Consider the following 143,083-nt stretch of genomic DNA (forward strand, 5'->3'; position numbering starts at 1 on the left):
GGCAGAGAGAGGAAGCGAGGGAGAGAGATGGAAACAGGGAGAGGGAGAGAGAGAGGAGCCTAAAAGCAGAGAGAGAGAGGGAGAGAGAGAGAGAGGCAGAGAGAGGAAGCGAGGGAGAGAGATGGAAACAGGGAGAGGGAGAGAGAGAGGAGCCTGAAAGGAGAGAGAGAGAAGGAGAGAGAGAGAGAGAGGCAGAGAGAGGAAGCGAGGGAGAGAGATAGAAACAGGGAGTGGGAGAGAGAGAGAGGAGCCTGAAAGCAGAGAGAGAGAGAGAGGGAGAGAGAGGAAGCGAGGGAGAGAGATAGAAACAGGGAGAGGGAGAGAGAGAGAGGAGCCTGAAAGCAGAGAGAGAGAGGGAGAGAGAGAGAGGGAGAAGGAAAGAGAGGGAGAGAGACAGAGAGAGAAATGGAGAGAGAGAGGGAGTGTTAACCATGCGCACATGAGAAGCAGAGAGAGAGAGAAGTGAGAGGGAGGGCAGCATAGGGAGAGAGCGAGACAGAGAGGGAGAGAGGGAGAGAGGGAGAGAGGGAGAGATAGAGAGAAGTGAGAAGTGAGAGGGAGGGCAGCAGAGGGAGAGAGAGAGACAGAGAGAGGGAGAGAGGGAGAGAGAGAGAGAAGTGAGAGGGAGGGCAGCAGAGGGAGAGAGAGAGAGAGAGGTTTAATGAATTCAGGGTGGATTGGAGGGATGTTACCACCGAGGCTCCAGAGCTGCTGTCGTGCTGCTGCATGAAGTGATTGTCTGAGCTGAGAGGACGACTCGGCTGCTGCTGGGAATCAAACACCCGACGGACCACGACTCCACATCCTGGAGCTCACTGGTTCACTCAGACTGGCTGAACAGGGATGGTACACGGACTCTGGTAGGAAGACTCTCTCACATCTCTTCCTCTATGTCGACGATCCTCCTGTTTCTGTGTGTAACCTCTACTTGTCTCCTTTATTGCTCTCTTTGAGTTTCCCCTCCATCTGAGCATCAGCCTCCAAGCCCAGGGTCAGTTTGGGCTCCCCTGTACAAAAAGGTGCTTTAACCTTTAAAGTTTTTTATTTCAGTGTTTGAATCTGTTTGTTTTTTTACGAGGTCGGTTTTTCTCATCACAACTTGTCTCGTAGTTCAGAGGCTTGAGGATGGATTTAATTCATCAAGGCACAACATCAATGCTAGTTAGATCAGCCGTCTGCTGGTGACATTTACAAATTCAAGAAAGAACTCAAAAGGATAATGATCTGATTATAGACTCGAACATGTTTCACTGGTACAGAGACCTTTGTCGGGGAGTTGCAGACCAAGGGCACGAGGTCGGACTCTTGTTGCATCAACATTTCTCACAAACAAGTAATGTTCACGAGCCATTTTCAACCAGGACCATGAAACCAACACAAACAGAACCGAACACACTTGAGATAACGTTCTTGTCCCGAGAAGAGGGGGCGCTGGAAGGTTGAGATGTTTTCAATTCTTCCTCACTTCATATTTAATTCTGTAATTATTGTTTTTTGGGGGATATGTCTCACGTCTTATTGAATCGCAGGATTCCTCCTCCAGCTCGTGGCTTTAGCACGAGGCGTCTGACATCTCGTGATTAATCTCCAGTCTGCACGTCTAATTACATCTCATCAAGCAATCAGCCAATGCGATGGTTATTTATTCCTTGACAGCATTTTCTCGGTCGGCGTTAAGCATGACCGGGATTTCGTCTGTGGCGGCGTGGCGAGCGAGCGAGCGGGACAGAGCTGAGGATAATCAGGAGGAGAGGATCAATGGAGAAAATAAGCGAGACAAAAGAGTGTGAGAGAGAGAAAGAGAGAGAGAGAGAGAAGGAGGAGGAGGAGGGTGAAGGGAAGAGAATCATTTAGCGGTGCTGGGATATTCAGCTCACGTTCCGTGTCCCGGGTACAGTATCGGTCTGTGTGACATGTGTGTTCATACCGTGTCAGTCATGTTGAATTCACGGCCTCATGTGTCAGAGCAGGTCTGAATAATGATAATGATCCGCTCGTCCATCAGACAGGAGTTTATCACGAGGATTACAGAGTGAACATGTGTGAGGAGGACGGTCGCTCACGCTGGTTCCTGTCGTGTCCGCACCGACCTGAATAACAAGGATGACCCTGATTATCAGACCCCCCCCCCCCCTTCAAACACCTGCACACAGCGAGGTCATATCTGATCACGTCAATATAAACATTGAGAATCACTGAGAAACTAAATAATGGAGGTGTTTTCTACATGAATCTTTAATTTCGAATCCTCCAGCTGAACTAAGTGTTGTGAGTCATTATTGTCCCCGACTGGATCGGGGGCTGGGGGCAGTGGAGCGCCTCCCACAGGCGACCGAGGGTGTAGCTGGCACCTCTGCTTTCAATTTGCAGTTGATACACTGTCCGACCGATGAGGTGATAACTCTGCTGCAGAGACACTTGTGTTCAGTTTGCTTTCTGCTGTGCGTTTGATTCAGGACGAGACGAACCTGCAGTGACATGTGTTGACACATCGTCTGTGAAGTGAGTGTTGAACTTGTTATCAAACCGCTGCTTGTTTCCTCCTCCAGTGGAAACAGGAGATGTGTTTGAGTTGAAGTCAATCGTTTCCTCTCTTTTTGCTCCGGAGTTGTTCTCCACCACCGCCTGAGGGGAAACATCTGTCTCCCGAACTCCTGATGGATCCACTATGTTCATGAGCTGCCGTTGTTCCCGACTGCGTAAAGACAGCTCTCCAAAAGTTGAACTAAAACTCGATCGCCCCCTGGTGGCTGCTCATAAACCCCCAAGAGGTACCGAACAGAAGACGTTATGATTGACAGCTGAGGGCTGACACCTTTAATACGGCAGCTCCAAATGACCTCAGCAGTACCAGATGGCGACTCCCGTACCCAGGATGCTTTGCCATAATATTTGTGAAGTGGAAGGCAGTGGCGACGCAGCGACCATCTTTATATAGAGTTTATATTGATTTAGTCGCTTTTAGAAATAATGAGGATAAATAAAGTCTTCTAACACTGAAATGAAATGATCTGAATCTGCAAAGTGATTCCACCACGCGTTTTGAATAAAATATAATTTTCTGTGTCCAGTCGATTTCCTCTTGAAAATCGATTTCCATTAAAGTCGTTCCATTCACTCACAGGAAACTGGAATATTTAAATAATAAAACGACCCATTATGCAAGTGACAGGTGGAAGTCGGGCCGATGTGTCTTGTGATTAAAGGGCAGTCGGTGGAGTTTGGACAGGCCTGAATGTGTTGTGCACTCCAGACCTGCTGCAGCGCTTTTGTTTGGCTCAGAGATGTGATTTGTCTTCAGAGCAGTTTCAAGTCTGATTCAGAATGTTTATCTTTTGAAAGTGCAGCCGCTGATCGATCGGTCACCGTCTCACTCTCTCGTCCGGACGTGACTTATCTTTAAAGGTCTTGATTCGGTGAATCGTTGTTTCTCTGTGAAAACCCGTTTGATGTTTCACCCGCTCGCTCATGATTAAGTGTCAGAGACAGAGGAGAAGTTCTAATCCTGTCTTAGCTTTAGTACGTCTGCTCTACGGTTCGATACCTGTCCTCATGTTTTGTTGGCGATGAGACGCTGGAGACGGGTTAAATATATAATTCATATTAATAGGAATCTGTTATTAAGAAGAAAAGGTTGTTCTCAGCAGTTTATTAGAGCTGAAAAAGATATTCAATAAAAATCCTAATGCTACCCACACCATGAGACTCGATGTAGGAAAAGGATTTTCCTTCACTAAGGCTCAGAAATAGAAATATATAGTTTTTGTAGGCCAAACAAACGAAGGATAAATCCCTGAGGCCAAATTGAAAGTCTGTCCTCGGCTTCAAACCGTGTTTCTGCTTCTTGTTGCTTCACTTGTATGTTTGACCTTCGCTGTGCAGAATGATGCACGTGCAGAGATTAACACTAAGTTGACAGATCGGAGCCGGTCGCAGCTCGATAAGCAACACACACAAGGGTGACGTGCACACGCACACATGCAGGAGATGTCTGTTGAACCTTTGAAAGGAAAACATCTGGAATGAGGAGGAAAGAATCAACGTAAAGTCCATTAATGTCAATGTGTTTATTATTTTTAAGGGAAGTTCAGATATCCAAACCTTTATTATTGAAAGCAGAGTAGTTTTAAATGTCTGAGGTGACCATGTCAGTAGATTTAGTTTCTCTTGGGAGTTCATGTTGTTTTTTAATTGTTTTGCAGCAGGAGAGAGGTCCCGGGTCAGTTTGTGTTCAGGCTCTGGACTCTAAACACAATGCAATCAGCTGTTGTGTATATATTTGGCCTTTCCATTCCCCTCTGCATCTTGAACAATACCCCAGTTCCCCAGGCCTTCCATGAATACTGCTGGTATTTGTGAGGCTACACCCCCTGTAGCCTAGAGCAGGACTCCAGTGTGAGCCTCGCCTGCAGCCGAGCTGATCCCAGATTGATCCACAGCGACACACACACCTGCTGTAGACATATACTGTATTTAACTGTAGAACTTCAGTGAATGACCGATGACGCAGCGAAGATGTGACGTTCAAGCCGAGAAGTGAAACCTGTTGTTGTTCGTGTCATGACTCTGGGCGATGGGGAGGTGAAATCAAAATGTCACCTCCCCATCGTACAGCTTAGGGCATCGTATACCCCAGGTTCTAAACTTCTCGTGTTCTTGTGAAGGTTCGTGTTGTGAACTTTTAACGTTTCTAATAATCAAATAATCTCATTCCTGTTGATTATCAACTTGATTATCATCAATGCTCCTGATCTTGATGTGTTTTCCAGTGTGAATACGTGACCCGAGCTTTATGGATTTAAATCTTAAAATTAGATTTGGGTTCGGTCACGTTGGCTCACATATCTACTAAAAACAAAAATGTTAAACAACAGAACTCCTGTCGGGTCAGACTCGGACTAATTGTCTCCTTTATCTCATTATTGTAACCTCAACACCTGCTGTAGACAAAAAACTGCAGAACTTCAGTAGATGACTGATGGTTCAGGGGAAGACGTGACGTTCAAGCTGAGAAAGCAGAAGTGAGAACTCAGATGATTCACTCTCCTGTGAGGGAATCGCAGAGCAGATCAGATTTCAATAACCGAGACGGAAACAGTGAGTTGTGATCCTGGGGGTGAGAGGTGAAGATAGACCGGGAGGGGGGGCAGGAAAAGAGCGTGTGTCTCGTCAAGGCGAGGGATCAGCAGCAGACCTTGTATGGGTAGAGATGAGGCCCAGGCTGCAGCCCCCAAGGTTACACTTCATTCCCTCAAACAATGTTAACCACCAACTTTGTCTTTTGCCGTTTGTCCCTATTTTTGGACGAGACACTTGCTCGGTTGTCACAGTCACTTCTGATTCCCTCTGATCGGCCCAGAGGAGGGTTTGTGCAGCCACGAGTCACCGGCTCTTGTTTGTCACTTCTCTTCATCGCTCAGATTACGTGAGCTCGTTTTCAAACCGCTGCAGAGGATCCGACGGGCCGTTACAGACGCTCAGCCGTCTGAGCAGAGTGGAGGAAACCTGTCCTGGCCTTCAGGGGATTTACGGGACTCATGTGTGGAGAGACCTGACCGGTCCGAGGCTTTTATTTTACTACCTGACCCTGAAGGTGCTGATAGCAATGATGAGGATGAGGATGAGGAGGAGGAGGAGGAGAAGGAGGAGGAGGAGGATGAGGATGAGGATGAGGATGAGGATGAGGATGAGGATGAGGATGAGGATGAGGAGGAGGAGGAGGAGGAGGAGGAGAAGGAGGAGGAGGAGGAGGAGGAGGATGAGGACAAAAAAGTGTGTATTTAAATCCAAAGCTATAAGGCACGAGGTCATGCAAGTGCTCAAAGCTTCTTCTGTCAGGAAACATGTGTAAATCATTACATTTGGAAGCTGGGCTGTAATAAACAGGATTTTCAGATGAGTTTTATATAAAGACAAAGCAAATATCTCTTTTGTAATTAGTGAATCTGCATTATTTTACTTCAGGTCCTAGATTTGAACCAATCCAGACATTTTAACCTGTTTACGTCTTCAAGGGGGAGATGCAGCCGATTATGAGTAAATGTTCTACGATTCCAGAAAGTGATTGAAGCTCCTACTCTGAGACTGCACATTGTTTCTGCCTCGGTTTGATTCATGAGGGTTATAGTTCACATGTTATAGCTCAGCCACTGTTTGATCCAGCTGTATACGTGTATAACCTGGGCAACACAGTTTACATTCCCGTTGTACATATTTACAGTTCCACAGACAGGACTGACGGCTGCAGGCCTTTACTGAAGTGTGACGTGCAGCCGGGCTCTCATGTGCACATCTGAGGTATAAGAATAAACTGCTTGTGTACATTCGAGCTCCAGGTGATAAAACCCTCTGGGTCGGATCCTCTACATGACGCAGGTGCAGTCTGGAGCTTGGTTTTGAGATTTTCCAGAGTTGCTCGGCGAGCCACCGACCCAGTTATGGCAGCGACGTCTATATTTAGCTCTTGCTTGGATCATGAAGATTATCTGAGTGCTGTAAATGACTGATGTTTGACACAGAAAAGCTGCTGTCAGTATCCATTTAATCATATGGTCACACAGGGCTTCGACTTCCTGCAGGAGACAGCTGCCGGCGAGTGTGTGTGTGTGTGTGTGTGTGTGTGTGTGTGTGTCGGGAGCTCGGCTGCTGCTGCTATCAGAGCTCGGACACACTCTTCCTGCAGCGAGCGCCTGGCCGACTCAGGGGAGCGTCAGTTAGAGGCTCCTGCAGGACTCTGAGCGTGGCTCCCCTGGGAATATGCAGTAGTCATGTCACAGCTCCTGTTTCTGTGTCCCTCCTCTCCACTGTCCTCACTGTAATCACCATCAGTATCCTAATGCGGGCCAACTTAGCTTTAGTCGAATGAATTTGGGATTTGAGGAGATAAAATGTTCAGGTTTGCGTTTCGTCCGTCTCAAAGTGGCTGTTTTAATTTTCCTGACAAAGTTATGTTGTGTGATATTTGTCTGATACTGTCACACATGGTTCTGAGGCCTCCGGTTTGGTGCTTTCATTCCATTGGACGGTACAAGAGTCCGTCTTTGCAGAGCTCTGAACCCACAACCTGCTCTCATCTTCAATTCATGTCTGGACCCGTCAGCTTAAGACCTGCAACCCAATCCATCACCGGGGATTAAACACATGTCTTCCATGTCTTCCATTCACACTCACACCAAATGGTTTCTGTCCTCCTGTTGTGGAGGTTGTGTTGTGTTGTGTGAATTGTGTCTGAGTTGTCGCAGCACCTGAGCTCAGCCGTGGGTGTGTTTCCTCTGAAATGACGTGTCTAGCTTTCTGCTGCAAAAATAACACATGATGTCACCTCTGGTAATTTGCATCTTAATGTGAGCATGTTGACGAGTCTCCCTGCTGGGGCTGACAGTTATTTACACAGAGGTCAAGGGGTCAAAGGTGAGGTTGCACTATAGCTCTCACCTGCTGACTGTCTGCATCTTTAATCTTTACCCGAGCGCACGTCTATATAAATATGTTGTTATACTTTGCACAGCTGTATCTGTGACTCTAATACATCCGGTGCTTTATGATCTATTTTAGTCTTAATTGACTAAATGAACATCAGCTGTGTTGAAGAAGACTTGAAACTAGAGACTGAGAAATAAACTCCTAAGGAAATTGTTTAGTGACGTTATAAAGTGAGAAGTGGAGTCGCCCCCTGCTGGTCAGGGGGCGAACCCGGAGTGTACGTTCATTTCATAAACAGTATGTGAATTAGAAGGATCGGCTTTTAAATGAATAAGTAGAAATAGAGGTGGATGTTTTTTATGATGCACAAAAGCTTTCAAGCATAACCTGCTCCTCTTTTTTTATTTCAGTGTTTTATGAATAAAACATAATTTTATGTAACATGAATTAAAACAATCAGTTCCTTGCCACTGAAACAGATGAAGTGCTGTAATGAACTTAATGTGGTGGAGGTGTTTAAACCTTTTCTTTTCCTCCGTCTCTTTCTTTTAAGAAGCGAGAGGCTCAGTGAGTCACTGGCGCTGGTTTGAAACCACAGACTCACACAACCCACTGGTCTTCAGCTCACCTCTGACTGAGAGTCACTACACACAGAGACACCGTGAGGGAAGGCTCTGATTGGTCGAGAGGCTGTCGGACGTTGAGACACTTGATGTGACAGATACTGAAAGTGTGTTTTCACTGTGGAATCGTGAAACGTTGAACTGTGAACTGAGGTGGGAGAGCTGGTTCAACGATTTGAGACAAAATGTGTTAGAATCCAACGTTAGTAAATAATGAAGCTTCTGAATTTCATGTTCGGCTTAAAAATATCAGTTTATGGTCAATTTAGAGATGAAGATTCAGACTAAAGAGTGAGAGACGAGTGTGAGAGACAGAAAAGCATCGATATGAAGTCTGAACGTCTGCGTGGACGGTGAAAACCTTCTGGAACCTTCACTCCAGGTTTAGACCCTGAACATCTGATCTCCTGCCTGTTGCTGCTGCAGGATCTGCAGAGAGCGCGGACCAGACTGTGAACCACACAGACTCCAGATCTGTCCCATCAAAATGAAATGAAAGCTTCTGTATGATAGAATATTGAAGATGAACTGACAGGTTCTGTGCACGTTGTGGTGGAAGCAGAGGACGGAGGACAGATGCTGAGCGGGGGGGCACATCTGTTCATAGTTACCGTGGCGATGTCTCTCCATCTCTGTCACGGTGCCTCACTCCAGTGACGTCATGGTTACCAGGCAACCACACGAGCAAAACAGAATCCCTCTCTGCTTCGAGGGGGGGGGGGGGCTGTTCGCTTGATTGGCACATGCATCTAACACAGAGGGAGCGAGGAAAGCAGCATCAGTGAGACCTGTAGACCGGGAGTGAGTCATGTGGTCCAGGAGTGAGTCCTCTAGTCCAGGAGTTAGTCCTGCAGACCAGGAGTGAGACCTGTGGTCCAGGAGTGAGTCCATTAGACCAGGAGTGAGTCCTCTAGTCCAGGAGTTAGTCCTGCAGACCAGGAGTGAGTCCTGTGGTCCAGGAGTTAGTCCTGTAGACCAGGAGTGAGTCCTGTGGTCCAGGAGTTAGTCCTGCAGACCAGGAGTGAGTCCTGTGGTCCAGGAGTTAGTCCTGCAGACCAGGAGTGAGTCCTGTGGTCCAGGAGTGAGACCTGTGGTCCAGGAGTTAGTCCTGCAGACCAGGAGTGAGTCCTGTGGTCCAGGAGTTAGTCCTGCAGACCAGGAGTGAGTCCTGTGGTCCAGGAGTTAGTCCTGTAGACCAGGAGTGAGTCCTGTGGTCCAGGAGTGAGACCTGTGGTCCAGGAGTGAGTCCTGTCGACCAGGAGCGACTCTTGCAGACAGGAGTGAGTCCTGTGGTCCAGGAGTGAGTACTGTAGACCAGGAGTGACTCCTGTGGTCCAGGAGTGAGACCTGTGGTCCAGGAGTGAGTCCTCTAGTCCAGGAGTGAGTCCTCTAGTCCAGGAGTGAGTCCTGTGGTCTAGGAGTGAGTCCTGTGGTCCAGGAGTGAGTACTGTGGTCCAGGAGTGAGACCTGTGGTCCAGGAGTGAGTACTTTTTAAATCCTTTTAGACCTAAACATTGACTCCCTCCTGAACTAAACACATCTAAGCAGTTTAGTTGGATTTGACTGATTCACGTGGAACAGAATCACGAGTGTGATGTTTACAGATCTGAACAAGAAATGAAAACAATGTTTTTGAGCGTATGTCTTTCAGTGGAGAGCGTTTCTAAAAATAATCTGTAGTCATTCCCTCTGTGAAGTGGAGCTGGTCACCCATGCTTTTGTCTTGTCTCTCCTGGAGGACGTGTGTAGTGAGGCCTCTCATCTCAGCTTCACACAATCGTTCTTCATTCACACCTGAACAACACAGAAGAGCTTCCGTCTGTTTCTCCTGAGCTGGATGAGTAACGTCTCCTTTTTTATTATTAACAAAACATTTGGACGTTGTCAGAAAAGTTTCCAACATTAGAGACGTCTGTGTTTCATTGAGACGTGAAGCAGATAAACTTTCTCAAGGTTTATATTCAGTTGGCAACTAGTTCAATGTAAACTGCGAAAATTACTCACTCACATTTCTGTGCATTTCATTTTCCATTTGAGCAAATTATGGGGATTTTCCTGAAATCTGATATAAAAAAAAGTCCAATTTGATAATAACAGATGTTCTCCATCATTTTAACATATTAAAATAGATTCTCCACTCACTTTGATCTGTGTTGTTTCAGTTTTAAAGAGCCTGTCGCCTGTGGAATTTAAATGTGACATAAATAAAAGAATAATAATATAAATACAGACTGAAACATGACTTCTCTACCTGCTTCTGTCTTTCTAAATGACTTCATGATGTCACAGATTTTTCTCCTCAGCGTGTTGATATAAACCTTTTCATTTATTTTAAATTGTTGACATTGTGCAGAGGATGATAAAATCACTTCCATTTATGCTCTGCTGTTTTCTGTCTCTCTTCTCCAGGTCAGCAAAGAAGAAACCTTCCAACCTCCGAGTCATGAGGAGTCCTTCGCTATAACTCAGATATATCTACATATATCAATATTTGGAATATTTGGATCACCTCAGTAATATTCAAGACCTGAACTGGGACCTGGTTTCTTCCTCCACCTCTTCTCACGGGCCCTTGTTTTTTTTCCAACTCGAGGCCGAGATGTCATCCCACAGCCTCTTGGCCTCGGTCCCATCACACAGCTTGACCCAGGGATAACCAGCACCCCCCCCAGCAGCGCCGCGGCCCGACACAGAGCCCTGCAGGGCCCCTGGCTTCAGGCAGCATGGGAGACGGGAGCTGGGTGTGTCTGAGCCCAGCAGAGTTCAACCAGCTGCAGCAGTACAGCGAGTGTGAGTACCAACGGGGTCCGATGGGAATGATTGAAGAGTTTTTTCTTCATTTGCAAAATCAAATACTGTGGTGTTCATGTCAGAGGGTATAGGCCCCATGCAAATCTGCACAGTAGACATATGACGAGTGTGTTGTATTTCTTCAAGTGTGTTTTAAAGGTTTCTTCAGGCTGTAAAGGTTCTGACAAATTAAAAAAAAGCTCAAGGTCTTTGGTAGAGGAAGCCCCCCCCCCCCCTCAGAAAAGACTGGAGCTCCTGAAACACCTCGCCTGTAAACACACATTTGCCATACGCACGCTCAGCGGTTAATCTGGCACGATCCCAAACAAAGCTAAGGCCACGATCTCTGGCAACCAGGTTCCTCAACTCTTAACTTTTTGGTTTAGCGATATGTTGAATCATCCATTTATTTCACATCATCGCCCTTTTGATTATTTTGTAAATGAACAACTGTAACGTTTGAGCAGGATTTCAGTCTGGATGTTTGTCGTCACATTATTCTTCCATGTGTTAGTTTGTTCCTCTCAGTAAACCTTGTGTGTTCCTGCTGGACGATCCCCTCTCTCTCTAGAAACCACATTTGTTAGTCAAAAGAGCGTCTGTCCTCTGGTTTCGTGTCTGTCGTCGTGGATGAGTCTGTTGAGGAATCGCTCGGTCGTGCAGAAACCATTATATTCACAGACCTGTGTGGATTAAAGCCACAGCTGTTTGTTCTCTGGTGGAATGGAAAGGTCACTGACCAGAAGCTACGAAACTCCACCTGAGAAAACTGCAGCAAAATGTTGAAACTGGAAGAATGCAAATATGTCAGGGTGAAGAAGAGGAGCCGTGCACGTGGAAGACGAAGACGTCCACTTGAAAAGATGAGGAGATTCTCTGGTGATAATTGCCGATGCCGGTGTGGATGTGCCAGAGGCGTATTATTGTGCCGTCTTATCTTTTCTGAAGCTCAGTCCTCTTCACCTTCAGTTCCTCTCATGGGTCCTTCAGACACAATTAGGCAACAATTGAATTAACTGCCCGGGTCTCTGACATTGAGAGAAGCTGTTTACAAATAGGGCCGAGGTGCTTAAATGAAAAATAACCCTCAACTGCTCTGTGTTCTATCCAAGCGGCTCCAGCCTTTGAATCATGTGATTTATAGTTTTAATTTTATTACCTGTTAACCCGAGGCAAAAACAAAACAATCCCCGACTTGCACGACCGGATCATTAGCACAAGTCAGCGCACCGAAGAGAAAAGAGCAGATCAAGAGGAAACCTGGGAAAATGGCAGGTTTTAGTTTTATTGTCGCCTGCGGCAAATATTTCATAACTGTGCTCACCCTTGAATATTTGTCCAATTATTTCAAATCCCCCATTTGAGCATTAATGATCCACCTGGGTACAGCGGTTTTATCTGCTGTTATATTGTGAAGATATATTTCATCTATCATAACATAATTTTATGATATTGTCATTTATTATCTACTATCTATCATCAACATTAAAACCCATGTCATTAAATTATATTTTTCATTCTGCTTATAAACTATATATAGATGGATTTAAAATAAACTGTCAAAAATCACTTGAATATTAGCCAATAATAGACGGAAGAGACTTGATTGAGTTTCTCTGTGGTCCTTCGTCATGTAGGTGAACTCTGAACTCTAAAGGGTCAAAGGTGAAGGTCACTGTGACCTCACAAAACCCTATTTTTGGCCTTGTGAACACTTATTTTAAGACAAACTGTAAATAATCCTTTTTAAAATTAGGCACAAATATGCAGTTACACTAACAGATTAACTGAATCAGGTGGTCAGAGGCTGAAGGTCAATGTCTCACAAAACATGCTTTAGCCTCTTTTATTTTATATCTTGTATCTTAAGTCTGTCTTTGGGTAATTCATTCAAAGGCATTATTATCAGGATTCAGAGGTCAAAGGTCACAGTGACCTCATATGAGTCTGAAGTGGAGCTGCTCTGGTTGGTGGAGGCGTACAACCCCAGGACAGTGATCCTAGCTCTTAATGCTCCTGTTATTAATGTGCTTTGAGGAGCTGTCTGTGTGTGGTTCCCTGCAGCCACTGACACGCCAGGTGACACCACATCGCTCAGAGGACACGACACAGAAGCGCTCGCTGCTGCTGCTGCTGTGGTCGAGTTCTTAGTTTATGAGTCAGGCTTCTCTGGAGAGGGACTCTAATCGAAACGTGACGGATGTGCAGGCCGGGAAGGCCCCTGCTGCCGGGAAGGTCTCGTGTTCAGCCCCGGTGAGGAGGGGATGTGTATCAGCAGCCGATCAATCGAGGGCTTAATGAAGGACACTGACTCTGCTTCTCTGCAGAGGGAACAGACACCATCAGGCTGTCAGTGTCTTTAATAAACCAAATCAGATCCAATAGAAATGAAATTACTAATTCACTAATCAATCACTTCCTTGATTAATCACATTTTTGAAAATCATTTACCGGCTGCAGCTTCTCAGTTTTCAGGACGTGATTGAAACGAAATGAAATAATCAATTAATTAACAGAAAATAATCAGCTGATGAATTGAGAGTGAAGATGATCATTGATCAGTCGGAGCTAAAACGATTCAACAGAAATCAATTAATGTATATATCAATTTGTATAGCTCAGAAGATTTGATTTGTTTATCAGATGAAAAATATCATATTGTGGTATTAGATTTGAACTAAAATATGTCCCTAATCACATTTATTTCATATTTTTTTTATAAAATTCAATTTATCAAGAACATTTTTCAACTTTCAAACTGACGGAGACGTTTTCCTGGGAAATTAATGGATCATAAATATAATAATAATAAGTAATAGTCATTCGTTAATGCCATGAACTGGACTGTACTGTTACTGGATGATCTCTGATTACGTTTCTCTTCTCACCTGAGATTATTCACTCTCTGTCTGTCTGTCTGTCTCTCTATCTCCCTCTGTCCCTGTGTCTGTCTCCCTCTGTCTCTCTGTCTGTCTCTCTATCTCCCTCTGTCTCTGTGTCTGTCTTTCTGTCTGTCTCCCTCTGTCTCTGTGTCTGTCTCCCTCTGTCTCTGTGTCTGTCTCCCTCTGTGTCTGTCTCTGTCTTTCTGTCTGTCTCTCTATCTCCCTTTGTCTCTCTGTCTCTGTGTCTCTATCTCCCTCTGTCTCTGTGTCTGTCTCCCTCTGTCTCTCTTTCTGTCTCTCTATCTCCCTCTGTCTCTGTGTCTCTGTGTCTGTCTCCCTCTGTCTCTGTGTCTCTGTGTCTGTCTCCCTCTGTCTCTGTGTCTGTCTCCCTCTGTGTCTGTCTCTGTCTCTCTGTCTGTCTTTCTGTCTGTCTCTCTATCTCCCTTTGTCTCTCTGTCTCTGTGTCTCTATCTCCCTCTGTCTGTCTGTCTGTCTGTCTCTGTGTATGTCTCTCTATCTCCCTCTGTCCCTCTGTCTCTGTGTCTGTCTCTCTATCTCTCTTTGTCTCTCTATCTCCCTCTGTCCCTCTGTCTCTGTGTCTGTCTCTCTGTCTGTCTTTCTGTCTGTCTCTCTGTCTGTCTCTCTGTCCCTCTGTCTCTGTGTCTCTCTCCCTCTGTCTCTGTGGACATGATGCAGGACAGAAATAGAAAAAGCTTTTACAGGCTGCAAAGCTGCTGAGCACTAAAAATAATGAGGTGTCGTCTGCAGTTCATTATGACACAATGGTGAAATCAGGTCTGCAGGCATACGTCAGTGTGTGTGGGGGGGAGGGGGGGGTGTCAAGCAGGTCATTGTGTTGATCTGACTGTAGTTGTGATTGTGGGGACATAATATTTGCGTTAAAATTTTGGTTCAAAAGCGTGACGTTTATGTCTTTTCTAGTTTGAGACCGACGTCATTCCCGTCAGGAGCTGCACATTGTTTTAAAAGTGAAATATCAAGTTATAAAAATGTACCTCGTTGTTTCCACAGTTTAAAAACGAACATGTAAATCAACCTGGAAACGCTGCAAAACCTTTTGAGAGTGAATGTGGCCCCGCCTCCTGCAGCCTGAGGCTCCACCCACAGAGTCTATACAGGAAGTGGCCTGTCTCCTGGTGGCCAGATGGCGGAGGCCTCATCCAGTTTGGATTGTTTTGTTTCACGAGTTCGATAATTTATAATCTGGATATCTGTGTTGAGGTTTGATTGATGGCTAAGTTTGAGATATGTATCGTCAGAGATGGATTAACGATGTTTGATATATTGATATTATCTCTTTTTGTTTGATTGAAAACGCTGAGTCGGTTCTCGTCTGTGTTCATCGAGCTGTTTGTTCCTGGAGCCAGAATATTGATCCTCTCTCATGTGGCCGAACAGCAACAATTACTTCATCTCAATTTATGTGGAAGGCAGAAATTAAAAACCAATGATTCAGTGTCAAGTTTTCAAAAGAAGAAAAAATACACATGCCCACAAAAACATGGGGACATGGGACAAGTTCACTTTTAGATTATTTTTAAATTTTCAGCTTCAAAACCAGTTAAGTTTTTGGTAAAATTAATTGAGTTGAATTTAGTTTGGACCTTCCCCCTTTAGTTCTTCCAGTGTTTCATTTTTTAAACAACCTTAAGTGAAAGAAATACTTTGAGTATTGTTAAGTAGTATTTCATGCAGTAGAGAGAAATTGACTTGAAATGTACTTTTACTCCCTGATTATACTTAATTCTAGTTTTTAATATTGTAATGGATGGTCAAGCTTAAGTTTGAGGGTTTTAAATCAAGATATTGTTTTCTGTGTGATGGAGGAAAGTTTTCATAAATGCTGTAATTGAAATGATTGTTTTCTTGTTTTCAGACTCCAGCAAGAAGCTGAAGGACGTTCTGGACGAGTTCCACGGTGACGGAGTTCTTTCCAAATACAACCCAGAGCATGTGAGTGTCACACTTCTTCACTCTTCATCTCTTTTATCACTTCCTGGTCGATGTTCTCTTTCTCTCTCTCTCTTTCTGTCTCTTTCGGCACCCTGTTTCTCTCTCTCGAACTGCTGAGTCATGGCTCCTGTTTTTAGATGAAGGCTGTGATGGAGACGTATCAACTGTGTCAGCTGACGTCAGCAGATGGCAACACCTTTTTTTAACACTTGTCTTCTGGATGTTTCTCTGAGTTTTCAACTCTTTCTCCATCTCAGACATTCTGGACTTCCTGGCGAGCCTGTGGTTCACCTGCTGTGGGAAACATTCAAGAATGTAGATGAACTACTAATTTAAATTTTGCTTCTGGTCTTTCTGTTATTCTTTTTTGTCAACCTGCTTGTGAGGAATAGTTTGAAACATGAACATCTCAAGGTCCCATCACTGAATTGTGAAGAGCAAAGCAAAAGGATCAGGTGCATCAAGCAGATAAATATTTAAAACATTCATTATAAAAACTCTGAGCTCTAACTTCAACTCTTCTCGTTTTTACGTTCCCACTCATTATGTGAACTGACTTCATCACAAGACAACCCTCTGAGCTGATAGATGAAGGGAGGAGGTGTTTGTCCTCGGAGCAACTGAATTTCCTTCTGGATCAATAAAGTATTTATCTCTCAATTCATCGAAGGCCTCAGACTATGTAGGAATCCTGTGAAGCTGTGGATGATAAAGTCAAATGTGAACTGATCTGAATCTCTCAGGTCCTGATCCGTTATCAGTTTGTTTACATGACGACCTCGCTCATTAGATCAGTGACCTCTGACCTTCTCCTTCAGGTTCCTGTTACGGTTCATGACGGAGAAATGGAGACGGAGAAATTTGTTGGGATGTTGGAATTATAAAACAAATGTATGCTACAGAAAAACTTGCAGTAGAATCATAAATGGTGATTTTTAATTGTACATCTTTAAAGGAGATGTATTCTGCTCATATTCAGTTTGATAACTTCAATTATAATATTTTCATGCTCTAATGTTCAGAAAACATCAAAAAAACCATCGCTGCAGCTCCTCTCTTCAGACTCTGTCTAAAACACTTGGTTTTAGTTCCTGTCTCTTTAAGACACCACCCCTTGCTCCTCTGTTGTGATTGGTCAATGGTTTCCAGTGCGAGTGGGAAATGTCGGTTTACAATTTTTACATTCACTTAAAACATCAACCAGATTTACACAGTTTACTGATTAGATGTTAATGATGTGAAACGTCTTTCTCTTCTTATCTCTGTCGTCTTTACATGTCTATTTTCTTTTCTTCCTCCCCTCTCGTCCTCCTCCTCTTCCTCTTCTTCGCTCTTCATTATCACCTCTTTGCCCTAAGCGTCTCCTCTCCTCACGACTTACAGCCCGGCTGGACATTTGGCGCCACAGAATTAACGTTCATGTGCTTTCTGAGAGCACACTGTCTGTCGGCGCCATGTTGACCTCCACCGCCCTGCTCACATTTATCATTGTGTGAGTGCTAATGACTCCACGCTCTCCATCGTGCTGTAGTGGAATCTACTCGCACTGAAAAAGACTCTGACCTCCATTTCCTCCTCTGCTCCGAACCTTCATTTATCTGATTCTGAGCCTGAGTGCAGCGCTGCCTCGTGTGAAGTGACTTGGACGAGATGTTTCAGGATAAGAGCCGAGAGGCGAGAGCAGCTAGCGACACGTTGAGCCGTCGGCAGTGTTGGGTTTCCTCCTCTGAACAGACAGCAGACGCACTTCATCAGGAGTTAATGAGCGACGAGGAACAGAGCCTGTGCTTCGGTCCCAGAGTTTCCCCTCATCCAGAGACTTTACATCTAGCATCTAGCTCCACGTCGTCTAGCTCCACTTCATCTAGCTCCACATTATTTAGCTCCACGTCATCGTCCACGTCATCTAGCTCCACGTCGTCTAGCTCCACGCTATTTAGCTCCACGCTATTTAGCTCCACGTCGTCTAGCTCCACGTCGTCTAGCTCCACCTCGTCTAGCTCCACCTCGTCTAGCTCCACCTCGTCTAGCTCCACGTCGTCTAGCTCCACGTCGTCTAGCTCCACTTCGTCTAGCTCCACCTCGTCTAGCTCCACGTCGTCTAGCTCCACGTCGTCTAGCTCCACGTCGTCTAGCTCTACTTCTACTAGCTCCACGTTATTTAGCTCCACGTCATTGTCCACGTCATCTAGCTCCACGTCGTCTAGCTCCACGTCTATTTAGCTCCACGCTATTTAGCTCCACTTCGTCTAGCTCCACCTCGTCTAGCTCCACGTCATCTAGCTCCACGCCTATTTAGCTCCACGCTATTTAGCTCCACTTCGTCTAGCTCCACCTCGTCTAGCTCCACGTCATCTAGCTCCACGTCTATTTAGCTCCACGTCGTCTAGCTCCACGTCGTCTAGCTCCACGTCATCGTCCACGTCGTCTAGCTCCACGTCGTCTAGCTCCACGTCATCTAGCTCCACGTCATTTATCTCTGTTTGTGCAGCATTGACGTAAAAAACTCTTATTTTGTCCTAGAGAACATAAGTAAATTTTTTTCTCTGTGGCTGCGTTCAGAAAAATATGTTTAATTTAAAACACAATGAAACTTTCTGACTTGAAAATAACAGCTTATGAAGAAGAATCAGAATTTGCTTTATTTACTGTGTCCAAGGAATTTGATGTTTTTGCATCGCCCCCAGTGAACTTGCATATAAATAGAAGTACAGCGAGCTAAACAGCCACATGAGATCCAGAAGGAGCAGAAAACTCCCACAACTTTTATTCCAAAAGAAAGTCGATCAAACTCTTCTGACATCTGCAGACAAACATAAATATTAATAATAAAAAAACAGATGAAACGGACCATGTAGACGTGTCATGGCTGCCCCTGGGAGATGTTTACAGAGTGGCAGCCTCAAGCCGGCTCTCTGGGAATATAATCGTGAGCTTCGCTCGGGGGGAAACGTGTTTATCCAAAGGCCGGAGAATTTCCACGAATGCATTCTGGGGATCGTGGTTACAGCAAATCAGGGCAATACATCAAACTATGAAAAGCATTTAATCATTCGCTCCATCTGCAGAGTGTGTTTTCTGTGGCGTGTGCACGTCGATGCGTTCGTGTGAGGCGGCCGTGCACAGCAAATTAAAGCCTCGTGGCTCGTTTGGCCAAATAAGGAGAGAGATGGTGATGAGTGATGGTTTTCAGGCTCCTGAGCTGAGGGAGGTTCCTCATCATGCTGGTCTGTGATGGACGTCACTTACTGCAGCTCCTCTGAGCCGCTCCGTGTTAGAAGCATATTTCCTCAACGTCCTGACGGGATCAGCTTCACTCTCCTATTTTGGTCTGAGGGTTTATTCGGACCGTTAGAGCAGCTTTATTATGTTTGCTTAGCTCATGAGCGTTTACTTAACCTCATCTGTTAAAATCAGCATTGTGTTACAGCGCCCCCTGCAGTCACCACACGTGAGGATTCAATCTGCTCAAGTGTTTCCAATTCTTCATATTTTGATTCAGTTTCCTGCTGAACATTTGCTGATAAACAAACAACAATGATTTGAGTAAAGCATCAAACTCATTTCAATCAAGCTGCTGGTTTAAGGTCAAGAGCAGTAGTGTTGCTTTAAACTGGGAGGAAATCTATCCCTCTTAAAATCAAATTAATGTTTTAAGGTGCAGTCGTGTTTAGAGCCGTGTGACAGCAGCAGGTCACAGGTCATGGTCGTCACTCATCACTTTATGTTCTGGATCAAACACTTTGGATTTATTAACTGAGAGAGAGAGCTGAACTTGTTGAGCCGATGGGCTGAGACCCCCGGTGCTGAGGTGACGTCCTGGTGACTTGAGGTGGTGGAGAAGTGGGAATGAAAACCACAAATACAAAATAAAAGTTGTGTTGGACGAGATTAATGTGACGGAGTTTGATGTGCGTTCAGAAAAAAGAGGACAAATAGCTCTGGATGGGTGAGCTGTGATTGGCTCTGGTCCACAATCTCCCCATCACTCCCTCCGACCCTTAAAAGGATCAAAGATGAAGGTGATGGATGGATTAAGAAGAGATGAAGAGATGAGAGTCACGTGTTCAGTTTACACATCAACCAAAACCTAAATATCACATCATAAAACTACAGAAAACTATATATTCTCCACAATCATCATCTTCACTTCCAACAAAGCAATAACCCCTTCTCTTCTTCTACCCACTCCTCCCTCGCTCTCCTTCCTTCCTCCTTTCCTCTTCCTCCTTCCTCTCCTCTTCCTCGTTCTGAACTGTTAAACAGAAGCAAGACGTTCTCAGTCAAGTAAGCCTCCGCCCGGCGGCGCTGCATGCTGTGTGGTGTCTGTGTCGGCAGACTGCATGAACATCCTGTCCACTAACATCACATAACCCCGTCTCACAGATGGTCCGACGCCCTGGGGGGACAGGGTCGCAGTCCATTGGGGGGGGGGGGTCCTGAGTTCAGTGCTTTTACATGGACCCACCTCATGGCTGTGTGAGGGGAGGGGGAGGGGGGTGATGGAGGTAAATGATTTTAACTGGACTCAGCTCCCTCCTGTGATTCCTGTTTCATACTTTCCACGACAAATCAAAGCTGCAGATTTTCATTTCAGGGCAGATCAGCGTCATCACATCTTCGGCCATCGTGAGGAACCGACTGTGCGTCAGTGGTAAATGTGTTAACCTCGTTCCTCTCTCGCACTTCTCCCTCACAGCCCATCGACTATGAAGGCTTCCAGCTCTTCATGGCCACTTACCTGGAGAACGACATCCCAGAGGAGCTGTGTCAGCACCTCTTCACCTCCTTCAAGAGAAAGACGGGAGGCTGCTCCCCCGATCCGACTCGAGCCGGCACCAGCTTACTGGGTAGGCGCCTTGTGGTCCTCATTAAACAGACATCCTATACAGTGACTTGTTTTATTCCTGGTACAGAACCAGAATGACCCAGATGTCAGGCAGGAACCTCCTCAGGTGTTTAAAGACTTCTCATTGCGATGGCGTTGGTGCAGGTCGTCTCCGGCACCGCGCTCTGAGTGCCGGGTGTAAACTGGGTGAAGCGTGGGCCTCTGGCACCAGACTCTGCTCCACAGAGCAGCTGAGCACACAGATGGACGGTGGAGTCAGAAATATATTTCTGTGAGGAGGCCACAAGAAAGTGTGAGCGACACCATGGAACTCTGGGTAGCAGCATTTTGTCAGTTAGCTTAGCACGTAGCGTCCGGGTTCGACCACAGTGCTGCCAGGTGGGAAACAGTTAACTATGGGACCTGAGACTTGAACCTAAACTTTGTGTATTTGTGGGGAAATAAGTCATAATCAGGAAAGAATACGTGAATAATAAATGAAGTGTTTATACATCAACAATGTGAAACACAGTTGATGTATAGAAGAACAATTTAACCACAGGAAAAAACATGTGGACGTGAATAAAGTGGCTGTTTGTCCTAAAACCTAAAATGCACTTTCAGCCCATGAACCACAGATCCACTTTTAGTCCTCTACAATTCACAATAATTTCCTTTGCTTATTAATGTGATGAATGATTTGTGAAATGTTTTCTGCACAAAACATTTTTACAAAATGGTGGGAAAATCCTTTTTTTATTTGGAAGATTTCAAGTTTGTAACCACCATCAGTCCCAAACTCAAATATCATGACTGTAAAGCTACAATCTGAGTATTTTAAATGTTTTTCTTTAAAAAGGACCATATCAATCAATTAACTATGAAAATAGTCTTCAGTCTATCATAGTTGCTTTTATTGATTCAGTCAGTTTATCAGAAAATCATGTGAGAAAACATTGAATACAAAATGACAAAGAGCTGCACTGCCCCCTGGTGACGATCCTGAATAATGGGACATACCAGACGAGGCCTGGACGACTGTAGCACTGAATCTCAGGTGCAGACCGAACATAAACATGACATAATCTCTGTCCTGTAACATTCTGTCTAACAGACGCCTCTGTAGTGTCCATTGACGTCAATGTAAACATCTGCTTGTGTGAAAGGGTTAAACATAGAGTTGACCTCAGCAACAGATGATCCTCTCTTCTATGATGTTCACGTCTTTCTTCCTGCATCCCGCTGCCGTCTCCTCCTTTTCTCCTTTGCCCTGAAACCCTGTGTAACCCCCCACCCCCACCCCCCCAGAGGCTTGTTCCATCGATGCAGGCATCTCTCTTCACACCGAAGTGGCCTGTGCCCCCATCACAGGTACCAGTGCAGAGCTTACTGGGACCAGATCCCCGCTGGCTGTGGCCTCCTGCTCCCCTGGTGTTTGTTGTGCTCTCGTTGTGTTGTTGTGGTTCAGTGGAGAAACGGTGACTTGATGCTTTATGAATATTTGTGGACGGTTTTAACGCAATGTTTTTATTTTAGCTTCCTGTCTCTCTATGCTTCCTGGTATTTTTGTATTTGGGTTGTTGTTGTTGTTTAACACTATTTTCCTCATCCTCCACTGTTCCTCCACTAATTTCTCCTTCTTTTTATCTCTTTCCGCTCCCTCTGTTTCGGGTGGTGGCGTCCCCTACAGGTATGAACGGGAAAAGCATCCTGTGTGCGATGGGCCGCCACACGCCCGAGCACTCCGGCCTGGTGAGCACAACCGGCTCGGGGGCCACCACCTCCCCGTGTTCATCCCGCTCGTCCTCACAGCGTTCAGGGACCGGGGGCCACACGTCCGGGGGCCACACGCCCGGCGGCCCCCAACGATCGCCCTGCGGCCATGTCAAGGCCTCGGAGGGCAGCAGCAATGTCCTGACCCCCAACGCTGGAGCCGCCAGGTCGCCAGTGTCCCCCAAACTATCTCCAGGTCTGTTAACAAAGAAACGCAAAGTGAAAATCTAACCTCGGGTCCAGAAGTAATGTTCTTACCGACACATTGACACAGGCTGAGGCAGATTTCTGTCTGTTCAATACTTGTGAACACAATATCTCAAAAGCACCTAAAGAAAATTTTCTTCAAAGTCGGTACAAACGTTTACTTGAACTCACAGATGAACTGATTTGATTTTGGAGGCTGAAGGTCTCCAAAATCAAATATCTCTAGATCACCTTGAGGGAATTTCTTGAGTGTATAATTTGTGTGTTGTGTGAGTATCTCTGAAGGCTTTGTGTCGTCCTCCAACAGAGAGGAGCCACTCTGAGAAGCACTTCTCTCTGCGGAGGAGCCCCTCGCCCCAGATCAGCTCGGTCGCCCTGCCGTCGCCCCAGGTGGTCTTTCTCAAGGACATCGTCTGCTACCTGTCCCTGCTGGAGAGGGGGACGCCGGAGGACAAGCTGGAGTGTGAGTGACAGGGGGCGTGGTTGGAGGGTCGGCTCCCCTCGGAGGGGAGGTGGGATGTGTGTTTACGCTCTGGCCTCTTTAGAGCAGCTCTCAGGGACATTCAGGTTGACAGCAGGAGGAATCAGGCTGTTCCATCCTCCTCCCCCGGGCCTCAGATATACTCCCGTTACACCTCCCACACCGGGCAGGTCCGTGACCCGCTTTAACCCTGAGGCGCCCAATTGACTTCTTTAGAGTCTCGGGCTATATCTGCTCCCGCTGACGAGGCTAATCTCTGCTAACTGATCCCCATGCAGTGGGACGGAAGTAGCTCGCTCCTCTGGTTTAACCCCGAGGCCGTCTGGAGGGAGGCCAAGAGCAAATGTGACAGCTCCAGAGAGCCACTTACTCTCTGACGGAATCTGAGTCATCATGGGATCTCTGTTCTCCCGTTTCCCTCTAGTCATGTTCCGGCTGTACGACACCGACGGGAACGGGGTCCTGGACAGCTCGGTGAGTGGTCGCTCTGTTTCCCGCTCTCGGCCTTTTGCCCTTTGCCCTTTGCACACATGCATCTCTAAAAGAAGAGTCTTGAAGGCAGCAGCTGTGTTGACATGAGATCATTTGTGAGGGTTGTGTTGTGTCATGTGCTGAAGGGATCACATAACAACACACAAAAGCTTTGTTACATTTTAAACTTCACTCCTCTGACCCTGAGTTTAACTGGGAGCTCGTTGTTCACGTCATGGTCAGGAGACCTTTCTCTTCTCTGACCTCCGGTGTGTTGAGAAGGTCTGAGAGCTGGTTTTCATCTTCTTCATAGTTTCTGTCTTTTCACAGGAGTTGGATCGCATCATCAATCAGATGGTGCATGTGGCCGAATATCTGGAGTGGGATTCTATGGAGCTGCGACCGGTGAGCGAACAAACACACAAACAGTCTGATGAGTAACACAGACACACACAGTCTGATGAGTAACGGAGACACACACAGACACACCTGCTCTCTGTGAAAACACTGGTTTACTTGATCTACAACTAAAGCAAAAGAAATTAGAAAGTAAAAACAATATTTCGACACATTTTATTGTTGTTACTTTTCTTTCACGATTTCAAACTTGGGCTGAGCAGATCATTTCCTTGTTTGTTTCCATGTTTGTCTATTTATAAAAGTGTGTTTATAAGCACAATACATGCATTGCACCAGCTGAAAAGCTCATTTCCATCTGCAGCCTCTTGTTTTTTCATAACTGAAAATGACAGTAAAAGCTAAAATTAAAAGAGACTTTGACTTTTTCTGTCACTTTAGATTCTGAAGGAGATGATGGAAGAAATCGACTACGACCGAGACGGGACAGTGACGCTGGAGGAGTGGATCCGAGGAGGCCTCACCACCATCCCTCTACTGGTCCTGCTGGGCATGGATACGGTACAGAGATGTGGTTGTGTGTGTGTGTGTGTGTGTGTGTGTGTGTGTGTGTGTTTTATTTTCCTGTGTATTGAAGTTGAGATTGTTTGAGTTCAGCAGGAGACGCTCACAACTCCCTAGTGCAAACAAGCTGCTTCTATCTCATTCTAATCATTCATCGTTCATCTTTAATTCTAAAACAACATCTGAGGTCTTACTTGTGGAGATTTAAAACCCACGAGGTGAAGTGAATTGATATCTTGCCTCGGCCCCTGTGAAGACGTGAGATCCATCAGGCAGCAGATCAGTTTGAGGATCTGAGCGACGCTGATAAGAAGACTGAATCAGAACATCTGGAAAACCTCAGGTCATGTGAGGTTTCCATGACCAGGGTCATGGATATCCAGTGTGCACTAGCTGGCCTGAATAGTCCCGTCCCTCAGTGGAGCTGCTGTAGATCCAATGCTGAAGGCCTCTGATAGGAAACCATCAGAACCCACAGTGCAGCTACAGGGTCCATGCTGACCTCCGGCAGCAGGATGCACCACCAGGAAGAACTCCAGCCGGGCGGAGGCAGCATGATGCCCCAGGTGGATCTGACCTGCAAACCAAGCACATGGCAGAGAACGTCCCTGTAGCCTCTTCAAGGATAATGCTTCCTGCCACGCTGCAAGTATTGCTCGGAAATGAAAAGTTTCATCTCTCGACCAAATACCACAGATCCCAGTCCGATCGATCTTCTGTTGGATCTTCTGGAAAAATAGAGAAACCACAGAGGCTGCAGCTCGTCTGTCGCCTTGTGCCTGATGCAACATCTCTATTGTCCTTCACAGTTAAAACCTACTTATCTGCATCTCTCCCCCTCATAATAAATACCTTTATATTTCCGTTTTAATAGCAGTAATATTTGCTGTATTCTCGCGGTGGAAACACTTTGACGTCGGCTGCGATTGCAAACATCTGTATTTTGCAGGTTCGTGCTTCAGTGGAGGTTCAGGTGTGTCTGTCTCTGTGTCTGTCCTCAGAACGTGCAGGAGGACGGGCAGCACGTCTGGCGTCTGAAGCACTTCAACAAGCCGGCGTACTGTAACTACTGCCACACCATGCTGCTGGGGGTCCGCAAGCAGGGCCTCTGCTGCTCCTGTGAGTCCGAGCTCGACCACCTCCTCGTCTCCATCGTCCTCTGACGTCCTCCTCCCTCCGTCTCTGTCCTCATCGTCTCTCTCTCCCTCCCTCCCTCGTTCTCTGTCCTCATCGTCTCTCTCTCCCTCCCTCCCTCCCTCGTCCTCTGCTGTTCATTAGTCTCTCTGCATCTGACTCGCGTTTAAGTGTCGGGCCTGAGTGCCTCTGAGTGGACGTTGTTTTTCAAAACGACGTCCCCACAGTCGTCATTATAAAGACATTAGCAGTCCCATTATGAGTAATTCCATTACTGATTGAATTCTGCCAGGGAGCAGTTCCCGAGGTCGGCGTCTTTGTCACCGCTGAATCAAAGAACTCCCTTATTGTCTGAAGCCATCTGTAATGTGATAACGTCTTTTATTCAATTCCAGTCTAATCTGTGTTTTTACTTCTGGTAACAAGTTTAGGATTCAAGTCAAATATAAAGCGTCAAGTTGTTTCCTGTTGTGTTTCCTGCAGTTTGCAAGTACACGGTGCACGAGCGCTGCGTCTCCAAAGACATCGCCGCCTGCATCAGCACCTACGCCAAGTCTCGCAGGAACACCAACGTAAGTACCGACCTGAACCATCTGAACCAAGTCTGTTGAACACCCCCCCACTGGCTCTAGTTCCTGTTTGACGGAGCAGCGAGGATCATGGGACGGCCGGCCAGGTCACGCGAGGTCTCTTATCTGGTTATCGTCCTCTGGATGTCAGCAGTGACGTGATCAGTAAAGTTCAGGAGGAGTTCTGCAGCTCGGGTCACATGATGCTGAGCAGAGCTTTGTGCTTTCAGTCCTTCAGAGTCTCAACCACATCCCAAACCCACAGTGACTCCTTTTGTTATATTATTATTAATGCAGCGAGTCAGTTTTAATAATCGACTGCACGTTTGAGTCCTTCATTAAAAAACAATACTAAACATTTGATATTTGCAGTCTCTCAAAATATTTGTCTCTTTGTTTTAAATCAGTTTAAATTTAAAAAATCTGTAAGTTTCTACTGTTACTCAGGAAAAACTTTTAATTTTAACTTTTTTTGGTGCCAAAACTATGAATTGTGAAAAGATCATTAATAGTAAAAAAATTTATAAAAGATTCAGTTGCAGCTTTAAACCTTGTAGTTTCGAACAAAAGGAAAATTGAAGTAACAAAGTATTTTTTATTCCTGTTAAAGCTTCACAAGGATTAAATCCTTTGAGATTGCGATAAGGAAAAGCAAGTGAACAAAGAGTAAAGAGCAGAATGAGATGAACATAATAACATGAAAATAACAAATATATAAAATTGGATTGTTCCTTTAGAGCAGAATATTGAATCTCTTGTGTTTCAGGCTATGCAGCACGTGTGGATGGAGGGAAACTCTCCCACAAAGTGCGACCGCTGTCACAGGAGCATCAAGTGTTACCAGGGCCTGACGGGCCTGCACTGTGTCTGGTGTCAGATCACTGTGAGTCGCAGATTCACTGTTCACACGCTCATCTGCACACACACACACACACACACACACACACACACACACACACACACACACACACACACACACACACACAAGCTTTATATAAAGTATGTTTAAAGCCATGATATGAAAATCAATTAAGAAAGATGAGCCTAGAACGACTGGATTTTGTATTACGCTCAGTTGTCAGTTTATGAGACGAACACAGCTCCACATCAAACAGTCCAGATATTAATCCTCTTTTCATTAAATATCATTATGTTCAGACAATGCCCAGTGGAAACGTTTTTACTGCTTATAACTGTTCTTTTCTCTCTACTCTGCCTCTTGGAAGTTTCTTTGGAGTTTAATTTGTTCTCTGAGACAGATTTCAGATGTTGTGTCGGCTCATGTGTGGGACGATGACATTTCCTATTTCCAGAATCTCAATATTTGAGACATTTGTGCATTGAGACGGAAACAGAGACTTTTTAAGGATCAGACCGAGACAAGAGGAGAGGCGGTCTCTCACCAGCAAAATTTAACCAGCTAATAAAACCTAAATCTCACGTGATCTTAATTTGAATTCAGTTGTTTCTCAGCAATAAAAGGCAAAACTAAGATGAGATCTTATTGTGAATTTTCTTTTCAGTTTCCATTTATTTGTCCACCACATTATTATTATTATGAAGGAAACAGTATCACCTCTCTAAGTGCAGGAGAACTGAACATTCATTAGAATTCTGTTGTTTTACTTTAACTTGGTGTTCCTAATAAACTGCAAACTGAGTGTACTGCACATTCCCTGGAGACTAACTCATTCATGCTTATTTACTTTCGAAAAACATATGAACTTCAAATTAATCAAAATGAAACGCTCCTATATAAACATGAACATCCTTAAATCCCTTTTCTTTACAGGGATCAGTCTCACACACCTTCACACGTGATAATGTGCTGTTCTTCTTTACGTCCACTAGATGTCACCACCGACTCGCAGCTTGCAGTCACGTTGCTGTTGAAGCAGCCTCACACACTTTCTGCTTTATTCTCACCTCAGTGTAAAACACACAAACTAACAGATAACCTCACTGATCCCATGAGTCAGTGTGAGCCTCCTGTCCGGAGAAAGAGCTCCTGAAGTGAGACGCTCCGTCCTGGTGGCGTCTCCTCCTCTCCTCAGTCCCACAGATGGATGACACCCACAAGCTCTTCTGTCTTCTGCCTCTCTGCAGCTCCACAATAAGTGTGCGTCTAATGTGAAGCCCGAGTGTGATGGAGGAGCCCTGAGGGACCACACCCTGCTGCCCTCCTACATCTGCCCGGTCGTCCTGGTGAGAACGCTCCTCCGCTCGGGCGGCACGAGTCGAGTGTAGAACGTCTCAGACCTGCGCCAAGGCCCAACAGTCCCTTTATGAAACCACATTTTAATTCAATATATCCAGATTTTGATTTGGATCTGCACCACATGACTCGTTTACACATCAGTCCCTGGAACGTCCCTGATCCACGAATTATTCCATTACACATCCTCCCACCAAGGGTCATGATAACCTCCACGTTAGATGTAAATATTCATGTAATCATCATTTGAAATATACACATACCAGTTTATTAGGTACACCTAAATACACCCAGCACACCGGTCCTGTTCTCATGCAGGTTATCAGGAAACGTGTTTATTCAGTTATTTGATCATTGTGGGGCCCATGCATGATAACATGCCTTACAAGGGCTGAACAATTTGGCAAAAATTATATTAATCATGATAAATGTCACTTTATTGTTTCTGTTCAAAGGCAGATTTTTTTGCCTAGAGTTAAGGTTGTGGTTTTTAAACTCTTCGTTATGAGCAGAGAATGATAAACAGCAAAACATCTCATGAATCAAATATTCAATATTCATCAGGAAACTTTTATAATGTGAAGAATAATATCCAGCATTCAGTTAGTGGGACGACACAGTCAGAGCAGGAACATGGAGCCCACCAGAAGTTATAAAGTGTGGCTGCAGGGGGCGCTGCTGCTCAGTAAAAGTTCCATAGTGCTCCTTTAAAGGATGGAGTGTGATTACATCCTGTTGTTTGTGAGCAGCACAGTTTCTGGCTCTTTTCAATTTTATTTGTTTGGCACCAACTCCCAGCCTCATTCCCTCACTGTGTGTGTTGTTCATGTCCACACCTCACAATGTGTGTAATGTTAAAAACAATCAGTCCTCCTCCTGTCTCAGGACCGTCACTCTGTGGTGAAGCGTGGCGAGGGGGAGTCTCCGCCCAGCACCAGCCCCGACGACACCAACCAGACGTTCAAATTCTCCCCCGGCGACGGACAACCGCTGCAGGTACAGACCCGTCCGTCCCCCGGCTGAGGCCCGCCCTCCTTCCTGTCTCCTGACTCTGTCGTTCCTTGTCTCCAGGTCACTCCTCTCCCAGGTACTCACCCGCTCCTCGTCCTCGTCAACCCCAAGAGCGGAGGGCGGCAGGGGGAGCGGTAAGTTCCTCCGGAGGTCGGCTCCAGTCATTTGACCCTCGATTCAAACCTGACATTTTAGAGGTTAAGAGTAAATAAGAAAGATTTCCTAGCTGCTTTCAGACATTTACTGAAATCTGCAGTTCCTCCGAATCATCTCCGTACACATGGTCACGTGACCTCTGCAGCAGAGTTAATACATCACTTCCTGTCTCGGTCTGCTGCCCCCAGCTGCTGCCCCCGGCTGCTCCACCGCTCAGCTGAACAATGAGGAGGATTTAATCCTGAAGACATTTTAGTTGTCAATTCAAATAATTCCATTTAATATTTTCTTTAATACTTTGTTTTCGCCTTCCCACAACACATGTTAGTGATTTGATGAGCATTTCACTAAGTCCAGTTTTTTTTTCAACGTCCAAAGTTTCCTTTTTTCCATTTATTATTAAATTATTCTTAAATTAACATAAAATAACAGTTTCTTTATCATTTAATCACTTTTCATTTAAAACTTGCTCTTTAAATTGAGTTTTGTGTGAAGTGTTGCTCCATTAAAAACGACTGAGCACTGATATATCTTACATTTGGGGGATTTGGGAGAATTCTGGACTCTTTCCTGATTCCCTCTTACTTTCATGTGAAGAGCCTTAAAGATTATTATACATCAGGAACAATATGTTTCTCCTGCCGGTCTGAGGAAGTGAAGTACAGGATCATAAGAGCTGTTTTAGATCTGCACTGAAGTCCTGATATGCACAGATATAAATATGAAACCACATTAGTATTACTCATGGACATTTTGAACACTTTTCAAACACAGAGGAACTGCTGCAGCTCCCTGACGGCTGTAATGAGCAGTGATTAAATAAATGTCATATCTTCATCACATCACTTCCCTCCACCTTCCTCACCGACCAATCACATCCTGTCGCAGCGCCCCATCCTCCAGCATCTCCATAGCAACATGCTTTTTGTTAACATTAGAAAGGAATTATCGTTTATTAATAGACGTTGCAAGATCAAAAAAAAACATTTTGTAGAGGAAATCAGAGGCTTTTGTGTTTCTATTTGCGTTTGCATGAAAACTGTGTTTGATCCGATCAGTGCAGGAACGTATCAGAAGTTCTGTAGAATCCAGAAACTCAAACGTTTCAGTGTCACAGTGGATTAGATCTTTAATCCTTTTTGTTTCTCGTCCTAATGAAACACACTGACTGGTCTCCTGTCAGGTTTCACATTCACTGCCTGATCTGTGAATGAGAGCAGTAGAGAGAGAGAGCGTGGAAACCAAAACTCTTCACTGCTCGTTCTGTCTTTCTGTTCAAGGCTGTTGCTCCTGAACGAGTCCTCTGCAGAGCGGATGATTTAAGAAGCGTGTTCACATCGTTCAGACGTCACGTCACTGCAGCTTTATGACGTTTACACCGACATGATTGACGGCAGCGGTGTTGTTTAACTCTAGATGTCTTGAACTTGAACTTTAAACAGTTGTTAAACATTGTTTGGCTGCACAACTTGTTCAAGTTAGTCTGGGAATGTGTGTTCGAGTCCCGGACCACCTCTGTATCCGGTCTGAGTGACCACATCTCAGGAGACACAGGAGCTTGGAGCTGTTTCACTGAGCTTTAGAGACCAGAGCAGTGCAAATCTGAAAGTGTCATGAAGTCAAGAACCTGTTAAATTCAGGAATTGTTATAATGACGCCAGTGACGGTCAGAGAGTTTTCACATCTTGTACGTTGGTCCTTTCCAGTCATGAACACGATATCTGAGGAACACCATGAAAGACTCCCTTCAAATTGTAACCAGTTGTCATTTGGACACAAAGATGAACTGATCAGATTTCATTGGCTGAAGTAAATGACGATCTTGTGAACATCATATTCGAGTCTGTATAAAACTGTATTTAGCCTGGAATTAGATCTAGTTCATAATGTGCCCATTGTGGGACTCAGAGGAAAAGTTCAACCCGTTCACCTTGTGTCTGGAGGACGAGCAGGACAGAGCAGCTGAGGGAGACGTCAGCAGCAGGAGCAGAAAAAACAGATAAAGTAAACACAAAGAAAAGGTGGAGGCGCTGAGGTGGAGCGAGACACGATGAGGGAACAGGTGGACGTGCAGAGAGACCCGTGATTGGACGGCTCAGGTTACTGCCGGGGCAGTGAGTGATGGCCGAGCAGGTGGAGAGTGAATCACTGAATGAATGAATCCAAATAAAATCAGTACATGAAATGAAATATATTTGCTGCAATGAACACATTCATTAGTTTTTACAGAAAAACATTCAAAGATATATTAATTTGACACAAGGATCTGAAACCTGTAGAATTTGAAATATGGTCAAAGCTAAATTAAATAAAACTTTCTAAAATGATTTAAAAAGTGAGAAATAGGGTTTTCTGATTTTAATCATATGCTTTTCTTCATTTGGAAAGGACTAAATAAATAAAAATGTTTCATTATTATTATTATTAGCAAATTGTTTATTCTGGTCCCTGTATTTCATGTGATTCCTCCTCTGGTTCTTCTCTCAGGGTGCTGAGGAAGTTCAGGTACCTGCTGAACCCCCGGCAGGTTTACAGTCTGGAGCGAGAGGGGCCGATGGTCGGGTGAGTCGCTGATTCATCCTCTCACTGTGTTTATTAAAGAGATCAGTGAACTCCCAGGACACTTCTTACTCAAAGCGCTAGAAAGGTGATTTACAAGAGTTTTAGTGGAAGACCCAAATTTATTTTTTACTTACTTAAACAAATGTATGGGCTGTAAGGCTCATTAGTGAACTAATTTCTTCATTAAAGATTCATCATGTTGTGTTTGGGCTTTAGAGATACAGGCCTGCAGCAGCCGGTTAAGAACTCCACACACAGCATCTTTTAAAGGATAAATCACTGATATACAGAGCCAGACACACTGAGCTAAAGCTCTAATTTACTAATAGGTGATTAATACCACAGGAGGGAGGATATTCCTGTTATAGTTCAGTCGGGGAGCAGAGCTGTTAAACCACCTCTCTGTCCTCCATGTCACACTGACCTGCTGCGGAGGTCGAGGAAGGGGATTGAGAACACTGCGTTACTGCTGTGGTTTGTGTCTGACCTCCTGACACACACACACACACACACACACACACACAGACACACACAGATACACTCTTGTACGTCAGAGCTCGCACTCTGTAATGAATGCTGTAACACCTTCTTACCATTCACAGAAGAAGGTAAAAAATAAAAAGCCCCACACAGCACAATTGCTGCAAATGCTTTACCTTGAAGGTGACGCTCTCCCCTCGCCATCCTTTCACCTCCATTTGTGTAAATCAGTCTCTCTCTCTCTCTCTCTCTCTCTCTCTCCATCCCTCTCTCTGCCCACCAGAGCCCACATAGGAGAAGCGACCCGATGACACACTCAGGTCTTAGGGGAGAAATCTGCAGATGATACACTTGATGCTTTAAACCATCGTCTGTAAACTTTAATATCCAGATTCCCTCGTGTTGTTCGCTGAAAGTCGGGTCAAGAACACTCAAGCGTTTTGTTTTTTTTTCGCCTCCGTTCATCTGTAGTTTTGTGGTCGCTGCGTTTCTCTTTCCATTCATGCTTTTCCCTTTCTCTTGAACCTGTGTCGTGACGGTAATCATGTAATTATTAATAAAGACGCTGCTTTGTCGTGCTCTTCAAGTGCTCACGCTCTTTTATTCCGATAACAAGAGTCTGAGAGCTGCGGCGTCTTTTATTCCCGCCCCGAATGAGGTGATGTAACCGTGTCATAGCACAAGTGATGGTAAACACCGAGGCCCTTGGTCTCTCGTTAACTCAGCTCCACTCGATGCTACCAGGGGCTCCCTAACAACGGGCTCAGCTGGGCTCTGAGGTGAGAGCTGGTTTACTCTGGAGAAATTTGTTTAGGGCAATTAGCTCGATGTGCTTCCAGGCGTGGTTTCAGATCTTCCATTAATGTAAAACCGGCGTTTGTTTCTCCGACGCTGTCACACAATGATTTCCATTAGAGACACAGGAGCTAAAACCAAGTGTTTGAGACAGAGGCTGAAAAGAGGAGCTACTGCGATGGACAGTTTTCTGAATATTAGAGAATTAAACTAATTAAAATGATCAACCTGAAGCAGAATCTCTCTCCTTTCACCATATAACAAGTAATGAATAAACTGAATGCACCTCCGCACACACCTGCAACACAGCGTACCTCTGGGCTTCATAACCTTTTTTAAAACGTGGTCTGCAGGCCGTCCCTGTGCAGGACCAGGTGGCGGCTGTGAAAGGGGCTGGTGGCCCGTGTGCAGCTGTCTCGTGACGGGGGACAGATGAAAGCTTCTGTCGACACCTTTGTCCCAACGCAGATTAAACGTCTCTTTGAAGGGCGCGCACTCTGTGACCACTCTGTGACTGTGGAGAGGAGGCACATTGATTTAACACTCTCTCTATTCCCCTCTGTGTCTTTCTGCCATTTTTCCATTAAATAATTCAGACATTAGAAAATCTCTATGGTCACCGTGATGGGTAAATATTCATCCTACACGTTGACACTGTAAAAAAAACACCGGGATCTTCTTTTCTTTCAGGCTGAACTTTTTCCACGATGTCCCTGATTTCCGGGTGCTGGCCTGTGGAGGGGACGGCACCGTGGGCTGGATCCTCGACTGCATAGGTGCGCTTCTATTTATTAATCTTTAATAAACATGTCATCTGTCAGGGAGTCAAGGTCAAGACGAGCAGCGGTTAAAGTAAAAACGTCTAAGCTTTAATCACAAGAAGGGACAAATAACACAAAAACATACTTCAACACAACAAACCGATTAAAAACTGAATCACATGTTAAAGCAACGACGCATTAAACCTGATTTTCTTACATAGTTTATTTCCACGTCGATGCCATTGGACATTTCTTTTTATAGGATCTCTCCAGTTTGTTACGACTTGGATCACTTTATTCTCTTTATGGCCCCCCCAACATCTTTGCTGTAGTGAAACTGCATAGACCTGTGCCATCTATAAAAATAAAGTCTGTCGGGGCAACAAATAGCAACAGTCAGCAGATCGGACGAGTTGTAAACAAAAGCCTGGGTCAGCCAAACTTTATTTGCAGGAGAAATAAAAGTGATGAGGTGTAATTATGCACACATCACATTTACTGTGGTGCTGCTTCTGAAAAACAGCATCAATGAAAACGACTCTAAGCCATAATGTTATGAATGGTTTATGAATGAATGACTCTGGTGAATGAAGCATTAGAAATCACAGATAGAATTTACAATTCTATTTTAAACAGTTTGAAGAACAAATTCCCGGCTTCAGTTGGACATAACAAACTCGTTATTATCAGATATAACCACAAAACAGTTTAACTCTCTTAATTGAGTTGTCTGGAAATCAGTAATTTACTTTGATGAACTTCACAATCTGGTCTGATCGTCTTAGTTGTGTCACCTTTTCACCAAACATTCATTATTAATATTATAAGGTCGAAACAACAAAAGAATGATTTGTGCTAAACTCTGTCTTTTCCTTGAGTTCACCCATCGTCGTCTCAAGGTCTGTTCAACCAGGCTCATACAACCTCGACCTGTTTGTGTTGCAGACAAAGCCAACTTCGCCAGGCACCCCCCGGTGGCCATCCTCCCTCTGGGCACCGGCAACGACCTGGCTCGCTGCCTACGCTGGGGAGGAGGTGAGACACTCTATCATCTGTGTGTGTTTTGTGTAACCTTCCAAGCTATGACCACACATGCATACATTAAATTAGTTTTTGTGACAAGCTGTTGGCTGTTTTTTAAGGACGTGTACAGTTGTGTGTCATCTGCGTAGAAATGTGGTGAGATGTTATGAGTTATGTGTTCAAAAGGTAACATGTACATGGTGAACAAAACGGGTCCCAGGATTGATCCTTGTGGTTTCCCATGAAGTAGATTTACCAAACTCAACCTGTGCAGACAAATATAGTTTATTTGTATCCATAAATACATATGACATTATACATATTCTCAATTTTGTTGGAAGTTTACCTCGACACAAATTGTGTCAGGTTGAAGATTAGAGAAAGGTGCATAAACCAAAGCACAAAACATCTTAAATATTTGATGCGCTCAGTTTTGGGCTGCACATTTCTGGCAGTTTAAATATAAAATCGCTGTTAAAAGCTGATATGGAAATATGGAGCTGCCTGAGAGTAATATTAGATCCATTTTTCTCACCTCAAAAGGAAGTCAAAGAGGAAATCATGACGTCAGTGTGTTGAAGAAAGACCTCGAGGGTGAACCACAATCATTTATGGATTTCTCGTTTCCCTCTTGTGCTTCAGGGACATGTTAGATTATCTCCTCTCGACTCATTAAAGAGAAAAACAAACACGTGTGAAATGCGATGAGACTTCACGTCGGTCTCAACTCTGCTCGTGTTCATTCCGGGGCTTAAAGAGCGAGTGTAGTTTCAGTCTCTGAAGAACATTCGGATGCAAAACGCCGGAATGTGTGTGTGTATCAGGGAAATGAAAAGATGGGAAGAGGAATGTGGGAGCTCTTGTGTCAAATTAAAAACTGTTAATATGCAAAGCGCTTGTGCTGTAAATCCTCTGCCAGCCATTGATTTGTTGTAGTACTTTGGGCAAATGATCAGAACGGCTGTGACTGCTTGATTGTTGCTGCCGGAGCGGCGCAGCAGGACACTTCACCAGGAGCATGAATGACATTCTGTCAATAAACCACACACATCCACGAGCTCTGGGACTTTAGTTGAATAGATCACGTTTCCCGAAAGTAAAACCTGGGGGGGAAGGAGCTGGAGTCTCTGCAGCTATTTACCTTAACGAATATTCACTTTGTCAGAAGGTGCAAGTGAGACGGATCTGAACGATGTGACCGTTGTTGCTCGAGGGAGGAAGACATCGGTCGGTTTGTTGGTCCAACACTTCAGACTCAAGTTGAGCTGCAACTACCAAGTATTTTTGATCTGTCCATAAGTCTTCTATCAACTGGAAAAAAGCTCATCATAATATTCCTCTTTCCAAACAACATATCCAGTTTACAACTTTTGATCAGGTATTGGTTGAATATTCAGCTCTAACACAAAATCTCTTGGTTAAAAACACTTTAATGTCTGAAATTTAGGTTTTACTCAAACCTCACAAGATTTGACCAACTCGAGAATAAACCCTTGTTTTAGTTCGGCTGAAGATAACGATTATTGGATCATTATCAATTGTCTATCAGTTATTGGTTTTGTATATGAACTGTCAGAAATTGGTAAAGAAAAGACATTTTTCTTGTTTTATTCAGTTCATGATCACAATGATAGTAAATGTTATGACCCTCACATTTAAGAACCCACTACTGTGAATGGCACCACACTGGAAGGCAGGGTGTTGTCATAAAGAGAAGGTCGATACGAGAGAGTTTAACTATGGAAGTGATGATGCACATGCTCGGTATTTCCAGGAAGACGTTTAATTTAATTTACTTGTATATTTAGTTTAAGAACAGAGCAGGAGTAGAAGTGTGTTGTGGTGACTTCTGTGGGATGTGGAAGTATTCCCTGTCACATGTGGTCGATTTGAACGTGCTTCACACCCGACGCTGCCAGTGAGCTCGACCTCATTAATGCCTCGTGCCCTCGTGACACCCTTTGAACACACAGTACTTCCACCACTGATCGGTATGAAGACGGCTCCCGGGGGTTGTGAGGACTGGGCTGTATCCTGGGTTCAGGGAAGGAGGGGGGGCGGCCTGTGGTAAATTAGAAATCGCCTCATTCCTGAGCTTCTTTTTAACTTTATACCAGAGAGTTGATTCTCTCTGTGCATGTTCACCCTGGACGTGAAGGTTGCGGCCGCGTGGGATTGTTCAACATCTCATTTCAGAAACCTGGACGTTAATCTGCGGCTCCGACGGCCTCCACTCTCCTCTGAAGGTTTCCCAGATGATTTAGAAACATGGCCGAAGGGTTCTGCTCCCTCTCAGAGCTTTAGAGAGGCTGGACGCTGTCGCTGGGCAGGAAGTCTTGGCTTTAGTCTCAGTCCATAAAAAAAAAAGTGCTGGACGGGTTTGAGGTCAGGAGAAAGGTGAGGACTGAGATGTACTTTGTTGAAAAAGTTGAATTCGTTTTCTCTGAAGGTTACGAAGGCGGCAGTTTGCTGAAGTTCCTGCGGGACATCGAACACAGCACGGACATGGTGCTGGACCGCTGGACCATCGATATCGTCCCCGATGACAAGGAGGAGAAGGGAGACCCCGTCCCCTACAGCATCGTCAACAACTACTTCTCCATCGGCGTGGTAAGGAAACCTAAAGTTTATCATTGCTGCAGCTCCTCTTTTCAGCCTCTGTCTCAATCAGTTGGTTTTAGCTCCTGTCTCTTTAAGACCCCCCTCCTGATATGATTGGTCAGCTGGACGCTCTGCTGTGATTGGCCGACCACTTCCACAAATGTCGGCCCTCCGCTCTTGCGTTACGATTAGGGATAGGCATAATTAATCGATGATCGAATAATTGATCATTAAGAATTTCGTCGAGGACATTATTTTTTCATTTAGGAAAACTATTGCATGTTCGCTATGTGTAGCGAGGATGTTAGCAGCTGTAGCAAGCAGCCCGGTGCTAGCCTCCGCTCCGCTGCTCGGCTTCATGTCCGCACACGGACCGTCAGTCCACGTGGACGGGAACCCGGACAGACCCGGGTCTGGGTGAGGGGTTCCGGGAGTGAGGGCGTGACAACAACCGGACTGAGAGGTCGAGAACCGTCAAATCGAGCTAGCTGTCAGCGACTAGCTGCTGCGCGCTCATCGGGGCTAAAGAGTACAGCAGCGCATATTTTCACGTGTAACCATTGAACTGATCCTGTTTAACTGCTACAAGAGTTCATCTTGTAATAAAGACGCTGTGTTTTTTCTATTTTCAGTGCATTTTTATATAGCCTATAAATAGTGAATTTTAATTCAAAAATATTAATGATTAATCGATCGTTTATTCTCCTGACGATCGATTAAGACCATTTAATCGAATGCCCATCCCTAGATACGATTCTCGGAATTGTCTGCTAGACCCCTGATGAGATGTTTCAGGAACTTATTTGATCACTTTTGGACTTGGACAGAACTTCTCCATCTGCATAAATCTTATATAACGCACCAGAGGAAAGAAAACATCATACGTCACCATAAGCCTCGCCTCAAATTACACACTGGACCCACTAACCAGTGTGTACACACAGAGAACATCACAGTGGAGCCTGTGGTTGTTTAAAACAGTTTATTTATGTGTGAGACGCTGGGATTGAGACGTGAGAAAGACGCTCTGCTCTTTGTGGACGAAAGCAATTAAGGGATTCATCAGTGGCTTCCTGCTCCTCTCGGGAAACTCTTCGTTTTAATTGGAGGAAAGAAACAAGCTGCCAGGCTCCAGTTGCTTAGCAACCGCTTCTTTTTTACCCGTGATGGAGACACTGGTCCAACGTCTCAGGGACGTTTGTCTCAGGGACGTTTCACTCAGGGACGTTTTACACCGAGTTGACAAACAAGTCGCCGCAGTGCTGACTCTGTGGTTGTGTTGCCTCAGTGTTTCTTCTTGGCAGCCGAGCAGAGTTTGTGTGTTTGTCCTCCACCTACACACAAACCGCTCTGAGCAGCGAGCAAACACAGTCGTCCCAGCCCGGAGTTACAGGCACACTGGATATTTCACTGGAAACCAGACTGGTAGCCTTGGTGCTTCGCCAAACTTTGAGCTGAGTCATCACCATAACAGCTAAAGTCGGAGCCATCTGCTGCCCCCCCGAACATTGAAGCGTGATTAAGCTGATAAATAGAAATAACAGCCAAACGTGTTTAATATACAGCTCGTGTGACTCTGAATAAACAATGGTGACATCAGCGTAAAGAGGACGTGTGTGCACAGGTCTCAGGTCAGGAGAGGACAAAGAAACAGTGATGTTACACAACCAGTGAAATCTGCACACACAATATGTCGTAAATCTGTCTCCTTCCAAACACTGACTCCCTCTTCTCTAACATGGGGGGGGGGGGGGGGGGAGTGGCCGAGAAGGGGGGGCAGTGTTGTCTTTGTGGCCCGGGTGGCACTGCCAGTGTCACACGGAGACGGACAATAGTGTTTGACAGGTTGTCTTGGATTAATGGTGCTTTTCTATGGGTTTTCTGACATTCAATAGGTTGTGTGTCATCATTGTGTAACCGGACGTCGCAGATGCACACATTAAACTTTAGTGTGGGTTTAAAGGGAAACGCACAAACTTTTTCCAGCCAGTCCCTTTGCTTTCGAAAACTGCCAAAGCTTCAGTTTATTTTTACCATGAACATGTATTGTAGTTTATTTTCAGCACTTTCCTGCTGCTGTTCAAATTTACTTGCACTGAAAATGCTAATTGGCATCTAGCTAAAAAGTAAACAAACACACAACAATATCCTCATATTTGTGACCCATTTGGAATGACTGACATGAGGAGACGCTGGGACTCAAAGAGGGACGGGGTGAAGAGGCTGAGAGGAATCAAGGAACAACTTTAGATTCTTACATTTGAACAAACAAACACTAAAACCAACTTTATCCTTTTTAAAACTGCTTCTTGGTGTGAAACCGAATCCACAAACCTCACAGCGACTCGTTTGTTAAATCAGGCGACAGATCGCTGTGGCTCCGGGCGCCGCAGTGACAGATGGTCGAGGATCTGGGCGCCAGCACCACGACACCTGAGCGAACCGCCCTCTGACTCACGCCCCTGATGTCGCGTTAGTAACCCAACAAATCTGGTCGGCTAACCATACATGGGTTTATGCATTTCCTGCCGTCCCATCCCAGAACCTGCGGGTGGCACGGTGTGGATCGTGTGCTTGGCTCGGCGTGAGGCTGTCAGAGCTCTAAATCAGATTTCAGTTTCATTCCTCACAAACTTTATTGATCCCCAGGAGCAGAAATAACATTTTACATTACAAATGAAAACATGCTTTACACTTGGACGATTGCGTTAAGCCTCCTCACAGTTCAGGCACTGAGCTGTTGGCAGGAATGTGGTGGTTGAAAAGGTGCTGGGAGCTGTGGGCTCACTGTGGGGGCTGCGGCACAAAGAACACAAACATATGAATCCTCCAAATCCTGTTTATATAAATCTATACTGTCGCATTTTTAAAGCTCCAGTGGGTTAAAGTGCACGACGGAGTCACGATGATATGAAATACTGTTCAAACTTTTCATCGGGCGCCGTGTGTGACCATCTGTGCAGCCGGCTCGGTGACCTTCGGCCTGGAAAGAATCCTGTGAGAGGAATTCGAGAGAAGGAAATCACACCATGTCAGCAGCCATTAAAGATGCCACCTCGCGTTACAGTGAGGAAGCTGATGCCTCTGTATGTGTGTGCATACACTTGAATGTGCATGTGTGTGTGACCTGCAAGATGATTCCCAGTGTTAATGGCCAATTCCTAATGTGCACCATTGGCCTTTGGTCGGGGGGGTGTAGAGTTTCCTGCTGCTCTAGATCGTCGTATACGTCGCTGATGGGAAGGAGCTGATTGGTTTACTGATCTCAAACGATAATCAGGACAGATAAGGTTTTCATCTTTCATACGTGGAACTTGTCTCGTTCCAATGACTGTTCAGTTGTATGACTTTTCACCAGTTAAAAGATAAAACTCTTCACTTGCTACAGAATCAGAATGAGAATAGAAAAGTCAATATGATAAATTAAAAACAGAATATGTAAATAATAAACACCTTTCACTAAGGAAAACTTTGTCGAGAGAAATCTGCTTGAGTAAAGTGGAATAGCAAAGGATGAGTGTAAGAGGAAGTGTGCTGTATTTTGGGAGATATTGAAATAGACATTTCCATATATAATTATACAGAGTATTTTAAGTATATGAGATTCAGTGTGTTGCATTTCGTGGTATCTACTGGGCGGAGGGAGCAGTTGACTTCTCCCTTTAGACATGTGTGAGTTTGAATTTGTGTCGCTGAAGCCGTTGTGTTAATATGACATCAGGCAGATTCTCTCCAGTCGCACAAAGGACCAACACATGAGCGTCGCACAAAGCATCTCCTTCACGTTGGAGTGACGTGTCTTAAATTGACTCTGAGGTTAATTAATGAAGCACTTCACCTTTTTAAAGACGAGTTTAAAGTGAGAAGAGTGTAAAAATGATGATTATATACATAACTGAGACACCATTAAAGTGTGTGTGTGTGTGTGTGTGTCTGTGTGTGTGAGCGATGCAGTCGTGCTGGCACAGGCTGAAGGTCAGGGGAAGTATCGGTGACAGGAAGTCGGCGTCTGCCAGGTTCAGACCAGGTTCCCTCGGTAATGAACGGCCGTGCTGAGTGACACCTGGCTGCTCTTAAAGACGAGAGGAACAAACACCACCAGCCTTACTTCACATCTTCAGTGTGTCTCTATATCATAAATTAATGTTAGCAGGATTTATTTTTATGTGAATTAACCGACCTGTTAACATGTTGTGACCTCAGCCGCTTGTTTATGATTGTTACCGTGTTAACAAAGGTCACAGACAAAGTTATTTTTACTGGATTATAAACCTAACCAAACATTGTGCTGTAGGGGTTGGGGTTAGTATCTCCTGCTGCTGTAGGGGGCGCCATTTCAGGAGCTAGGGTCCCCTGGTTAGAGTTCAACCATCCTGCGGTCGATGTGGTTCTGTTCATTTCATCTGTGACCTCCAGGGGGCAGTGGTTTGCAGCCGGGTGTGAACAGTCGGGTTAAATGCGGTTCCTGGATTGTTCTCTCTGGGTTGGTGGTGAGATGCAGCATCAGGCGTAGCATCGCTCCGTTGTGGTGTAGAAGGCAAGAAGACACACATTGTGTATCTTTGAGATCTACAAAACGCGTTGACTCCTTCATCAATATGAAGCATATATATAATGTTTGCTTGTTATTAGTCCTCATTTCTTCCTTAACCTGGAAACAGATGCTTTAGTTTGTACTCTCTCAGATTTCATCCCCTGTCAGCAGGACTGTGTGATGAGACGCCAACATCTTAGTAATAACTTTATTTATAATAACATACAAACTCAGTAGTGCCTCTAGTGGTCAAAAGTCATCAGGTCATCTTTAACCCACTCGAGGATCCTTCACGTGTTCCAGTGCGTTTATAACTTTTAAATATTAAAAAATGTAGAAGCAACAAGGAAGGAAGAAGAAAACATTCCTCCAAGTACAAAGTATGAATCTGATTCAAATCAAACCAGTGCTTATCAGCCTGACTTTGACATTTCTCTGTGACATTAAACCAACCAGGCCTCAAACCAGAGGAAACAGGGGAACACAACACTGGTTGACCTGAGAACCCAGCTCTCCGCCGGGTGCTGGGGGTCCCGCTGAGGTCACGTTTTCCCCGTCTGTGTTTTTGTTTTCCTTGTTTTTTGTCGTTTTGGTCTCTCTCTCTCTTTTTCCCCCTTTCCTCTGTTTCCTGTCGCCCGTCCGACCGCCAAACCCGAAACGGCAAGATCAACACAACCTTCATCACGCAGGCGACTGAAGGCGACGGCACATGTCACATGTCGTTACTGCCGGATCTCTCCGGGCGGCGCAGTGCGCGGGGGGGGGGGGGCGCTGGCGTGACGGCCTCCAGCGGCGGACTGAGAGCAGACATGACATGAAGCAGCCCGTCCTGTTATGGAAACCTCTGCAGCCACTTGGTGTCACGGCCTGGCTCGGATCCACAAGGTCCCACGAATCAAACACATTACAAACACAACTCCCTGAAGGTGGAGGAGCGTCTCTGAACATGTGCTGTAACCTTGCTTCATAGTTTGATCTCTGTGGGAGAAGAAACTTCAGGAGAATCTGCTGTGCCGTGACGCCTGCTCGCTCCCCAGGTGCACGTATCCGATTCTGCGCCTGTCAGAGCAGCAGATGCAGATCTATTTTAGGATCTGATATTTGCTGATGCGGTGAGATCTCAGCAGCTCTGAGCGTTGCGGCACCGCTGGACGGATTGTGAGGGCGACAGACGAGGATGCATATCATTGCACCCGTCCACCTGTCTCGTCCAACCTTCCGTTCCCCTTGTTGCCGGTGAAACACCTGCACGGCAGGCAGCGTGCCAGCCCGGCTTCACCAGGCGTCTGCCACAGGATGCAACACTTTGCTGTGATTGTTCTCCTCCGAACAGAAGAGGAAGGTTTTACACAAACAGGGACTGTGAAATGAAATATGACACAACAGACACGTGTTGCCTCCTGAACAGCAGCTTCCATTTTGTCTGGTGAACACGACCGACACTCTCACACCTGATGTGGAGCCGGGTTGGTAACAAGTGAAGTTTAAGGGTTATCACATTTCAGTATATTTATTTTTAGACATCAGTGATACTGCTACTGATATTCTGTGTGTTGAGCAATATGTAAAAACAACATAATGACAAAGGGCACCTGTCTAACACGTGCATGTAAAGTGAAATATTGGTGTTGTCTATGACAGGATGTTGCTTAAAGTCTCTTAGTTTGTTGGAATAAACCATTTGTTTGAATTTAAGGGATCATTTATTATATTGAATTTGTCTGTTTATTGGTCGGTTGGTTGGTTTGTGTATAACACCTTAGTGGAAGGATGTTTTATGGGTCAGGGATGAAGACATTACATTTTCATGCAGATCCAGGAATTATTTTCACTTTGTTGAGACGTTTTTAATTTTACATTTTCACCATTTTCCCAGAGAACAATTCATAAATCTCGTTTAGGGGCCTGATAGAGGTGGTTTCATTTTTTTCTATTTAAAAATGGACATTAGTTATATTATGGATGGAGCCTAAATTATTTATTTGTATATCAGAACTCCTCTGTCTCCACCCGTCACTAATCTGGGTTTTGCTCCTTATTTACACACAATAAACAAGCAGCTACATTTTAAAAAGCAGAGTTGTTTTCAGCTCCTCACGTTGTCTCCTGTGGTGTTGCTGCTCTCAGTGATGGCAGCAGGTCCGGTGTCGTCATGCGTCTTGTCTCTGTGCAGCACTTTGAACAGATGATGTTGTTACACGGTGACAGAGTAAAGGGATGAGTCCTTCTTACGCTAACCCGGTTACCGACTCCACCGTCAGACACTTTCCATTCTCCATCGCTCCGGCCGCATCCAGCAGCCACATCTACATCAGCCACATGACGTCCACTGACATATAGTCGATTTCATCCCCAGCACACATGCATCTTGATCTTATTCCACATGTAGGGTGACTGTTTATCTGTGAAACACAGATCACGTCCTCGGGCCGAGCAGAGCAGACGCAGCTCTGGTCAGACTCAAGCTGCAGGTTCACATCAGAGCTGTGTTAAGTGATCACATCCACTCCAGAGCTCAAGTGTCCAGATCTCCGATGTGGGTCGTGTGGAGGCAGAGCGGCTCACACGTGGCGTAGTTACACATATTCATATATCTGTCTATCAATCTGAAAACTATGGGTTCATATCTGAGTCACGCTGGAGAAGCTGCAGACGAGTCAAACTTTAAAAACATTTACAAACGAGACGTTGAAGCTGTTTTCAGACATGAACTCTGGAAAATGTCTGAATAATTGAGTTTGGATATTTTCTAGAGTTTGTGTTTCATTATCTGAAGAAGCAGCAAATCCACTCCGGTGTCGTCCCTCATCACCAAACGCTCTGGAATCTCCTCGTGTTTCCACGTGTGAGGGAGAGCGGGTCGTCCGTTATACAGAAAGTTCGGCGGTTCGATCCTCCTCCAGTCGCTGCATGTTGAAGTGTCCTGATACTGAACCCCTGACAACTAGTCAATTAGACTAAAACTGTCGTATTCCAATAGGCTACAGTCCTTATGACCAATTATTTGATACATAGATGAAGATGATTCGAGGAAAATATGATTTGAAATAGTTTGTAATATTTTTTTGTTGCAGGATGTTTCTCTGCTGGTGTTTGTGTTTCTCCGACATGAGGGGGTCACTCAGAGTTTGCTCTTGTGACTGATCAGGATTACATTCACCTCCGCCCCCGGAGGTCGAGGGTTAAATGCACGGGGGGGTGGGGGGCTGGGTCTCTGACCTTTAGGTGTGTGCTCTGTTGTACTGGAAGCTAGAGCAGCTCTGTTGTACTTGGTATTTCACGCTGTCGTCCCGGGTTAATCTGAATTACTGCTCATGACGAGGAGGTAGTTGAATAAAACAACAAACTACACAGAGAAAGAAGAAGCTCCCATTTTTTGTATGGGTCCTTGTCTGATAGTTTGGGCCAAAATACAGTTTTATTAGTTTAAAATGAAAGCAGAATATATACATAAACATTAAATGTGAATGTGCAATATATAAACATTAGTTAGTTTGTGTGCTAACAGAGCAAGTAGGTGAAGAAGAGAAGGAGAAGCTGGAAGTAGAAGATGTGAGGAGCTGATAGTGAAACCAGTTGGTCGCTGGTTGAATTTCCTCTCTGTGGATTCATCAAACAGATCATTTGATCTTTACTCCTCAGCCAAATTCTTGTTTTAGCTGATTTGTAAATGAAAGGGTTGAATTCGTCCCCTGCAGCAAACACACACATCAGGAATGAACCTTTGTTCAAATGTTAATGCAGATCTTTTAATTCATGAACTTCAAAGTGTTCACATTATAGATTCTTCTCAGACTCATGAGAACTTGTAAAGCAGCTCTTGAGTCTTAGAATCTTAGGATCTAGTGGAAACGCTCAGTTCTTCCTCTGAGCAGCTGCTGATGATCTGAAAGTGAAGGTAATTGGAGTGAGGAGCACGAGAGGCTATAAAAAGACACACAGAGCTTCCAGCTGGAAATGTCCTCCGTCAGAAATATAATTGACAAATTGAAAAGTCAAAACCTCCTGATGAGTGTGGAGGAGCTGCAGGAAGGTGCGTCTGACGGAGGAGGGGGGGGGGGGGGGGGATGTTTACCACATTTACACTGATGCACAAACATCTGTGTGAACCAGAGGTGAAACCAGAGCTGGGGACTGAAACACATTATTATTAAATCAGAATATGCTCTCAAACAAATATAAATAATAAAAGTAAATCATTAAGGGTATTTGAACTCAAACGTGACCCAAGTAAAGTGAATCATGAGCAGCTGAAGCTCTGAGAAAGACCCTCAGGACATGAAGGGATCTGGGGGACAAGGCTGAAGACTCTGGGGAATCAAACCAAATTGATAGATGACAGGAAGTGGGGACTGGGTGCAAGCTGAGATCAGATGAAGGTTCAGTGTCCTGCAGGTAACGTGGTCTCGTCTCTTCTCTCCCACAGGACGCCTCCATCGCTCATCGCTTCCATCTGAGTCGGGAAAAGCACCCGGAGAAGTTCAACAGCAGGTAACTGGGGGACGGACGGGACGGGGACATGTCACAGCTCCGCACATCTCCACACCATTAGCTAACAGGAACCAGTAAAACCAGCCGGTGACCTCGCACTCTAATCTGGAAACTCAATATCACGCCGAGCCGCATTGGTCAGCAATCAATGACAGAACAAAACCTGCCAGCGCGGTGGGATCGACACGTCAATACATCGGCTTGAACCCAGCTGATGTCACTGGTTGAACTGGGACGCTGTTTGAAAATGTCCTCCACTGCTCACAGGCGGATTTCAGACGTTAACTGGTTCCAGAATAAAGGAGTTTGCTTTTTTACGTGTATCTGAGATTCTGCAGACGTGTAAAACTTTACAAACATTCAGAGACAGAGGGACGTTCGGTGGGTTTTCAGATCCAGGAAATGTCTGAATAATTCGGTTTGGACATTTTCTAGAGTCCGTCTTTTACATCTGAAGAACTCAGCAGGACATTTGTCGATTTTCGTCTTATCCTCTTTCCCCCGAGGCTAAAACACGATGATCCTACGCTGCTTCACCACGTCGTCAAACTGCGTCTTTTCGAATTGTTTTTATCGTGAGACCCCTAGTGGCCAAAGTCACATATTGAAATTTTGTGAAACTCCACTGAAATATACAATTCTTCTTCTAAATGCCTCTGAACCACTTGGGATCTCGGCCTTGGTGCAGCTCTGCAGTGTGTGTGTGTGTGTGTGTGTGTGTGTAGCATGTTCCGTGTTGTTTGCGTGACGATAAACAACACGTATTCAGCTGCTCCCCTCTGCAGTTACCGAATCCTACATCCAGATAGAAAACAGAAGAAGAAGAGGAGGAGGAGGAGGGAGAGAGATGGAGAGACGGGTTGTTTACTGTTTGAAATTCAATAATTGATGTTGAAGTTTCCAGCCCTGGTCCCAGATCTGCTTCCAGCATCACAGGCAGGAGGATGAGAGGCTGATGAAAGAGAAGAGAGAGATTCCTCTGTTCTCCGGGGGCCGTCTCTCTTTGATGAGAGATGTGAGGCCTTCACTGTGTGGGGGGAGCAGGACATATTCAGTGTTCAGGTCAAAGACAATAAAACAGAAACCCTTTTATTTCTCGACGGGCGGCCTCAGTGGCTCGTCCGCCCATCCACCTGTCCCATGTTGTGAACACGAGACCTAGAGAACCTCTTGAGGGATCTCCTTCATATTTGGTACAAACATTCATCGGCACACAAGGATGAACTGATTCGATTTTGGTGGTGAAAGGTCAAAGTTCAAGGTCGCTGTCACCTCACAAAACCAACTTTGCCCGGTCTTAGGAGCACTTTGGGAGAATCCTTTCAAATGCAGCACAGTTGTTCACTTGGACTCACCGATGAACTGATTCGAGATCAGAGGTTAAAGGTCACCCTGGCCTCGTTTGATTCTGTGGATTAATGTCTGCAGACTGAGACTGCTCGGTGTGGCGGAGGCTCACAACCACAGGACGGAGATTTCTAGTTGATTTTTTGGAATATTTCTGTTTTGATAATTTCATCGCTGTGTGAGCTTCTCGTGTTCACAAAACGTGAGTTGCAACGACACTCCCACCCTCCCACCCTCACACTTTATAACACCAACAGTCAAATGTGCACAACTCACAGGAAGCCGACACTGGAGGTTATTGTGCGTCCGTGAGTTTTCTCCGTCAGGACGTCGGCGGGGCAGCAGACGGATGACGGACAGCTGCAACTGTGTCATTGTGGCCTGACTGATGCTTTGGCAGCGAGCGCGTCCATCCACTGCTGCAGCAGCTCCGTCTGAAAGGAGCCAGAGTGGAGCCGGAGCCGCTCTGTGAGCAGATGAGAATCCACCTCTGACCCGGTGAGAGGGGCCCGAGGCCACATGCAGCCCAGAGCCCAGAGCGCCACCGTCCTCGCTGCCACTCACAACTCCACACTGTCTGTGTGTGTGTTGGTCTGTGTGTCTATATGCTCACACCACACACCATCCCCCGCTCGTCCACACAACCCCCAGCGGCACCAGGGCCGAGTGTGATGCTGCCGACACGTCGGCCTGCGGAGCTCCAGCAGCTTCTAATGGTCACAGACCTCCAGGAGACCAGAGCCCAGGTGCTAATGACTCTCACACTGGGGACAGTGGCGTCGTTCTTTGTGTGAGTGTGTGAGTGTGTGAGTGTGTGAGTGTGTGAGTGTGTGAGTGTGTGAGTGTGTGAGTGTGTGTCTATCCCAGAGGGAGTCGGAGTGTTTTCTCTTTATTGTTGCCTCATGTCTCCAGTGATGCAGACTCTCACTCTACATCACATCTCCTGCACACGATAAACAACGGTAAACTCCAGGTTCACTTTCCGAACAAATCAGTGTCAGATATTAATTTTACCCAGCAACGAATCTCCACGCTCAAGATGAATATTGCAGATACACATCCTCTTTGGTGCACAATGTGTGTATCTTTTATTTTTAATATATATGATTAAAATCATCTGAAATTACTCACTTCTAAACTTCTGTTGTACTTCAATGTAATTGAGCCTGATCACATTCTGACTATCATCAGAGGTTTAAATTAAGTTTTGAACAAATCAAAACGGTACATGCTAACCGATAATTTGGCTAACAGCCTAACGGTATTCATATTATTTCAGATACAACGTATCATTATTTCTTAACCTACTCAATTAAAGACAGAAATCCAGAAAAAATAACAAAATTTTAAGAAATATTTATTTTAGAATTATTGTTCCACAGTTTCTCAACTAGAGGGCACCGATACAGTTATTACTTTTCAAAATGTCCTTTGTCATATTGGCCTTGTCTCCTTCGATTTCCTAAAACTTAAAAACAATAACTATGTCATGACGTACAAACGCCGTTAAAGATATTTTTCCACGGGTGAAAATCAGAAGTTTACATTTTTTACACATTAAATCCAGTTTTCCAAAACCGATAATTAAATTAAAGTATTTTTCCCGTCACTTTGGTAAAAAATTATTATGTTTATATATATTATATATTCTAAAAGTAGAGCTCTGTCGACGTGGAGACGATTCATCTCTTTTCTTAAGCAGCTTTGTCGGGTCTGACGAGTCGGTCGCTGAAACTCAGCCCCTGATTGGATTAGCAGAGATCAGATGTCAGCACCCTGTTGACCTTCGTTTCCAAAACACTGCGGAAACTGTTGTTTCTTCCTTCAGCTATTCTGCAGATCAAGATGGGGGGGGGGGGGGGGTCTTTGTCTTACTGATCCCTGCAAACTAACAGCAGTGTTTTCCCCTCTGTAGAAGAGCCAATTAAAACACTCTGTTGTTATAGTTTTTATTAGATCAATTAGATGCTTTTTCTTTAAAATGCATCATCGTGTGTGTAAGGTAAATTGTTTGTTAGATTTCTTATACTTTTTCAATTCTTCTATTTACTGTATTCCCTCTTCTGTTCACTGTTTTTGTGACAATGTGCTTTATGCCACAGAGCTGTATTGAAATCCACTCGCAACACTTGATGATATTTAATCAAATTAGATTTGAGTTATTCATATGAATGCTTGTGTTCTTACTTATTATTTGTTTTACTTGAGAGCAACGTGCATTGTGCAGCAAGTGAACGAGTTCCTCAGTCTCTCATTTGTGACGTTGACAGAAAGTCAATCTCCTGCGGCCACGTGAAACGAGTCAAGCTACTTTTTTTAAAATTGCATATTCCCTCTAGAATCGAAGTAAAAGACTCGACCTGAGTCGTAAATCTGAAGCAACTTAATCAGAATCAGAATCAGAATCAGAATTCTTTTTATTGCCTTGTATATTTTCACATACAGGAAATTGCCTTGGTGTGGTTGGTGCACTTTACAAACAACAATATAAAAACAACAATATAGAGCAAACCAACCAAACACGAGGATTTCTTACAGAACTGTTTTATAAAAGTAGTTTAGTTCAAACAAACCTGTCACAGAGTCAAATCTCCAGCGACACCGTCTGGTAGTGACGTCAGGTGCCCCCCCCCGTGTCCTCCTGATTTCACACCAGGTATGAAGGAGGAGCAGTGAGGAGGTGACGGGTCAGGAGGTCACTGCTCATTCTGGGGATTAGAGGAGATGCTTATCTGGGGGGGGGGGGGGGGTTAGGTATCAGAGATCTGAGCCCCCGAGCTCCTGAATCCCCTGAACCGTGTTTGAATAGCAACATGTGCTGCTCATTAACCCGGGTTCCACAGTAACATGTGGTACAGTGTGTCCACAGGATTCTAACGTGTGGAATATGTGAATTAACTGCACGTAGGGATTTGTTTGATTAGTCAACTTAACGATTAAATACGAAACTAACTAATATCAACATATCTGATGTCTTTCTAACAAGATCCATGAATAGTTTTTTTGAGAAATCAACCAAAATGTTGAAAAATCTCTCAATGTTACAGAAAGTTAAAAAGACTCCTGGCCCTCCCACTGATTCAGATCCAACATCGAATGGGTTCTTCCGGGATTCAAACCAGAACCCTCCACCACGTTTTGGGTTAATCCATCCAGTTGTTTTTGTGTAATCTTGGTTTTCATGTCATTGCCGGTCGTTCTTATCCCACTGACGTGTGTGTGTGTTCATGTTTGTTTTGAATCAGTTATTTGATGCAGTGAGAGTGTGAGTCTGGACGTCTGTAGGTTCTATCCTCTACTTTTCTACACTGCCACTTTCCATTCTGTGAGATTCCGAGCACATTAAACCCATTACCATGTGAAAGCCCCAGGGTTCGGCTCACTTGGCCTCACAAGCTAAAAATGGCTCAGAAATCGTCCTCGTCGTGATTTGGACAAAGACCCGAGTCCGGCCCCCTGTGCTTGTCCCCTTCTGTTCCAGCTCTACATTAGTTTTTGTGCAGAATCATGGGAATAAGTGGAGGAGCGGCTTATGGAAGCATCGTCTCCCCGCTGCACTCTGTGTTCATACGAGACGGGGAAAACATGAGTTAATTGCATTTTTCACAGAGCGTCTCAAGTGGAGGCGGCTTAATGAGGTCAGGCAGCTCGGCTCGTTGAGAATCGCAACTGCTCCTAATTGTGATCTCAAATATGCTCGTAATCCCCTGATTTGACAGCGGCGCAGGTTCCAGGGGAGGCATTAAGGTGGAAGAGGGGGGGGCGAGGGACACAAAGACAATTAGCAGGGATGAAAAACACGTCAACAAGTGCAGCGGCTTAAGACTTTTCACTTACACTCTGAGTAAAAAACTGTTTTTAAAGACTCTGTGTTTCTTTGTCCTGGTTTATTTTATAAAGTGAGAAGAATCATCTCGAGAGCCCGGTCCCTGGAGGACGTGTTCAGATGCTTCATGTCCTCTTCTTGTCCTCGGAGCCCTGCTGGCTCACCACCTCGGTCCTGGTGCGCCCTCACTACACAGGGCTGTTGTGTCAATAGCTGTGTTGTCACTATCAGCAGCACGTCCACACGCCAGTGAACCCACGGTCACATCATGAAATCCTGTCCTTTCCAGAGGAACGTGTGAAGGATGTGACCGGCGTGAACATCACAGGTCTGAAATCAGCCTCCAGCTCCTCGGCCCTCAAGCGCCTCCGGATGTGAACAGAGCTGCACCGGTCAGGTCACCTCTGAGGATCCAGCTGCAGGGCCCAGATGTTGATCAGTCCTGTGGGCTGGATGGTCCCAGTAACACACACCTTGACCCCCCCCCCGTGTCCCAGCTCGAGGTGGCGTTCACATCTCCTGTCATGAGCGTGTTCAGAGATGAGATGAAAACAGCGGGGGGGCGGTTTGATAGACGTTCTGTGGCTCAGTATCTAACTCCTGATGTTCTGTGGAGCCACTGGTTCCTCTGTAAAGCTTCAGGCTCTGACCTGCGTGTCCTCATGGCTGCAGAATGTGAGACGACCCGAGGCACCGGACAGTTTCAATATGTGTCCGCTGCACCCCCGATGCAAATCAGGCCGTCGGCTCTCGATGAAAATATGTGTGTTCCTCTAAAAAGCAGCCGTGTGTCCTGTGTGTCCCTCAGAATGAAGAACAAGCTGTGGTACTTTGAGTTCGGCACCACCGAGACCATCTCGGCCACCTGCAAGAAGCTGAACGAGGCCATAGAAGTGGAGGTGAGTCGCACACCGGTGGTTACACAAAACGAGCCGTTGTTGTAAATATCCTTAAATATCCAGATACACTTTGTTTGATCACAAACAACAACATCTGCTCACTTTGTTTGTTTCCGGTCTTTTTCTCTCTGACAGGCTCGTTTGTCTTTCTTTGTTTTTCTAAAATATGTCACAGACGTTTATACCAAAGTAGTTTTGCCACTTTACTGCGACAGTTCTATTAATAGCACTCATCAGATTAATGCTCCTTAAAGTCACTTAGTGCCTGATTCTGTCAGATTGTGTCTCCTGACTGTGTGAAGCTCAGCAGGACGTCAGAGACACAGAGACACAGAGACGCCTCCAGCCCTGTCCCTCGTTCTCCTTCATCTAGAACAATTCAAAAAATCCATTTAGGAAAGTTATTTATGTTCACAGAGAAGAAATCAAGATGTTTGAATTCATGTTAGTAAATCGATGCCCCTGGAAAATGTGACAACACATCTAACTCACACAGCTCGACGACCTTATTAAAGGTTGAGGCTGGTGCTGCTCTTCACTTTGAAACTGCTGATCCTGGACCTGTTCCAACCCTGAGTTTCACACTTCTACAGGAGATTTAACTATTTTACAGCAGCAGGAAGATAAACTGGTTTCAGGGAGAGTAAGTAACCAATCAAATTTTATTTATGAAGCAGCTTTTTAAACCAAAGTTACAAGGTGCTGTAAAAAACAATCATTTAGATAAAAACAGGAAATAAACACAAACAACAGGAGAATAAAAACTAAACTGAGAAGTTGTCCAGTCGTCTCCTCTGGAAATCATCTGCTGCCGCGTTCGTGAACATCTCAAAATGGCGTAAAGCTTCTCTCAGTAGCTCCTCCCATAACTTCTGATGTCACTGGTTTCCTGGTCGCGTGGAAACAAACACACACGGTCGGTTGTAAATAACGCAACAGAGCTAATTTGGTGGAAAATATAACAATCTTCAATTCGAAGAAGTGATATTTCTATAAATACTGAAATCATGCTTCAAAGACGTTAGTGTCGTTGTGTGTTTCCTCTAATTTGTGATGATGTCTCATTCTCCACATGTGTTACATGTTGTTTCCCACTTTGCTCTTCTTGTTTCCTCTTTGTGGGCGATCGGTAAAGTCCAGTGTGTTTGTGTTTGTTGTGTGACCCAGCCCTGTGTGAGTCACAGTTGTGTGTTGTTGAAGTTATCTGGTGTGTTTAAATGATTTGTCGAATCCAGATGAGGCGAATCACAGTGTAACTCAGAGGCGAGCCAGCAGCGGCAGATGGTGTTTCTTTATATCTGTTCATTTTTATTCACCATGTGCACATATCTGAGACTTACTGGGTTTTTATGACCGTTAATAAAGACGGAGCTGCACACTTGGCTCCTGCACGAGTGATGCATCAGGACAAAGTAAATCTTGGACTCATAAACAAATCAGTGGTACACAAAGTGGCTCCAGCTGTGATACAACACACACACACGAACACACACTGCAGCTTGATCCCTGTGTCGTCTCACATCAACTTCAACTTATAAATCACGACTTAATTACCCTTAAAAGATCAAACCTGCTCTTTGTGTCGGCTCAGTGCGACGGGATCATCTTGGACCTCAGCAACACCTCCTTGGAGGGCATCGCGGTGCTCAACATTCCCAGCATGCACGGCGGCTCCAACCTGTGGGGCGAGACGAAGAAGAGGAGGCACTACAACCGCATGAGCAAGAAGGTTCCAGAGCGGCAGCCGTCCAGCACCGTCACCGACGCCAAGGAGCTGAAGTTCTGCATGCAAGGTGAGCCGGAGAGGAGGAGTCAGGAATTCAGTTTCCACTAACGTGTTTACAAACGAGCAGGCCGGCCAGCAGGTGGCGATAAAGTTTACATCAAAGATTCGTAAAATATCCGAGTTGTTTCCTTAAAAGCTCAGTTTGACACGTTCACACAGAAACCAGAGTTTTAGGAGCTCGACACGTCGGAAGCTGTAAAAATAAAAAATCAAACTTTCCTCGTTAGTATCAGGTCTTGTGATGTCAGCGAGTCTAAAGTCCTCAGGTTCGTGACTCGTCTGCCTGGGGGTCAGGTCATGTGACCACCTCTGGTCTCCATTATCACAGCTGCTCTGATTCTCAGGGCTTCACATCTAAACATCTGTACGTCAGTGTTGCGGCTCCGCTCCTGTTGTTCCAGCTGTTTCCTCAAAACACTTTGTCCTCATCAGGAATGTCTGATATTTGCAGCAGAGACAGTTCAGCAGTGTGTGAGGCCGGCAGGTGAATGTGCATGTTCACAGTTTATCTGCTGCTACTGTTCATGTAAAGGTCACTTCTCCTCTGGAGCCTCGCGTCTGAAACAAATAACTACAATTCAGATATATGAAAATATATATCACGTAAATTATCGGCACGTTTTCAACATTAAAGTTTGACATTTACCAGAGTCTAAACTTCTTCAACAGGGACCAATTATAATGAATCACTGGTGCTGGGTATTACAAGTATTTAACTTCTGTTTGCAGATGTTAAAATACGAGTTATAAATATATAAAACTGTGTCCAGATATTGGGATCTTATCAATTCACTTCCATTGACATCAGACAGTTCAAGAAGTCGTTATTGAAACTCTTAAATAATCTCTTTAGTTTTGACCTGTGTGAAGAATCTGCAGTTGCTTCACCAACCAGCTCTCTACTCTCACCGAGGTTTTCCTAAATTCAACCCGACTTCAGAGTCTTTGTCTTCGTCTCTGTGTCTGCGCTGATTGAACAGAAGCTAGTTTCCATGGAGATCTCAGGGTTAGAGGCAGGAGGAGACGATGATGACTCAAATCAGTCCCTGTGAGGTGAGCTGCACCTCTGCATAGATGAATATAATCATCAAACTGTCATGTGACGCAGACGCAGTTTCAGGTAAATCCTCTAAAGTGACTTCTTCAGGTCTGAAGTCCTCATGGGTCGTTTGTCTGTCCCCTCAGATTCCACCAACAGGAGCAGATCTAGTTATATATATCTAGAGTTAAGGTTTATAAATAAATGTTTTCAAAGGGAAAAATAACTTGAGTCTCCTTCGTGAAAGTCCTGGACTTTAATCTTGAATTCAGGCCAAACGCAACGCAAATTTTCACATTGTGTTACTTGTGTGAGTTTGGCCACAGGATCAGTTGTGTTTAATCGAGCAAGTGATGCAGCCTGCGAGTATCTGGCTGTTCTCCTCCATCCCCGTCTCCTTCAGACACGAGTCCCTGACACTCTTCCATGTCCTCCTCTAATCGAAACCCACACATCTAAATAACCAACTGTAGTTTCACAGAAAGTCGAAAGTTGTGTCTATTTACGTCTTTACATTGAGTTTGTGTATAATCTCAGTGCATGACAATCAGCGTTGTGTTTGGGCCTGTGTCTCTGACCTAGTGCTGCAGAGTGTGTAGTGGTCAGGTTGTGTAGATTCAAAGTTCACGTCCAAAGAATAAAACCAGATTCTGAATATTTCAACACAATGTCCTGTATCAGATTCTGTCAGATTCTAAATATCAGTGGAATATTAGTGGACGTGTAAACGACTGGATTCAAACTCTTTTCCATCTATATAATATGTTTGTGTGACTCATCCACATGTTACATGTTTGAACGTGTGTGTGATGGAATCTCTCTCCAAACGTTTGTCCCTCTGGATTCAAGCCTGATTCAATTAGCTCCTCCTGCTAATGCTATTTGGAAACAGGACTGGAGACGTTGCTCCAGTTTCAGGGAGACACTGTGCTAGGTATGCATTTCTGTGTGTGTGTGTGTGTGTGTGTGTGAGTGTGTGTTCCAGCGTGCCTGCATGTTTATCACACAGCTAATTGTTTGTGGCAGTTTGGTTCTCTGGCCCAATGAACTAAAGCTTTTAAATCCATTTGCTGCAGATAATGCAATCAGCCAGGTTCACCCAGAGAGAGAGTGAAAGAAGCCCCGGGCGCTGGTGACCTCAGTCCTGTGACTCACTGCCTCTCTGCTCTGGTTTGTGTTCTGCTCGGACACAAACCACAGCTGACACACAGAGACAGTCCAGTTTCACTCAGGACTCTAACACAATCACTCGTGTCATTGCAATTTACTGATACCTGCTTTAAACAACTGGAGGAAAGAAGCTCCCGTGGCAGAGGGAGGTTTGGGTTTGAACAGGAAATCAGAGCGCTGCAGTCCATGTGTGTGTGTGTGTGTGTCTCTGTGTGTGTGTGTGTGTGTGTTGTTGGGTTTTATTGGTAATTTAATACTTCACTCCAGTGGAAGGTTAAGAGCAGAGGATGCAGCGCCTTGTTAAACCCTATGATACAATTTGTGAATATGGGCCATACAAATAACATCTGATTGATTGAATGACAGTTTCAGACAGTTGATGTCATATGTCAACTGACAAAACTAATGATTATATTAAAGTTCTCAACAGACAGGACGAATAATAACAGGAAAACGAAATAGTCTTTGTGAAATAATTATATCAAATTTAGTATAATTCAATATTATGTATTGTTTGATACATTATACTTTGTATAAGTGTCTGTGACTGTCCTTGAAAAGTGCTTTACAAAAGATATTGTTATTATTTTTAATCCGATAGCATTTAACATCAAAGACAACAAATGATATAAAACAAAATGTAAAATCACAAATGCAAATTAAACATAATTTAAAAGGAGCCTAATGTCCATAAAAAAAGACATAAGAATGAAACCAGTTCTCTGAAGCAGCGAGCTGGTGACAAACTCTTCTTAACATCAGTGATTTCTTGATTTGTTAACGTGCTTCCTCCCTGACTCACCGAGTCCCAGCTGCTCTGACGTCAGCCTGTGAACTGCATTCGCTAAATGGGACAAAACAAAATCTTGCAGTGGATAACTAGAAGAGGGGAGGGGGGGGGGGGTTGATTTGTGCAGAGGTGGGCAGGACGACTTCACGCTGTCTGAATTTGACCGAAGCCGGGTGGAGTCGGGGGTGCAGAGGAACGAGGGCGCTGACAGGATTGATGAAGGCCCCGGTGTCACCCGGCTCCTCCTCGTCTTTTATCTGGGAGCCATCGCTCCCCTCCCCCGGTTATTTCCTCCCTGCTCCTGGATCAGATTTCCTCGGCTTCCTCCGGTGGATGTCGCTGGAAAGGATGCACAGAAATAAAGTGGATGCAGCTCAGTGCTCCAGGGACTGAGACCAGGGGACAAGTGACTCGTTCTATTGACACTGGGACGAATGCAATCGGCCGGAAAGCATCAAATAAAATATCCGTTATTTACTATTTACTATTTTGTGATTTGGACAAATTCCTCGTATGGTATGATCCATATTTCCTGGGAACAGAACTGGCCTCAGTTTATAAACTGTTTATAAACTTCCCCCAAAGGGAAGCCATAAATCTGTATTGCCCCTGGTGGTTGGTTGCAGTATAGTTCATGCACCCAGCCTCCTCCATGTTAGTAGATGGGACATGAACCAGAGACCAGAGTTCTTATCACACAGATGAATGTCTGTGTGTCTGAATCAAGGTTCTAATGAGTTAATTGATGATTTAAAAACCGGGTCAAACGTCACAATTGATTCCTGAGACTGACGTTCGATTGGTTGAGGAGGTTATCTTTTCCCTTACGGTTTATTATTGGTTTGTTTGCTTGTGAGCATTGTAAAGCAGAAATCACTGAATGGATCACCATGAAACATGGTGGGAGGATGAAATATGTGTCAGGGAAGAAGCCATTGAGTTTTGGTGGGAATCTGGGAGTATTTTTCACCTTCTTTAACTTTATGTAATAAAGTAATAGAGACCAGTTCATGGATGTTGATGAAACTAATCTGGTTTATCTGGAGGACTGATGTTTATGAGTGTGTGTTGGTGCAGATCCAAATAAAAAAGTTGATCTACATTAATTTAAATGTGGTTTGAGAAGTTGAATTTTTGGTGGAGACTGAGAGACTCTGGTTTAGAGAGTAATTCAACCTGTTTAAATTCAGTATTTATAAGTTCAGCTCTTTCTCATACTACAGCTGAAGAATTCAGATTGTGAATCTCGTCTGAACGATCTGGAGGATTTGCTGCTGATGTGAACGCGTCTGGGCAGAAAACCTGTGAAAGACAAACTCAGGGTTAACTCCGTGGCTCACTCTCCCGGTTCTACCTGCAGGTCATGGCTGACACCGGCTTAAATAATGGTGAGGGGGACATCCTGCTCTGCGTCTGACCCCTGAAAGCCCCTGATTGATGGAGCAGTGACTGTGGATTCTCAGTTACCAGTAGATTTACCTTATTAAACCACAACATCTTTGTTTCTGTTTGTTGGTAAGAAGCTTCTTCGGGTCCTGATGGTGAATCCGTGGTGAAGAAGTGTCGTCCAGTTTTATTGTGTTTTAAACAAACTAGTTCTGTCCCCCCCCCACTTGTGACTCACTCGTCTCCCCTCTTGTCCGACACCTCCCACCTTCCACCCCCCCCAGCTACCTTCCCTCACCTCACCCTGCCTCCTCAGCCCCCCCCCCCCCCCCCGCCCGCCCGACCTCCCCAACAACAGGCTGTGACACACCAAGACGCAGGCTATTTTTAGACGGATCACACTGTGAGTCTGCATATTGTTTTCTTCTCACACAACAGAAAACAGCCAACTGTAATTATTTTTGATCCCCCCCCCCTCCTCTTCCTCCTCCTCCTCTTCCTCTGTGGCTGGAAATAGCTCTGGTCCCGAGCTGTGGACGCTGGGAGAGGGGACGACCTTCCAGTGATACATTTACTCAGGGTTAATGAATGGCGGCTCGTTAAGAGGCCGGTCACTCTGGATGGGAATGGAAACGATGACGCGGGCGTTTGACTTCAATCATCTTTAAAAACGATATGAAATGTTCTTTCCCATGGTTCTTTCCTCCCGTGTCCGAGCAGGAACCCGAGCGTCCGTGCCGTGGGTTTGATTTCTTTGATGTTGTTTGTCCAAAGGCCAAGTGCTCTCCCCCCGTACCTTTACCTCCGTCAGGGCTGGTGAGGTGGAGCTGCAGTTCCTCTTGACCATCTGCCATGACACTTTCCCCCCCCGTGACAATAACAGGCCGGCGATCAGGGGGGGGGGGAGTGGGCGGAGGAAGGATACACAAATATTCCTGCTGGTAATTATAGCCCGACACCTCGAGCTGATTCACAATGAGAGCTGCAGCTTTTCCTCGGGGGGATTTAAGATTCATCTTTCAGTTTCTAATTGAAGGGTTGTTATAAATAACTCGTCTCTGGATTTAGAACGTAAAGAAAAAGACAAGAAATACTTTTATTATCGTCAAGTATTATCAGTTATTATAAGCTATAGGGCTCCATGGTGGTGGTGGTGGGACACGACTCCTCATAAGGACGATTTTATTTTGTGTTTGTCTCCAAAGTTCCCACCGTGTCTTGATCTGTGATCAGTTTGAATAATGTTTGCTGAGCACCACAGAGCTATGGGAGGAAATCAACTGTGACCAGGACTGAACTGGTTTCATCCCTGACACCAGATCCTTCCACCAGGTTCAGATATTTTACATAATCCTGTTAAATACAGACAAACAACCAGAGAGGGGAACGTCAACTCCTGAATGAAAAACGAATATCTCAGGATGGAAAAGAGGAGCCGCACATGTTCTCTGGGAGCTTGTGGTGATAAGAGCAGATTAATAAATCCAGACTCAAATCTTTAGAAGAATTGATGTAACATATTTCTTCCTTGTTTTGTGTTGACCAACAATTCAACCCCACAGTTTAGGAAATCTAGTTAAATCTCAATATTTGTAAGTCTGATTTAAAAACCTCCTGATCAAAGTTATGGCAAATATAAGGTTCTACAGAGTTGCTGGAGGTTTATGTATTTTTTTATTTCCAACATATGAACAGAAACTTATAGAGATGAAATTATGATTGATGTCTGAATCAAATCAGAGCAGAGATAAAGAAAGGATATAAGTAAATGAATAAGAACAGACTATGTGTGTCTGCTTTATTTTAAAAAGTGCTCTGTAAAATACTTTATCATATTATTATACATCCTGTACTTCATCTTAACAGATGTTAATATGATATGAAGATATACTTTATGGTTTACTGTATAGAGCGGGATAAAGATATAATGAATGATCTCTCCCTGCACAGCTGCAGAGAAAGTAGTGCAGCACAGCGGCATAACGGCTCTCGCTTGGCAAAGCAATGCCATCCCATCCCAGAATGCAGTGCGGCTGCGTTATGTAAGAGGCTGTTCTTTTCTATTCTTAGCTCTACCTCGATGAGACGCAACTGTGCCGGTTGCCTGAGAGTCAAAAGGCGCAGGGATCTGATGAGGCGGGGATGGTCCGGGAGGTGAGAAGCGGCACAGTGGGCTGCTCCGCCATCAGGCTCCCACTCAGGGACATGGGCAGGACGCAATGACCATATTTGGTACTTGGAGGAAGTACTGGTGAATGAGTGGGAGTGCGAAGGAGGAAGAGGGGGGGGGGGGGGGGGGGGTTATATATTTGATAGTACGACATGAGAGGCCTTCACAGAAAGAATGTTTACAAAATCCTAAAATACACAGAAAACACCTGAAATGAACGTCCTGTTCCTCAACGTGTGAGGCGCTGCAGCCAGCGACAGGCCGCCTCCATCTTTACACCAGCTCTCCTTTCTAATGCCCATCTGTCGGGTGTCATCTCCATTGTGTCGGCCGCCCTTGTCCTGATCCCGGTCTCCAACTGTTTCAGATTCTTCTTAATTGCTGCCCGATCCAATTAAGAACATGTCCTACAAAGCTCCGCAGAGGCAGATGTGCAACAGTCGCTGTCCCAGTGTGACGCAGGGTCATGTGACCGGGATTTAAAACGGCCTTAAGGACACTGGGATCTAGTCCTGAGTGCTCTTATTTCTGGGAATTCTGTGTTTCTAGGAATCTGTTAATTCTAAATGCACAAAAAAAAACATTTAAAGGATTGATTATATTGTTTTATAACCCAAATAGAGTAACAATCCAGAATCCAGATTTGATCATAACGATGTGGTGAAAGCTTTGAAACATCATGTTTTTAAAAGACAATATTTTTCTAATAATGCTTCAAGTGAATCTGATGAGAAAGGGAATATAGTAAAAAGCTTGACATCACAACAATACCAAACTTTAACATGTTTTATATCCATAGATTTCTGTTCCGATACGTTTCCCCTCGAGCGTTTCATTCTAACAGGGACCGACAGAAGTGAAGCGAAGACTTTGACTAATTTTTAAATGTTTGTTCCTGCGACGACGTTTCCTCTGAATTGTCGTCTGAAATATTAAACAGTTCCAGGGACTCGAAGTCGTTCCTTTAAAAACCTTGATGGTCTCTGTCACCAGGCAGCTTCTTCACAAACCTCCCTCGTTCAGGCTCCACACAAACAAGTAAACCATCACAGGCTGTTCAGCATATGTAAGAAATGAGGTTTCCCAGCTGCTGCACAGAGGTTTGTTTTCACCACAGATGAGGGGACTTTCCATATACGTACATCTGCACCTCACACAGGAGGAGAAGACGTCAACTTGGAAATACATCGAGGACCGAGAGCTTTTGATAAAAGACGAGCTTTCAACCAACACACGATTTCAAGACAAGCTTTTCAGGTTCAATAATATGGATATGAAATATTTCTGATGCGCTGATATGGACGGAGATGGTTTTTGCTTTAAAACCCTGAAGCGTCAGCGAGCTCGTGGCCTCAGAATCACCCGGTGACCCCGGGTTCATCCCCGGGTTCATCACAGAGTTCATCTCCGAGTGGATGCATCAGAAACTCTTCACCTGTCACATTGTTTGCATTCTTTTGTTTTTCTTTCCCTCTGAACCTGAGTCGTCCTGAGGCTTGTGTTGCCTCAGCTCTTTCCTGTTTGCTGCTTTGATCAACAACAACACTTTTGTTCTATTTTATTTTGTCTGGCATTAATGATCTGAAGATGTAATTATATAATTTATATCCTAGAAATAAAAACTGGACACAGAAACACGGAGAGCACAAAAAACAAATATAGAAGAGGAGATTAAATACATACAAACACACAACAAATAGTGAGATTAGACAAATAATCCACAAATACATGGATGAGTCTGATATACTCGATTATCTCCCAATAATCAGATTAAACAGAATAATAAGAACAATCAGAGGAACACAAATAAAATCCAACTAAACAAAGAATAAAACCATTTGAAATAACAGCTCCTCTCATCCACACTGGTCCCAGTCGCCCGACAGGCTGAGGTTAATTAGCCGGGTTTTTTGCCTCGGGCTCATTTGTTGGAGTACGAGATGGATTCTGCTGCGGCGCCACACAAATTATCAAACTGGCTGTGAAGACGAAACGTTTCTCAGATTTCCACTAATCATTCCTCTCACAAAGCATTTGTAAAAACCTGTGAAGTTTTCAGGGGCCGAACACAAACGCACAATTCTGTTCGCTCATGATTTCACTCGTGAGCTGAAATGTGTTGAAAAGGAAATGTTCCTAATTGTCGACCATTACAAACATTAAACAGGTTTTATTCTCATATTTGTTTATCCTGTGATGTTAAGGTAGACTATTGTGAAGTGAAAAACTACTAAATACAGTTAAATATAGTATTAAATACAATGAAGAATTTATGTCCCAGTTTTAATCCCGTGTCTCAGAGTTACTTGTTCATTCCTCTCTCTCAAAATCATGTTATTTTAGTTTCAATTGTTTGACGACTCATCCTGTGATCAGGGGCGTGTACTTATCCTGCGTCCAATCAGAAAGCTCCTCTCAGGAGGTGGTGGAGACCAAACTCGGAGCTCGAAGAGGGTGGACATGCAGACATGAGTCCAAATGAATTCTAATGCTGCTCTGTAACTTCTGGATGTGGAGATAAATGAAGAATGACTTTTTGCAGGTTAACAAAAGAGTTCAGGTCTTTTTTTTGTGTCTTAAGTTCCTGAAACGTGTGTGAACGTGTGTGTAGCTGTTCCCAGTGGCCGCCTTCAAAGTCTGGGGGAGAAGAATCATAGATTTTGTGCAAAAGGCAGTAAATCGTACAAGAGGGTGAAGACTTAGACCGTCAAACAGTCTCTCTCTTCTCTGGGGTTCTCGTAGTGCTGAGCTCTGTCGTTTAGAAGCAGCTGAAAACTAAAAGTACAAATTAGATGTTCGAGGTTCAGAGGAGAGAAAAGCAGAAGTTCTCAAAGGGCAGGAAATGTTTCATCCACAAAATCCTTCTCTGCTTTATTAAGATGCTGAATCATGCTGAATACCTGTCTAATAAAAATATCTTTTCTCATAACTTCCTCTGTTTCTCCGTCTCTCACACAAACTCTCTGTGGAACCTTCTCCCTCCAGACTTCAGCGACCAGCTGCTGGAGGTGGTCGGCCTGGAGGGGGCGATCGAGATGGGACAGATCTACACCGGCCTGAAGAGCGCCGGACGCCGACTGGCTCAGTGTGCCAGCGTCACCATCAGGTCAGACCCCCCCCCCCCCCCCCCCATGTTCAGTCCGCCCTCCTCCCTCAGGTCTCCGCCCCCCCCTCATCTTCTCCGCCCTCTGGTCGACCAACTGGAACAATCCACCTCTCGATACATGCGTGATCAAAAATGTATTTTCTCCTGAGTGTTTTTGTGCATCTGAAGCTCAAAGTCCCTGCAGGAGCCAAACAACAACATGCATGTAGCTCTTCAATTATACATCTCAACTTCATGCTTCAGCCTTCGCCTCAGGACTGAGTCACAGAGCCAGAGACGATCCATGGGCTGGATCCTGAACACGCAGGATTCACTGAGCTCAGAGGAAAACAAATGAATTATTATATCTCCTTTGTTTTTTATAACAAAGAGCAAAAACCTTCACGTGGAAAGATTCTTGATTTTTGCTGTGGCTGCTGTTTGTCCATTAGTCCTGGTGACGCAGATGTCCATCATCCCTCACGTCCGCCAGGGTAACAAGCTGACCCCTGATTGGACGTCCACGTGCCGCCGAAAATATTCCAAACATTAATATTTTGCGTATTTTGAGCCAGAATCTTCACGTAGTGATCAGTAGCTGCGCTGTGGTGACAATAATGTACATTTCAAGCAAAAAGAATAATCAATAGAAAGAATCAAATCAATTACAACAAGATAAAAAGCGAGGGAAAGATAAAACTCGAGGATTTCATTCCTCCATCAATGATTGGCCACTTTATCCCCATATGACTATATTTCTCAGACTTCTGTGTTTCTTATTCACACAGACGTGTTAGTGTTGCTGTGACGGACTCGGTCCATCAAACCCTCACATTGTGTCGGTCACTGTGCTGACGAGGGGACGTCTACACCCGCTCAGCAGAGAGCTGCTCATATTTTCCTCCACCCGAACTGAGAGAGCATTCATCACAGTCATTCTCCCACACAGTGTTTCTGTAGCCGCAGAGCCACGCAGGGAAGTCTTAAACCAACTCTGCCTCTGTGTGTGTGTGTGTGTGTGTGTGTGTACAGTGGCTCTGTGAGTTTAAAGGGGGGGGGAGGGGGCTGTCTGGGAATGGCTCTCCTCATGGGAACAAAGGGTGCAGTGTGTGACCCTGTCCTGGGACAGTGTGAACAGGCCTCTCGTGCCTCTGAGGTGTGTGTGATCTGACCTCCTCTCTCTCTCTCCCTCCTGTCCTCCCTCGCTCTGCCTCCCCCCCACACCCCCCTCCTCTCTCTCCTCCCCTCCCTCCCTCTCTGCAGGACGTCCCGGCGGCTGCCCATGCAGATTGATGGCGAGCCCTGGATGCAGCCCCCCTGCACGGTGAGACTGAACTCCACCACTGCAGCGTTTTCAATCACAATACAACAGAATAGAAAATGTCCTCCTGAGACTCATAGATGTCAGGACTTTAGTATTGAGTGGACAAATTCAGTTCAGTTTTGGAAAAGCACAACATTCCTCCAGTGGGGCTGAGTTTTAGAGACGCTACGAGTTTAAAGTCTGCTGGTCCTGTGTCAGTTTGAAAACTCCGTGACAGCGTTTTGAATCTGGAGGAGCAGAACACTGCGTAGACATGTTTCACTATGGTCCATGACCCATCTGCTAACATGGAGGAGGGAGGATTTAGGTGTTATACTGCATCCAGCCACCAGGTTGGGATCCAGATGCTGTGGGAGCCGTCGTGTCGTCCATCTTTCTTTCCAGTCTGTGCTCAACACCAGGTCAGGCCTCACTGTGTCTCAATGGTTGTGGAGTTTTCTCAGCAGCCCTGAGCCTCTGGATGTGGATGCACATCTGCAGTCCTCCTCCCTGACAGATGAAGTCAGCTGCATGTGTCGAACTCGGCTTCTTCTCAGCTCTCATCCAGTCTTGGCTCATTTCTCTGCTCTTTTGTTCATCTCCCTCCTCTGCACTCCCCCGGCTTCAACCTCCTACACCGCCAAGCCGTCGGATAGCTCAGCCCGGCTGTAGTCTTTAGAATCGACTGTTATTTATCCCTCCTCAAAGCCTTTTTAACTGTTTTTCATTTTGTCAGAGTAAACCTTGGTGGAGGCGGAGGATGCAGTGCTCTTTGGTCGTGTTATGTGGGTTATATATTATAAACAAGGTGGCAGCGACTGGTTTTATAAGGCTCTGCTGTGAGGAGCCAGGAAGTGATGACTGTCGTCCTGAGAGCAGGTTTCTGTACGAGCCTAACAACCTCATCCCTCTGTCTGATTCCTACAGATCAGGATCACGCACAAGAACCAGGTCCCCATTCTACTGGGCCCGCCGCAGAAGACGCCGTTCTTCTTCTTCAAGAAACGCCGCGACTAGGACCCCTGCATGCACACGCCATGAACACACACATTTTACAAAACATATGCACACACACAAACACACAAACAAACATCAGACGGCTGGTTGGGAATTAAAATTACAGGAAGTGGAACGTTCCCAAAGTCTGGATGCCAACAGACAACTTGCAGTGACAGCACCTGAAATGAAAAGACTCCATACACAGCACCGACCTATTCCTGTGTAACCATCATCCAGACATGGATTCAACCCCCCCCCCCCCAGCTTCTGAAACACGACGAGGATGTTTACAAGGCCGGCGAGTAAACAGAGTGGGAACCCGGCCCTCGGTTCCAAACACCTGTCTGAATAATGAAAGAGTGGTTTCTTGTTAGAGCGCTTGCACCAGGGACTGACCGAGGGTGGGGGGGGGGGGGCCCCATCCATTATTGACTCATTGTGTTTGTGGGTTGACGGTACTGGGGCGTAACAGTGGCCTGGAAGCATATAGGGCTGATTTGATCCCCTTAGCGTCACTGGCCTACAAAATAAAACACCCTTTAAAGAACATCCACAGACTCTGCAGAGGATCTGGACTCCGGAGGAAGTGCCTGTCCAGTGGTCGCTCCATAAACTGACCCGGGTGGAGATTGAAAGTGGAGATTGGAGCTCATCCTCAAACTCATTTTGTCCTGCGAGGTTGTTGCTCCCCCCCCCCCCCCCCCCCGCGGTTTGTATTTACGGCAGCACTGACAGGGGGAACTAAATTTATCCCTCTCCTCCAGTGAAACCCAACGCCTAATTACCGTGTCACACACCGAGTCACAATGTCAAGTGTGCTGTCACAGTGCGAATCCCAGGGCCTGCCCCTGCTGGAGGCGGGGGGGCGGCTTTATCACCATTTCTTCATCTACCAAATAACGATGAGACGTCACGGAGGAAAAGGACCAATCAGGAGGAATCGTGGTTTCATCGCAGAAGGTGGAAGACACTGTGGAGTTCAGTGTTTTATAAAGAATGTATCGTGTCCCCACAAACAGAGTGTATTCCACAGTATGTGCAGAAAGTGGTTATGTATATTTCTGCGAAGTAGATGTAGCGAAAATATTCTGTACACACAGTTGTGTATATCATTGTTATTAACGTGGATCTTTTAGATTAGAGGGGTTCAGATCCGTCAGAGGTGCTAACGCCTGAAGACAGTTTTCCACTTTGTCTCGTTTGCATCAGATTAGATTTGAATCAATGAGGCTTCGTCTTCTCCTCTGTTTGGTTTTTCAGGGTATCTGTGAAAACATTTAATACAACAAAATAATCCCAAGTCAGGGTCCAATCACAAGCTTTCAATGACAACATGTGATCTGCATCAGCAACTCGTCAAGTTTACACTAATTGATTGATAAATAGTTGTCGATAGTCAGGTTTTTATTTCAAGTTATGACTTAAAGTTAGTTCATACGACATAATTGATGCTGTGTGGAGCCACAAATGGTTCAAATGAATATATCTGATCCATAAATCTACTACATTTATTATAGAACTGTAGAATTCCCTATTGAGTACATTACATGTCTTGATAACTAATAATTATATTTAAATAAATAATCATATCAGTCCAAAAACCAAGAATCAGTTTAGTAAACTATGAAAAAAACAAGACATAAATTGTATTTCTAGAACTTAAGTGAGTCGGACGTTTGTGGAAAACTGTCGCCCTGCTTGGATCATATGAGACGGGGTGAGACAGGGTGAGAAGGGTGAGACAGGGTGAGACGGGTGAGACAGGGGTGATACGGGTGAGACAGGGGTGATACGGGTGAGACGGGTGAGACAGGGTGAGACGGGTGAGACAGGGTGAGAAGGGTGAGACGGGGTGAGACGGGGTGTGACGGGGTGAGACGGGGTGAGACAGGGTGAGACAGGACGAACTGAACCTCGCTGACATGCAGGGTCGGGCTGCGATGCCTTTACACCCTGATTCCCTTTAAATCCCACTGAGCGGACCCTCTCTCTCCCAGGCTCCTCCTCGCTCAGGACGGAGTTCAGGTTCGATGAAGCCATGAAACACAAGTGACATTAAATTCAATCTCCTGAATCACTGAGGGAACATCCTCCTCCTCCTCCTCCTCTGCCGAAGGAGCCTGGGCGTCCGAGGCCCCGGTGGTGACCGAGTGCATGTTTACAGTAGCTCTACATTTACTGAACGAATGGTTTTAGAACAGCTCTATATTACCAAGTGTATATATTTGTTTATAATATTTTATCTGAAGTTAACTTACATCACCGCATGCCTGCTGAAACAAAAGGAGAGTGAACAAACGGAGAGTGTGGATCTGATTACTCTGAAAACCATCCTGAAACTTAAAAATTCACCCGATCTGATGTGTGTCCTTGTGATTTTCATTCCTTTTATTTTATTTTGAGGGCGGGGGGGGGGGGGGGGGGGGTCAGCATGTTTTAGAAAAAGGCAGAAGAGATTGTAATATTTAAAGGAAAAGAAAGAAAGTAGAATTACCACATGAAGTTTTTCCTCCGTTTGTGATTTACTGTTGGATCATACACACTCGCCCCCCCCCCGACACACACACACACACACACACACACACACACACACACACAGTGAGTTTCCAATTTGTGTCACAGCTCATGTCTCGTGTCCCTGATCAATGACCTCGTCAGATAAATGGATCCACTCAGATTTACACAACGACAGGGAAACAACAATTGTTTGTAAGAACTGTTTAGAGTATTATGCTTTAATTTATCCCCCAAAAAAAGTTTACATCTGATTCTATCAACACTTTAAAAGCAAAACAAACAAACGGAGGTGAAATCTGTGTCTGTGTCCGTCTTCATCTGCAGGTTCCTGAAGCTGAAGAGATAAGAACACAGAGGACAATGGTGAGACTGTGGCTGCTGCTCGGTCACAGATCTCACATTAAGTTAGTTTAATCTCCCTAAACTGATTATTCCTTTAATCAGCTGGTCACTGTAGCTTTTAACAAACATCACATTAACAGGAGGAAATGGAACATTTGCTTTTCACTTGGCGTTCGACCAATAGCTGCATTGTTGTGTAGTTGGAGGATGTCTGCAGAATATGTCCAGACCTTCTCCTCCTTTTATTTATGAACAACACAGCAGGAGAATCTCCACTCAGACGAGTTCACAACAACACCAAGACAATTGTTATCTTTTTGTTTTGATTTTGTATCTGTCCCATGTTAGAAGTGTTGTGAACACACAAACACACACACACACACACACACTCACACACACACAGACACTCACTTGTGGTGAATCCTGCGGAGAGTTTTTACTCGGAGGCTGGCAGGAGAAAATCCTGAGAAAGTCCAGATGCTGTCACTCTGACATCTGCTCACTCACAGAATCTCCTGAGGATCTCCAGAGTTCAGTGTCTTAGAGCAGTGAGACACAATGAGATTGAGACAAATTATAAACTGCCCCTCGTTTGAATGTTCCTGTCTGACCCGGACAATCTCCTGCTTCCACCTTCACATGTGAAACTCACATTTTCCAGAGTCCGAATCTCAAAACAGCTCAAATTTTTCTTTAAATCTTACATATCACTGTATAATAGTTAATATCAGCAGCACGTTCAGTAATCAACAGGATCACAGTTGTCTGTTTCAATCTGCCCCCCCCCCCCCCCCCCCCCCCCCCTCGTCCTCGTCCTCTGAGGCCGTGGTTTGATCCCCTCCTGGTCCTGGGACTGATTAGAGCCATCGAGTGACATCAGAGGCACAGAGCGGTCGCTCCACATGTTCATAAACATCATCAAAGTCACAGATGAGAGTCATGACACGGCTTCGGGGGAGGACGACTACTGTGTGTAAACACCCCCCCCCCCCTCAGGGTCAGGGTGGTGGGGGGCTCTCAGCTGACAGAGGGTCAAGGGCAGAACGTCCCCCCCTGGGCCTCCTCCATCCAGGGCCTGATTGGATGGAGGAGGGTGAAGAATCAATTGTCCCGCCTCTGCCCCGTGTCTGTCTCTGTGCCCCCCCCCCCCTCTGCTAGCTGATGGACATTTGACCAAATAAACACAAGAGCTCAAATATGAAGTGTGTCCCTGTTGTTTTCCTTAACCTTACAAATCAATTGGATTTTTCTTCATGGTTATGCAAACCACTGAAGTGAATAACAAACTTTCACCAGCGACTAACAGACATTCTACAACAAACTTAGACAAAGAAAGACTTCGTCTCGTTCAAGCAACATGGAAGTCAGTGACTGTGTTTACATCGGTTCACTGGTTGATTTCAGGTTTTTGTGTTTAAGCATGTAAACTACATCCTATAGATATTATACTGGTTGGAGAACTCTATGGGAGATTGATTCCCACAGTTCACAGACATGCTACTGGTTTGACTGGAGACTGAATTAACTGTAGGTCTGGCTCTGGGGGTCAGCCCATGATACACTGGTGACTGGAAGCGGTGCAGATAATGGACCGGAGCAATGAGGTTCGACACATAAAACAAGAACAATCTAGGGTAATAAAAATAAACTAGAGGGATAATCTATTTCACCACGATAAGGAACATGAAAGGAAATTCCTGGATCCGCCTGTTTATCCGTCTCCGCTCCAAATTAAGTATTTAAAACAACCTCCTCGAAGGAAACTACTGGAGACAGTCCCAATAAAATGTCAACCAGACGTCCACAGATCCCAGATGATGTGGTTTTCCCTTTGGCTTTTCATGGATCTCCACCAGCAGGTTGACATTTGAGCTTCTGAGGAAATTATGCAATAAAAGTGTCTCTGCTCTTCAACCCCCAAAACCAGACTGAGGACTTCAGGAGAGAGAGAGCAACGCCACACCAACAAGCACCTCATCTGTTTGAAACTGCATTGGACCTGGTCTGGTTCCGTCTGTCTCTGTCTATATCACCTTAAATATGGGAAGGGTCATATGGTCCCTTGAAAGGCACATTTTTTGTTGTTGTTATTATTATTAAAATGATCTTTTCCTCTACGGCGACATCACTTTTCTCTGTTTCTCCAACACTTTAGATTCTGCATTTTTACGACTAACCCTTGCCTTTGTGGTCAAACCCCTGCAGAGAACTGATCCAACAGTAGCAGAGTGTTTTTTTGGGAAGACATGGACTCATAAAGAAACAAAGAGAATGTCAAAGGAGTAGGAGGTTGAATCAAGCAGAGAGAGAACGGCAATAAAGGAAAGTCTGGTTATACAACTGAGCGCTCAGAAGAGTCGGCCCCTGGCGAGGCTTGTTCAGTCCGGCTGCTAAGATAACAAGGCAGGAATTATCTCCCAAAGTGCTATTAATAGCAGGCGAGTCACATCTTGTCCCTCAGCGAGAGCATCCCGCGCCCAGAGGCGCTGCTTTCCATTTTCAAACTCTTTCTGAAATGTGCATTTTAACAGAAGCTCGGGCGGACGAGCGAGACTCTGAGCTCAAAGTCCCGTCCTCCGATGGGATGAGGGAATAAACAGAGTTTGATTTTGACACTGGAATTTGCTGATGGGGAGTTTTTCTGGTGTGTGAAGCACTTTTTCACTCAGGTTGGTGGAAAAGTTCAAAGTTCTCGACAAAACAAAGTCTGTTCAGCATCTTGTCCTGAAGCTCTCAGTCATTAATGACCTCTGACCCTTCTGAAGGGAACTGACACATCAACGTCTGAGGGGAAGTGAACAACAAGCATCTTACACAGACGTGTTAACAAATAACAAATAATAAATGTATTCATTTCATTAGAGGTTAAAATAAGATTTTATTGAAAAGAGGAAATGTACGAGCTACAGTAGTAAAAAATGAGTTGTTAAAATTAACTCCACCTTTAGCAGCTGCAACATTAAAGTTTAATGCATCAATGATTATGGTCCAGTGATAAAATGAAATGGAAAAAAGTAAATAGTTGGTACTTTTACTTTTGGAACTTTAAGTTTAAATGATGCTGATACTTTAATAATTACTTACCCCTCTGGAGTCTGTTATCCCGTCAGCATGTTTAAATCGTGTTAACAGATTTTAGAAATAATTATATAATAAGATATAATTATGTAATATATAGTATAATCCTATACTGGCAATGTTTGTAGAAAATAAGAAAGGGTTTGACTAAAATGTGACTTTTACTTATAACAGTGATTATTTCTACACAGTTTTATTAGTTAAGTAAAACAGAGTAGTTAAGTTAAAAGTACAATTACTCGTAGTGTCCTAATGCAGTAGTAGAATTCCCAAGTATCTGTACTTTACTTGGGTATTTGTCTGACAACTTTTACTTGCGAAATTTCAACACAAATATCTAAACTATAATATATTTTATAATAAAACTGTATTTACGTGAAATGAGTCTCAGTTTGCTTTGCAGCCAGAATAGAAAATGACCTTCAGAGGGGAGCTCAGTACACGTGAGTACACTTCAGAGCTTGTACTTTTCAAACACAAGTACTTGAGTGAAGAATGTGTTGACGTCACCGAGCCAAACATCATCTTCCTTTAGCAGCTTTCTCACCTGCAGAGTGAAGCGGTCTTAGGAGCAGGATTAACCCACATCGCTCTCAGCAGGCGCCGCCGCTGACCTGGCCGTTAGCTCACTGTCACACTAACCTACAGTGGTCGTCTTCCAGGGAACAGGACATTGGCGACTTAAACCTTTGCTCCACCTTCACACCCACGGCTACCCGGAGAGAGAGAGAGAGAGAGAGAGAGGCAGAGTATGTACACAAGCAGTGTGTCGCCCGCTGCATATGGCACATTTATTTAAGGAAAGCGTGAGAACAGCAACACAATGTGCCTCGCTCTCCACACGCCTCCAAATGACCACCCACCACATCCGCCCAAGCCGAGCGCTGCAGCGTGGGGCCTGCAGGCTGCAGCTTTAGAAACAGTCCGACTGAGACGTGTCCTCTGCTATTTAATGCTTCACACACACACGTACAATTAACTCTGACAGCGGGGATATTTTTGAACGGTCTCACCTCCACACTTTTCAGAGATAGATCTCTGAGCGGAGGCCGTGAAAGGCGAGGTGTTTGCCTTTGGCCTTAGACCTCGGAGACGTCCAACTGACAAACATAGCTCTGTATCCGATGTGGCAGCTCGACACGTTTGTCTGTTCTTACTATTATTGCCCCGGCAGCAGGCTCATAATCTCTGCATCGTGGCTGCAGGGATTTGCCGGGGATTATAGTTTTCATACCAGCTGCTGGAGTTCGCTTTAAACAGAGTGACGTCTGCAGTGATGTGAGTTTGAACCAGAGATTCCCGATTTGGAAACTGCAGGTGATAATGACAAAGTTATTTATTTATGACCTTTAACCTCTGGCCTCCAGCAGCCGCTCCTGTGCACGTGTGCATGTGAGTAAACAGGCAGGAATGGTGATGTCTTATTCTCCATCAAATACATAATAGCAGTCCTTTTTCTTAATTTAAAAGAGTGAGAGGTTTGTATCACACATTAGATCAATTGTAGATCCAGCTCCGACATTTAGAACAAGTTTTTAAAAAGATGAACAACAAACCAACTGTGTTCCTCTATTTAGAGCATGTGCCGTCAAATGTGGGGGGGGGGCTGCAAGAAAAGGTCACAGCCTCGATAAAATCAAAACAGTTCATTCTCGGGTAAATATGAGTGAGCTCAGCAGATTTCACTGGTAAGTTTTAAGAAATAGTACTAATACTACACTGTGAAAAATACTCATGTCATCATTAGAAGTCCAGTATTGAAATTATACTTATTCTTCTCAGGCTATGTTGTTATTATTTTTGTGAATAAAAGGTTGTTCTTATGATCAGCATGTGTTTAAATATGTATAAATTACTTTTTGTTTGGATTCCCACGTACAATCTACTGTCCCTGGAGTCCAGTGTGGATGAAATGATATAAATATATAAACACATGCATTAAAATGATGAAACAGGTGATATAAGTATGTGGTGATGAAGTATTTATCACGCTACGTGGTTTGGAAACAGGAGCAACAGGAGTAGAAACCAGATGAAAGGTCACATGATCACCAGCGTTCATCACCTTCATCCAGAGTCAATAAAGATCTGAAGAACATTTTATTCTTATCTGGTCAAAGTGATGACCTCATCATCTGCACTTCCCTCACAGAACACACTTCAATTAAACCAGTCAGATTGTGGTTGATGTGTGTGAGTCAACACTGAGTGTGTTTGATAAACAGATTAACTGAGGACGTGTGACTTTGTAAAACACATGTGAGGAAGTAAGAGAAGAATCTAGAAGTAAAGCAGAAAGAACAAAGTCAGTGGGTTTCACATGTATGCAGATGATACAGTTTGTATATATCTTTATCAAGTACTGTCGATGTTAATATGCGTAAAAAGTCGCGTAATGCGTTGTTAAGAACTGTTTTTGCTAACAAAGGCTAGCTGGCTAATGTACACATCGTAAACTGGAACTCTATCAACACAGGTTGTTCGGGTGTGACATTATTCCGAGCTCCGAGGCTTAATGGAACAAGGCGTATTGTAATACTCTCATCTGAAAATATAGTGTGTAATAAATATAATGTAACAACTGTTATGACACTTTAACTTCCTGTGGCAAATAACAGTCTATTACACAATCAAGTCTCGAGTGTTTATTTTACAAACATATTGCACAATCCCTCCCCTGTAGCTTGTATTGTATCTTTAAATTTACAGTTTAGTTTTTTACAAATCTTTCTATTTTTTATATTTATACTGAATCACACCACATCCAATTCCTTGTATGTGTAAACCTGCTTGGAAATAAAACCTGATTCTGATTTTAAAAGTTAATAATTCCTTCTGAACGGTGGCGTAAACAACAGAATTGGAATCAATCAAGTAAATTAATAATACTTGTTTACAGTGTCGGGGTAAGTGAACTAAGTAGCAGTCAGGTTTTGTGTATTAGTTACAGTTACAGTTACAGTTACAGTAACGACTTCAGTACATTTCCACCGCAGCTGGCCCTTTAAGAAAAACACCGGGGAGGGGGCCAAGGGGGGGAGAAGTGTGAATGAAATCCAGCCATTCATAAATATCAGCCCCTGCCGCGCTGTGATTGGCCGAACCGACCCTCGTGCACGAGTCACCACCTCCTCGGACGACATTGGCTGCTCCCCTGACGGGCGTACACGGTCAGCCAATCAGCGGGCGAGCCTGCCCGCCGCCGGAGCCCGGGGGAAAGAAGCGAGCGAACCATTGAGAAAAAGCTCAGTCAACTTCTGTGCGTCGCCCGAGCAGCATCTGTGCGTGAGTGTGCGTGATCCTGCTTGATACTGCGTGTTAGTGCGCGGACCGGTGCACGACGCTGTGTGGTCTTTTAATCATCACTTCGTGCGCGTGGATATTTTAACGCATCTTTTGGACGCAGAGGACGTGGACGCGCATCGCAAGGTAAGCTGCTGCTGCTGCTGCTGCTGTGGGGGGGGGGGGGAACTAGTTTCCACGGAGCCGCGGATGTTTTTCTTCTCTAACGCGCTTATACGAAACGCCTTTATTTAAAGATATTTACTTTGGCGACCATTTTAAAATATTCCGCTTCTACGTGCGTTAAGTAAAACACAGTGCGTGTCTACATTGTATGTGTGGTGTTGTTGTGTGTGCGTGTGTTGATTTACGTGCGTGGTGTTGCGCGGTCAGGACACTGTGATATTTTTTTTTTATGAATGGACGGGACCCCATTTGTTCCTCCCTTGTTTCCAAACGGATCCAGTTTCACTTCATTGAGAAAAACAAGGAAGGAGGGGGGTGGGGGAAGGGCGGAGGGAGGAGGAGGGGGGGCGGTGTCGGATGACCCCCCCAGCTCTTCAACCTCGACTGAGACGCAAAAGTTTCACGCAAATTGGGATTTTGCACAAAAAGTTGAAAGTTGCGCAGTTTGACTTTGAATTTCTTTTATGAGCCCGTGAAGTGACATTTTTTTTTGTGCAAACTTTGTCCTATTTAAAAATGTCAACATTATAAGTTACACAAAAATATTAATATATAACTATAACCATAATAATAGTTATTCATGAAATACTGATTTCTTGGGTTAACAGTAAAAACAATTAAGTCACAAATCATGAGGAAAAAAAGTCTAAAAATATGATAACTGATGTCTAACATTAATATCTGCTTCTACATGATAAAATAAAAATCGTAATTATACTTATGATAAAACCTGTAAAAGTGAAGTAACTTTTATTTTCTAAAAGCGTCAAACTTCCATCTTGCAGGTTTCAACACCGTCTCTCGCCTTATTCCAGCTTCCATAGATAGCGGGTCAGAGTCGAGCCAATTAAACCGTCAACGCTAACTTTCTGCTTCAGATTAACGAGCTATATTAATACTCCACATGGAGACGCTGGCTCCTGCTCGGCTGCTGCAATCATCGGCAGCACTCCCTCCGTGTGTCGGTGGTCTATTAACTGGAGATGGAGGAGTGAGTCACATCACTGGGAGGACACGGCTCCACTCGTTTATTTCTTCAACTTTGTCTTTTTTAAATTCCTCAACCCAGGAGAGTGGGGGGGGGGGGGGGGGGGGGGGGGGTAGTTGTGACAGTAGTTTTTATGAGGCATCAATAGGTCTGAGCCTCGATAAGACTCTAATCAGATCTGTGACCAGTTTCATCCCGAGGAGCGAGACTCCTCTTCCCCAGTCCTTTACTCCACATCTCTGAGCTGATTATAGTGGGAGAGTAGTGCAGCTTATAGAAATGCACTACATGTGTGACTGTGTGTGTTTGTGTTGAGCTGCTCCCACTTCACCCCCCCCCCCCCTCACTTCAAAGAGCTGTTTGTTGCTTAAATAAAGGGCCGAGGGAAGATGGTGGCCTTGTTGCAGCATCAGAAGGCTGCAGCAGGGAACCAGTGGTGCTGCTGTGTAAACACAACCCGATGTAGAGGAGTTCCAGATGTTTACGCTTTAGAACCAACAGCTGATTCTGTGTCCTCTCCTCATCCTTGTTCTCCAGTGACCTACAAAGTGACGCAGGCGCTGTCGCTTTAAGCGAACACCTCCCCCTCCCCCCCAATACTGAAGCCCCCCCCCTCCCCCCCATTCGACCAGATAACATGGACGGATTCTACGACCAGCAGGTCCCATTCATGGTCCCACCCAGCGTAAGTGGACACACGACATCATGTCCTTACATTGTTGACCAGTGGCTTTGCATTGTGCACAGTGGTGGCCGTGCATCCCAGTGCTCCGGTCCACTGCCTCCTGTCTGTTGATGTTCTGACATTTCTCCATCTTCTCCCAGCAGCACAAGTCTCATGTGGATGGAGCGTCTCACATCAGGCCTCTGTTGGACAGGAAGAGGAAGTTTGTGGACACAGAACTCGCCCAGGACACGGAAGGTAAGCAGCCCGGTGACGCCCGTCCCTGTGATCAGCATGTTTCGATTTGTTGGAACATCTGATTTATAACTTTTTCTTTTCTTTAATTTTCAATTTCCAGATCTCTTCCAAGACCTCAGTCAGCTGCAGGAGATCTGGATCGCAGAAGGTGAGTTTTGTATTTATTCTATAGGAAATACATTTTTCGAACATTCTACCGATGTTTCTGAAGTGGTATTTTCACTATTATCAACAAACCGTGTTTATCTCTTAGACCTTTTGTTTCTAAAATGTGAACACAATGAAATTGGGCAAGTTTTAAGGTGAAAGATTAACTCGGCCAGATTGTGAAATATACGCTATTTCTCAGTTAGCAATTGGAGCCAGAAGAGCAAAGTCCTTCACACGAGAAACTGCTGACCATGTTATTTTATTTAGTTTTGGCTAAAATTGGCTCTTTGAAATATCCAAAGGAGCATTTTTTTGATTGGTGCCTTTTCTCCTGTATCTCCACAGCCCAGGTGCCCGATGACGAACAGTTTGTCCCTGACTTCCAGTCGGAGAGCTGTGAGTACTTCTGTTGTTCCTCTGTTGATTGTTGTGATTGTGTTGTCCTGAGCAGATTCTGTAACGGCCTTGGTGCAGTTGATCCGGCTGGTCGGGAGGTTTTAGTCCCGGTCGGTTATTTTTTGTATTCAGGAAATTGAGATAGCCGTCTTTAATCGGGCTGAAGTGAGACTTAATCCTCAGTTTTTCTTTCGAGGAAATCTTTTCTTTTGAATTACTGTCCCTGGAAAGACGTCCCGGTCACCCCCTGCCATACACTAGCATTCTTCATCCTTTGAGGACGAGCACCGTCCTTCGTCTTCAAGACTCGACTCAGGGAAGGGCTGCTCTCCCTCCCTCCCTGCCTCTCCTCCATTTTGAGTTTAATCAGCCGATTGGCATGGGGCATCACATGAGCCAAGCTCCTAATCTGATTTCACACTTTCTCGCACTCGGGCCCTGCTGCTGAAGTGGGCTAGATTCCAGAGGATCGTGGCGGCTTCAGATCTGCCTGTTTTAAGTCTCTGCTGCCCTGAACCAACATCCCTCAGAAGCTGTCCGTGCAGCCTTCTGCTCTGCACGCCGCCTTTAGGCTGCAGCCGGGGAGGGGGGGGGGGGGCATGTTTGAATTATGCCCAATGGAGCATTTTATGTGCTCTCCCCCTCCCTCGCCCATGTATTTCTGAGTTTATGTTTTCGTCTGATGCGTAGGAGATGGAGACAGGGTGTGGTGGCTGCCTCTCGGCGTCAGGGCTTTTAAATCCTGGCTGCTGTGGCACGTCGAGCTGTTAACTGATCACAGGCCTGCAGAGCTGCAACATGTTACTGACGTTGATGCATGTATTCTTTTATAGAGCGCCTCGTCCAAGGTTCTGTGTGGGTTTATTCTGAATGCTGCTGGGTCCGTGTTAAGTGCTGTTGTGGTTGCGTCCGTGACCTTGTGCTGTCAGTACGCTGTGTATCTGTGTGTGTGTGTGCTGGTCTGTGGTGCCTCTGAAGGACCCCTTTTTCAGTTTAAACACTTCCCTTGCCAGGAGTAGTGTCCCTCATGGAGACCGGAGTCTAATGAGGCATGTCTGAGGTCCTGGTAAATGTTAGCGGCATGGTTTTAGTCATGCTGTCCCCAATGATTGGTTTTCAAAGCAGTGTCCTTGATACAGAGGAGCGAGTTTGGTGGTCTTTGTCTCTCTCTCTCTCTCTCTCTCTCAAATCCCTTATTCGACAAAACTAGAGCTTCAAATTTGAGTTTCAGTGAGTAACGGCTCCTTCACCGAACTGTACATAATTTACTGGTAAGCTGCAAAGAGAGAAGTTGTGGATCGACTGAGATTTAACAAGAGTTTGTGTTTGTTGCTTTTCCATTAATCCAGCCCCTGTGCACGATCCAGAGTAAGAGAAGACGTCTAATCTCCCGTTATTTACTCTTCTGTGTGTGTGAGGAGTCTGGCCCGAGCCATTAGGCTTCGCTGCGCACACAAGGGAGCTCACGTGCCCATTGTTAGCTCTGCTCAGGTCCATCAGCACCCCGGGTGATTTATTCGTCTCCCGCTCCTCTGTGCCAAGGGATCCAGTTTCTGCCTGGCTATTATGTGGCGCCCCGGAAACTGCCGCTGATACGCAGAGAGCTGCAGCCAGTGTCTAATGGTTACAGCCCGGGAGAAGAAAATCATTCACCGCCATTAGATTACAGCCACACTGATTCATGGGGATTGGTATTGCTTGGCCTAATGGGAATCAGACGAGGACTTTGATAGCCTTTGTGTGTACAGTGCAGTTAGTATCATGCTACCTAGCGCTGGTGGATGGATGGCTGTTCTCAGAGCGCGGAGTCGAGCGTCATTAGGGCGGATGATAAATAGCTGCTAAGTGGCTCTGTCAGTTGGGGGGGGGGGGGTGCACAGATGCTGTCCATGCGTCCATTTATCCATCAGATCCAAACGTTGTTAAGATAACTGCTGCACTTCTGTTTATAGCTCCAATTAGGTGATATCTGGAGTTTATCTAATGCATTCTGTTGTTCCTCCGCATGTCTCCTTCTATCCAGTGATGTTTCATGGCCCGCCACCAGCCAAGATCAAACGGGAGCTGACTCGCTCCGACGAGCTGTCCCCCTGCCGCCAGGACAGGAGTCCCATGCCCTACGGGGAGAAGTGCCTTTACAGCTACAGGTGCGTAGTGTCCACAGCAGACTCTGGACCGTCTACTGATAATCCTACTGATTACTACTGATAGTCTCAAATGAAACCAGTTCTGACTCCGGCCCGTCTCTTCCTCCACAGTGCCTACGACAGGAAGCCCAGCCCAGGGTTCAAGCCATTAACTCCCCCCTCGACGCCGGTCTCTCCTTGCGGCCCAAACAGCACGCCAGGAGCGCACCCACTGAGCGGGCAGACTCCCCCGCCCCACTCCCATGTAGCCAATCCGAACCCGGGGCCGCGGTCGGTGCACGCACAACAGCCAATCACAGCAGGGCCGCCCAACCAGCAAGCACTCCCAGTCCACAGCCACAGCCCATCCTTCGCCGTGCCCTGTGCACCCATCAGTCAGGATGCCAACAACTTCACACCTGAGCACAGGTGAGCCTCTTTACCTCGAGTTGGACTTTACCATAATTGTCTTTTCCAGCTTTAATCACGTTGTTTTGCCATTTCATCCACCTTCAGGTTCCAGAGGCAGATGTCAGAGCCATGTCTACCCTTCCCCCCGTCAGAGAGTCAAGGGTGCCCCCAGTTCCTGCCCCAGCCTCCCAGCAGCAACAACCACAACAACAACAACCTGCCACGTGACGGGCGGCCACCGTACCACCGGCAGATGTCAGAGCCGCTGGTGGCAGTGCCTCCCCAGGGCTTCAAACAAGAGCTCATCGACCCACGGTACGCCGAGCAGGGCGTCCCCTCCATGGGCCCCCCAGGTCCCCCCCAGGGCCCTCAGTGTCAGGCTTCCTTCCATCCCATGGCCATCAAACAGGAGCCCCGCGACTTCTGCTTTGATTCTGGTGAGTAGCAGGAGTTGGAGAAGAGAGTCCAGTGTGAAAGTGTCTCACTATCAGTGTGAAAGTAATTGTCGGAGTTGAGAGCGAGCAGGGGCTGAGGAATGTGCTTGGCCATGTTTGTTCTGGGCAGTAACACATGCCTGTGAGTTTTAGCATGCAGCAGAGGCCTGGTCACACAGACGCTCATTTCACACACTCAGAGACTCAGAGCCTAATGTGAGTTGTTCTTCCAGCGTCACGGCAGGAGGAGGAAAGTGGGTCTTCCAGCTCCGCTTAAGCCTCCAAGGGCAAAAAGTAAATGGGTCATCCAGCCAGGTGCAGCGAACCTCTTCAATGACCCTACCCGGAATAGATCTAGGCCAGCCAGCGCCCTCAGAGGACTTGGTGACATACAACACAGCAGGTCCATTGTAGGGGCCTGGATTTCCTCTGCTTGGAATTCACAGAAAACTCAAGAGGCCAACGATCCCTCCTTGTCAATCAGTCATGACAGAGCTGCTGTTTACTCGTGTTGTGTAAATCAAACGAGCCGGAGTGTGGGTTGTGCGTTGTTTGATCCCGAACACCCACACGCCCAGCTGTTGTTCCCGCTCCGATGCATTAGCACCATCGCTTCCTGAGACTCTGCAGCTTTTGTTCTTTATCTTTATCTCGTTCAGCCGGTCTCATTCTTCTCCTGCCTGTTGTGTGAGCGGCTGGTAGGGTAGTGATGTAATGACAAATCCTCTTAGCTCCTTTTGGTCTTTAAATACCTACGTCACCGGCCTTGTATCTCGAGATGCATGGACGATGTGCATGTTCAGTGACAGATATAGAGCCACAGTTTGAATCCGTGCACACATGCATTAGGCCGGAGGAGTTTCGAGAGTTCTTCTAAGACTCGACAGTAACGATTGCTTCCTGCGAACTCTTTCCTGAGTCCGACACTTGAGCAAACACTCGTTCATGATTGATCTGTGGCCATCTTATCAGCAGACAGGAAATAGAGGAGTGGAAGGGACAGAAACGCTGCGAACGGAAGACAGGCCTCGACCCCCTCGGGGGAGGACTGGCATAACTTGATTGTCATTGAGATTTAATACAGCAACCATGGTGCTAATCCCATTTAAGGGCTTGGCGGACATGCAAGGGATGTTGTGTGCTGAGCAGTGTACTCTGATCTGGGCTTTGGTCCACCCCTCTGTGTGCGTGGGCGGACGGTTTTCAGCCCGGCTATTGGAGCTGCGGATGAACATGGCTGCTGGTTGGACAGAAACGCCGCCACCGTGTCTTTTGACCTTTTATTTCCATTCTGTATATTTGTCAGAGTGACCTAACGCACTAATATAGCTCGGCCTGGATGTCTCTATAAACACAGAGCTGCAGATACAATATCAAAGCTGCGTATCTCTGTGCACGGTGGCAGGGGTCCAAATATATCTGTCAGCTGTGAGCTGGATTTTGATGTATTACACATTTGATAGGACGGTGAGGACGGTCGGTCTAAATTCATGCTCCTGTCTTCTTTGTTTACAGAAGTGCCTAACTGTCAGTCATCCTTTGGGAGAGCGGGGAGCTTCTACCAAAATAACCATGAAAGTAAGTTCAGAATATTGTCTATAGAATATTAATTTAAATTCCTCCTCTGTGACCCTGAACCTTGTGACTTATCGAGCTGATGAAAACTGAGCGGGTGATAAAGTAGCAGTCGGCAGCATTGAAATGACAACTCAAGGAGAAGTTAATCTATCAGTGAATCCCTGTGAGGCTGCCCGGCCATATTGCTTTGCAGGCAGTTTTGATCTGTGGTCACCGGCCTCGATCTGCTCTCAAACTGTCATCTGATTTTTGTATCTTTCTTTCAATCGCAGGCTTCTCCTTCGACAGAGATCCTCAGCTCTACTTCGACGATACCTGTGTGGTCCCTGAAAGATTAGAAGGTAAGATCAAGTAAAACCAAGTTCTGTTAGATTCTCTAAAGTGGGCTCCTGTGAGCAGAGCTGAGTGCTTCGGCTGCTCGTGGTGCATCATGAACAGCCAGTCCTCTTCACAGTCGCCATCTGGCAGGAATGTCTCACCACACTGTGGCCGTGGTGGAGCACAGCGCTGACTGACACGTTTCTCTTTCTTTGCTCTTTCCCCTTCTGCCTCTTCATCTCTTCCTGTCCTCTCGTCTTCGCTCTTCTTCCTCTCGCAGGTAAAGTAAAACAGGAACCTTCAGTGTACCGTGACGGTCCTCCCTACCAGCGCCGCGGCTCCCTGCAGCTCTGGCAGTTCCTGGTGACTCTACTGGACGACCCGGCCAATGGCCACTTCATCGCCTGGACCGGTCGCGGCATGGAGTTTAAACTCATCGAGCCAGAGGAGGTGAGTCCCCACTTTGCACAGCTGCATGGAGGTTTGAACTTCACAGAGCAGATTTGTGATCCATGGGTTCCTTCTCCTCAGGTGGCTCGTCGCTGGGGCATCCAGAAGAACCGACCGGCGATGAACTACGACAAGCTGAGCCGCTCGCTGCGTTACTACTACGAGAAGGGCATCATGCAGAAGGTAAAGGCACGTTCACCCCTTTCTATTCTCTCCTTCCACTCTCCTCTCCCAGCCGTTGTGAGCTATGATAGCAGCTAAATAGATGCCGTGAATATTAACCTGCGAGCCGCCATCTCTTCTTCTACAAAATAATCAATCCCTCCAACCTTTCCCATGAGAGTCAATATGTCTGTTGTGTTGTTTCTCAGGTGGCAGGTGAACGATACGTGTACAAGTTCGTATGCGACCCCGAGGCTCTGTTCTCCATGGCCTTCCCCGACAACCAGAGGCCCAACCTGAAGGTGGACCCGGACAACCTGCCGGGGGTGGACGATGACACCGTGCCCCTCACCCACTACGAGGAGTCCGCCCCCTACCTGCTGGACGCTGGGGAGCAGTGCGTGGCGGGCCTGCCCTTCTCAGACGTCTACGGCTACTAACACAAGCAGCTTCCGGCGTCCTGACACACACGCACACGCAAACACTCCCAAAGTCTCTCGACGCCCACTCTTAAAAAGAAAACCCAGAGCTGGACCTGGCGAGCTTCTTTTGGGAAGATGGGACCTCTGCTCAGTTCCTTCTCCTGTTCCCTGGAAAACCTTTATTAAAAACTCTGTTCGCTTCCCCAGCCAAGAATGAACGAGGGGAAAAACCTGCGACGGCTCTTCTGCTGCACCATCACTCGAACGACGGAGAGAGAGAGAGAGAAAGAGAGAAAGGGAGAGGGATGTGAGGCCGGTGACGTTGAACTGGAACCGGCCGCTCTCTGAAGCTTAAGGAGAGAGGCTCCTGATGCGACGGAGACACAACGAAGCGAGGCCACAGCCAACTTCAAACGAACTGGCAGACCCCCCCCCCCCCCCCCTTTGTACGGGACTGCAACACGTTGTTACCTTTCTGATTTTGTGTGACAATCTGCTTTTCTTAAGTACAATCAAATAAGAGTCAAAAACATTTAAAAAAAATCTGATAAGATATATAAAATGCAGCATTGTTCTATAGTTGCCTTTTTTGGGACCCCCCCCCCCCCCCCCCCCCACCCACACACACATTTTTACGTCACCACATCATAACGACAAAATCCGTGAAAGGGCTTCAAATTGCAAAAAAGACGGATTAACAAAAAAACATCAAGCAGCTTGTGTTCTGTAGATAGGACGACAACTAGTTTTATTTTAGACCCCCAGGACCCTCAGGTTTCTGGGGCGTTGCTGTACTTCAGTCGGTCGGGCTGCTCTCTTGTGTAAATGTTTTGTTCTTTAATGGTTCTCCACTCGTCAGAGATTGTATCGGCCTCCCCTTAGAGACTGCACCCCCACAGTAGAAGCCCACAGTCTATACAGTCCACTCCTCCAGTCTCTGCTCATTACTGCTGGCGATTAGCACTCCCATCTCCTCCATTCGGAAAGGGATACATAACACGTGATTTTCCAGATAATTCCCTAAAAAGCCTAAGAAGTTATTGTGTATGATAAATGGTCACGTTGCTCCTCTTCTTTTTCCTTGGCAGTGTACTCGTCCCTCTGATGCACCAGTATGGCAGGAGCATCAGGGAAGCTGCATGCAAATAAAAAAACAAACAAAAAGGAGTTTGATAAGAGGGGTGGAATTTTGAAAACCTCTTTTTTTGGGGGGGGGGGGACACCTCTCCGCCAATCACGAGCTGTCACCTGGAAACCCCTGCTTCTCTTTGCATGGTGTAATCAGTCGAGACTGTGTGCCCACTAACATATCGCTTTACCGTCTCTGGACAAAGAAGATATTTGTGATATTCTCTGCAATTTTCTTGTGTTCATGATCTCTGTTTCTGAATGGGGGCAAAGACAAACTTATATAAAGTATATATTTTTGCTATAAGGCTGCATTTGTTTTGTTTTTAATGTATGAGCTGTATAGTTCTGGCTTTAATAGACATGTACCTTTTTAAAAACCCATCTCCACCTTTGCGATGCAGCTACTGCAGACTGTTTCTTCAGGAGAGCCCTGTGCTGGGGTTGGATGAGGAGTTGTTTCTGTCACGCCTGCAGACGTGTGTCTATGAAAAGACGCACGGCATCATGGGATCCGCCCCGGGCACAGGGATCGTCTGCCCTTGTATAGGCTTCAGTCCACTCCCCTCACAACGTGTTTCTTACACTGCTGAGTTTATAATAATCTGTACTGGGTACAATAAACGGTCCTCTATGCTTCACTGCCTGCAGTCCTGGTGTGTTTCCTCACTCCCCCCCCCCCCCCCCCCCACACCCCCCCCACACCCCTGTTGCAGTCAGTCGGTCAGCTGACTGGCTGCTGTGCTCTGGCAGTCACTGTGCTTGACCTGACTGATTTCTGAGTCACATGCCTCTCCTGACTGGCTAATCATTAACTCTCTTTTAACTTGTGGCAAATGTTTCATCAGCGTCGGGGATCCAAAAAAAACATCCTGGTTCCATGCGTTTCATTCTGTCGACACTGTAACTGGTGTTTACATGTTTTTTAAAGGCATAGTCACATTTTATATATGACATTTGCATAGTGTGTAGTTATTTAAGTATGTAAGCATCACTTAGTGTGGTGGTTATTTATATTTTACAAAGTAAGAGTTATAAAAGAGCATAGATTTGTATAAAGTATCAGACACTCCTTGGAGAATATACAGATAACAAAACAAAGTATTATATATCTTTAAAGAAGTGTGGTTATTTGATTTTTTTTTAAATCCCTTCCATACAAAATAATTCACCTCTGTTTCTTTATCGCGGTGTTGTCTCAGCTTGTAGATGAAACCTTAACTTCACGTTTATGTGCAAGTATTGGATATTTTAATATTTATGGCTCACTCCCAGCTCTCAGTCAAGTCTAATGCTTGAAGCTCATGAATAATTTGGCAAACTCCGAACCATCACCAAACGGCAGCATCAGAAATGTCTTCCTGTTGCTCCTGTTCTGAAGGTTTTAGTGTCAAACTGTGAATTATTTACTGACGAATCATGCAAACATGAAAGTACAAGGATCAACCTGAACATTAAACCCAGGTCCCTGTTTTAACGTTGTTGCTCATTTATTTATATTAAACATTATTAGATTTGTGCTGAATGACATTACCACACAGTAAACCTCAGGTTATTAAATAATCCACAATATAGAGGACTTCACAAATTGCGTTGAGAGATTTCAAACAGTTGCTTAATTCTACAGCATTTTAAAAGCTGTTGGATATTTCTACAACGTGTTGCAATAAAAAATAACTAGTACATAGGGTTGTGAAAATAAAGCAGTGGAGAAGAGCTGGAAAGTGAACCTGTACTGATTCTGAGGAATGCTTGAGTAAACTAGTGGAGCCGCCAACAGCACTTCCATTCAACCAAGCTGCACCAAGAAACCGCTCAACAAAGCAATAGATGAATTCAAATAAAAGCAAAGTAGAAAGATCTTAATATGAGAAAAAGACAATACAAAACTCAAACTATAAACATTACAAGGTGCAGTGTGACAATCGCTGAAAATGAAGAACTCCAACTGTCTGTAGAGTCTGTAGTGTGTGTGTGAATAGTTTGCACATGTAATTGTTGTGCGTTCTTCCCTGACCAGTTCCACATCCTCCCACCAAGTTTTGCGTAATCTTGTTTACAAACAAACAAACCAGCAGACAGACGGGGGTGCAACCATATTTTTCCGGAGGTAATCATTTGCTCCAAACTGTGTGTTTGGCTCGTGTTGTGTTGCTTGGTTATATGTGAGCTCCGAGGCCTGAGGAGGTGTGAGCTTTGTGCTGTTTCTCAACCGTCTTGTGATGTTTGCTTCATTTCAACAGCTCATTGAAGCTCGGTCTCAAACTCCTCCCTCGGGCACGTCTCTCTGACTTTTTGTTTTGACAGTGTCGGCCTCCTAATGTCACCTGGTGCTCGATCTGTCCTGGAACACGGAGCATGATGGTAACTGATAAAACAGCGGAAGCTTTGGACTGGGTCATTGTTTTCGATGGCCGGCAGCAGTCGGTCTGGTGTTGAGTCTTATGAGAGCACAGAGTGTAAACGCCTCCAGTAGATGCACTAACTGTCCATCGCCTGAGAGTGGCTGTGGACGCTGTGAGAGGCCTTTCACTGAGCCCCTGGGAGCTGCCCTGCTCTCATTGTGTGGGTCACATTCATAACTCATGTTGTTTGTTACCTTTACCTCGCTGCTCTTCATTGAAAGCTGCTGTCGGAGGTGTGTGTGTGTGTGTGGAAACACAAATGCCCCCCCCCCCCCCCCTCTCAACCCCTGAGTATTTCCTGGATTGATAAACTGTAATATTGTTTTAGAAATAATAATGTGAATATTCACACAGTAGCTGTGACGTGCAGCTCCATTAGCACTTTAGAGAGTCAGATTGAGATGGGACCAGCTGTGTCTCCATTCAGGGTCCACCTGGCCCATGTGGAGTCACCTCCTCAACAGGCTGCATAGACCGCGAAGGCCGAACCAAAATGAGGCAGCCTCTAAATTGAGCCCCAGTCCAGCACCATATATTGACCTGGAAACACAACAAGGACATTAAATCAAGGTATGGACAGATGTATATATTACGTTTTAGGCACCGACACATAACAAAACAAACAAGGCTGCATCGTAAACAAGTCTCTGGGTCAATAACAGAGTTCTTGATGCATGGCCCGGGGCTGCAGCAGGGAGAAGAGTGAAGCTAATGGGTCCTTCAACATACATCTGAGCCTAATACACGACCACGAGCCGCGTGCAAGTAAATTATTAATACAAACACAAGGCAAAGACAAGGCCGCTCAAGCATTATATGGTTTCTTCTTTAAAGACTAAGGCAGGTGCTCTCTCTCTCACGCATACACACACATACACACACACAGACACACACACACAAAGCCTCCTTTCACTGCAGTGTGAGAGAGAGTGAACGACTCCGTTCTGGATACCACTACTGAGAATTATGGGTCACGCTGTCGGGAAGGAACCAGAACAAATCTTTCACATTATTTGGCTAACTTGTGTTCGCACTGTGCTGATTACCATGGAGAAGCTCCGCTCCCTGAAACTCTGTTACATAACGGATTTCTCTAACACACACACACAGACACACACAGACACACACCACCCACATAAAGTCATTCCTTATGTCAGATTTTCATGGGAGCTCATATTTATGTACGCTGGCCATGGCTGCCCTCTAGTGCACAGAGACCTGAACTACCAGCACCGGGGTGTCCCACAAAGAATATAATTTAGATCAGATCAGACACAGCCCAGTTTAGCTTATACAGAGTAATTACAGAGCCTGCAAGTCTCAAAACAGTTTTCCTTAGAGTTGACTTGTTGACCAACTATTTAATTTAATGTAATGTTTTTTGGAATTGATCGGCCTGTAGTCGGGAGGTAGGTAGGTAGGAATGTTGGAAGGGATAGGTAGGTAGGTGAGTTATTAGGTAGGTAGGTAGGTCAGTAAGTAGGTAGGTAGGTAGGTAGGTAGGTAGGTGAGTTAGTAGTTAGGTAGGTAGGAAGGTAGGTAGGTGAGTTAGTAGGTAGGTAGGTAGGTCAGTAAGTAGGTAGGTAGGTGAGTTAGTAGGTAGGTAGGTAGGTAGGTAGGTAGGTAGGTAGGTAGGTCAGTAAGTAGGTAGGTAGGTAGGTAGGTAGGTAGGTAGGTGAGTTAGTAGTTATGTAGGTAGGTAGGTAGGTAGGAGAGTTAGTAGGTAGGTAGGTAGGTAGGTAGGTAGGTAGGTAAGTCAGTAAGTAGGTAGGTAGGTAGGTAGGTAGGTAGGTAGGTAGGTAGGTAGGTAGGTCAGTAAGTAAGTAAGTAGGTAGGTAGGTAGGTAGGTAGGTAGGTAGGTAGGTAGATCAGTAAGTAGGTAGGTAGGTAGGTAGGTAGGTAGGTAGGTAGGTAGGTAGGTAGGTAGGTAGGTAGGTCAAGAAGGTAGGTAGGTAGGTAGGTAGGTAGGTCAGTAAGTAGGTGGGTAGGTAGGTAGGTACGAAGTTTGGAAGAGATGGTATGTAGGTAGATCGGTTAGAAGGTAGGTAGGTGTGTAGGTAGATAAGCATAGGTAGGTAGGTATATCATCTGGAAGGAATTGTAGGATACTACTGCAATCTAAAAGTATAAAACATAGTGAGAAATGATGCACCACAAACTGCTCCTCATCCACAGGCTGCAGCTTCTCCGTCTGCCTTTTCTTTTTCTGTCTGCGAGTGGTGGGTGTAGCGTGGGAGCTGGGAGCTGAAGCTTTTCTAATATGTGTTTTTCACTCTCCGCTGCACATTCAATTCCCCCCCACAGTACAATAAAAAGTGCACAACTGAATTGCATGGAGTTAAAAGAAGCACTTATCGGTTTGGGGATGTGAATGTGTCCTGGTGGCACAACAACTCTGTCCCTGAGTTTTCCACAAGCTGACGTCAGCATTATATAATGATCTTCCCTGTGGCTGCAGCAGAGAACACAACAACAGGATCCTTGTGTGGTGCTCTAATGGGCTCTGAGCACTAACTGTAAGTGTGTGGAGACTCAAAGTGTTCAAATAACTCACTTTGTCTTTCCAGAGAGTTCTATGTGGTCAGTAATGCTATAAACATTCAGCAAAACCACACTGACTATTACCAGCTCACATTACACACATTTTCAAATGTTTACGAGGACAAACATTGTTCATTAAACCCAGTTAATGTGTCTATATATCAAATTTCATTAAATAAATAAATAAAACGCTGCACAAAATAAATAAATAAACTAAGAGCTTTTAAAAAGTAAATCAAGACAAAATCTCCAAAGACGATGGGATGTGCAATGAAAGGACACATTTATAGGAGGGAACAGTTTTGAGCTGAACCTACAGTGGAGGTTCAAAGGTTAGACGAGGAATAAAGAGGCAGTGTTTATTAATAAATACACAAAACGTGCTGCAGAATGAGGGGTTATAATAAAAATGAATAACACTGCAGCGAGAGGAAGTAGGTAACTCAATCACAAATGTCTTATGTGAGCAGATAATTTATGTTGACGGGGAGATTCCCTGAGTGTTGTGGAAAACCACGTCAGCGTTATTAACCCACTGATTTAATATTCTGTTGAATGGGGAATTTGGTGAAGTTGGATTTCCCCGATTTAATGGAAAATTATCCTGGAACAAAACAGGAAAATATTTTTTAGCTAAGTGGGATGATGAAGAGAGGTTTAAAGCATGGTATAAGTATATTATAACATGGATGGAATATATATGTCACAATATTGACTTTAAAATATAGTATTTTTACTACTTTTGCTTAAGTAGGGACATAAATATTTAGTTAAATTCAAGACTTTTAAATAACTTTTCAATACCACAGAAAATGTTATTAAAAACCAGTGTCAAAATATGAAAGTATGAATTAAGAGCAAAAGGAACAACACAACCTAACTGATAAACCAGTGAAGATTATAAGGCATTTAATTTAAAAACAGTTTTATTTATTTTAATAGATAATATAATACTTGTCCTTATACATTCTTTTTAACCTTAAAATATTATATCTCTGTGATATTTACAAAGTTGATTAAAATGATTTAAATGAGATCTACAAATTAAGGTCTGTGGTAGGCCTAAGTTAAAAAATTGAATGTGGACAAATGAGCCGAAAAATACTAAGTCATATGTAGAGGTTTATTATAAAAAGGTTTGCAAGGATTAAAAATGTGAAACAGCAAAGAAACTACACTTTTGATTTTATTTCTGTAAAGTTGAAAACTCTTGGACCAATGAATGAGCTGTAAATCATCTCATGTGATACTGCCCAGCCAATCGTGGAGAGTCGAGTTCATTGAATTGTAATATCTCTATGGTGTGATTATTAAAGTTGATTAAAATGCAGAATGACTAATAATACTAATAATACTAATAATTCTAATAATAATAATACTTTATCGTTACAATAAGATTGAAGGGAACTCCATTGGACAAAGGTGACATTCATTCATTTATTTATTTAAAATATGCAAATAAAAAAAGAGAAATGACACAAACAAGTAAAAAACAAACGAACAGATTGTTTTGTATAATAAATTACAAACAGGGATGAGGTTTTATTGTGAAGTTCAAGAAGCTAACGAGCAGAGACTCACACCTGCTGTTTGACTCTACACACTTCTCTTTGTGTAGAGGATCGGCAAATGGCGACACACCAGGTGACACGCGTGTAATGTGCAGTTTTAATGGGGAATTTAGAGTTAAAAGTTGTTGTACTCTTGTTGGTGTTTAGTCCAAGTTAGCTTAGCGAGCTAGGTTAGCTCGCTAAGCTAACTAGCATCTTCCGGTCGTGATGGAGCTTAAGCACCGTGTGAACCGCTCAGGTGGACTCGTGGAGGTGGACTCGACCTGTGTGTGTTTGTTGAATATGTGTGTGTTTGTTGAATATATGTGTGTGTTTGTTGAATATGTGTGTGTTTGCGTCCAGACAGTGTGGCCGTGTTTCCCGGTGACCTTCCCCTGTCAGCTGCTCCTCCCCGGGCAGAGCTGTGCGGCTAATCAGCACGCGGGCGTGCCGCTGCACTCCGGGCCGGTCCCGGTCCTCAACTACGCGTTGATCGAGAAGCCGTGTCCCAGTACGTCCCAGTGCAGAAAACCGTGTCCCAGTAAGTCCCCCAACAGAAAACCGTGTCCCAGTAAGTCCCCCAACAGAAAACCGCGTCCCAATAAGTCCCCCAATAGAAAACCTTGTCCCAGTAAGTCCTCAAACTGAAAAACAGTCTCCCAGTAAGTCCCCCAACAGAAAGTGTTCCAATAAGTCCCCCATTAGAATACTGTGTCCCGGTAAGTCGCCCAACAGAAAACTGAAAAATTAAACTGACACATGTTCAGATCTGCATGCCAATCAAAGGTGCGTGACACTGGTTTCTTCAGGTTTGAATCCGTACAGTGGTCAGGCCTCTGAAAGGACCCAGTTGTAAAATGTCCCCATGATCAAGTTCCTGTTGTTGACGCCTCGATCATCTCTGTCTCCATCAACAGAAAAGAACCGGAGGTTCCTGCTGCACAGGTAACACAACCACTTCTACCACATGTGAGCACGTTTGATCTCCTTCCACTGAGCAGGAGACCACGAGCTTCTCCTCCTCCTCCTGCTGCAGGTCAGTGTTCGACTTGGTGGAGGCTCATCACTACCTGTCACGTGATGACCAGAAGCTGCTGGGCTGGTATCTCGCTCTGACTCCGGAGGACAGAAAGATCATACTGGGTACGTCTCAGAGAGAACGACTCAATCATCAGTTTAATGTCTCTACTCTTCTCATCTCATTATTATATACCAACTCACTGTCCATCCCTTTACTGGCTATACTAGCCCCATGCACAGACTTTATCACTACATATTCGTATATATTTAGATATTTATATATATATATATATTTTTCTGCTGTTTTTATATATATATATACATTTTATATTTTATTGTACTATCCACTACAGCAGCACAAGAACACTTTCCTGCTGGACACTGACACAATCACATCATTGCATTCCATTCCTGTATCTGTAAATGTGTTCTCCGTATGTGTTTTATGTATGTTTATCAGTGATGTGTTAAGTGTACAAGCTACTGGATGATCTGAATTTCCCACGGGAAAGTATCTATCTATCTATCTATCTATCTATCTATCTATCTATCTATCTATCGGATGTTTGTCCTTTTATGTTGGGACACCATGTGGATGGAAATGAACAGAACAATTGATTACAAGCAGATTAAAGACTAAATATAAGAAGCTGAAAATATGATGTTAGAACAGCAAAGATGCTAAGAATAGATAAAAGATCTAAATAACTGGACAGGACAGTGAAAAGGCTAAAAGACGAACAATGAAATGTTTGAAAGTTAAGTCTAATTTTCTCTCTCTTGTAGATGAAGGAGGTTTTTACCAGTTTCTGCAGAGACACCCTGCGTTGGAACTGTCTCCATTTCATGTCTATGTGAAGTGTAAGTCTGTTAACATCCTTCATTCACGTCCCCGTCACCCATCGACACATGCATATAATCAATGACCGTTTTGTTTTATAACTGAAGCAGATAACAGGGAGAGGGCAGCTCCTGTCCAGCCGACCATCACATGCTACCAACAGATGTATGTTTGCAGTGAATCGATAACGCCCATGTTAAGGATTCATCTCTTAACTGTGATTCACTGTTGAAAATGATTTATTCCTCAGATCTAAAACACCAGGAGCAAAGGAGCGCAGATTTGGTAAAATGCAAATCTCACACACGCACAGTGGTGACATGTATGAAACACAAGTCTGTCACTGGTAGTGATGGGTGAACAGGTACATGAGCTTGGCAAACAGAGAACCTTATAATTCAAGCCTTGGACCACAGACTGTCTCCAACAGTGCATCGTAAAAAGTTGTGTACAACCGATGGTCACTAAGCGAGCAATATATCCCATCATGCATTGCACTCGTGGCGTTGACAGGGAGAAGCTGGTGGCGAGGGAAGAGGGAAGCACATGCACTGGGAATGGAGTGGGAGCCAAGTGGTCAGAGAGGAAAGCCTGAGCTCAAGAGCCACATTTCAGTGATGCAGGACCAGAATGCTAACGTCACTGCTAACTGTGCTGAAGTCTGTGAATTACAGTGAGTATCTAGTCTGTGTATCTGACCTTTGACCCTGTTCACGAGACTGTGCAGGTGCTCTGGGTGACACTGGATTTTGTTTGGGTAGACAATTCTGGGAACTTCATTCTCCATCAAATGCATATATAAACTAGGAAAAACTACATTTCTATTAAAGCTATTTAATGTCACGGTTGTCTCGTCCATTTTTAGTAAAATATTTCTTGTTAGTAAAGGTTGAAAATAAGTTAACTTGGCGATCAGCTGTATCAAGGATGAGATTTCTGGTGTTAATCTGTATTTTGGATGGTTTCATCTCATCGTTTAATTTAAAGTTTTATTGATATGAGCAAAGATGTTTCATGTTACAGGTCAAATCCAAACGAGTCTCCCTCTGAGCACTGCAGCTCTGACTGTGTGGATGTTGATGGTGGAGAAGACGGTGACTGGAGCGTCCAATCAGCCGAGGACAACGGCACCGAAGACGAGTGTCAGGGGAACGCGTTCACTGGGGACGACGATGGAGCTAACTTTAGTTTGGACCATCAGAACGACTACTTCCACAGCTTCATGGGGGACGATGTGGGCATCCTTTGCTTAGTGGCTCCCGGAGGAACACAAGCACATCACTCAGGTCCGGGCGCCACTAATAGTGAAGCACTGTCAGACACCAGTGAGACTGGGACGTCTCCAGCCGAGGAGGACACCTCAGAAACTTGCACCCCCCCTCATCCTCGTGTTCCCAGCTGTGATGTTATGGTCGGCACAGACTCTGTACCACGTGTGTCCACTTTCACCCAATCGGAGGATCCACAAACTGCCGACAAGAACCTCATCACTGAGGTCCACATGTCGGATCTGGACTATCTGGCTAAGGTAAGGTTGACACGTTAATAAAGACCATAATGATAAATCCAGAAGTACGTTCTCCACAGTGCTGTCAGGATGAACCTGATATCACTCAGGAGAAAACCCCATGATGATCTGTGTTGGACGGAGCTAAGACAAATGTTTCCAGGGCGTAGGTTGTGTCGGAGGAAGTTTCCTGTAGCAAACATTTTAAAAACAGTGATGCATGAAACCATGATGGGTTTAAACCCACATCCTGTGAATAACACCAGAGATCAAACCTTACATCAGTTTCTCTTTATCATTCCAGGAGTTTATCAAACTTAATGCGGCTCAAAAGGAACAAAAGGAGAAAATTAAAAGGTAACGTACCGAACGCACAGTCTCTGGAATATGTTATCTTCCGCAGTATTAAAACTAATATCTGTCATTATATTATTGTTCTTGTTTGCAGATTGGGTTCTAAACTGAGACCGGGATGTGACTGTATTGAGCGTGCTCAGCAGGCGGAGCTGCGCCTCCTGGCTGTGCAGCACCTCATGTGCAGGCAACACTGCTGGAGACTCTCCTGTACCTCTGCTGAGGGAGACCAGCTCATTACGCCGTTCAGAGATAAAGACCAATACCGGTCAGTTCATAACCCAATCTAGACTTCATCTGCACCACAGTCACTTTATGAGCTCTTATCATGACTGGACTACCAGCGGTGAAAGCATAATGTTGTTTTCCACCGTGTTGTCATTCCAAGAAAATACATACCGGCTCTTACTTTTCAGAAATAGTTTTTTCTCGTTTATAGTATTTTCTGTAACCAAAACAGTGTAAAAACAGCTCTAAAAAACTTTCAGATTGAAAAAGTACCTGCGTAGATTCAGTAAAATTGTAATATGTTGATGTTTTATAATAATGCAGCCTATCAGTGAACGGAAGGAAACCAGCTGTTAAAACGTTTTTAGCATTCTCCTTTCTCTTTAGGCCAAAGAAGCCTCCTGCCAGCATTTCAGGTGTCCTGCAAAAACTGGAGTGTGACTATAACCACATGAGGAACAAGATCCTGGAGGGAGTTCCTCTGGAGCAACTTAAACCTCTGTGTGTTGACTCAGAGAAGATTATTACTGGAGCCAGTTACATCCCTGCACATGTGAGAACTCAGCCTCATTAACCCACTGATGTCAGAATGATTTACACTGTTGGTGGTTTAGTGTTTTTTAACCACAGATGTAACAACGATGATCTAACGTCTCTGTGTAGATAATTGGTGATGTGATGGCAGATCGTCCCTCTCGGTACGTTTGAACATGAATGAGTGTGTGTCTGATGTAATTCACCAGTCAGGCAGCTGTAATGTTGTCTCATCTGACTTTAAGGAACGCCCTGGAGCCACAGGGGTATAAAACATTAGCTGAAGGAAATGGATGTCCTGGTGATCAAGGCAGCGATGGCAGATCTCAGGTATGTTAACAGACTTTTGTTCACATGCTCCTGGAAAGTCCCAATTCGTGAAGTCGTTCGGACTTCAGTGTGTTCTTGTGCTTTGAAGTTGGAATGTGGGAAAAAACGGTATTTATTTATTTGTTTAAAGAATTTAAACCCTGACGCCTCTTTCTAATATTTGAATATCAATAAAGATCGATGAAGATCGAAAGTTGTTACCCGTTGGGAATTAATTTCTCCGATTACTCCTTCATCACATGAACACACAATGAGACGATAAGTGCTTCTTATATAAACCTGAGCAGCTTGTTGTGGCCTCATTGCTCCTAACTGGTCTCTATTTGGTGTTTAGTCGTCAGTTTGCACAGCTTTATTGGGGATTTAAGAGTTTCTAAAGCAAAACGCTGGCTTTATTTCATTTAGTTGATCTTTTTCCCTGGATCATCAGACTCAGGACAAAAAGCTGAAGGAGGAGAACAGCAAAACAAGGAGAGCTGTGACTTGTGTCCCCCAGGGAGGAGATGCTAACCATGACGCCAACAAGCCGGAGGAAAAGCAAACCAGTAAGCAAAAGCATCTCTCGCACGTTTTTGAATAATGATCAATAAGCCAATACATTGTTTTGTTTGGGCAGGAGCTGCATGCAAAGAGCTCATCATGAGCGAGTCATGGTTCGATGCTGAGGAAGACCTGCAGCCGGCAGGAGCTGCTGACACGGAACAGGACACCACCACGGTCTCAGACGGTCCGACTGATGGTGAGTAGTTAGTGGATGTAGCTAAAGCTCTACAGCTGCAGGTGTGGAGGATTTTTAACTTGAATGTTTGTTGTAACCACAGAATCTCCCTGTGAGGAGGCTGAGAGCTCCGTGCTCTGCGTCACTAACCTGCCCAGAAACGTGACAGAGGTGACTCTACACAGATCTGCTGCATACTAAACTAAAAGATCATCTCCAACTACAGGATAAATACCACCATTGTTATCAAATATGATTCTATGTTGGAATTTAAACTGTTCATTTCCATCCACTGTGATGCATTGTATGGTACCATTGCAGCCACCAGGGGGCATCACAGGCTTTAACAAAATCTTATCTTCATCAGTGTGACGTGAAGACCTGGTTTGAGAAGTACCATCCCTCTGAAGTCATCGTCTCTGTTTTAAAGAACGATCTGAGGTCAGCTGCACGAGAACATCGACCGTTCACACTTTATTATCAATTTATTTATGACTTTACTCTCACAACCTTACTTATCAATCAGATTCATGGTGATTTGCATAAAGCAGCTTCACATGCTCAGATTTGACTGTATCAAAAATCCAAATTCATCGGCTTCAGTTAGAAGTGATGTGAAAGCAGCCATTTCTTTTTCTTGTGGACTCATTCGTGTGAACTGATCCCCTCGCTGGCTGCCTTCTCCAGAGTTGCCATAGTGACAGTTACTGGCCCCCAGTCTGCCGAGGCTGCGGCGAGGGAGCTGAATGGCTTCAGCGTGAAGGGCCGTGCTTTACATGTGAAGCACGTCAACAGAGCCGCCGGTGGGAGCCAGAGTCTGAGCCAGAGTCTGAACCAGGCCTCAGGCAGCGTCAGGGAGTCCTCACAGGAAGCCACCACACTACAACCCCCCCAGACTGACCCCAGTAGCACTGGGAGACAGGTGAGAGGTGCTGGGCATAGTGGAGGTGATGTAGGCCTCGTGAACAGGGTTATCCCAGGATCTTCTAAAGTCTAAAATTATAAAACATAGTCTTAAATATGTTAAAATATATTATGTGCTAGGTCTTATATACATTAAAGAAGGTCTTATTCATATGAACGATTTATTTAAGGCTACAAAATCTATCAAGAAAATCCATTAGATTAAAGCCAATTAAGCGACAAGATTAAAACAAAGACCAAAACAAAAACACCGTACAAACACAAAGGTTAATTGATATCAAAGAAATAAATTGCTGATCGATCATTAATAAAAAACAATCTATCATTTTGATCCTTAAATTCAATAGAAGGATCTGAGAGATCAGTATATTCATCTTGCACATAACCCTGGACACTGAAACAGCTTTGTATATATTCCTAAGCTTTGGAGTTAATTTAAGAACCTTAGGCTACAAAGCTCCACAGCGGCCCGGGTTCGATTCTGACCTGTGGGCCTGTGCTGCATGTCTTCCCCCACTCTCTCTTTCCCCCTCTCACAGATCGCTCTCTGTCCTATCAAAAACAAAGGTACATTATAGTATAATAATGAATAACCTCTGTCCTCTCATTAATGTCTCAGCTGCCTCTGAGCTCCAGCACCACGAGCAGGAAGGTGGTCTGCATCACGCCCACAGCAGGGGCCACGTTTGTGCCCCAACACTACGGCACCATGGGCAGCTTTGAGACCCTGATGGCAGAGCTGACTCTGCACCACCCGAATGCCGGGAGGCAGAGGATTGTCTGTGCTATGGTAGAACTAGGGGCCAAGCACCAGGGGGCGCTCTGTGGCCTGCCCCTCAGGAGAATCAGGGAGATGACCTCGGAGCTTCTGACCAGGCCAGAGAACGTCCAGTAGTCATGAGTGAGCAGGATGGAGGCTTGAGATTTGTTTTTTCTTTAAGAAAGGATCACAACCCCTTCAGGGTTTTTTTCTTATGAAGGGTGGGGGGGTGATGAATCTAAAATCAATCGTGTGACGGCTGAAAAAGTTGTATGCTTTAAAAAGTAGTTCTCAAATGTTAGTTTAATATGGCGTCTGTGTTCAGGTAGCATCAGATCGTTTTTGATTGTTCTTCAGTGCTGAGTTTGTTGTAGATACAAGTTCAACATCAAGTTTTTCACACAGTGCCTACATCTGGTAAATCTTTTTTTTTATCTTTGTTTTTTTTTTAAAGGAATTTGTTTGTAGAGATTTGTAAAGTGGCTCACACGGTTGCTCACCGTTGTAAATCAGCAGCTTTGTCTGTGTTTTACGTTCCATTAATATAAAGGATGCAGATTGAAATATTGTGTTTTTGTTGTGCTTCATCTGAGATGTTTTCTCTTTTGTTGACAAGGACACAGCTCGGTAAAGACGGGTCTAGTTACCATTACAACCACTGATGGTTTTTCTACCATTAACCTTCAAATGTTGAATTTTCAGTTAAGTAAACCCCTCTATAGGTAGAAGAGGCTTCACAGCCCTAACTGACTCCCTCACTATTAGTGGTACCTACTACCTATTTTGTCAAATAGCACAAACAGAAATGCATTCATAGATATTTTCTATTGATAAATGTTTTCTTATATTTCTATGTTTTGTTATATATGCATGATTTTTCTGAATTTGCATGTTTATTACATGTGCACGTTGTTTCTCGATTTGGACAACATTTTCTATTTGCATGTGTTTTCTTGATTCGCGTGGATCTCTCTCGGCCACCGTACCGCCGCGGGGAGTCGACTCCAACATGGAGCCCACAGTCCTCCGGGCAGCGAAGGAGTTAATGTAATCTGTGCCTGTGGAGGGGCGGAGATTGCAGCTCGGAATCGAACTGGTCCAAGGAGCAGAAAGTCGCTGCGGGAGTTGGTGTGTTTGTGTCGAGGCCTGGTCCGGAGCTTAGGTCTCCTCCGCGTTTTGGACGAACATGTCGGAGGAGAAGCTGCGGGGCTGCTGTCACGGTCTCCGGGGGAAGTAGTGGAGACGTGGGAAGTCTGCCGGAGGATTTTTCCCGACCACACACGACCGACAAACGGATGATTCCACCGGTGTTCTCCCTTCGTTATGAGCGCAGATCCGCGGAGCTGCCGGAGGAGACACTCGCGCGTCACTGTCGTGGTTTTCCCGCATCACCGAGTCCAACGAGGGGTCTGATGGGAAAGTGATTAAAGCTCGTGTCGTGCAGAGATCGAGATCAGACATTTCAACAACACGCCGAGCGGCACCATGCGCTGGAGCCCGGGGACGTGGATGTGGCGCGCGGCTCTGTGCTGCGCGCTGCTGCTGCAGACCTTTACGCACCCGGTCCGAGGTAAGAAGGACGGTGTCCTCTGTGCATGTGTCCTCCGCCTGTGTCCACCTTCATACAGGACCGAGATGTGCACCAGGGTGTGCAGCCCGGACAGCAGCAGCTGACCCGGGACAGCAGCAGCTGACCCGGGGCCACATGGAGGCGACAGGAGCCTCCGTGTGTGGTTGTTGATGTTTGCTGAGTCGACGGTTACACGTGTCACCGAGGTTCTCTGAATCGACGGATCGGGCTCCGAACGGATCCGCTTCCAGACATGAACTCTGGAAAAGGTCCGGAACAACTGAGTCCGGACATTTGTCTTTCACATGTGAAGCAGCAGCAGGAGATTGTTCCGGGTCTGACTCGTTCACAACAACAGGGAAATGTGGAGAACCTGCGTTGCCCCATAGGAAATGTATCTACAAGAAGGTTAAAGGTTCAGTGTGTAGAATGTAGTGACACCTAGTGGTGACGTTGCATGTCGCCAAACATGAGAGAACATGTGGTTTAATATACACAAGATGATTTGTTCAGAAACAGGATGGAGCAGCTGATCCTGTGGGTTTCTCACTGTCTGATATTTATGTGCTTACGTTTGCTGAAACTTAACCGAGGTGTCACCACACCCGACGTACACTTGACCAGGAAATGTGTCACCTCACATGCTGTCTTTGTGGGTTTATGATGTGAGGTGTTGCGGTGTTTTATCTGGCCTGTGTGTGTGTGTAGCTGCTTTTATATTGTGATGTATTGTCGAAGCACTAGAAGCATCAATACAACACTAGAACATCCCTCAGTGCACGTACGTCCACTGAGGCTGAACAATCCTGCAATAAGGTATTTAATACATCAGAGTATATTCCTATAGTATAACAATATACTCTGCTGACTTTAATACTTTATTTATCTTAAAACATATTTAAAATCATAGTTAAAAATCCTTCAACTATGCACAAAACTAAAACGTGCTCTTCTAAGTTTAAAAACGAATCGTGATCCTGCTGACAAATAATCCAGAAACAGTCCAAAAAGAAAAATAAGTAAAAACAGCCTATTTCTGGAACTTTAAAGAAAGTGACTCACACCACACTTTGAAGGTTCTTCGTTTGCCCACATCTCATCCTTCCAAGTTTACAGATAATTGGCTCTGTAGGTTCTGTTATCCTGCTGACAGACACACAAAGTGCACTGAAGACAGAATCTCCTCGTGGAGGTAATGATGGCCAACAAAACTATACCTCAAACCAGGAAACACTACAATTATGACTGTTGTGGGTCAGATTACGTGACTGTGCACAGAGTTGTCCGTTGTATTCAGCTTTTAAGTCCTTCCTCACCCACACAACTCATGTGTCATCCCTCTTCACCCTCTCCACCTGTTCCTCAGGTCTCAACATGTGTATGAGTGGAAGTGCTACGTCCTGTGAAGAGTGTCTCCTGATTCATCCCAGTTGCGCCTGGTGCGCACAAGAGGTACGACTCACTCACTGCATTGTTTTTCTGGATTTATTCTGGAGAGTAGGTGATTATGCATGAGTGTGTGTTCAGCTCTCTTTGTGTGTTGGGAGTTCCAGCAGTTTTCACAGAGGTGGAGCTGTAGCTCACGTGTGTTTTTATTAGATCTAAAACTCTTCCTTTGATCTGTTATCCATCCTTCAGGATTTTGGGAAGGGGCGGACTCTGACGTCACGCTGCGATTTCCGTCAGAACTTGGAGAAGAGGGGCTGCTCGGCTCGGTCCATCGAGTTCCCCACCAGCAGCTTCTCAATCCTGCAGAACAGACCCCTGAGTTCCAAAGGCTCCGGGTCCAGCCAGGACGATGTGGTGCAGATTATGCCTCAGAAAATCTCCCTCAGTCTGCGGCCTGGTAAGAATCATTAACATTTAAAGTCAAAGAAAAACCCTGAACGAGGACGAGGGAAGTTAAAATAAGTGTTCTCATGAATAATCCACGTTTTAACGAGTAAAGCAGCTGAGACACTCTCCACCTGCACATCCAGGAGACCAGACGTGGTTCGGCGTGGAGGTGCGGCAGGTGGAGGACTACCCGGTGGACCTGTACTACCTGATGGACCTCTCTCTGTCCATGAAGGACGACCTGGACACCATCCGGAACCTGGGCACCAAGCTGGCCCAGGAGATGGGGAAGCTCACCAGCAACTTCAGGCTGGGCTTCGGATCCTTCGTGGATAAAAACATGTCCCCGTTCTCCTACACGGCGCCCAAGTATCAGGAGAACCCATGCAGCGGGTGGGTAGTGGACGCAGCACCACATTCTGTTGTGTACCTTCATGCATCACATGTCGTTCACGTCCTGTCGCTTGATAATAGACAGTTTTCAAAATGGCCCCTCCCCTCGCTGGCCGGTCACGTCTGTTGATGAGGTCAAACTGAAAAGGAGCAGAATAGATGGAGGGTAACAAGCTGTGCCCCGGAGGTGACACTGCACCGCTCTCACTCGCTGCCCGACATCACGCATCACTTCCCATCTAGGTTATGGCCTCGGTTGTGTGCACGCAACTGTGTGTGTGTGTGTGTGTGTGTTTATCAGTCGCACACAGTCAAGCACAGCAGGCAAATGTTAAAGGGATAGATGTCGACATTTTGACCCCGAACCACTGACTTCTGCCGCTGCTCATCCTTTAACAAAAGAAGAAAACAGCCTAGATTCAAACTGGATCCCATCAAACTCTCCTCAAGATAATCCTGCTGGTTTTCACAAATCAAATCAGCTTCACCACGTTTTCTTTATTTACATAACCAGCCTCGATAAACACAGATGAAACTCAAAGTGTTTTTGCTGCTGTGTCCTGATGTGACTCTCGGAGGAAACACCTCAGGGATCTCTGCTTCTCTGTCCCCCCCCCACAGATACAAACTCTTCCCCAACTGTGTCCCCACCTTCGGCTTCCGCCACATCGTCTCACTGACGGACAAAGTGGACCGCTTTAACGAGGAGGTGCAGAAGCAGATGGTGTCTCGCAACCGGGACGCTCCAGAGGGCGGATTCGACGCCATCCTGCAGGCGGCGGTTTGTAAGGTGACAAACTTCCCTTGATCCTCATTAGTTTGTATTTAGTTTCCCTTTGGAGATCGAACCGTGACTTGGCTGCACTTAGTGACGGCACATGTTTGGTTTTAGAGGGAGAGGAAAGCCGCAGTGAAATAACCGAGATGCCCCCGTGACAAGCGTCTGGCCTATTTGCCTGTTAATTAAAAGCACCATGGGGGACAGACAGGAAGTGCAGTCTGGTGCAGCTGGTTAAACATGAGGACGAGTCCCTGGCAGGCTCAGTCACATCCCCGCTCTCCGCTCCCCAGTTTAATTGTTTTCTCCAGGAAGAGAATGACTCCCTGCGAGAAGCCGCTGCCTTGTAATTTACTCCGGCTGCACTATTTCAAACAGTCTGGTTAGGAGCCTGGGTGTGTCCACAGCCCTGATTGATCCGGCTCCATTCACTGGTGGTCGGACATCAGATGCTGGGAGGATTACTGAAGCATGAATGGGGATATTCTAGAAGAGGACCTTTTGTTAGCAGACAGCAGAGAGTCAGTCCACTTTCAGACGTGCACTGACCTCTGGAGTTTCTCCACAGAGGCTGTGTGAGAACGTAAAGGTCCGAGTCAACTGCTTCTGCGTTCTTCATGTGTGGAAGGAAAAGCAAAGTTCAGACTTTTTCCGAGTTATTACTTAAAATGGCAGCTGGGGAACATGAAAGGTTTTTGAGCTTAAAAATGCTGATGGACATGATTTCAACTTCAGCTGTGTTTTGGTTGTTTTAGCCTCGTCCATGCGTTGAAGTCAGAACACAGCTCTGTTTTCTACTGAACAGACAGAAGAATGGAGTAAAGCCCTCTTCTCTGCTCCCTGGTTGAAATGTCATGTTTCTTTAGTGTCATGCATTCGTCAGCTCTCTGTCAGACGCTCAATCTGCCGCTGCCGGTTGTTTCCTGTTAACCAGCCAACCTCATCCTGCTGAACTGGCTTTGGTGACTCAGTGTTGTTGTTGTGTTGTTGCTGTGTGGTTGTTTGGACCAGTGGCTCCTTAAACCTGCAGTAAATGTGTTTGTGTTGTCTGTCCACTCATAGTGGTTTTTAATAATGACTTCTCCAACCTGCTCTTTGCTCTAATTGTGATAATAAAACCAGAGGAGGAGTCGCAGCGTTACATTTTAACACTGCAACAAACCCCTGGGTGCTAATCTGCTGCACATCCTACACAGGAGGAAATAGGCTGGAGGAAGGGGGCGTACCACCTGCTGGTGTTCGCCACAGACGACGTGCCTCACCTCGCTCTGGACGGGAGGCTCGGAGGCCTCGTCCAGCCTCATGATGGGCAGTGCCACCTCAACGACAACAACGAGTACAGCGCCTCCACAAAGATGGTAAGAAGAGCTGCTGGTTGTGTAGTGAAGATAATGCATGGTGGGATGCAAGACCCCTTGAAAGTATGTCTGTGTGTCTGTCTGTTCCCCTATTATCCCAGATTTTATGGCAGCACATGCACCCTGCAGCTTTACGTCCCGTAAGGAACCTGAAACCTTTATGTTGATGTAATAATAATAATACGACATTGTTCAATAAATCTCAGGTACGTTTTCTTTACAAAGTCCAGCTGTGAGTGGACGTTGGAATTTCCACAGTTTACTCAAAGAACGAAGAGAAGATATGAGTCTGATTCCTTCTTGGAGAACAAAGTTGTTTCTCTTGCTTTTAACCTTCTAAGGGTTTCTGGCTGCACTTGGATCGTGTCCCCGTCTGCATTAGAGATTTCACTTCGTTTAATGTCCGACATGTTCAGTAAATCTGTCTCATTACAAAGAAAAGCTTGAGTGAAGGCAGCTGAAGTAAAAATGGCAACTTACTTCAACCAGACGACCTGAGAACAAGCACTTATTAGTAGCCACAGCCTGTGGTGGTGGAGGGGAGGGCCAGTGCACGCTGTCTCACCTGGAGGCTGCCGGTGAAACCACAGAACTCACCGTGGACGAGCTGCAGTGCTGCAGGAATGAAAATATGTGTCTGACTCTCAACTGAACTCAAACTACTGACCTGAGCCCGTGATTCCATTTGGATACGAGTTAAAGGGCCAATCAAGAACTGGTGGGATTTTTTCTTCTTAAATTAAAGTCAGTAAAATAAAACGAACACAACTAAAGTCTCATAATAAGTTCATTGTGTCAGCACAGTAATGCTTCGGAAAAATAGATCAGAATCATGTGGATGCTGCCGTGCTGCAATTTACTAAAGAATTATTTCCATTTGGTTCAGTTTCCTCCTAAAAATACAGTTTCTAATTGACACGAGTGTTCGTATAGAAACTTCACTGTATCAGGAGGAAGGTTATTTAATTTAATTTAATTCTAATAGAACCAAATCGTAACACACATTATCTTTCTTTACATAGTGAGGTCGAGACCTGAAAGATCAGAGGAAACCAATAGTTGAGCAGCACAAAGAGAGAAACGCTCCTTATTACGTCTGTAGTAAAGAAAACACTGATGACTCTTCCTCTCCAAAGCAACATGTTTTATATAAGTGCTGGTGTGTTATTTAGAATATGAAATATTTCCTATAATTCAATTAAACAAATCTATCTATCTAAATGTTTGCAGTTTTGAATATACAACAAGAGTCTTTCTAATAAACAGCCATATTACACAAGTGAATTATGTATGTGGGACATAAATACAAAGAAAAGACCAAATACAATCACACAAATAGAACTGGAATTAAGAAAATAAACATAAATAATGTTTTTTCTTCAGCATTGTTTATTCTGTAAAATGAATTTTTCATACTGGTAAACAGAACCACTGAAACCAGCTCGGATTGGTGGATAATCAGCCAAGCGATTCATCATTGGCTCTGTAGAGACCAAGTTGGCTGTGAATTGACTCATTTGACTTCAACAACCTCAGACAGAGACTGTGGTGTATCCAATAAACATAACCACGTCTCAAAGTTTCAGATTCTGAAGCTTTTCTCTAGAAATAAGATATAAGTGTGTAGAAAACCCCTTTGATGCCTCCTGCCATCTCCTCCCTGCAGGATTATCCCTCTCTGGCTCTTCTGGGAGAGAAACTGGCAGAAAATAACATCTTCCTCATCTTCGCAGTCACAAAGCGACTCTACGTTATTTATAAGGTATTTATCATTTATGATTTGAAGACGTTATACTCATAATGCTCCTTTTTATTATATGACTAACACGTATCTCTTATCTACACAGAACTTTACTGCACTCATCCCCGGAACCACCGTGGAAATCCTGGACCAGGACTCTAAGAACGTCATCCAGCTGATCATCGCAGCCTACAACGTGAGTGAACGGAAGGATTTCCTGTTTGTGTGCCGTCGGAGAACCAAGAGAACCAAGAGAGGGATTGAGAGGAGGGATAAGAAGAGGGGGGGGGGGGTCTGTTAATGAGCCTCCAGCCGACACAAGCTGGGTTTCTCATTCTGCAGCAAGTGTTGAAATGGTTTCAACAGCTGTCACTTTCATATCTCTCAAAGCAGAAGTCAGTTCATCTATTAAAAGTCATTTAATCTGTTAAAAGTTATAACTGAGGATCTTCACAGTGTCTCAGAAAGAAGAATCTGAGGGGTTCTAAAATTATAAACAGGAGAAAATGCACTATATCCAATAGAGTAGTCGGTCAGGACATATTTACCACCTGAATTTGAATGCAGCTTATTAAAAAGGTTTAAATGTCGGGAAGACGTGTTGAGTTTCAGAAAGGATCAGTCAGACACGAGTCTCCATCAAGAGCGAGCGTTGGGGTGATGGACTCACATTCTCTTCAACCAAATCAGATTTAATTATATGGGACATAAAAGCTTCATGAGGATGGAAAAGGGAAAACGAGAGAAACGAAAGACACAGAAGATAAAAGAGGAAATGACGATGGACATTAAAAGAATCATGAGACAGAATCAGGCTGAATTAAAGACGTTTGACTTTCAATTAAATTCAAATGAATGTTGGCTGTTAGAGAGATTTAATGAGACATATGATGTTATTTCTTTCCTCTTGTTGGTGTGTTTAAAAAAAAGGGCAAGACAATTAACAAATTATAACAATTTAAAGTAGGTGTTTTTAACCCTTCCCCCCCCCTCTCTGTCTGAACCACGAGCTGAAGCCTGATATTCATCTCACCGCTGGTTGAAAGAAGTGCATTCGTTTTTCAGTGTGAAGCCTCGGCTCTGCAGCCAATCAGACGTTCCATCAGATGGTTTCCTGTGTGGGCGTTCGGAGCTCGCCTCGCTCAGGAGGAGGGGCTGCGTGGTGACGGCGTTTTGAAGGGGGGGGGGGGTGCTTTGACTTGACGGCCCTTTATTAACATTCCAGCTGCCACATCATATCCACCGCTCCGGAGACGTTAGCTCGATGAGCTCTGCCAAACACTATGAGATTATGTTGTGTAGCCGTTTCCCTCCTGGTCTTGACTGTGGCATGAAGCGTTGTCTCGCTGTGATCGTGTTCAGGGTCAGAAACGTCTAATTGTGTGTGAGTGAGAGAGAGAGAGAGAGAGAGTGAGAGTGAGGTCACTCTCGCCCTTTTGCACCCAGTACGATCCCGTTCTCTCCCTGACAGCAAAGGAGAGCATGAGCCACTGTGTGCATGAGCCACTGTTGCGTGGAGTCAGATGCAGCTGGCTTCGCACACAGCCGCGGAATTTCACATGCACACGCACGCAACCTGGGTCCCTGCACAGCTCTTGTGGTTGTGGTGAGATTAACTATAAAAATGTGCCTCACCAGAGCAACACATTCCCCATGTTTCCCTCCTTTACACTCCAGAGTTACAGGCATGAGCAGATACACTGAGGTGGTTTTAATATAAATGTCAACGTATAAACGTGGCGGCAGTTTCGAGTTTTATGTGCCCTGGTAAAAACCCTGTGTGCCTTATCGTAGAGGAACCCTGAGAGGATTTGTTTTAACGTGCCCCTGATCTCCCTCCCGGTTCTGTCTCCTCAGAACATCCGCTCTAAAGTGGAGCTGTCGGTGTGGGACCACCCTGAGGACATCGGCCTTTCCTTCACCGCCACCTGCCAGGATGGGAAGCCGCTGCCAGGCCTCAGGAAGTGTGCCGACTTGAAGATAGGAGACACCGTGAGTCCCCCCCCCCCCCCCCCGTCCACACATTCCTCTGCAGCTCCCCTCACGTCACACAGTGCATGTTTTATTCATCCTGCTGGACCCGAGTGTTCCAGCAGCTCGGTCGTCTTCACCGACATCATTTTACTTTTTCAGGTCATGAAAAATGTATCTGCAGCTTTAAGATTTCACTTTCATTTCACCGAACGACCTTCTGAAATCAGAGGCGTGTGTCGACTGTGGCCTTTTCCTGCAACACGTCCACTGGCTGAAGACGCAGGATAAAAAGTCCCTGGCTTGTTCTGCCAGAGATTTGGCAGAGTTTGCTGTGATGAGGCCAAACTGAAGAGGAGGGGGAGGGGGAGGGAGATTATTTTGCTTTTCACTGTAACCAAACACCTCCACTGGCACCTGAGGAGAAGTCCCAGCGACAGGCGGAGCTTCTGAGGCTAAATCCACACGACCGCATTTCAGCTTCAAAATGCATCTGTGCTTTTTACAGTTTTCTAGAACCTGAGAAGTTTGGAAACGGCCTCATTTGTTTTTGTTGCTCACAACTTGTTAATCCAAGTGAAGAAGTCCCTGCTCTTATTCTTGAACATCTACTTCCTGTTTACACCACATGACCAGTACGTGACTGTAAATAAAGATGATTGACATAACAGCTCCTCTAAAGTGAAGCGTGGTCACCGGCTGAAGTTGAGGTCATGAGCTGTTCCTCCTCCATGTTAGTGGAAAAAAATCAAAGAACACATTAAAATAAATGTTTCTTAAGATGATTTCTGCCATTTTAGGTTGTTCACATTTCTGGATAGTTGCAGGAAGTGGAGACATTTTGTTCATCTTTATTTACAGTCTATGATTATAACTGATATTCGGCTTAATTGTTTCTGCAGAGTACAGAGATCTTTTTTTTATCCTTTTTAGTTTTGTAACTAAAAGATCTGAGTGTGGATGAAGTCTCTGCTTCGGTGTCAGATTTGTCTTCAAGCTCAGATCTCAAACTGGACTTTCTGCACGTTCTCATCAGCACCTGTCGCAACACGCACGGGAACATTAACACACCCCGTGCATTTTTAAACTGTTTTATTTTTAAGCCTGAGCATGTCCCTCAGGGGATTTAGTTCTTTGTGTTGTCTGCTCTTGTGGTTGTGTTGCTCTGAATGTTGGAGGAAGTTCGGCTGCAGCCAAATGTGCAGCGGGAAACTAAATTAAGGGGAAAAGAGACGAACATCATCTGTTGGTTGGTTTTTAAACTCTCAAACAATAAATCTCTTCAGCAGTTTTCACACATGAAATCCAGAAGATGTGATATTATCCAGTGAAGCAGCAGCAGCAGGTTTGTCTGGTCCGACTCGTTCACAACAACAGGAACATGTTGGGAACATCCAGGCGAGGGGCGGAGCCTGTAGAGCACCAGGAGGCTGTGGAAAGATCAGGATGGGACATTTTAATCACATTTTGAACAGGCTCCTAATTAAAATCTGCACTGAATCCTTTGACAATGTGAGCGAGGGGCAGCTTCAGACATTCTGTCACACAGAGAGGCCCCCCCCCCCCCCGCCCCCCCACTGGGACAAGGCGGATTGAGGCAGAATAACAGCACTGAATGAAAAGTGGGGTCTCTCGGGTTATGCGCCTCGCTCTTGTCTTCTCATCCCGAGCCCTGAAAGGAGGTGGAGGGAGGGACAGCAGGCTCGGTCCGCCGGGTGCCAACCCTTCCCAGCCTTTCACCGAGGATGTGGCCTGGTCCGCGCCCCCCCCCCCCCCCCCCCCCCCCCCCCCCCCGGGTGTCAGTCACCACCTGAGCCTGACGCTGCATCGCAATGACATCGCACAAAAGCAGGCGGGAGGGGGCCTGTGAAACCGCACACTCTGAAAGGAATCAACAGGCGGGGGGGGATCTGACGGCACCTTTTCTCTGTAACACTTGCAGAGCTGTGCGAGCACTGAATAGACTCATGCATATGAATGAGGCCGAACCCGCACAGACTCCACAGAGGCAGCTGAATCAGATGTTGTTTTGTTTGACCTCCGTGGGTTTTGTCCCAGTAAATTGAATTTCAGGCGGTCATAAGAATTCCATCAGCCAAAATGGATTCTCAGCGGAGACACAGATTTTCTTTTGTCTTTCAAGTCGTCATCGTGAAAACATAGTTTCCAATGTGTTGCTCTCCTGCCTACACGTGCACCATACCATAGTACATACCAGTGTCTGTTTCACACATGACTCACTCATCTGTGTGTGGAGGTATTTCCTCAATGAGTTCAATCTCCTCTCCATCCCTACCCCCCCCCCCCCCCCCTCGGTTCCTAACCAGCCACGTGATTGGGCGGAGTGGCCTCCTCGCGACTCGCATTTACAGTAAATTTGATTTTGTTAACCAGTTTCCCGCTCGGGTGGGGGGGGGGCAAGCATGATGTGACGAAGGCTTTTCTTGTTTCCTGAATCAACCCGTGTTGAAAATATGGTGCAGAGATTTAAACTGCCCCTTCCCCCTGTTATTAGGTTCAAACAGTGCTTATGACTCTAATGTGCTTTGGACTCAAGTTCCACAAAGAGGCTGAAGAAGAACCCGGAGAGCTTCTTCAGAGGAACAGGAAAGAGATTAAATGGACGTAGTTCTGAAGTCACGTCCCAGTTTGGGAGCAGGCGAAGCCACAGCAGCTCCTTCTGGGGTTAAACAAGTCCGTGGATGTGAAAGAACGATGCAGGGTCGTGTGTAGTTCATGCATGGAGAATGTCGCGCATCTGCAGGACGTGTGTGTTTGCTCCGATGAAGAGCTGCAGGGTGGGATCAGGCCACTTATGGAAATAAAAGATGTCAGAAGATACTGTGGCTCCGAGGCTGTTTGATGCCGCCACTGTTTAGAACCTTCATCTGTCATCTGAACCTGACGTGAACTCTGCAGAAGGAACAAACAGGAAGTCGGCAGCATCTTTCCAGCATCCCCCCCCCCCCGTTTGAACCCGACCTCTTGTGTTTCTGTGCAGGTTTCGTTCAACGTGAGTGTGGAGGCGAGGAGCTGCCCGGGCCGCGGCGCCGACCAGAGCTTCACCATCAAGCCGGTGGGGTTCAAAGACCGTCTGGAGGTGCTGGTGGATTATCAGTGTGACTGCGGCTGCAGCCGGACGGCACAGACCAACAGCAGCATCTGCAGCTCCATGGGTACGTCCACTTGAAAGAGGAGAAGTTTAGGATTCAACACCGAGTATGAACCACACAAATAAAATCCCATTTAAACAATAGATTCCTGAAATATATTAGATCGACCCTTTTTACACTAACTTCAAATATTCCCACGATTAATGGTTTTAATTAAACAGTTTATATATCTGTAATTCAGTTTTAAACGTGTTTAAAAGCACAAATCCATAAGAAAACTAGTTCAACCACTTTTGCTCCTTCAAGAAAACCATCCTGGATTTTTGCTCTTGGTCAAAACTGGTTTAAAAACAGCAGCCTTGTGGTTTAGTGACCGACACGGAGAAAAGCTCCAGCTCCGCTTCCTGTGAGTTGAGACGTCGGACACTTCAATCAGTGACAACTGAGGGAAAGCTCCTACCTCCACCCTCTTAATTCACTGCTTCCTCAGGCCTGATTATGGAGACGCTCTCACTTGTGGTTGTTGTTGTCGAGTTAAAGACGGTAATATAACGGAAATTACACTCTTAACTTCACTCACTACTATTTTTATAATTTGAGATATGTGGATGTTTAAAATACAGAAAATACTCTTTAGTTAGATCAGTTATTATCCAAGTTTTAGGAAGAATACATCCACTTATTTTTGTGCATATTGTACATCTTGTAATCCCTTAGGAGGAGACGCGATGTTTTTTACCTCTAGTTTGCTATAAAGACTTTTTTGTGAAAGTAAAAGTTCTGCAAAGTTAAAAAGCCCAAACTCTGTGGTGCAGGGACAACTGGATATGAGAATCAAACCGTGAAAGCATCTTGATATTATTGAAAATTGTATTTGATGTCTGATCTAAACTAGAAGGTGAACAGGCCCAAGCTGAGTGAACTTTTGCTCCTGCAGGTACTTATAACTGTGGGACGTGTCGCTGCGAGCCGGGCTACCTGGGCGCCCGCTGCGAGTGCCAGGAGGGCGAGGCCAGCAGCATGTACCTCAGCGCCTGCCGGGAGGCCGAGGGGAAGCAGGTCTGCAGCGGGCGCGGAGAGTGCAGCTGCAACCAGTGTCTGTGCTACGAGTCGGAGTTCGGAAAGATTTACGGAGCCTTCTGCGAGTGTGACGACTTCTCCTGCGCCCGACACAAAGGCGTCCTCTGCTCTGGTAGGAACATCATCCTCAGATCCTTCATGTTCCCTCTGAGGCCGAGCCGGTCCGAGCTGTGGGTTTGAATTCTGCTGTCACGGTGATGTGAGGAGAATCCCGGTGGTGGTTTGAACTACAGCTGTTAAGACATCCTCCCCAGGCAGCATTGAACCCGATGAGAAAACAAGTCGTACGCACTGTAAACCTTTAGATCTGCTGCTGGTTGTGGGGGATAATTCAAACGAATGCCCGGTGTCGAGTCATGTCTCATACCATTTGATCTGGTGAGTGGTCGAACCCGTCACCGGCTCCGGCCCTCGAGCCTGAGAGAAGCTGAGAGGTGCAGCTGCAGAAGTCGTTGTTCGGAGCCTGATAAAGATGGAGATTTCTATCGTCTGTTTCTAACTCTGTGAGCTGAAGCACCGTGGTTTTAACTTCTCTCCACATTGAGCCACTCAAACCTAAACACGTTCTGTGAATCAGAGTTGCCAGTTTGGATTCCTCTTCCTCTCACTGATCCGTCTCACTTCATTGTGATGCTCAAACTGCGCTGAGCTTTGGTCTGAAAGGGTTTGACCCGTTTGGCTGTGTCGATCCGCTCTGAGGCTGAAGCTCTTGTTTTCCCAGAACATCGAGTCCAAGACTCTGTATTCTGATGTGGGACCTCCTGGCTGAATCGGGTTTGTGCTGGTGGTGGGGGGGTGGGGGGTCACTGGCTCATCCCCAAGCCAAGTTCTGTGAACCCACAGAGAACTCTTTGTGACAGGGGGCCAGCTCTGGTGCGATCCAACAACACAATGGCCCGCCTGTATTTATCTAAACCCAGCAGAAACAGAAGTCTTTGGTCTGAATGCACAAACCCAGGAAGGTTTGTTTGTTTGTGCCGATCGTCCACGAGCATCATCATTAAATCTTAACAGTCCACTACCTTCTCCTCTCCTCGCTCCTCACATGGAGCCATAATGACCTCCTAATGATACCTAACACTCCTCCTCCTCCTCCGCACTTTCCTCCCCTCGCTCCTCTGATTCTGTCAGTTAATTATTGTGTGTAAAGGCTGTAAAAACAAATCGGTGCCCGCACGATTCTACAAAACCCACAGGAAACAGTGTAAAGCTCTGATTCCAGCCGCTGGGTCTGCAGCAGTATCTTGTAAATGGCCCGGTGCTCCTCTTGGATTGGTCGCGCTGCGCTGAGATCAGCTCGTTTGTCGTCTCGTCTGGAAAATGTGGAGCGTTCAGACTGATAAACCGCCTGAAGGCGCAGCACGCTTTATTAAAAAGGGAAATCAGCTGGCACGGCATCCTCATGGTGTTTCTTCTCTTAAATCACTCTGTCTCCATGAACGTCTGTCAGCAGTTTTCTCATGGAGCCCAAGCAGCCGTCTTTAAATCCTGTATCTGTATCTGAGGTCAGATGACCTGAGCTGGTCGACCTGCTCTTTCTCTAAGAGTCTTACTGTGAAGCTCCTCATCTGTCTGTGGTTATCTCTGTGTCAGTGTGTGGAGCCCTGAGTCTCTCATCATCCAGGTGAACACAGTCTGATGTGTGGTATCAGTGCACGGCCTGATTTAAACCCTGTCTGTGGGTCAGTGCAAGGATTCACTCACTGTCTCATAGTAGTAGTACTGTGTGTCAGAGGCCGGCTGATCAGATCTGAAGGCAGATGATAGGGGCCGTATAAATCCTTTAAATCCTTTATGTCAACAAAATGAAAGTACAATATATTTAATTAAATAATTACTCATTTGCATTTTGAAACATTTCAGTAAGAAAAATATTGTCTGAATGTAAAATAATCAGCAGTTTGATGACGACATCTTCATGTATAGTTTCTAGTTTCTGGCCTTCTCCTCCTGTTTTTAAAAGTTTTGACTTCCTGCTCCTCCTGCCCCCCCCCCCGACCCACATCTGGCCCCCCTGACCCACATCTGCCCCCCTCCGAACAACATCTGCTCCCCCGGATCCTCAGCTGATTCTAAATAATGATCTAAGCGCCCGACGGACTCCGACTGCCAGAAATAGCGCCGCTCTATTTTCCAGTCTTGCACAAACCCTCTTCTCTTTTTTTTTTTACCACATAAATAAAACGTCTGTCCCGAGCCCTGTGTGTGTGTGAATGTGCACGTCGAGTGCACGTGTGCCTCCTCGAAGCGTAAACTGGAACATGTGTGTTTATACATGTTGGTGCTTGGAGTTACTGGACCTGTGTTTCGCTGAAGGAGGCAGTTGTCCTCAGTGTCTTTTTGTTCTGTCGGAGGAGACGTCAGTTTGAGACGAGGCACTTTGAAACCCTCCAGTCTGACGGGAGGAGGCGACACCGGGGAAACGGAGAAGGTCAAGAAGTTATTCTAACAACAGCTAAGAACATGTTGGAGCACAGACTCGCTCTGTGGGGACATCCACACAACCAGCTTTAAATCACTTCTACGTTCACGCATTGTTTGACAATAATGACGAAAGAGATTTGAGATCCTGAGCGTCAGCAGAATAAAACTACTGGTGTATGATCACATGTTGATGGAAGGAGTGTTGACTTCTACTTGATGCAGAAATGTGTGATTTAACGAAACTACCCAATGTCTGCACCTGGACACCTGACACTCAGAACCCCCGAGGTAAAACAAACAGTGGACGGCTCCTCCTCCTCCTCCTCCTCCTCCACCTCCTCTTCCTCCTCCTCCTCCTCCTCCTCCCTCTGCTCGTCCGAACTTGACTGAACTTGACGTCTGCAGACACAGGCCTGAGGTTTCCACCCTGATGTGCTGCAGACACAAGGCCCACACTGTCGCTGATGAACCTCAGACCCGGCGATGAGTTTCTTTGAGCTGCACCTACAGTTGGCAGCACCAGTGCAAAGTGTTTGGGTTTTGTTTATTTGGCTCAGCGGCTGTTTTCAGGCCTCACGGTGAAGTCCAGTGTGTTTACGTCCAGCTCAGCCTCTGGGCTGAAGAGAAGATCCCCTGGAAGTCACTGTTTCAGCCCCGGTGTTTAACCACAGCTGACTTTAATAGTTTGAGTTGGATTAATAAAAACAAGAGGAGCCTGAGTCCCAGCTGTGGGAAGCTGTGGGATGTGTGAGTCTGCAGAGCGACAACCAGGCAGCTGACGGGAAAACAGAGAGGAGAGTTCCTGAATCGAGCTTCTGTGGAAGTTTCTCTGTGATGATTACGTAACAGGCAGATTTATGCATCTGTGGTTAATCTGCAACCACAACACTGATGAACAATGATGACTACAATGGGTCAGCGTCACAGACTGTGAATAAAGATGGACGACATGTGAACGTCCCAAAACTCAAGCTGAAACATAAAGAAATGGCGGGTACAGGTGTCCTGATATTTTAGCGTCCATCTTTTTGTTTAACCATGCTAACCACCTAATGGATGCTAATGTTGCTCCCTTCCTGGATGTGAAAAAAACAATCAATTAGAATAGTAGTAAATCGTTGGTATAATCCTGTTTATGAGTTATACCGCAGCCAGCCACCAGGGAGCAGCTGAGACGGTTTGGCTTCACTTTCAGGGAGCATCATGTCCTCCATCTTTGTTTACACTCCCTGGGTTCAGCAGAGAAAGGGGTATTTAGGTGATTACAGTTATTCCTGTTGATTGGCATTTCTGCAGTGCCGCCCACTCGACACTAAAGAGCATCCATCATCAGAAATCATCTCATTGAGAGGAAAACAAACAGAGATAATGATCTTTTCTCTCTGTGTGTAGTGTCAACAGAAAGAACTGCTCACTCAGCAAATGTCAGTGTTGCACAAACAGCCGTTTGTGTTGTTCAACTCGGGGACACAGGGGTAATCATTGTGTCTCTGATGGTTTTTATAGGCTTTTGTCAGTGAGGCACCAGAATCCAGGAGTAAACACTGTTTTCATGACTGATAATCACTGTTGTCTGTCAAGCGCCTGATGTTATTCCCATAAATAACATCACACATGAACAACACACAATCTGATCCTCCCTATGTGCTCCTTCAGTGTTCCTGAGCTGTGTGTCAGGGCTCTGTGCAGACTGGGGTGTGTTAAAGGTTGTGTTGTTCTTTTCTTACTGACGCACAAACACCAAACCTGAGCAGAGGAGATGTCTTTCTGTCATAGAGGGGTGATGTGCACAGTGACCCTGTGGTGTCACAACGGAAAATCACGAACCCGACAACAACTGATCAAACTCGGCTGCAAAGAAATGTGACGACAAATAAGAGATCATGTGGAGAGTCTGTTCATCCAATCAGCAAAGAGCCTCGTGGACAGCAGCTGCCGTCCTTTGTGTTAGAAGTTGTGTTTCTGTGTCAGCCTTCAAGGCCACCGTACACATCGGCCGTGTTTCTTTCTGATGATGAACTTTGCCTCAGTGTTCCAGCGACAGCTTGTCTCAGCCTGTGCATTTTAACAGCCCACATATTTGAACTGTTTCACCCCGAGACTCTCACACACTCGCAGATATATACACTGAGATAGGGTTGTGATAATGTTTGCACAGACCAGTGTGTGCAGAGCGCAGGAGAATCCCACTGAACCGTAGCACACGCTCTTAGTTTGAAAAGCTGTGTAAATAGTGAAATGCACAGTTTGTGTAAGATTGTGTCACAGCTTCAGAACCACTTCACTGTACAACTTCCCCCCTCAAGCCCTGAAGGAGCTTCAGCAACGATTAGTCACGAACAAGAGAAAATGTGACGAGCACTGTTTACACTTTTTGCCAGCTCAGCAGTTTTTCTCTGACTCCTCTGTTGTGTGTTTCTCGGCTTGTGTTTCTTTTTGTGTCTCTTCTTCTCGTCGTCACTTCTTGTCTCCATCACTGTTTCAGTAGTTTTTGTCTTTGCTGTACTTGAGGAAACTGAAATGCGAGTTGACCACAAATGGGCAGGAATCTCTCCGCCCAGCCCCCCCCCCCCGACCCCTGAGGTCACAAATAAGCGTGTGTGCACTTTTATTGGACACTTAAACATACTTAGAATTTAAAATCCAAACAAACCAGCCCCCCCCCCGTTGTGTCGGCACGTCGTGGCCTCGGACTGAGTTCGACTCCACAACACAACGAGTGCAGCTCCTGTTTGAATTCCCTCTTTATGTTTTTCATTCAGATACAAAAGGGGAAACACTCCCCGGCCGGTTTGAGCCTGTGGACAAACAGTAATCTGAACCCACGGCAGCCGACTGTGTAATTAACTGGAGTGGAGTTTTTTTTTTTTGTCTGTGTGATATTGTTCGACTGTGAAGAGTTTTCATTTAAAGTCGTACAATCGCATTCTCCGGGTCGGAGCTGCGTGCTGCGACAGATGAGTGTTTGAAATCGATGCTCTGTCATTAGACAAAAGAAGCAGCAAGTCTCCGTGGTATCAACCGACGTGCTGGAACCGGCAGCTTCTCTTATTCTTATTCCTCTGCTGCACCAACGAGAGCAGCTACGTGTGGGTTTTTAAAAACGCAGTTCGAATCCTTCCAGTCGGCGGAGGAGTTTCTATGTTTTGTTCTCGTTAGATTCGTTCAAGGTCACAAAGCTTCTTAGTGTCACTTCTTCAAAGATACAAAGACCAAATCTCTGTTGCACGTTGTTCCCAAGATGGAACAAAACAATAATCACGCAAACGTTCCTGGCCGCACAAACGGAAGTGTATTTGTGTTGACACAGGGTTATTGGTTCTTTCTCACTGGAGGAGCTGGAGCTTTCATTTGTTTACTGGTTAACTTAGTTTACTGTGATTCCACGTGAAACCTTGAAATAATCAAAATGTCTCTTTTGCATTTTGAACGTCTGACACAGTTTTACTGTTTATATCCATTATCAGAATAACGTCAAGATGGAAACAGGAAGTTTTTCCTCTCAACTATTGACCTGCTGTTTTCATGGAATATTTACCCATGATGCATATCTTTCCCTCAACATCATGTTGAAAATGATATACAGGCATTCTAATTATGCAGAGCAGGATTTCCCACAGGAAACAAAGCTGTTGCCTGTTCCATCCTCTCCAGGGACTCGGCCATTACCTCTTTACTGTAATTTCTTCTCACTTATTGTTCAAATGCTTTGGTGACGCAGGCGAACCTGGGTGAACCACAGCTATTCCAAGTCTCCAGTGAAGCTTTGCATCGCTCTCAGTCTCAGCTGAGAGCAGAACTCAGGGCGACGCTTCGGACTCGAGCTGCAGATGTGGGAGGTCAGAGGGCGAGTTTTCTTTTCATGCACACAAACAGCAGCTATGTGAGCGGCGCTGCAGGAAGTGGAAGGGGAGCGTCGCTCTGTGTGCGACCGCATCGTATCGCACACTGAGCTTCAACGAGGGTCACGGAGTTCGGTACCACAACCTCTCGAGCTTCGGAGGAGACGATTCCTCCAGATTCAGTTTGATATGAAACTGATCTCAGGCTCCGGTCGTCTGGTCCACATTCAAAGAGCATGTTAAAGTTTGTGTAACCATTTAAGATGGTTTAAGTCACATGATGTTTTTTGTAGTTTTATTTCCTTTTGTGTGTTTTAGAAGGTTTATTATTTTTTTTATGGAAAAGGTTGAAACTTAAAGAGACAGGAGCTGAAACCAAGCGTTTGAGACAGAGGCTGAACAGAGGAGCTGCAGCGATGGACAGGCGGAGGAATTTGTTTTTCTGAACACTAGAGCATGAAAACATTTAATTACACTTATTAATAATAATGATCAACCTGAATATGAGCAGAATACATCTCCTTTTAAAAGCAGCTCTTTTTATTTGATTCTGTCACAGCTACACATTGAAATCTTCCCTGTTGCTCCAGTAAATGTCTTCATCCTTCAGAACACAGTCAAATATCTGACAAGACCAGACATGATGCTGAGTCTGCTCTCAAACCACTGGGACCAGCGTCACTCACATCTGTCTCCCAGCAGAACCCAGAAGCCGTCGCAGTGGAACCCGGCTTTGTTCAGTCCGTCGCTGCAGACAGGATTTGGTTCTGCTCGAGCGCCTGTTGCTCCCACACGTGGGATCTGATCTGCTCAGAGAACATCGTGTTTATGGAGAATGTGTTTTCATTAGAGGAGCAGATTTCAGCCGAGCTGCAGTTTGATTTTAAACCCTCAGCTTCGCTTTATCTGGCACATTTGCGTGATGCGTTTCAGTGAATATCCTTCTAAAAATAACCAGACGGCTCATTTGCTCCGTGTATAATCTCCAACTATTTACATAAGCCTGTTTAAGTATGATTTTGAAACCCAGTATGTCTCCTGCAGGCAGAATAAACATGGGAACGTATTTCCAGGCCGTCCCTGCACCGTGATATAAAGCTGCATTTGCGTTTAATGTAAAATATCTTCTTGAGCCTGTAATTGTGTCTTTAAAGGCAGCGGCTGTGACGGAGGAGCCGGGCTGTGATTCAGCTGACATGACAGAATTCAGCAGCTGGAGGTAAAACCCACGAGATGTTCAGGAGCTGCAGCAACTCTGCAGTGTTTGAGATTTACAGAGTCTCCCTGGACTGCTCCCTTCTTCAGTCACAGGCGTTAAACTCCTGCAAGAATCAACAATGATTGTTCGTCATGGTCCATTAAGTGTCCAGAAGCTTTTGGTCAAATCCTGTGATATTCATCGGAAAATACAACGTTCAGATTAGAGCTTAACAGGTTTATCAGTTTAGCAAATATGAGTATTTCACTTCCTTAAGTTCACGATATAAACACTTAAAAACTTATTTTATTATTCAAGTTCGATGTATTTGTTTATTTGTGGTTTCTTTTTATTTATAGTTATTTATCATAAGGTTTACGTTTTAATTATAACATATTTAGCCTCAATTACAGCTGTTTGCCACAAGGATTTGAGAATAACATCTTACGAACCATACATCAACTGATCTGAGATAGTTTTCTCCAAAATACTTAAAATCTTTTCCCTCCTATGCAAAACAAACAACACACTGTATGTGAAGGGACGGTGCCAGTATATTACACTCCAGTAAAACTGAAAGTACTGGTGTGATGTTCTCTTGACGGGGTTATTGCAACAGGGTCGTTAAAGCAAGGCACAGTTATTTATAGAGCACATTATAGAAGTCAATGTACTTTACAGTCATAAAAGAAGTATAAATGTACAGATCAGAAACTAAGAACATTTAAAGGAGGTCAGCTGATTTCATTCAGCCACAGAAACCAGTTCACTCACAACTGTGGTGGAATGAGGAAAAATGTGCTGTATGAAGACATCTGATGGTAAATTCTAAAACACCTTCTGGCAGCACATCGAGCCTTACTCCATTAAATACCTTCGCTGTAGATGATCAGATATTTGTTCTCGCTCTGCAGCCAAAGTGCAAGAAGGGAATGAACCCTGTGAACTTCCAGCAGAGGAAGTGAGCTGGAGGCCTCCAGCTGCTCCGGGCTGAGCACTCTGACAGCCCGATTCACAGGGATTTGATTTCCCCCGGTCACTCTCTCGCCCGATGACGGAGCTCTGAATGTGTGACGCCTGCATCTGAAGTGCAGAAGAGGAAAAGAGAAACCGGAGAGTAAAGATTTGTCTTCATCAGCAGCAGCTTCTTCCTCTTGGTCATTTTGAGGCTGAGCCTGCTGAGCTGCTTGTTCAGGCTGACGGAGCGTCTGCAGAAATGTCCTGGAGGAGTAGGGTCACAGCTCTGAAGGATCTGAACACGTTCCACATCTCCTCCTCTACCACAGCTGTGTTTATCATGAGCAGGGTTTCATCTCAGTGAGTCAAAATGTCCTGGTAGCCTAATAACAAAAAGAGGGAACGGTGGGACGAGGACCTGGTGCACTTGCTCCAAACATCTGTTTTAAGGCACGGACGTGGTTCCCGGATGTGGGCTCGTGTTGTGTGGACTTCTGTTATTCTCATCTGTCTCGATGCCAGTGGTGTGGAGAGCCAGGAAGCTCTCAGTATTCAGGTAAATACCATCATTTGACAAAGAGGAGACTTATAGCAAACTGCTTTTAAAACAACCCCTTAGAGAGGGCGAGTCCCACCACCACTCTGAGACCAGCCCTGGTCCAACAGCCCTTTGTGTGACCCTGACAGCACCTGGGTCACATGAAGTGAATACGAGGAGGAGGCAGAACAACGAGGTGGAAAGCAGTAGTTTGCCCTGTGGAGGTTGGGTGAAGCTTCATCCACCATCAAGCCCTGCACCAGATCCTAAGAGAAACTCTGGATCTGCAGAACACTGCAGCCGGTGACTCTGGATCAGGAGAACAGATGTGCACAGTTCAAATCGTGCAGAAAGGATCATCTCGCCCTCTGAGGGGCTGAGCGGCTGTGGTTGAAGGTCACGTCTCCAGGGTCGGTACCGTGACTCAGCGACATGTCGCCCTGCCCTCGCTCACCGAGGTTTGGGAGTGGTGCTCCACACTCTGTGACCACAAGCCCAAAAAACCCCTGATGAATCTGATCAGTGTCAGTTTTTCCACCTTAAAAATACTCAACTCTGCGACTTGCACCGAAGGAATAATTAATAACCGATGTGTTTACACAAAAATAGGAAAAAGAATTCGATGCATGCGTGTTGGTCCAGACAGGATGTTGCACAACGCAGATAACGAGGGGGAATGTTTCCTGTTCACTTGGAGAAGTCTCTCCGACCTCTTTCTGGGTCTGGGTCTAATCAGAGGATCTGTTTTCCTTCCCCACTGCGTCTGCGTGAGAGCGGCCGTGTCATCATATTGTTCGGTTGTCATCATTGGACCGAAGGAGCAGCCACTCCTAACACAGACGACAGGGCGTTCAGACGCTCGTTGACCTGATTCCTCCTCCGTCTTTGCTCTGTTTCCATTTGGACCATGTTTGAAAAATAACAGTTTTATGTAACTGCTTACTTCAACAGGCGTAATATATTTTTTCATATAAAACAGCTTAGAATAATTTCCCTCATAGGAGTGACTGACTCTCGTAAAAACACAGTTCCACATTTTCTGGTTTGGTTGGAAATGCAACAAAGCAGCAGGAGGTGTTTGTCATGAAGGTGCATCAGGAGCCGTGAGTCAGAGTTCACAGTAACAAGCAGCTCAACACAACCACAACCTGGATGTTGTCTCACCTGAGAGTCTGAACCAAGCTTCACGTCTTTGTTCCATCGCTTCATGTCGTCCTCACGTGCGTCCAGTCGTCATCGACCACGTGGGCGGCGTCTACCTCTACTTGACACGGCGTCAGCAGGTCGTCGGTTTAAATCCACTTCTGTTTGAAACCACGAAGTTTAAGTTAGAAGACTTGCTTCTCCGCTGAATAATTTGAACATTTGTAAGTTCAGCTCGGGATCGGGGTGGGGGGGGCAATAACAAGGCGCAGATCAAGAATGATTTTGGAATAGAACAGTTAGTGATACAGGACATATAGCAAGTAAGTTACTTCCCCTTTTTTTTTTTGTGTTTTTCTATAATTTTGTTGGTTTTATAAATGTGAAACATTTGGGAAAGAGTCCAATCTCAACCCCCTTGAGCCTGAAATCTTCAGATTCCTTGAGCCCATAAACCCAAAAATTTACAATTACATATTTAAGATTCTCACACAGTGACGACACTGAAACCAGAGAGTTCAGCAGTTTTATCTACAACTGACCTGAAGAATTAATTAATAATCAATACAGTCGCTGTCTAATTCTCTGTGCATCAGCAGAATTGATTAATTGAGTGATTGCTGCTGCACATGGATGAACTTTCCCACAGCTCTCTGGTTTACACAGGGGATTTGAGGGGGTAGGGGGGGGTCCTCCTCCTCCCCCACCCCCCCATAATGAAGCCACATGCTGCTTTTTTACAACGGCTCAGATCCAGTTGGGGATTCTGTCAGCTGTCGGCCTGTGTCACCTCAACGAGCTGATGTGTTCTCCTGCTGTTCCTCTGCATGTTTCCTCTGAACCTTTGGGCCTGACCCACTTGTTCCTCCCTGGAGAACCTGCACCTATCTCCTCTCCGTCAACTCCCTCCGTGATGGCGGCGTATTGAATGAGGGCCTTTGTGGAGGGTCCTGGAACAACTGGTGTGAAATGAGCCTGTCGAGTAATGTCTCACTCGATTACAGCTGCCGTCCTCCCTCTATCAACCGCCCCCCTTGTCTCAGAGAGCCTGGAGGAGGGAGGAGAGCGCTCTCACAGACGACCAGGACAAATCAGAGTTTCAACAAAGTCTCCTCCCTGAGACCTGCTTCCTGTTGGGTTGGTTCCAGGGGAGATAATAAGTTAATACGTGTGGTGGAGAAGGGGCAGGCTGCTCGGGGCTGGTCCTGGTTGTCGAGTCGCTCACTGAGGAATTCCAGCTCCTCCAGTTGTTTTCACTGTTGCAGCAGGACGTCAAACAGAAGGTTTTAAGATCAATGTCACAAAGGGTTGTTGATTTCAGATGCTCTCAGCTCAGGAAACACACACGCTGATTCCCAAAGAGACATACAAATGTTTACACAAACAACACAACCGACAGTATCTGGACAGATTGTGTACTTTTGATTTGTGTTTCCAGCTGTGTAGCTTCAGGTTTAAGAAAGTCTTTAAGGTTCAACCTGACGGAGCCTCTGTTTGCTTCATAGGAGCAGTGGTTAACACCTTCACCACACAGGAAGTAGCTTCTGGGCTCAAACCTCACAGCCTTGTGGTGTTAACATGTTCATTCTTTCACTCTTTGTCTATGTGGGTTTCTTCTGGATACTCAGTAAGGGGGTTTGACCTTTAATGCCGCCAGCCACCAGGGGGCGATCCAGACACTTTGGCTTTACTTTTGGGAGCTGTCATGTCGTCCATGTTTATATCCTGGTGACACTTTACTGTTCAATGTGAAAAACACAAATATTTGCTGTTATAAACTTCTCATGTGTTACGATTGGAAGCTTTGTTTTTGTTGTTCATGTTGATTTGGACAAAACATCATCTGGATTATTTTTATTGAACAGAGTTCTCAAGTAACTCGTGATGGAAACATTTGCTAGTTGTAGTTTATTTACAGATTAAATACTAAATGTACTTTTTCTCCAGTATTGACCCGAGTCTTGTTGCATGTCTGATGTATTCATATTCCTCCTCTCTCTCCTCCTCCAGGTCACGGGGAGTGTCACTGCGGGGAGTGCAAGTGTCACGCCGGCTTCATCGGGGACAACTGCAACTGCTCCACGGAGACGTCGGTCTGCGTTTCGGACGACGGGCAGATGTGCAGCGGGCGGGGCCACTGCGTGTGCGGCCGCTGCCAGTGCACCGAGCCCGGCGCCTTCGGGGACACGTGTGAGAAGTGCCCCACCTGCCCCGACGCCTGTGGAACCAAGAGGTAAGACTCTGCTGCACATCGTTAGACGACCTGTGGATCTGCTGCGAGGGACGAGACGCAGGTCAAAAGGTCAAACTGCATCGGGACCAGAAGTGAAGTGAGAACACATGACTCGCTGGTTTATCCCACTCAGTTCTACGAGGGTCTTAAGATAACTCTCATACCGTTGGTGACCTTACGAAGAGAAACCGTTGCCCCCCCCCCGTCGTCTGAGCCCTCATCCATCAGCGGGGGGGGGGCGGGGGGGGGGGGGGCTGAGGTCAAACGTCCATCAGGGAGGGAGGGAGGGAGGGAGAGAGAGAGAGAGAGAGAGAGAGAGAGAGAGAGAGAGAGAGAGAGAGAGAGAGAGAGAGAGAGAGAGAGAGAGAGAGAGAGAGAGAGAGAGAGAGAGAGAGAGAGAGAGAGAGAGAGAGAGAGAGAGAGAGAGAGAGAGAGAGAGAGAGAGGTCTTGTGTGAGGACGGGGGAACTGCTGTGTCCTCTCAACGCGCCTCCTTTCATGCACATGGCTTCGGTTTTCCAAGGCACAGGAGGCTTTTTATGGGACGACCTCTGACCTTTGACCAGCCTCCGACGTGGAGACAGGTTATCAGCGCCTGTGAGCGACGTGTGCGTCCATTAGATGGTATTTGACAGAAGAACTGAAACTAGGAAGCAACAGAAACCTTTTAGTTTGGTTTGATTTGTTAGCAGGAGATAAACACAGACAGAGTTAACCCTCAACCATTTGTTTATAAGCTTTGGTTGCTTATACATATAGTTTTATATAATTTATCCTTTATTCTTTCATTTTGAATTTAGCTTATGAGGATTCCAATTTAGTTTTTTACCTTTATTTACTTTTCCAACAAAAGTGCACATTGCTTTGAAATTAAGGCAAATTAAATGAAATTTGTGACAGTGACAAATAGTTTATACTTTTGTTTTTGTGTTACTTTTCCTCATTGATATAAATGATGTGGAGAAAATAACACAAACATCTGTCAGTGTAATTCAGTGCAGCTCAACAGCAGAGAGCAGGAATCCTCCAGAATGATCACACTGGAATATTCTAATGTTCATGGAGGGAGGATTCCTCTCAGGACTGTTGTATCCGCCTGCTTTAAGAGAGACGTGTCACTTTGTGTGTGTGTGTGTGTGTGTGTGTGTGTGTGTGTGTCTGTTGTGGTAGGGCTGGTCTGAAGTTAAACACAGTTTAAGCAAAGCGATGCGTCTGTGAAATGTCCCTGGATCCTAAAGAGACTGCAGCGCTGCTCACTGGTGCAGACGTCCGATGCTGAACTCACTGGCTGAGCTGTTCACCGACTGTCGAGCTGACGGAGTCGTTTCCTGCAGCAAAGAAAACAAACAGCACTGAAACAATAACACATTTAGAGGAAGGAGCCAGAAGCTCATGAATACTGAAGTTTAAAGAATCAGCTCTGCATGTTTCTCCTCTGAACTCGTCCTCCTCTTCTTCAGGGAGTGTATCGAGTGCCGGCTTTTCAACTCGGGGCGACTTGCAGACAACCAGACCTGCCAGCGCCTGTGCAAGGATGAAATCATCACTGTGGAGAGCTTCAGTGAGTACACACCCAGTCTTCACACACACACACACACACACACACACACAGACACACACTGGGAGCAGCTGGTTGGCAGAGAGACGTCTTCACATCTGGGGCGTCTGACACAGTTTCACTTTTCACATCACAAACTTCACTTTTAATTTCAGCTCTCACTGTTTTTGTCGTTGTGAGGCCCCGCCCACAGTGATGTCACCTGAAGTGTTTAACTACTCAGACGTGATGATGAACATTCACACTGAGGACAAATAGCTTGATTAGTTATTATAGTACTAATTACTTTATAGATATAGCACCTTTTAAAACAGCCGTTACAAAATACTCTGAAGAGATGGTTTTCAAAGACATTCTGAGAGCAACACTTTTTGAAATATTTCCACACAATAACAGGATGGAGAATATCTTAACATCTGAATCATATATTTGTATTTCTATCTAAACCACAGCCTCTTCTGTCACTGGGTGTGAACAACCTGCTGTGCATCAAGCTTGTGTCCCAACGACCACGTCTGGATGTGATTCTGTTTAACGCTCATAAACTCTCATCCCTTGTTTCTCCCTCGGCTGACACGCTGAGCTGGATTGTATCTGCTCAGCTCGGACCTGTTGTCTCTGAGCTCCGCCTCCTGCAGGCTGTGGAATAGCTGCAGGTTCTCTGCCTCACATCTTTCATGGTTTAAGATCTCTCACGCCTCTGATGACTCATGACAACACACTGGTCATTGTGGTGCTGATGTTTACTCTGGGTTATCCAGCAGCAGGTGTGTCTCTCTCGACCTTCGGCCTCACGCAGCAGGAAACTGCAGCCGATCCCCGACTGAAGCCTCAGGTCTGCTTCAGAGAGTTCAGTGGATTCAGGGTTCAGACTCGACAGAGCTCCTCCTGTGTCCGGGCTCTTCTACTGGGAGAGTCCACCCACTAAGCAAACAAGTAGAGCCGAGCCTCTCCAGTCACTTCCAAACGCACAGAGCTGCAGTTTGACTCTTTCCAGAAACTCAATCATTTGAATTTTAGACCTTGAAAAGTCTTAAATACGATAAAATATACCAACAAGGTCTTAAATATGTTTATTAACATTTATTTGACGCTACTTCCATCATCACTTTTGTTTTTGTTTTGATGGCATGAAGAGTTTCTAATGTCTCTTTGTGTTATTGTCAAACTGTGTCAATCGCCCCCTGGTGGCTGGCTGCAGTGTAGGTCTGAAACCCGGTCTCCTCCATGTTAGCAGATGTGACTTAGACCAAACTCAAAAGTTTAAATACTTTAAAGTTACATCAACAAAGTTTATTTCTGTCGTTTTCAGTCATGTTTGTCTTTGATGACATGTCTTGATTGACAGCTGAGACTAAGAGCTCGTCTATCGGGGAACCTCAAGATGGCAGCGTTCGTTTCGGGGATATTTTGGCTTCATTTTCAGAATTGATCAGTTCACTCGGTTTGCTAAAGACTGGATAGTTTGAAAGATAATGTGAAGTTTCTAAGGTTATAACCTATAAGTAATTCTGATATTCCTTCATATCCATTGTACTCAACATGGATCTTAAATTTGAATCCATTATGGTTTTACAAAGTCTTAAATTGAACTTGTTGAAACCTGCAGAATCCCTTTTCTGTCCCTCGCAGCCTGGTGGGAATCCGCCGGGAGATGATGTTCAGGAATGTATTAACAAGTGCAAAGTGATCTACGGCCTCATCGCCCTGAGAAGCTGCTTCGCCCTGAGAAGCTGCTTCGCTCTGCGCTGGAGGCCGAGGACACTCGTCGGCTGCGTGTTTAGCTACAGAGGCTATTATAAGACCTTTAAATATTGGCCCGGCACAGAGCTGGCTCAGATCCGACTTGTTTCATAGCATTCCCCCTCAGCCATCTGACTGGCCTTAATAGACTCCACATGTACATTCCAGATACTTTGTGCATGAAATAGAGGAGGGGGGGGGGGGCTCTGACCTCACCCTCCCTTGTGAGTTCTTCAGATATTTGGGTTTATGAAGATTGACTGAAAACGAGGGCACACGGAGCAACAGCGTCTCAATCAGGGAAGAAATTCAAACTATGTGACAAAGACATTTTCTGTTTTCTTTTGAATGTCCTCATCTTTTCCTCTCTTTCTCAAGCTGAGAAAATAAGATAATTAAGTTAAAACCATAGCCTGCGTATGAAGATGGACACCATGACAAATTAGAAGGTGGATAACAAAGAGAAGTGAATCAAATCAAACGCGTTGTTTTCGAGGCCGTCGTTGTTTTGTTTTTATAAGTTTCTCTTTCCCTTCTCCTTCTTTTCTTTGTCTCGTGTTTGAAGCTCAGTGTGTTTCTCTGTTTCTCTCCAGACTCTGACGACCCGGGCGCTGTGCTTTGTCTCTACAAGACAGACAACGATTGTGTCATGAAGTTCACGTACTCGGAGCACGCCAGCGGACGGTCCGTCCTCACCGCTCTTAAAGAGCCAGGTCAGAATCTTTACACAACAACAAATCAGGTTTTCTTCAACCACAGTTATTTTTCTGGTCGGAATTTAACGTCTGTTAAGAATCTAGTTTTAGATTTGATCACATTGTTTATTCAGTCTTTGCAGAGAACTTTCCTGATTTGTTTTTCACGCAGTTTTTATCAAGGCTAAAATATTGTATTAATATTTAAAGGATTATTCCACCATTTCTGCATTTTCTATTAAAAAATCAAATTAAGCAGAGATTGTTCTGAGGATCCTCTCTTCAGCTCCACAAGGATAATGTCAGGTCCAGTTTGAGTGACTTTACCTTCTCCGGTGTCAGAGTGTGGTGGAGGCCCGGACGCCATGACGGTGCTGCTGGCCGTGGTGGGCAGCATCCTGCTGGTGGGGGTCGTGCTGCTCGCCGTCTGGAAGCTGGCCATCACCATTCACGACCGGAGAGAGTTCACACGCTTCCAGAACGCACGCTCACGAGCCCGATACGAGATGGTGAGGATGACTCACACCTGTAGCATTTTGTTTTGACCGTTGACTGCATGTGTTTTCCACAACAGTAAGTGAGGCTTGTCTCTTCCCCCTCGCAGGCCTCCAACCCTCTGTACAAGCAGCCCGTCACTACACACTTTGTAGAAACAGATTTCGACATGTACGGGAAGTCCTACAACGGAGGGGTCCACTGATCCCTCGGCACAGGGGCGCGGCAGGACCGGTCCATCGAACAGATCCCTGGAGGACGGGGCCGAGCTGGACTGAACTCATCCCGCCGCACGGTGCTGATCACTGACGTGAAATGAACTGGACTGTGTCCGAGGTCGGAGGCGGGAATATGTGGCCTTTTTATCTCTGCAGAGACGATTGGAGCCGACCACGGAGAAAAACTATTTGACTTCCTCTTCCTCCTCGTCTTCCTCGTCCGTGTGCGGTGGCGTCGGCCGCCGGTGGAGGAGCGACGGTTCACAAACTCCTTAGTCCTGTTTAGAGAGAGGAAGTTAGCAATGAGTTTATCTGACGTCACACAAGATCAACAAACTCTCGATCATGAAGTCCAACACTCCAACAACTTAAAACCACCGTTTACTCTTTGTACAGAGCATCGACTTATATTTGTATATTTTTATAAACACTTTAAAAAAGGCCCTTATTTTTAGTCTAAACTATGCACAGGACTCGGATCAACATGAATTTCACTCGTCTTCAAATTCACGGGATTATTAGAAAAAGCACATATTCCTGAAGGCGGCTGTGACGTGGTACTACTAACACTTACTAAGCATTAGATGTCTTACCTTCAGTTTGCACAGCGACAGATCTAGATTTTCTTTAATGTTGTGTTTGTGTGTTGTTGTGTTTTTTGCTCCACTTGCACTCCACTCTCTCCATCTGAACCCCAGGGACCCCCCCCCCCCACAGCTTCTCAGCTCCTAAAAGGATGGACGTTCACCTCTGTTCGTCTTTCTAACCCTAACCCTAACGAATCATGAAACCATGAAAAGACCAAAACTAGCCACGGTGTCGTCGGTCAGTACTTTGAGTTAAATATCTGAAAACTTGAGAATTTACAAAGAAAAAGCCCTAACAATAATTAATTTAAAAGAAGCACAAGCTGGAAATGAGCTACACTGAATATTGAATCGTTATTAAAAGTATTTAAAGCATCAGGTTCATCAGCTGATCAGATTCTACAGGCTGTGTGAAGCCGTACGCTGATGACACACCGTTATTTAGTGTTTCTTTTAAAACTGATGGACATGAATTTCCAGATTTCAATAATTCTGAAAGGAACCAGTTCAAGAACCAGAGCTAATTGGGTGAATAGGAACAAGCAGTGCAGAGGTGTGGCTCCATGATGGATCCCTGATGGATCCCTGATGGATCCCTGATGCACTGAGGAGACACACACACTCAATAATCTCCAGTAAATCAGTTCCTCGCTGGTTTTGGTCTTTTCGTTGAATTTACATGTGACAGTAAGAATAATATAAAATATCACCGACCTCCGAAAGCTTCACATCACAATCAGAAACACGTGTTCACGCTGGGGGGACGGCTGGAAGAATTCTCATGTGCTCAAGTAAATATGTCACACCCACGAAAAGATCACCTCCCAGCTGCTGAAGAGGTTTGAGTCTCAGCCGGTTTGTGAATGACTCTCGCTCTCTCTGATGTGCCCTTGAGCAAGGCACCTAACCCCAGCTGCTCAGTGGCCAGCGGGTCAGACTGTGGTTGTGCTGTGTGAATGTCCCGGATGCGTATAGGCTGATATTGGTAATGCAGTATGTCATATGTTCCCCTGTGAAACTGTCGTCCAGCTGTGGGAGTGGGTGGAAACATCTGGATCCTCTGAGGGGAGGAGTCTGACAGCGGGACACGTCGTCGGGTGGGCGGAGCTCTGGGGCCCTTTTTCTTTCTTTTCATGGTCGTACAGTGAAGGTGGGCGGGGCCGAGCTTTGGTGTGTTTTCTGCGATTGGAGAGTTTGTAAATATGATTTCCTTTGCGTACTTTAGTACACACTGTGCCAAATGAAAGTGCAGCATTCCTCCTGAACGTGTTCACATGTGTGACCCGCACCAGCACAGCACCAGTTTATGTAAAAGAACAATAAATCTGCTTATGTCAAAAGTCAGTGGGTGTGTTGTTATAATTTAAACATCACTTGTAGTGTATAGCTCTGTGTCTGTATGAATGTGTGTCTGTGTGTCGTCTGGTGCAGTGATTCACAGCTTCTGTCTGACTCCGCCCAGATACGATGGACTTGATCCAGAAGCTAAAACGATCCTGTAATCATATTCATTTCCTCGTTTCAAATAATATTTTAAAGCAACACTGCTTCTGAGTTGAACTGAGACACAACTTAACATTCTTCGTCTTTTAAAAGTTTCCTGCTGAATATTGAAGATAAACTCTGGTTTTTAATAACTTCTAGACTTTCTAAGTTTGTTTTCAAAAACATTTTTTAGTGAAGCAGCTGTATTCACAAATCTGTGTTTAACAGTGAATCTTTCATCTCAGTCTGTTCATTCAACCCCAGATTTCAGACTTCAGGTTTCTGAATGTGTGCACATGTGTAAATCTGAAGTTTTCTCATGTATGTAACAGTCACAAACTTTCCACATCTGTAGCTTAAGGTTCAGACTAACATGTAACAGGAGGAAGTTACAGCTGTGAAGTGGAACAAGTCAATGTTTGTTCTGTTGTTAAGGTGAGATCATAAATCTCTGCTGCCTCCTTCTTGGTGGTTTTCAGTTCTCCTCCTCCTCCTCCCTCCTCCTCTCTCCCTCTCTCATTCCTCCTGACCGGGTGAGAGTCGTCTGCCAGCGTCGGCCTCATGAAGTCACAGCTCAGCTTGAATCTGTGAGAGACAAAAACAAACATCAACCTAATTAACACAATCGATGTCCTGATGAGCTGCTGCTCACTCGCCTGACACGCTGCTCAGGGGAATGAAGGGAAATCTATTCCTGCAGAGTGGAGTCTCTGCTCAGGACACATTTGTTTTTCTTTCAGGAAACCAGACTTAAAAATTGATGTTTCAGAATTTGTCTTTCTTCTCTTTTGTAAAGATTTTTGGGGAATAACTCAAGTACATGAAGTGATGACTTATATTTGGTTCAAACTGGTTAATGATGTTTAATGATATTTAAATCATTTTTTAACTGCAGTTCTGTTGTTTATATTTAACGTTTCCTTCCTTAAGGCTCAACATTTTCACATTGAAGGAAAGATTATTTCAGAAAACAAAATATACGTATATTACTGTATATCATGGGATGTATACAGTAAGTGAAAGATTCAAAAATAATGTTAGTGATTCAATTTATTGGTGCACACTTGGATGAAGGTTAGTGAATAGTTAATGTTACGTTTGAAATCAAATGAATGGAAGTGAAAGTCCTCTTTTCTTGTTTCCTGTTTGTTCCCATGAACTCAGCGTTATTCTGCACAAGCAGCTGAGATCACACTTTCTCTTCCTTCTTTTCGCACGCGTCCGCCTGACCAACAACTTCCTGCTCAAGATGCTTTCCTGACTTTGAGGAATTGAAAAACGAGTCGTCGCTCAATGTTCTCCCACAAGTTGTTTGACATCGTACTTCAACAATCAACATCTCCAGCAGCTTTGGAATCCTTGTTGATTGTGTTTGTTTGATAAGCTTCTAAATTCCTTCACTTTGCACGAGTCTGTGCAGATTTACCAACTCTGAAAACAACATGATAAAAACGAACTGATGAGTTTCTTATGCTTTAAAGGACCAGTTTGATGGATCTAGTGGCATCTAGTGGTCACGAAGCAAACTGCAGGTAACTTAACCACCTCTTGTGTTTGGTTTGTCCATCGTGAGCCACTGTAGAAAGAGGTCCTTCTGCCTGTGTAGATACAAAGAGCTTGCCTGTGGTTTAAGGTGTAGAGCTATTTGAAAATGTTTTTAAAACTCCAGTTCTGTTCTGTATCTGTTGACTGTGGAGCGTCGACCTCTCTTTGTCATGTGAGTGTTTTGTGTGAACTGCAGCTCGGCTCCCGGGTCTGGAACCCTCCACACGATGTGCACTGACCTCAGATCCCTGCTGCTGCTGCACGGACGCGTTCAGACCATCTCCATCACAAAGGATCCGTGAACCGGGTGCAACAACAAGGTCACAGAGTCACAACGTTCCGACCTTCGACCTCCTGCCCCTGAATGCTGCTGCTGTCAATGTGATGTGAGAGTTAGAGGGGGGCAGAGATAATGCCACAATCTTTACTAAGTTTAATTTAAAGTAAAACCTATAAAAATAAAGGAAACATCTTCTAAAAGTCATATTCTCTCTACGATGTTCATGTTCTTAGATAATTCACCAACAGTTCTTCTCCTCTGTTTCCCGGGGGTTTGATTTCCTCTACTTTACATAAACGTCTTCATCAGCAGAAGATATCATTTTATTTATTTTAACATTTGTTTGTTTTTAAGCCCCTGAGTCTGTATAGTTAATGTTATATAATGTTTTGCTATGTGATGACATGTTATTCAAGCTGACGGACCCAGTGTCCTGTCCTCTGCTGCCACCTACTGAACGAACCGCATCAGTGAAGCTTGTGAAACTAAAACACTTAATCTGGCAGCTGTGTTAAAGAGATGGAAAATGTGGACATGTTTGAATTGTTCATTATTACATCAGGTGCATGTTAGTTCCAGTAGGACGATGAATTATTGGTTATTGAACTTGAATCAGAGTTTTTCATTGATATCGGTTGGATCATTGATTTAATTCTGACAGAGTTGATCCAACAAAGGAACTGAGCTCCAACTCCTCTAGAAACAAACCCTCAAATAAATGAAGTCATTATCAGAAGAACCAGACTCTGGAGTGTAGGTGAAATCTGTGACCACCAGGAGGCGCCAGTCATTTTAAAAGTGATTATAATAGAGGAAGTTTAAATAGTGGCAGCACGTGATGATGTCTGGATACTGTAGGCGTCTGCAACAACAAGAAAATGTGCATATTAACGTTTTTTGCTTTACAGAAATTAAAGTTGATATATTTGGCCTCAATTCCAGGATTTTCACTTCCTAGGTTTTTCCTATATAACATAGACAGACTCTCACCTGTGGAGCTCCACTCTCTACAACACGTTTACTGGTCTGTGAGTTTCTGTTGATGCTAAAAGAGCTGAGATTTGAAGAAGGACGATCTGTGATTCTGCATTTTCATCTTAAAGTTGATCAAGATCACAGAGATATTACAACTCTAGAAAAAAGAACTATACAACAACCAGTCCTGGTGATCATGATGGTATTTGTTATAGGGTTGAGGTTAGATCTGGTTTAGGTTAGAGATGTGATCATTGAGGTGAAGGTAAGGGGCAATGAGTGTGTGCATGTGTGTGAGTGTGTTTGTGTGTGTGTTTGTATGTGTGTGTGTGGGAGGGTGGGGGGGGGGGGGGGGGGGGGCACCAGAGCGAGGACAGTGCCAGGATATTAACTCATGAACAGCCCAGAGGAACCAAAGAAAATAAAAACCGAGCAGAAACAAAGACACTATTATCCTCCTCCTCATCCCACCCTCCATCTGGGTGCTGTATGTGGACGTAGTTCCCAGTAAGCGTCAGTGTCTGAACAATAAAACCAGCTCTGCTCCAGAAGCAGAAGCATGTTTGACATATGTGAGGAGGACGTCATTTCAGGGCAGTAATTACCGAACACATGCTCCGGGACGTTCTCCAGAACTTCCTGCTTCTGCTTTAGATTTCTGACTCAACCAAAGTCAAACAAACACCTTTATACTCATGTAGGTTTTATTCTGGAAGGGAAGAGAAGGACTGAGGGAACTTTAAAGCTGCAGTGATGTGTTTGTGGAAACACGTTTTCCAAAGTGCCTGTGAACCATCAACAGTGAATCAAGATGGACGACGCGTCTCCTCTTCTTTCCATTATACGTAAATGAAGCCAAAATATTCAGGATACAGGTTCCACCCTCTTGTGTTTTGATGTAATGATGAGACTTCATTCGGGCGTCTCAGTTGTCAATCATGGCATTTAAATAATTAAAACCAATTTTATCCCAAAAATGTAGTCTTGGAACAATCATTAGTGTGATAAGAACTTTCTAAAATGACTGAAACCAACTTTTAGAACATTTATTTCACTTTATTTATTTAAATTCTAACAATTAGCAAGCGATTGAGTTCATGGCCTGTACTGAAGCCAGCCACCAGGGGGGGATCAAGATGATTTGGCTTCACTCTTGGGGCCCTATCATGTCTTCCATCTTTATATACAGTCTATGTTATGAACTATTATGGGAAATAGTCATTAAAATGATCACTAATATGCAGTTGTGTCCAGTATTCCTTTTCTCGTTTTTGCTCTGTGTTTGGTCTCCACCTCCTCCTGAAGGAGCCTCAGATGCTAAATGGTCCGCTAGCTTCATTTGATCCATTATTAATATAGAATTTTGATTTTAACCACTTAGTAGCTGAAGTATAAAGATTTTCTCCATATGACTAATGGCTGAAATGACTATGATGGTAAATGATCACACACACTTCCCCTCATCGTTCAGTTTAGCAGCTCGGAAACTGGAATGTTTAGATCTCTCCGTCTCTTTGCTTTTATCAAACGTGTTCCAGCTTCAGGAGGACGGCAGCTTTTCAGCTTAATGAAAACAAAACAGTTCCATTAAGACTTTTCTGTAACTCAAGGTTTCTGTGTGTGGCTGCTGAGCGGTTTCAGGGCAGATGTGTGTTTCTGATTTGAAGACGAGGACGAACCAGATGAAGAGTCCCACAACCTGGGTTCTGTGATCTAGTGTGAAGAGGTCGTTAACATGATTAATTCAGTTTCCCAACTTTACTGATTCTCAAAGTTACATCAATTAAATGTGTTTAGATACAGAAGCATAAACCCAGTTACATACACAGGAACATGTCACACACTGATGTTGCTACATGGAGATGAAGAAATGAGAGTTTTCACATCAGCCCTGTCATGTTTCACAGACATGACGTCAGCAGAATGAGTGATCGAGCTGTTGATTAATCACCATACAGTCGACTCTGTGCGTTTACACTTTACCCTCCTGCGGTGGGCGGGGCATGGAAATGATGACGAGTCCCCGAGATGCAGTTGTAATATACAGTTTGTCTCAATTACTGCGGCTGAGACGGACTTTCCATGCGTGGGTTAGAGAGGGAGTTAAGAAGGTACAGATCATTTCCTCCAGAGTCTGGAACCAATTCAGAACTATTCTACCCAGCAGCCATTGGTGTGTGTGTGTGTGTGTGTGTGTGTGTGTGTGTGTGTGTGTGTGTGTGTGTGTGTGTTTGCCCTTTCTCATTAACCTGTGATTCTGTGAGAAAGACGGATTGTGTTCTAAATAGTGCAATCAAAGCGTTTACAATTCTTAAATATGGTTTTGTAAACTTGATTTGTCTTTTGATTTGAGATATACATGTTCTAATTGTCTACTCTCTCTCTCGCTCTCTCTCTTTCTCTCTCTCTCTCCATCCATCCATCCAACCCTCCCCCCCTCTCTCTCTCTCTCTCTCTCTCGTTCCCTCTCTCTCTCCACTTTACAAGCAGATTTTGTAACTGTACATTTCTACATTGTTTATTCCCGATTGTTGTTTTGCTGAGAACAAAATGTCATCATCAGCACATTCATCATCTCAGGGGGTTGAACCTTCACCGAACCGCTGGGACGACACATGATTTCTCTGTAAACACATGATTTGGTGGTGTTCCCCGTTAATGACGCTATGGGAGACACGTAACATCTGGTAAAGCCTCCCCCCCCCATCCCTCCCCTGTGGTCTGAGCTGTTGAGCAACTATAATGATCTGCGGGGGGGGGGGCAGCGCCAGGGAACTGTTGCAGCAGCGTATAACAAGAAATGGTTAGAACTGGCTCTATCATATCACCATGATGACATGTGATGTTGAATTCACAGATATCTGCTGCCCTCCTCTGCAGCTCTGTGTGTGTGTGTGTGTGTGTGTGTGTGTGTGTGTGTGTGTGTGTGTGTGTGTGTGTGTGTGTGTGTGCTTGGGGGGGGGGGGGGTGTTTGTCCCTGGTTTGGTTTTTACGGCACAGTCAAAGTTTTGGTTCTCTCTCCCTGATCCCAGATGTGAACCTGGACTCAGTGTGTTTCATCTGAGTCTGTCAGGTGAATATTCACCTGACAGACTCAGACCGAGGTGATGAAATAGGAGGAACATGAGCTTCACTTAAATTGTGATGACAGTGTGATATTTCAAGATTTATTTAATACACAAATATCCCTTAAATACATGTGACTACATTGTCAGAATGCAGAGTTAAACGTGATATAGAGGGTGAATATTGAATTGGTTTTATTATTTCATAACATGAAAAAGGATAAGAGGCTTGAAAATGTTTTGAAATATACCAACTGTTCCCATTTAAGAGTTTTTAAACTCTTAATCCCCTACAGTTAATTTCTCATGTGTCTGACAACTTTAGATATTTGGCTAAATCTGATTATTAACAAAGAGATTCTCGTCTACTATTAATTGCTTCTATCTTTTTGTCTCTTAATGCAATTTGTAACTATATAAAGTTTTTTCTTATTCTATTTCTAATCGGTGTGTAATATAATCCAAATTAGACCCATCTTTTCCCTTCACAATCGTTTTCTGTGTGTGATGAATACACAAACCACTTTTCAACCAAAATTGTAAAGTGGGAATATAGTATTAATCCTTATTAATCATCACAGCATCAAGTATATAAGATGTTTCAATCTGTTGAAGTCAAGTATATTTATATTCTAATACTTGTTATACATAGTAAGAATAAACTTTAACATCCAAGTATAAAATCCCCAGCCAACAGAAAGTAGAACAATGTGAGTAATGAAATAAGTGAGCAGCAGCAGTTGTGGGTCGTTACCACAGATAGGTGACTGGGCTCAGTGGGAACTGCCCACTTCTCCTGGGAGGCAGCAGCTCCCAGTGTTTCCTTTATAAAGCCAGAGGAGAGAGAGAGGGAGAGAGAGAGAGGGAGCTGCTGGAAACATCTGGAGAGAACAGCAGCAGGATCAGGATGCACCTCCTCGCTCTGCTCTGGACACTCGGCCTCCTGCTGAAGGAGACGCAGGCGTGGGGCTTCAGGAACGGAATATTTCATAACTCCATATGGCTCGGTAAAGATCTCTCACTTCTTCTTGCTGCTGTAGAAACACGTCCAGGCACGACTTCATCCGTTTCTCTCCACTGAGCTGAAGGTGGTCGAGTAACAACTCAAATTTAGGCTCACAAATAACTGTTATATCCTGTTAGCATATTTGATTTGATTATATTATGTATATTCTGAACAGTTTTATTTCTTAAACATTGTGGAGTGTGCGCATACATTTTTAAGTCGTGTATATTGTGTTGGGTTTCTCTATCATATCTATTGTGTCGTAGTTTATCTTAAAGTGTTATATTGTATCTGATTACATTGTATATATTGTATAGTATTTCAAGTATTTATTGTATGGTATCATATCATATATCTATTGTATAGTATCTATTATATCAGATCTGTCTTATCTATTATACAAAATCTATCTATCTATAATCTATCTATCTATCTATCTATCTATCTATCTATCTATCTATCTATCTATCTATCTATCTATCTATCTATCTATCTATCCATCCATCCATCCAGCCATCCATCCATCCATCCATCCATCCATCCATCCATCCATCCATCCATCCATCCATCCATCCATCCATCCATCCATCCATCCATCCATCCATCTATCTATCTATCTATCTATCTATCTATCTATCTATCTATCTATCTATCTATCTATCTATCTGTTTTGTTGTTCAGTTATATCTGTGTCAAACTTAGTCTATATAACGAAATACATACAGTCCACTTCTATTAAGGCTATATAAACAGTTGCGTTTTCAACCATCAGGTCTTTGAGTTTCCAGCAGCGACTGTGAACACTTCCCAACGTGTCTCCACAGAGAGACCAGGGAACGTCCAGCTGCTCCTCCTCGTCCACACTCCTTGTTTATGACCTGGCTCAGGGTCTGAATGAGGCCAGTGGAGGAATATGACTTCATTCAAGTTCTGCTTCTGTTGAAACCAGGTTTTCACCACAGAGCAGAGTCTTGTTTCATTTCTGCTGATGTGTAACTGCTCCCTCTCACGTTATGGAGCCTGTTCTTTATGCTTTTACGAGGTGAGGTGAACGCCTGCTACTGTAGAAGGAGAACGTGTTTCATATCACTAATGAGTTCACCTCCTACCCGGATCAGGTGCAGAGCGTTGACTGTTTTTCTCGTGTTTCTAAGTCGGACAGGAGGCCGTCACAGGTACAGGACGTGAAGTTTCACTCACAAAAGCCCTCAGAGGTCAGAAGGTTAGAATCGGCTAAAATAAAGGTAATTTACCTCGAGACACAATCAAATCAAAACATCAGCTCGGAGCTCATTGCTGCAGTCATGCATGTGTTCAGACCAAAACAGGATCAGCAGACGACCCCCCCCGCTGACCAGGCCATTAGGCAAGTGACCACACTTCTGTTGAACTTCCAACAAAGTGAAAAGAATGTCACACGGTTAACCTGCTTCTTCAGCGGCTCCACTGCAGCCGCATGGGTCGAGGTTTGAAAAACCCTGGAAACGTGCCTGATGTAAATGGGACTTGTTCTTCAGCAGCTTTGTTTCTCCTCTCTTTGTTTTTTCCCTGCGACAGAACAAGCAGCTGGAGTTTACCACCGGGAGTCGCGCAAAGGGAGATACCAGCTGACGTATAAAGAGGCCAAGGCCGTCTGCAAGTACGAGGGAGGGAATGTGGCGACTCACGCACAGCTGGAGGCCGCCCGCCAAATAGGTCTGAGGCAACCTGCAACACAAACACATCCACAACGCACACGCACAGCAGACACACACTGGTTTAGATGCATTAGGTTAATACGGCCCCATCAGTAACATCTGAGGACGGATCTCTGATGAAACGGTCGTGATGCACGTCTCAACTCACTGGAATGCTTTTAACATGAAGAGGTTCTGATGTTCACAGGTTAAAGGTCGGGGGGGGGAGAGCGGAGTTCCGACAACAACTGGGAAACCTGTTAACACCTTCTTGGTTCTATCTCTGTTCCCATGACTCAGACACTTGACTCCTGACATTAGGATCCAATGAGCTTCTCCACCAGGGAGGTCCGTCTCTCATCAGGGCTCCACCGGCCGATTGCATCTTAACCCTGAAGCAACAAGAATAAACTAAACACAACCAGTTTATCCAGTTTCATTCTAAGGAGACATTGGGAGTGGATGCCGGTCTTTCAGTTTGAGATTAGATCTTACGGATTTCTTCTTCAGGTTTTGTGATGCTTTCCCTCAAAACCCTCCGCTTGCACTCGATTAGCTCCTGCTTGTGCTTGGATTTGCTCTGCTTGTGCGCAGCCTGTGCACCTGCAAATTAAACTGTCCCAGTATATCCCATGTTCCCAGTTTGAGCTCAATTTGGAACTGTTTGAGTGCGAGCGCAGGGTTTCGACTGAAGCTAATCTAAATGTGAAATCTAAATCATGTTCTGCCCTCAAACCTCTGGAATGAAGAGAGAGATCATGATTTACTTTCTTATCTTAATATTAAGAACCAACCTTCACCACTTCTACTAATCACAGCTCATCTTCTATATTCTCACGTCTGGATTTTCTCAAGTTAATGTTCAGAGAAGTTTTAGTTTATAAGCCGACCGGACAAATCACCATTAATCGACTGTGCGTTGCTGAATTAAACATCAACAGATATTTTGCTTGGTTCAGGTTTCCATGTGTGTGCAGCTGGATGGTTTGATAAAGGACGTGTTGGATATCCCATCGTCAAACCCGGGGCCAACTGTGGCTTTGGGAAGGTGGGAGTCATCGACTACGGCTACAGGCTGAACAAGAGCGAGAAGTGGGACGTGTACTGCTACAACCCAAACTGTGAGTATTTGTGTTGCTGATACTTTCCCTCCTGTAAAACTTCTCAGAACTCGTGGTGACTGTGTGGCTGTGGTTGAGAGTCAGGGGGGGGGGGGGGGGGGGGGGGGGACCCTTAGGTTAAGATTACTCAGCAGGTCTGAGACTCCACAGACTCTCTCAGGGTTTTGTCATCACCTTGTTTCAAGTGAAACTCGAGGGACTACAGTGAGAGTCGGTCTGAGTCCCACCCGGTGACTTATCAGGCTCAGACCAGGAATGAACCAGGATTAGGAAGTCAGAGTCTGGAGAAGAGGCTGGAGGAGACACTACGACACAGTCTGACCTGAGCGAGAGAGAGAGCTTCAAAACCACAGCTCGGAACTATGGACTGTGACTTAATGTGTCTTTCAAATGGCCGACATGTACAAAGACAACCATACACACAAAACAACTACAAACAAAGGGACTGTCTCAGTTTTGGTCTCTTTATGACAGTTTCAAGTCTCTTTGCTGTTATTTTACATTTCTTTGTTGATGTTTAATGTCGTACGGGTCTTTTTGCAGTTGTTTTGTCTCTTTTGAGCTCATTTTAATGTAGTTGTGATCTTTATTTAACAGGTGTAACTTATTTAACATATTTCTTTGAAGCTAGAAATATTGGCAGTTACTTCATACAGAGGCCCCTGAACCTCACAGGCTCCTGGGTCTGAGCTCAGTATAAAGATCCATGCACAGAGTACGTATAAAGTAAAATCATGTTGAAGATAAAGATAAATATGGAGATTATAGTTGTTCAAGAGGAAATATGCAGATAGAAGTCCCCGTATCTGTTTCTGCTTGTTCATAATGTTGATAGCTGTGTAAGTAAACCGAATATTGAAACACATCTAAAATTGTATTATTGCATTTCCCAATTTTTATTTAAAGCTCAGTTTAAATGCTAAATGCTCAGATTTTTTTCTGGATTTTCACAGAAAACAGAAAGTGGTGAGAGTGAACCAAGAAAATAAAAAGTTGTAGTATAAGTAGGTAAAAAAACAAAAGCTCCAAAAAAGCTGAGAGGAGCTTCAGAGTCAGTCGGTTGATAAATCTGTAGGTTTTCCGCAAATATAAAATGTTGATTAGAACAACTTGGAACTTTAATTTGGAGAATTGTGATCAAAATGACATTTTTACAGTTGAAAAATAAACGGATCCATGTCTAAATGAGACATTTTAAAATGTTCAGGATAATTTATGGGGTTTAGAGGAGGAGCAGCTGTTTCATAAAACTACATCATTTGATCACGTGTTATCCTCTGCTGTGTAAATGAGTCCTGTGCATCCATTCATCAGCTCTGGAGCCACTTCTCCCTCTAAATAAAACATGGCCCAG

The 143,083-nt window shown here is 45.1% G+C and overlaps 5 protein-coding genes across 9 annotated transcripts in view; all 5 read left to right on the top strand.

The window, feature by feature from the left end:
- Window positions 1-614: 614 nt before the first annotated feature.
- Window positions 615-67,188, top strand: LOC133967681 (diacylglycerol kinase beta). The gene is made up of 26 exons (XM_062403281.1): window positions 615-860; window positions 10,455-10,835; window positions 15,615-15,691; window positions 20,391-20,541; window positions 21,828-21,890; window positions 22,210-22,488; window positions 22,807-22,962; window positions 23,405-23,454; window positions 23,782-23,856; window positions 24,250-24,369; window positions 25,374-25,491; window positions 25,990-26,078; window positions 26,842-26,958; window positions 28,182-28,280; window positions 29,176-29,286; window positions 29,362-29,435; window positions 31,945-32,019; window positions 33,985-34,070; window positions 35,001-35,090; window positions 37,528-37,688; window positions 46,640-46,704; window positions 52,686-52,776; window positions 54,368-54,569; window positions 64,103-64,223; window positions 65,466-65,526; window positions 66,433-67,188. The coding sequence occupies exons 2-26, from the start codon at window positions 10,769-10,771 to the stop codon at window positions 66,520-66,522; spliced, it is 2,688 nt and encodes an 895-aa protein (XP_062259265.1). The 5' UTR covers window positions 615-860; window positions 10,455-10,768; the 3' UTR covers window positions 66,523-67,188.
- Window positions 67,189-75,698: 8,510 nt separating this feature from the next.
- etv5a (ETS variant transcription factor 5a) lies at window positions 75,699-86,035 on the top strand. 4 transcript variants are annotated; one of them, XM_062402497.1, is made up of 13 exons: window positions 75,699-75,870; window positions 77,435-77,582; window positions 77,723-77,819; window positions 77,920-77,967; window positions 78,315-78,365; window positions 80,389-80,512; window positions 80,624-80,920; window positions 81,008-81,339; window positions 82,852-82,914; window positions 83,187-83,255; window positions 83,513-83,682; window positions 83,764-83,871; window positions 84,054-86,035. In XM_062402497.1, exons 2-13 carry the CDS (start codon window positions 77,535-77,537, stop codon window positions 84,282-84,284), a joined length of 1,638 nt encoding a protein of 545 aa, XP_062258481.1. In that variant the 5' UTR covers window positions 75,699-75,870; window positions 77,435-77,534; the 3' UTR covers window positions 84,285-86,035. The 4 variants fall into 4 exon arrangements, with proteins under 4 accessions (XP_062258481.1, XP_062258483.1, XP_062258482.1 ...); XM_062402499.1 differs by having other exon boundaries at window positions 83,764-83,865; XM_062402498.1 differs by having other exon boundaries at window positions 77,726-77,819.
- Window positions 86,036-91,881: 5,846 nt separating this feature from the next.
- On the top strand, window positions 91,882-99,658 carry rbm44 (RNA binding motif protein 44). 2 transcript variants are annotated; one of them, XM_062402392.1, is made up of 20 exons: window positions 91,882-91,984; window positions 92,254-92,431; window positions 92,808-92,835; window positions 92,927-93,033; window positions 93,697-93,771; window positions 93,859-93,916; window positions 94,002-94,036; window positions 94,265-94,424; window positions 94,775-95,279; window positions 95,563-95,615; window positions 95,707-95,880; window positions 96,228-96,393; window positions 96,504-96,538; window positions 96,620-96,704; window positions 97,135-97,249; window positions 97,321-97,443; window positions 97,526-97,593; window positions 97,790-97,863; window positions 98,110-98,344; window positions 98,966-99,658. In XM_062402392.1, exons 1-20 carry the CDS (start codon window positions 91,970-91,972, stop codon window positions 99,239-99,241), a joined length of 2,565 nt encoding a protein of 854 aa, XP_062258376.1. In that variant the 5' UTR covers window positions 91,882-91,969; the 3' UTR covers window positions 99,242-99,658. The 2 variants fall into 2 exon arrangements, with proteins under 2 accessions (XP_062258376.1, XP_062258377.1); XM_062402393.1 differs by having other exon boundaries at window positions 93,862-93,916.
- Window positions 99,659-100,064: 406 nt separating this feature from the next.
- Window positions 100,065-131,920, top strand: itgb5 (integrin, beta 5). The gene is made up of 16 exons (XM_062402394.1): window positions 100,065-100,676; window positions 102,043-102,128; window positions 102,315-102,522; window positions 102,656-102,905; window positions 103,527-103,695; window positions 104,880-105,041; window positions 106,708-106,803; window positions 106,889-106,978; window positions 108,640-108,774; window positions 111,755-111,929; window positions 112,804-113,058; window positions 125,059-125,281; window positions 126,741-126,841; window positions 129,175-129,294; window positions 129,619-129,785; window positions 129,881-131,920. Exons 1-16 carry the CDS (start codon window positions 100,592-100,594, stop codon window positions 129,974-129,976), a joined length of 2,418 nt encoding a protein of 805 aa, XP_062258378.1. The 5' UTR covers window positions 100,065-100,591; the 3' UTR covers window positions 129,977-131,920.
- A 6,886-nt stretch (window positions 131,921-138,806) lies between these two features.
- tnfaip6 (tumor necrosis factor, alpha-induced protein 6) overlaps window positions 138,807-143,083 on the top strand; it is a 6,426-nt gene continuing 2,149 nt past the window's right edge. Inside the window, exons 1-3 of the mRNA XM_062402988.1 lie at window positions 138,807-138,933; window positions 140,490-140,627; window positions 141,568-141,729. Coding sequence (XP_062258972.1) covers window positions 138,834-138,933; window positions 140,490-140,627; window positions 141,568-141,729 — 400 coding nt within the window. The 5' untranslated portion in view covers window positions 138,807-138,833. The remainder of the gene's footprint in view (window positions 138,934-140,489; window positions 140,628-141,567; window positions 141,730-143,083) is intronic.

This window comes from Platichthys flesus, chromosome 13 (genome assembly GCF_949316205.1).
Source record: "Platichthys flesus chromosome 13, fPlaFle2.1, whole genome shotgun sequence".
NCBI lineage: Eukaryota > Metazoa > Chordata > Actinopteri > Pleuronectiformes > Pleuronectidae > Platichthys > Platichthys flesus.

Bases quoted from the DNA above. Each gene is read 5' to 3' on its own strand.
- LOC133967681 (XM_062403281.1), top strand. From the start codon at position 10,769: ATGGGAGACGGGAGCTGGGTGTGTCTGAGCCCAGCAGAGTTCAACCAG. The intron at 22,963-23,404 runs GTGAGTGACAGG...GTTTCCCTCTAG, and splicing joins GCCGGAGGACAAGCTGGAGT to TCATGTTCCGGCTGTACGAC. The intron at 46,705-52,685 runs GTAACTGGGGGA...TGTGTCCCTCAG, and splicing joins CCGGAGAAGTTCAACAGCAG to AATGAAGAACAAGCTGTGGT.
- etv5a (XM_062402497.1), top strand. From the start codon at position 77,535: ATGGACGGATTCTACGACCAGCAGGTCCCATTCATGGTCCCACCCAGC. The intron at 77,820-77,919 runs GTAAGCAGCCCG...TTCAATTTCCAG, and splicing joins ACTCGCCCAGGACACGGAAG to ATCTCTTCCAAGACCTCAGT. The intron at 83,683-83,763 runs GTGAGTCCCCAC...CCTTCTCCTCAG, and splicing joins AACTCATCGAGCCAGAGGAG to GTGGCTCGTCGCTGGGGCAT.
- rbm44 (XM_062402392.1), top strand. The intron at 93,034-93,696 runs GTACGTCTCAGA...TCTCTCTTGTAG, and splicing joins GGACAGAAAGATCATACTGG to ATGAAGGAGGTTTTTACCAG. The intron at 97,594-97,789 runs GTGACTCTACAC...TATCTTCATCAG, and splicing joins TGCCCAGAAACGTGACAGAG to TGTGACGTGAAGACCTGGTT.
- itgb5 (XM_062402394.1), top strand. From the start codon at position 100,592: ATGCGCTGGAGCCCGGGGACGTGGATGTGGCGCGCGGCTCTGTGCTGC. The intron at 100,677-102,042 runs GTAAGAAGGACG...CCTGTTCCTCAG, and splicing joins CTTTACGCACCCGGTCCGAG to GTCTCAACATGTGTATGAGT. The intron at 129,786-129,880 runs GTGAGGATGACT...TCCCCCTCGCAG, and splicing joins CACGAGCCCGATACGAGATG to GCCTCCAACCCTCTGTACAA.